The sequence below is a fragment of the Scleropages formosus genome, chromosome 21 (assembly GCF_900964775.1).
Source record: "Scleropages formosus chromosome 21, fSclFor1.1, whole genome shotgun sequence".
Lineage (NCBI taxonomy): Eukaryota > Metazoa > Chordata > Actinopteri > Osteoglossiformes > Osteoglossidae > Scleropages > Scleropages formosus.
The window spans coordinates 24,981,151-25,088,571 of record NC_041826.1 but is presented as its reverse complement, the minus strand read 5'-3'; the positions used below and the strand labels follow the sequence as shown (position 1 = coordinate 25,088,571).

Here is a 107,421-nt window from a genome sequence, read left to right as displayed (position 1 = left end):
CTGTTATTAGTTTAGCTGTTGGTTTTAAACAAGTTCAGCTAAACTAGTCATTTCAAGGGTTCAACAGCTGCATGTTCAGTTAAATGCGATTTACTCTGAAAACAAGTACGGGTTCAATTAGAAGTGCAATGAAGTGATGCAAGACAAAGCACTGCATAATAATTATATATTTTATTATTTACAGGCTACTGCATTACACATTTAATTTTCACAGTTATATTTACTACATCAGTTATATGTATTATTAATATATATAGTGATATATACAAATTTCTAAGGCCATTTCTGAACATTCATGGGGCCCTAAGCAACATCCTGCTTGCCCCCCTCCAGGAAATGAATACCTCAAGGAATTAATATTTTTCATTAGTTTCATAAATAAAATGTTTTAATTAACCATAAGATAAATAAAATATAAATAACCACTGAAAAATAAACAAAAATCTTTTCAACTTCTGAATAAATGAACGAACAAATCAGCATACAGAGAGGATGTGCAGCAACTAACGGACCGGTGCAGAGCTAACAATCTGTCACTGAACGTGGACAAAACAAAAGAAGTGGTTTTTGATTTCTGGAGATCGTAGAGCAACCGCTGTCCGCTGAACATCGACGGCTCCTCCGTGGAGATCGTCAAGAGCACCAAGTTCCTTGGTGTTCACCTGGCGGAGAACCTCATCTGGTCCCTCAACACCAGATCTATAACCAAGAAAGCCCAGCAGCGTCTCTGCTTTCTACGAGGGTTCGGAAAGGTCCATGTCCCTCCCTCCTCCCCACCACCCCATCCTCACCACATTCTACAGAGGGACTATCGAGAGCATCCTGTGCAGCTGTATCACTGCCTGGTATGGAAGTTGCACCGTTTTGGATCGCAAGACCCTGCAGCAGATAGTGAGGACAGCTAAGAAGATCATCGAGGTCTCTTTCCCCTCCATCACGGACATTTACACCACGGACATTGTTAAGGATATGAACAGCCACATAGTTTCATTCTGGGAGACTGCAAGAACTTGCTTACATTACTCACCTGGTGAAGGATGTCAAACCAGACCACTGTGCAAATTTGGAACTGACAGGACCCGATCTCTTCTGCCAGTGACTGTGCCTCCAACTTGGTGATGGTGCCTATGATTTCATTGTCCCTCATGTCCAAGTGCCTCTGAGATCTGTAGACTGGTACAGTTCATGCACATTGCCAAAGTAGCTAATGAAATCTGTGGATGATTTTACTACATCAGCCAACATAAAATTCGTGGCAAATCATGGGGATTTTTCTCCAGTAGACTTGCTTGAACACCTTAATTCATGCCTTATGTGTTTTGAGACTCTCCTTGAATGGTGTGAGAGATTCAGCAGTTCCGAGAGAGAGAGCGAGATCATTACACCACATTGAAGCCAGAACAAAATAATTTTGTGCTTTTGATTCTGGACCTCTTGTGTGTGGGACCACCAAGCAGCCAGAGGTGGAGGTCAAACAACTTCTGTAGTGGCATTCTGTATAAGCTGTAGAGGTTTGATGGCAGAGGCTAGAAGAGAGCTACAGTTGTCCAGGCAGTTTCTTTGGAAATAAGGCTGGATCCTTCCGGTGTTACACAGGGTGTATATGCAGGACCAAGTTGCTGCTTCCATTTGTTGAAAGACAGATGAGTCTATTATTCCCAGGTTCTTAGCCAATGAAGTAAGTGAAATGACAGAGTTGTAGCTCTAGGATAAAAGAAAGGAAGAGCTGTGTATTGTTAGCATACCAGTGATAGGAGAATCAATGAGAGGCAATGACAGAGGCAAGAGAAGAGTTGTAGATGGAAAAGAGTAGGGGGCCCAAGTATTGATCTTTGTGGAAGACCAGTTGAGAGAGGCCTAGGTGATGGGGAGCCACACCTGATCACTCGGTAGGATCTACTTGATTGGTAGGACTCGAACCATTTCAGTGCCGTTTCTTTGATGCCAAGCTGTCCGAGAGAGGAGAATACAATTCGAGCGATTGACAGCTCAATGTTGCAGACAGCTCAAGGAGGATGAGGACTGAAGAGGGAGGCCACTCTAGCAGACCAGAGGACATCGGATACTGCAAGTAGGGTAGTTTTGGCGGAATGTCCAACTTTGAATAGAGACTAAAAACCATCAAGGTATTCTCCATTAACTGGTGTACATGGCTGCAAATTCATAATCCAAATGGCAGAAATAAGTTTTTCATGATTGTGTTTATTGGTCAGACATAATACAAGATTGCCAGCGATCACTCACATCCATGAAATAAGTTCTGTATGAAGAGAAAATACAAAATATTCAAATGTATTTAGACGGTGGAGAAAAAGGACATCAAAAATTTTCAAAAAACATGTTCAGGAGACGTAAAATGGATTGTGTGCTAATTTCAGAAGAATATGAAAAAGTAATTTTGAAAACACGGCAAAAATGGAGGCATTACTCTTTTTTTTTTTTTTTTTTTTTTTTAATTTAACGCAAGATTGCTGTTTTAATTAGTTGTATTTAAAGCGAAAGAGTTCCCCCCTCCCCAGCTGAAACACCATGATGTTTACAATGTTTAGTTGGAACAGACCTAATGTTCACTTAACTCTTAACTTTAAACTAATTTTTCCACATTTGTTTCCTAACTCCGCAATCATAAAAAACAAAACAAAAAAAAAGTTACGTTGGGCAGAGAATGGAAGAAGAAAAGATCATACTATGAGAACAAATTTACATAAACCCTAAACATATTGTACACCATTAAACACTTTGCCCTTTGGAGTGAGTCATGTCTGCTGGTAATACTACACTACAGTACTTAGAAGTAACTTCACCCTTGCAGCCATCACACCTTCATAGTGTGTGTCTGATGACCTCTTGTTTGAATATAACTAAGAGCAGCAGAACTTTAATTAGCACTATAGGAATACAGTTCTGAATTTAAGGCTTTGATAAAATTAACTTTATGCCACAAATTATAGACAACGAATATGAATTATTCTTACGTCACATTCCGAGAGGAAAGGAGCACCCTGTTTTGTCACATTCACAGGTCCAATGTGACCCCCTCACACATACAGGAATGCACAGAAAGGAAAACATTTCTATCAAACACAGTCAAACGATCTGTATTTGTCACACATATCCATCACAACAAAAAAATATGTTTCCATACCTTTACACCAAGACAGCACTTTCATGCTGAATATTAATACATGTCTTTGGGATGTATCACCATAGTTACAATTCTTGGTGTGACTAATGTAAGCACGATTTTCATTCTAAAACATACGCCCTCATTTCATTGAAACTTTTTTAATGAGCATGATTATAAAATGGAATCAGTTCACAATGTAAGTATAATATTGTATCTACTGGGAGTAAATCTTGAGTGTCATGTATAAGAAATGCAACACAACGACAGCTAAACCTTTTCATCACCTACAAACCAGTCCCGTTTTAAAGAATGTTATTGAACAAGAAAATAACAGTTGCAGAAAATTTTAACATAGTCATATAATCTTCAAAGACCATATAAAACCACATTCATGTTAGTATATACTTTGGAATTATTTATACAGAAAACCATTTGTTTTTGGAGTTTAAATCCAGACATTCAATTCATATATTATTTATTTTTGCTTTTAAATGTCTTGTACACTTGTGATTCACAAAATAAATAAGAAGATAGAAATTAAAGACTGGTCCATGAGTTAGAGAACAAAAATGTAGAAATATAAATTTGATTCAAAATTGTTGCAAAGACTGAAAATCAGAAAAAGGAAAAAAACGACACGGTCCCCAGTATAATACTGCGCAGGGGAGGAAAGAAACCTACATACTCATGTGTTTGAATTGGCAGCTCAGAAGTAGAAGGATCAAGAAGAACCACAACAGCACGATATTTACATTTTGAGTGACAAAACAATGCACAAACACATGACAAAAATCTTTTTTTTTTTTTTTTTTTTTTTTTATAAACAGCTATGTAGCCCAGTTTCTGTCACTCCTTTTTGCTTACTACTTCAACAGGAAATCCAGAGAACTGTATTTGAGTTCTTCACCTCCTGCTGTGCACAGCACACATTCAAGTGGATCTGCTTGAAGGATGTGTGTCTCGTGGGGTGCACCAAACATGCCAGCTGTTGCCCTGGGACTGTGAAGTACTAGATGGTGACACTGAACTGGACGTAGAACAATGGATCAAAATCAGTGTTTAAACGGGTAGAAGCAAGTCCCTCTTTTGATAACCAGCTTCCATTCAGTGATTGTCTCAAAAACACTGAGAATCAGACATCTCTCTGTCACACCTCTAGAAGTGGTACCCTTGACCTTCTCGGTCTCAGAAGAGAGCCTTCGAACCCTGGTTCTCGAACTCCGACCATGCGTCGTTCAGTTCCATGAAGATCATTTTGGCATATTGTTCATAGGGCTGTCCCTGTGCCTGAAAGATACAAATGCACAGATTCAGTGGGATTTACACTTCTGAATGCATTAAACATTGCTTCACTTTCTTGACAATGAAAAGATGTTTTTAAAAAGAGACATTACACACCACTACACCTTATATCACAGCTCTTCCATTTTTGGTTCCGAAAGTCTGCAATGTGGGTTGGGTAACAACCCTGATACTGTCAGAAGCTGCTGCATTACTACAATCAAGTGTTAATATGTTGGTAGCGTAGCGGTTAGAGGCGCTTCCTTTAGATCCAAAGGTCACAGGTTTGATCCCCCCCCCTCCGGCTGTAAGTACCCTAGAGCAAGGTCCTTACCCTAAATTGCTGCAGTGAAATTACCCAGCTGTGTAAATGGGTAAATAAGGTTACACTTGTTACAAGCTTAACACTGTCAGTCACTTTGGAGAAAAGCTCAACTAAACGAATAAATGTGAATTTAATATCTTCAGGCAGAATTCAAGCTTACATAGAGCCAGCCCTCCAGAACCAAGAGTGTAGACCTTTTGATCTACTAGCTCATCTGTTCAGAGAAGGTAATGCAACTAAACAAACAGCGACACCACAGTCTTAAGTCAACACATCGCCTTAAGAAAGTACCTTATCAGGGTGGACTACAAGCACAGCTTTTCTGTAGAACTTTTTCACTTGCTCTGGGGTGACCAGCTCAGCCATGCTCACTGGCTTCCAGCGAGTTTCGCCCTCCCACAGCACAGTGTGCAGGGTGGAAATGAGTGCCCGGATGTTGCGCTCCTTCCCCTCGATCCATTCCAGGATCTGTACCAGAAGAATTACCAGCCAAGTCTCACCAGTCCACCAATGCATCATCCAATACGAAAAGAAAACCCAGTTTCTTGGTATAAAAATACTCCATCTAAGTCTGTCTTCATGTCATTAATCTCTCGATAACCCTTGATTTGGAACATTTGTTTAATCTTTGAGGAGCTACAACATTAACCTTGGCATCAAGAGCAGTGCTCATAAGTCAAGTTCATTCAACTCAAAGAAAAAGAAAAACCCTTCGGGTCTCTTCAAAGCTCTTTACCGCTATTGGCTTCTGAAATTCTCTAAAATCTATTTTTAGAAACCAAGGTCAACTTTTTGGCAGTTACTGCGAGTAAAGGAGGGCGGCTGACCTGCATTTTTTGGGGATCCATTTCCTTTGACAGCTCCTGTTTGCGCATTTCTGCAATGGTCTTTGGACCTTTCTTGTCTGGCCTGGAAGCGAAACCCTGGTTTGATAAGAGGTCCTCAAAGTCATCTTCCTTCACTTTGGGTTTTGGGCCTGTAAGTTTTACATGGAAGAAACCCAGAGAACATTGAAGGTAGTAGCAAGCAACACAACATCAGTTCAAGGACAACACTCGGTGTGGAGGGAAAAATAAGCAATTCACTGAACCCTCAAAGCAGCCATTTCTCACCAAAACCAGGGCCTCTGATGCCTCTCTCCTCTCGGCCTCCAATCACACTGAAGTTGAGGTTGTAGTTGGGCTTGGCTGGCTGAGCAGCTGGCTTGGAGGGCTGCGGCTTTGGAGGGGCACTCGGCTGTGCCCACGGTTTACCTGGCACTGTCCCCGGCCGAGCCGACTTCCACGTGGCACCACCTATTGCGGAAGAGGCCGCTTTGCTGTTGAAACCTGGGCCTGAAAAAGCAGTGCTTGTGGAGCCTAAATGGCAAACGAGAAATCAATTAACCAGTTGACTGTGTGCAGCGTGTTGTGAAGTAAAGCATCTGGCGGACGGCCTTAGCACTTCCATTCCATAACTCAGTGCCATCATTTCTTCCACTACAGTTAACTGAAGCTGGACTGCAGGAGACATTTGCTGCACTTTTGCGGCAGAACTCTGTTTATTCAGTGTATTTTTCTACTTGCTGTGCAGCGCAATGAATACGAACCTGATTTAGCTGGCAGTGTTGGGCCCAAGTTGCCCAGATCCGCAAAGGGGTCAAAGCTTTGCGACTTGGTTGTGGAAAGAGAAGAAACCCCAGGAGCTGGAAAACAGATCAAACTATGAAAACTTTTGTGTGTGTGTCAACATCTGCACCACATATCAAACCATTTGTTGACAGTTGACAACTACTGTATGTCTAGCAAATTTCTCCTCCAGCACACTTCCACGTGCGTTTATAAAGTTCACTTTGACATTAAATCAAAAGAAATCGTTCAGTTCAAGAAATATAGGTTTATTGTGGGGAAAACGCACAAGTACAGATGCTAAAGTGGCTGTGTGTCGCAAACAGTGAACACGGGCAGTCTGTGCGTATAAAGCAATACCTCCGTGGACACGTGACACATGCCGACCTTACATGACCCTTCTGAACGTCGGTGTTGATGCCAGGCGACGAGAACGTACCGGTGAACGAGGGTTTGCTGGCGGCGTTCGAGGTGCTGCTGCTGCTGCTGCTGCTCGCAGCTCCACCGGAGGCCCAGCTCTCCCACCCTCCCAGCAGGTCTGGCTGGCTGGCGGAAGTCGTCATCTTGGGGGGGTCACCTGCCAGCTTATCTGCACAGCAACCCAGGTAGAGCACGCACACCGCTTTGGACCCGAGAAGGACAGCCGGCGCCACTGGGACACTCGCATACAGGCCCACGGTACAAGTCAGCAGCACCGAGATGCACGCCAGAAATGACGACCGGCTGGGCGCACGCGCGTGCGTGCACACACAGTTCTACATCCAGCAGCTAATGTTCACGTGGACGATCTGAACGCCAAGTACAAACGCCAAACTGCACCTGCTGATTAATGCCACACACAGCTCACCTTCGACCTCTGAGTGCAAAGCGGTCCGCCCAGGGAGCACGGCGATAAAATGAGAGCTACTCTGGTGGATCACGCAGCCGACATGCAATAAGTGCGTGCAGGTCGGCCAGCGGCCGCCTCAGCTTGAGCCATTCATAAACAGCGAACATTACCGTTCGCTCCGCTGTAATAACTTCACAATATTTGTGCAGTACTTATGAAAGGGACAGGAAGTGCGCAGTTTTGCGGGAGTTTCTGCCTCTCTGTGAGAACATGTGCCACGGCGCTGCTCGTCTACAGAGAAACCAACAAGAGCGGCAAGCGGCACCTGCACACCTTTGGCTTCCCGCTTTATTATGGTGGTTACTTTCAACGCGCTGCACTGTCGTCCTGTCCGTATTCGTGCGTTAAGTGCGTGACTTTGTCTACAGAAAGGAGCTTCAGAAGCACAGTTTATCCCAGCAGTTTGAAACACACGTCTCCAATGGGCTACTCATGCATGATGACATGATGCCAAATGAATGCATTCATTTCTTTCTCTTTTTACACGGCTTTCGAGTCACTGCCTCATGATGCAAAGCAGGAGTGAAATGCAGATCTTTGGCTTCGTCAGCACAGTGTCACCAGAGTGCTGGCAGTAAGGCACTTCGCTTGAGAGGTGGGCCAGCGAGGAGGCGGCAGCAACGACTTACTGAGGTTGAAGAAGTCAGAGGAGGAGCTTGGGGGGGGTGTCGGGTTGCTGGACAGGAGGCTTGGTCCAGCACCTTCTGCCCTCATGAGGTCCCCAAACAGGTCCGGCCCGGACTGACGGGCGGAAGCCGTGTCCCCAGAAACCATCTCGAACGGGTCAAAGAAGCCGCTGGCTGACAAGTGTTGGGACGACAAAACAGGGAAGCGCAGCTCAGATGAGGCCACTAGTGGAACCAAAATGGAAAGAATGAACCTAGAGATGACTTTAAAGTGAAAACTCTGGTACTTTTAGTGTCTGTGAAGCATTATAATGCAGACAGACGATAACATCAGGAAGACAAGGTGAGCGTTCAGGACCCCTGACAATTTAGGGTGAGCACGTTGCTCAGGGATACGACAGCCGGAGGTGAGATTCGAACCTGCAACCTTGGGGTCAGCAGCTGTCATGATGTGGCTTAATAATTACGGCCACAAATTTAACGCCTGTGGTAACTGTGAACATGGTGCTTTCGAAAAAACAAGTAACGACTCGTCGTCTTTAAAGGCAGGCGCACAGGGACGGGTCGCAAGTTCCGAACCTCTTTTGCACAAAAGTAGAGGCAACTCAAGGAGACGCGATGCAACCATACAAAGGCTGAGGACAAAGACAGCAACTAATAGTAAACTATTGTTTATTATTGGCTGGGGCAGGGGGGGCTGTTGGAATAAGCTTCCTTATAGATCCTCAGCCTCACATTTTATTAAGAACAATTTCAAATCTGTCCGGACTCTTTGCGGATTTTTACTGCAGCAAATTTTTCACGTTTATTTTAAGCATCAACATTAAAATTTCTTTCAGCAACATTATGTGGCCGCTCACATCTTTAAATAAGCAAGAGCGATGACTGCACGACAGTAACATTTACCTTTTGAGGTTGCAGGGCCGCAGTTGGCTGTCGGGGCAGCCGGGACGTTTCCAGCAGAGCTGCCGAAGAGCAGGTCATCATCTACACCTCCCCCGATGAGATCACTGGTGCTGCCATGCTCAGCGCTGACAGCAGGTGCAAAGAGGTCATTGAGGAGGTCACTGTTGCTGGAGGAGGTCTTCATGCCCGCCGCAGCAGGGCCTGCCATGGGACTGCTGTGACCCGTCCTTGGCGGGGAGCTGGAGTTCAGGCCCAGCAGGTCCACGCTGTCGTCGGATTGGCTTTCCGGGGGCTTGCTCGGGAAGTCGGTGTTGAAAAGAGCTTCGCCGGGCTCTCTGGAGAAGGGCTCGCTGTCCTCACTGGGCTTACACACCTGAGGGCCCGAGTCCTCCTCGGATGGGTCACTGAGCTCTTCTTGCTCCTCAGCCAGCTTGTCCAGCCTTTCCTCGTGGCCACTTCCGTCTGTAACAGGGGACGGGGGAGAAGTGCGCCGCTCAGTACAAGGACGGGCCTGGGCTGGATAGCGAGAGGCAAAAAAGGTATTTAACACCCACCTAGGAAAGTGTCCTCATTAAAGATTCTAAGGATTACAAGTGGCTTTTTATAACTGTCCATGGTCACAGTCCCCAGAGGACTGTCTTCAAATGTGTTCCAGAAGGGAAGTGTACCGCTCTTACTGTACATTCAGTACATTAACTATGGTGATAACGACAGCGTCTTTTGCTTTCAGCTTGGCCCCTTTCACAGCATCAAGGCTTCCTGGCACACATTTTCCCATTTTTAAACAATGGTAACAAAGGGATCCCACATAAATGAAATAGCTCGTCAAGCGCTGGGCAGCCAGTGGAGAACGACCCGTTGCTGGGCCAGTGGCTCACCATCCCAGTCCAGGGTTTGGAAGAAGTTGCTGGTGTTGGCGTCGGCGCTCTGGGGGGATTCCGGCTCCGTGGCGGAACCTTCAGGAGTCTGGTCCGACTGGGGCGATTCGGCATCGTAGAAGGCTGTGGACCCCGGCTGCCGAGGAAGCTCTGGTTTGCCTGGACAAGAACGTAAGCAAGCAAAGCAGGTCGAAATCCTCAAATCCCAGAGACAAGCAGGGGGATTTGTAGGTCACTGCAGAAATGCGTCCTACTGACAGCGTACGGTACGAGTAGAAGGGGATGACTGCAAGGCTCTTGACCATGTACAGAACGTGACCAGTCTACATGGTTGCTCCATATTCAGGTATGACCCAGGGAGGGTTCCTTTTTATTTACCTATTTGTAAGACGAGACCTTTGGCCAGTAACGTGACTGAAAAAAAACTTTGTACCATAACTGGAGCCGAACTTTAGTCAAGCACAACCCTACCACCATAATGTAGGAGCTACTTAATTTGGCCGATGAAGAACTTGTTCAGAACAAAATTTGATCAACTGATAGGTCCCCAAACGCACCAAACTTAGTGAGGATCTCTTGCTGCTCATCCCTGCTAGAGAAGAGGATCTTGGGATTAAGGCCCTTGGTGGCAAAGTTCTCCCACGGTGGGGTCTTCTGGCTTGGCCGGTCGCGAGCCTCAACTTCAACCTCCAGGTTTACCTGGAAGAGATCTGGGTATTTCTCCTGAATGTCACAGGCATCCAGGTCATACCTGTCACACAGGGACAAAGAGGTGGACAAAACTGAAACAACTAAGACCATAAGGGGGAAAGAAGTCAATAACATCTGTCCACAGTCGACAAAGCACAAGGGAGACCAATATGTTGCTCTGTACTTCTCACTGAGCACACAGTCTGGCAATAAAAGCACTGCTATCTGAGATGGGCAGGAGTCGACTATCTCCAGGTCTACGGTGCGATGGCCAGCTGGGCACAGTAAAGACTGACGGAGACGGCGAGCCAAGAGCAGCCGTAGTGCCGTAACCGACACTGGAGGCACAGTGCCATTACACTCCATCATACTCACTTTGCAAATTTGACCGTGGTGGCATTTCTGGGCACAAACCCTGTGTGGAACTGGATCTGAAACATCTTCATGGATGCCATCTGTGAAGTGGGAACGGCAAAACACACATTTGGTATACCTTTCAAGCCACCGAAAACAAGGATTCAGTCATAGTGCAACTGTCTTCATGTGTCAATTGTGAACGAAAAGAACTTTAGGCTCTTATGTTTACAGTAAAGCCAGCGGGTGAAAAGTGAAAGCTCACTCCGTTACAGCACTCCGAGTTGGGCCACATGCCCAGTACCTTGGCCTGCAGCCGTCCTCCCAGGGTGGACCGCGCATGGTAGATGACAACAAGCACGTCTCCCTGCACCGTGATCCCCAGAGGAATCTCTGCCCGGCCGTCCTCCATCCTGAAGTCTCTGCACGTAGCGAATAGGGCCCTTTACACCGAGCTGCCATCATTTCGAGCCGATGTACACGGCAACATGTCACCCTATTCAGATCGACCTGCAACTTGAACAGAGTCATGCTCTGCTTTCAGGCAACGCGAGAGAGCTGGGAACTCGGCGTCAAAGCCGGACCCGTAAACGTGCAGAGTTACATTGCAACGGGTTACAGAAAATAAGGAATTTTGGAGGCACTCAAATGGCCCTTTGCTTGGTCACCGCAGGCGGACCGCTGCTCACAGTGACCTCCAGGGAAGGTTAGCACACGGTCTCAAAAGGGAAGCGCAGCAAGCATTTCACACACTCCGAGAGCAGCATCACTTATTGCCCCACGGACATACAGGAACAAAACAACCGTGCAAAGAGAATGAAGCGCCTTCAGCACATAGAAACAAACAGAGTGATAAACACGTGCAGCTCATACGTTTCACTTGGGCTACAAGGTAGTGAAGTGAAGGATGTGGACTAAAGTCAACTTTTTCCTCTTTAAAAACTCAGGACAGTCCTGCTTCAGCACCCCTGGGAAAGGGTCTTAACCTGGATCGACGAAGTTGATGAAAAGCTATATAAATGGTTTATTCTGCAAGCTGTGGGGCAATGGAGCGTTCACGCAAAGCGATGATGTGAAAACGAGGAGGCTCCACCAAGCAGCCACAATAAGGAGGAGACCTACTTCATCTTGTCGTACTCCAGGGAGGTCGTGGCCACGCGCTCCTCGCCCACGTACACCTCGCAGAAGGGTCGGCAGCCATTGCGCTGCTTGTTGAAGAGCGGCACGGGCGTCATGATGATGGAACGGATCAGGATGGGCTTGCTGTGCGGAATGATGGGCTCGTCGGCCATCATGTCACACATGTACTCAACGTACCTGCAAGAGGGCCGGCAACCAGTCAGCTTGCGCTCGTCACTCGAGCACGTGAGCAGAGGGTATGAAGAGACAGGAGCCACGCTGAGAGAGTTTCGTGTGCGTTCTGGTCATTTTCCGAAACGTGGTCCGTCTTCCACGACAGCGGGTAGTTACGCATTTGAGCGTCTGCCTACTAGACCAGGGGTGTCCAAGCTTTTTAGACCCAGGGCTGCAATCATTACTGGGAAATTCAAAAGGTTGTGGGTGTGTTTTTACAAAAAAAAAAAAAAAAAACCCCACTGTGACATCACGATGCACTGAACCAAATACCTCCACCCAAAAAAACTGAATATTAAAAATGTGAACTGCTTTAACATTTATCGTTAAAGACAATAATTTACCACTGTAATATGCTTCCGTGGCAAGATGTCATTGTAAAACATCTAAAACATTGAGAAACTATCAAGTACACTGAAAAATCAACATACACCAATAATATTAACAGCACAAGGAGCAAAAATTTGTAAAATCACAGGGCACAAAAAATGTGTTCATACTCCAGCGAAACCCCGACTGGAGAAAGCAGCTCCGCCGTCCCCTAATTTCCCATCACTGTCAAGGAATGCAGCGTCCCTCACTACAGTATCATGATTGTACAGAATTCAAATTATATTAATATGTTGCTTACTGCCATTCACAAATATTGGACTTGCCGTGAATCGTTTAAACGTAACATAAGGTGTCCGATGAGAAGATCGGCAAACTAATTTTCATGGAGCCTGAAGGGCTGGACACTGGACACCCCTGATCAACACTTTTCACACTTAGTTCTTGAGCTGGAACTTTTTTTTTTTTTTTTTTTTTAAATGGAAGATGACATGGGAAGTGCAACACCATCCCATACTGTTCTTGACTTAAGAATACTGCATTCTGCAAAGGCTGAAAGAATGTAGTGACAAGTAAGACTGTGCGCATTAACGGCAACAGAAGGCAAGTTCCAGCACAACACCTTTTCACTGTCTAACCCTAACCTTCAAGGGATGGATGAGGTGGCTGAGGCAGGAGGACCCACCTCTTATGGGAGGGTGAGATTCCAGGAGGGCAGCGCTTCATGCTGAACATGTAGACGGCCGCCTCCGCAGTGCTAAAGAGACGGCAGAAGCACAAGAAAGAGCACACGACCACCGCAGAGGCTGCCCGTCCATCCTGGAAAGCACAGAAGCACAGCACTGGAGAGAAGGCACAGCTGCCAACAGGAGAATAAGAGTGTGTGTGTGTGTGTGTGTGTGTGTGAGAGAGAGAGAGACGATCGGGGGGAGAAGAGCGGCAGAGGAGTTACCAGGCAATGCACGATGCAGATATTCCTCTGATCCTGTTTCAGCCACAGGTGCATGTTCTTGCAGATGCTGTAGAGGCTCCTCAGGCTCGGCGCACGTCTCGGCTGCCAGCCGCATTCAGACACCTGCACCCAGGTCAGTGGAAAGAGGCTTCGGCACTTGCAAAAGTCTCTCAAGGGCGTGTCGCAACACCGGACCCCATCTGCATTACGGCACTGACGCAGCGCACGTGATCTCGTACGCAATGCGTAAAAAGTCTCGATCCCTCAAAACACTTGAGCTTTCAAAGCGAACAAAGCACGTGCCTGAAGAACTGTGTGAACTGGATGCACGAGAATGGTTTACATGAGACCGTGATCTATTTTACAAGGCGCAGTAGATAGTTAAAGTGCTGAACGGGAGACGCGTGGGCCCCACGAGCACGCAGAGAAAGGACACATTAGTCGTCCTGTCCTCCCTCCTTCCCCAGTCGCTGCGCTCGTACTGCGCTCGTACCGCGCGTGGAGCCTCTCCGGCTTCGCTGTCCGGGACACGAACCCACGACCGGCAGCTAACGCGACGTGTCTGCGGTGCTCTTACTCTGTTGTGGAACCTTGAGGGTCTGTAGGAGCGCTTGGAAAGGTTGTAGACGGCGTAGTGGCCCGCGTGTCTCGAGTCCAGGAAGAGGCGCACGTCCTCAATGTTGTTCTTAATGGCCGACTCGACCCCTTCTGCTGGGAAGGACATGACTGTCGCGGGACAACAGAGTCAACGTTAGCTGCTGGGCGAGAGGGGTACACACCGGAACGATGAAGCGCAAATGGCAGCAACATCATGGGACATAAGCAGACAAGTCAGTGAAAAGTTTTTGACACAAGTTCTGCATATTTTGATCATTTCACAAGTGGAAGATGCAACATTTTGCAATTCGATGATATTAGAGAGAGGAATAATGTACAGGTAAACCGGCCTTCGAGTATCGATAAAGAAATACACTATATACTTCCATAAATTATCCCAAATGTACACACACACACACACACACTTTCCCCCCCACACAAATAAAACCAGACACACTGCATGCCGCCACCACCACCACCACGAAGTGGAAGAGTAGGACGTACAGCAGGGCTGTTCTCCTCCCATAACAATGGAGAACGACATTGTGATGCAATCAATCAATCAATCAATCATTTAAAAGAATGCAGAGAAACATCTTCTCATTGCTGCAGGACACACACACTCTGCTATGACAGATGTGCACTTGCAGCTCCTCACCAAATGTGCTGTGTATCCGAGGACCTCCTTTCCTCCACATTTTGTATTAAGGGTTAAAGCTTTTTCTGATGTGCTGTAAGCTCGTCACGCACTTTCTCACCGAGTGGGTGGGACCCAGGTGCCCCAGTTTATGTCGTCGTACAGTATTGTGTTGTGAAGCCTTGTCAAAAGTTAAAATGTATTCCTTGCTGCCTCTGGAGTGATGTGTATGCAACCCACCATGTAGTGGGGCGCAGTAAAATAAAGGACACGTGCGCTGGAGAACATTCATGAGTCGAACAGCAGCTCCTGAAATCGAGCGCATTCACTTCTATCGGCCCCTGTGAAATATTCACCGTCAATCGATTATCAATCAATAATCAAATCTTCAGTGCGAATCATGAACAAACCTGCAATTCTGGATGTGATGTAGGAAATGTCCAGATCTCCTTTGGCATAACTGTGAAAAAAAAGACCAAGAAAAGTTGAGGGAGAAGATTAGCAGAACAGAGGTCATGAGATCAACGGTTCCGTTCTCGTCTTTCTTTCGTTCGTTCTTTCTTTCTTTCCATATTGATTCTCAGAGAACAGGTGACACAGGAAATACTGTATAGGTGCAGAACAGCAATCAAACACAGTACTACACTTGTTAACGTGCTGCCGTCCAGGTGTGCTGGCGCTCAACAGTGCCAATCCGATACGCTACAGGTGCAGGAGGAACGGCGATTAAGCGGTTTTTCTGAAATTGTCAGTTGCCATTAGTTGCAAGAGCACGTTTGTGTCAACATCTACTGTATGTGCTGCCATTTGTGGCCAGAGATCAAGATTAAGAGACTGACTTAGGAAAATTAAGGCCTATTTTTAAAAAATCATGACCACTTCCTGAACATGAAGGATTATTGATCTCAGTGATGTGGATTATTGGATTAGGGTTCAGCTTCTGCACACAAAAACTAAGCAGGACACAGACACATAATTTTAGTAGTTAACGATAAGCATTTTGCAGTTATCATCTACTTTGTTTGGGGTTGGCAGACCACACACACACACACACACACACACACACACACACACACACACACACACACACACACACACACACACAGAGCGCTTGCACCCATATTTACCTGGCGTTGCTACAGGATGGAGTTTTAGAACCATGAAGGATGGTTGCAAGTTTTGTAGAGAAAAACAGATAAAAAAAAAAAAAAGTGCAAATGATAAATCACAATGTCAAGTCACACACACAAATAAGGTGGCGGGGGGGGTGGGGGGTTGACACAAGGAACAGTGAGTGGATGACGTCTCTTGTGACTGAGCAGCAGAACGGTGCATTCACTGCTCTTACATATTTGGGTTGTGAAACAATTACATTTTGGATGAATGTTAAGGAGGACTAGAAAAAAGTATATTTTATTCAACAAGTAATTTTCGACATAAGAACACATGATGGACAAGGTTTTGTGATACGGGTACATTACTATTCGCATTTCCTGCATCGAACAACACGGGTCACTCTTTACAATCTCCGAACACAAGAAAACGCCGTCGTGCAATATTAGTACCAGCGTAAAGTTTGAGTACAGCCGGGCATTACCTGTATGGGAGAAACTACACAGCAGTGAGAACACAGCCGCCCACAAGTGCGACACCTCTGACAAACACTGCAGAAGAGCTGGGAAGACACAGCAGCTCATTTCCTCATGATGATGATGAGGGAAAACCTTGTGAAAGCAGTTTCCAGCAAGAGCACTCAAACTTTTGACTAGTGCTGCATTAATTGCCTTCCTTTCACATCTATGGTCCACAACTGCCATGCGAGCTGAAGAACCTGGAGCAAAGCTGCCAGAAGGACGGGGCTGAATACGCCCCGACAGCGTACAAACACGGTACATAACCAGAGCGCAAGACAAAGCTCCTCCTGCAGCAAAAAGGAGCTTCGCCAAGTGCGAATGGGCTTGAATACACACGGAAAACTGCATATTTGAGTATTTTGTTGAAAACCTGTAACATTTCCTAAAACGCAAACGGTGGCTCTTGAAATGTTCTTCGCTCCACACTTCTCTTTCAACACCTCCTGGACATTTTCCACTCAGCAGTAAGCGGTCAGGGCTCACAGTCCTTTTCCAACAAGGTGGCTCCTCCTCCAATTCCACACTACAAGTTCACGTACAACTGGCGACCGCTGCCCGTTCCCTACCTCGACCACACCCGTGTGGGATGCGAGCGGACGGGGAGGGAAATTCGAGCGGCAGCGCCGGGTGCCGCCCGAGAGGGACACGTCGCACTTGCGGGTTTTGCCCCGTCCTTAAGCAAACACGCAACATGCGAGAGACACCTGGCAATGTAAAATTTTTTTCCAGAGAGCAAAAGAATGGACAGAAGAACGCAAACGCAGCAGATCACACCGAGAAGAGACATGGACACAGGCACCGGAGCCCCTCGGAGACACTACCCCTATCGTTGACACTCACCTGGCTACCGACTGAATCACCTTTGACGAAGTATCCTTGATGTTGGTGAGAAACCGCTCGGTGCCTCCTTTCAGGATGTCCAGAAAGCCTCCGGCCATCGACTGGTCCGGGTCCGAACCGTAGACACCTAAGCAAGGCGATGAGCCGTAAGGCCAGGGTAACGCAGGACTTCTTGGCAGTAATGCTACAATACTTTGCTGGATAACCTTTTCAAAGAAAAGCAGGAGAAACACACATCCCTGCAACAAGATAGTAAGTGTCCAACGTGAGACGTTACAAGAAGCGGCCGGAATCGACGTCTGGTTTTCACACTAGCGTCTTCGGTGTCGCACATCGTCTCCCCTCCAGGTAACGAGGAGTCCGTCCCCCGAAACGGCACGCGATGCTCTCCAGCGAAACAGCAGGTCTTTCCAGTCACCAAAAGGGGGGCAATTTATTACACCAACTGAGCCGTCCAGACAGACTGCTGTGCTGAGGGAAAACAATATTTCTAGCAGAAATATTCCAACTGAAGAAATAACTGGTCCCCCGACAAAACAGTAACGCCGAAACGAAAGGGTCATTTTTGCACGACGATAACACCTGCGAAACATTTTCATACAAATATCCAAACACAGCCAGCAGCCACTTTGGAGAAAAGGATGAGCTACGTGGAAACCGTGACGGCAAGCGGAGCGGCTGTTGTGACGCATTTCCGTTACTCGAGAGTTGCGATTCGTTGCGATTCATTGCGATTCATTGTCTGCGTGACGGGAAGTAAATGTAAAAGCAAGGTAAATGTAAAGTAATGTAAATGGAGGTAGGAGATGTGCAGAGCAGGAGGCCGAGCGCGTTAATCGATCCTAATCGTTGCCGGAGCTCCCGACTCACGTTAATCGTTCTACAAAATTACGAACACAAATAGGTGCACGGCACAAGAAACCTTGCTTTCGTACAACTGGATCACTTTCCAAGGACACCTGTAAATTGCCGCTAGTGTGTACGAGAGGGAATTTTCAGCTTTTTAAAAAAAAATAAAAAAAAAAAAAAGACTTCCAATTGCGTACCTGTCAGTGCAAAATTGTGTTTGTTGCATAACGAAAGCAGCTTGTATTTGCGGCCAAACGATATTTAGCAGGAAACCGCACTCGTGCTGCATCCAAACAGAAACACGTTTGTGGGACGAATCAGTCTTTAGAAATTAACTCCGGGCTACGTTCCAAATGAACTAAAGCGTTCAGAGTATTTTCATTATAGCTACAGTTTATCCACGAGTTTTACCGAACAGAACCCTCAACTGAGGGACGTCTCCATTAAACTTTCACTGTCTGTACAGGTTACAAAAGCTGAAAGTGGTGAGAAGCTGATAAACTTCTGACTTGTTTATGGGAGAAACTGATCACCAACTGAATAGGAGACTTTTCTCTTACTTTATTATTTATTCTATCCTATTTTCATCATTATATATTCTTCATACTTCTGCAGCGTGTTTCTAATTTCCACTTTATTTATACTGTATTATCTCTTCTATCAGCCTGTATTACGGAGAGTCGGAAGAGCATTTCACCGCACCTTTCCGCTGTAATTTTAGTTTGCATTTTTACACAAGTGAGCTGTGAACAAGCGGAGGGATAAACGCAGCTCTGCATGACTTTGGAGGGACAGGCACCGGAGGTTCCGGATGGAGCTCTGGTCCCTTGCGTTGAGGAGCCAGTGTAATGTTCCACATAACGGGCTGTAGGACCAGTTGTCCTGCTTATTGTCCAACGGACGACGTCGCAGCCAATTTCCTCTCGCTGCTCTTGACAAACGACTCTCATCATATGGTTACGGAACAAACAGAGCACTGAACATTTCTTACTCGCTCCCAAGGTTTCCATGCAACTGCGAAACTTTCCTGAAAAGTATAATGCAGAAATCCATCATACACATGTGGAGGGGGAAAAGAAAGAAAAAAAAATAAAGACTCCGCTTGACAGCAATTAGTTTGAAGGAAAATATTCATAAGGCGTACAGTAATTCTACTCTACTTTTTTTTTTTTTTTTAATCCTAACTGAACTTGTTAGGAAAGGGTTTCTTTAATTGTCCCACAAGAAGAAACCAGAAGAGCTTCCTCAGTATCCAAACATTAATAACGGAGAGGTTTTCACAGAAAAGGTCTGACAGAGACAACCAGGTATAGAGAAAACGCTTCAATTTATCAGCCAAGTTTCTTCGGAAAAGTAGCAGAAAATATATAGAATTATGTGCAAAAATAAGTGCGAACGAGGAATTCCTACGAGACCTTTCAGAAACACTGCAGAGAGCCGTCTCTCCCTGCCAGCAGCTTCCTCTGAACACTGATCTCACTCAATGCACATCGAGCAAACAAGTGGAGACCAAACACCCAGGATGTGCTTTCATGGCAAAAGTTCTAGAGACGTGAAATATGTTCATTGGAAGGAACCGCTAGTCGTCCTGCAGCTCCTAGAACCGCAGAGAAAATTCACTTCCCGGCCCCGTCCTCTGGACTGCGAGACATTGGGATGAGACGCCGCGGGACCTACGGACGACGACGACGCGCCGTGGGTTTTACGTGGCACAGACGCGCTCTCGTGGGGAAAGGGGGGGCCAAGGAGAGCCGCTAGCAGAGAGAGAGGACACGGGCGGCTCCGACGTGTGGAGTACGTGACGGAGCGGATAAGTGGCTTTGGCAGGAACTAGAAGCAGGGAACAGGTGTTTGGTTCAAGGTGCCATCTGCTCGCGTGCCCGACAATACGCTCCATTCACGTACCGCGAGGTGTTAGTTGGGTTAACCAACTGCCAGCAAACTATGGTTTTGCAGAAATTTTTAAAAACATACAAGGAAATGGAATTAAAAATAAACTGAAAATTGTATCTTCAAAAAAAATGTGCAGCTCCTCACACGAGGTCCCGGTGCGTATCGTCAATAAGGTACGTGTAGAAACAGTGAGAGGAACACAAACATGCCCGAGGAAGTAGTTTGCAACAAAACACAAAGGAAAACTCGTAATAGTGTACCACGTAGTGCCCATGCTGATGTACCAGGCACGCACGCACGCACGCACGCCAGATTCTCCGTTAAACACATACGCATGCAATATGAAGCAAGGGCTCTTGGTCACACGCACACGCACTCACCTGCATTGTGGATGTTGTTGATGTGCGTGGGGAGTTGGGCGCCGCTCACCGAGCTCCGGGACACACAGTTGTTCCCAAAACCTCCATTCTGCTCCAGCAGCTGCAGAGATTCATAGCCATCGTAAGTGGGCTTCCAGCAATACGCGTTCAAGAGACTCATGGAGCCAAGTGTTGTAGAAAAGACAGGTAGTGCAGACAGGTGGAAAAGACTGCAAGGATAGGAAGAGAATAAAAAAGCAGGGTGGGGCTGGACAACTAATATTTCAGAAGAGCAGGAGAAACGCAAAGACGTGCGTAACGGAGAGCATCCCTCCCAGCTCGAAGGTACCGGGAGAAGACCTGGCAACCGGGAACCAGCTGATGTGCCGATCGTCTTCCCACTCGCGAGGGGGTAAGCGCCTTAGCCCAGCAAGAAACTCCAGCTTAACCCAGATCATCTCAAGCTAAATCTGCCCTCCGATAAACAAACGGAGGAACTGGAAGGTCCTTCGCTTTGTACCACAGCACAAGCCCATGGGACCGCGCGTGGCCCCAAAACCAGAGGAGACGGCCGGTCCATGCGCTTCGGTCAGCGACATCACGGACCATTAGGTCAGAGATGGCGCCGCGAAGGGGGCTGTGCCCTGAGACAAGGCAGCCATTCTAGCAGGTTGGCGGGGGCTACGGGGGTGTGGCCAGCAGGCTCTGAATGGTCCTTAAGAGGCTACTGGGCCCCAGGGAACATCTGCGAATGAGGAAACAACATTCATTTATTTAGTTGGAAGGCACCGTCAACAGCAAACGCAAACGGAGAGGAGACAAGAGGACTGCGCTCGGGGGCCAGGGGTAGTGGATGGCTGGTTCACTTTTCTGTATGGGGGGAGGGGACTGAGGACCGGGCATCTGAGCTCATTCAGTATCTCCTGAACATATTCGGGCGACCGGAACATTTCCCTTCGGCAACAGGAACATGAAACACAAGGCAAAATGCACGACCTCTGACCTCTGGTTGATCTGCACAGAGATACTGGTGTAAAGGGAACTAAGAACGAGCACGAGAACCAATCGATCTATTTAGAAAAGATACCGAACGTTGAAAGCTTCCTTCATTGCCGCCCACTGGAATAACGTGACGGAGCGCACCCCCCACAACACCCCCCACAAATATAGCGACTGCTTTCAAAGGACAAGCAGAAAGGACCACCGTCGTTTCAAAGCAACGAGTCGGACGTATTTTCTGGAGCTCCGGGCACCCGAGGAGACAAACCGAACCGTGCAACTTTACAGGATTAGAGGGTTAGGGGTAGAACGTAACTGCAACGGCACTCAGAGTTACATAGGAACACTGGAAGGACATGAGTCACTTCAATATTTACGACGATGTTCCTTCCTTCTTACACCCACATTCATAACAGTGACAGTAAGTAATGGTGCACGGTGCACAGACCCCCACCCCCTTTCATGAGGAGCACCGGGAGATGAGAACAATAACGGTTCGCATTCAGTCACCTCGGTGACAGGAGACTTGGGGTTCACGTTTCGTGCGGCCGCGATCTCCTGCAGCCGGTTCACGAGCTCCGTGATGGACAGTCGCTCCTCTGGGTTGACCTTGAGCATGGACCCTGAGAGGGACACGCAACATTTAGAGGGACCAGCGCCATGGACACAGGGTCTCGCACAGCTGTTCAGAAGAAACTTGTTCAAAATTACTTGAAAGGCATCAGAGAAGACAGCTGAACAAACAAGAAGAAGAGGAGGAGGAGGAGGAGGAGGAGCTCTTCCTGCGCGACAAGTCCCGTGTCACCTGTTGCTCAATCCACCCAGCCGTGCAAGTTTTCCCCCCATCATTTACTGAAGGACATGTGTGTTCTGAGTGAAAGAGGAGCTTTAAACGTCACACACAAATGCCCTCAAACGCTGCTGTACTACAAGATGCTCTTTTCAAACAGACAAGGCGTTTGTTCCCGACTCCGCTATTAGCTAGAGGGAATTACATTGATTTAGTAATTGTGCTGTATAATTCTATTTGCTGTCTATTTCATTTGTGTGCGCTGCTGTCTGTACCATGTCTGTTGTGTGTAATTTGAGAAAAAGCAGTCACTGCAAAAGTAGCAGCCAAAAAAACTGTTCCTGATAAAACCCTCAGCCGGTTTTCATTATTCAACCAAGTTCCACCATCAGTTTTGCAGTGCAAGCAGTCATAGCAGAATAATCCGGAGTGACAGCGGAGTGGGGTTAGATCCAGTCTCAGCACTGTCGGGATCCACCCCCACCCCCACCCCCACCCCAACACACACACACACACACACACACACACACACACACACACACACACACACACACACACACACACACAGTCACTGAAAACAAGGACAGGTCGAGCACCGTACTCACGAATGAGATCGTGGAAAACGGTGTATTTGGTGTCATTCGGAGGGATGCTGTACTTCCCATTGACAATCTGCAGCTTGGCCCCCTCCTCAAACGGGTGAACCTTGAAGCAGAGGAGGTACAGGATACATCCCAAGGCCTGAGGGACACACAAGCAGCAAACAAACAGTCAAAGTGGCAGCAGTTGCAACATGTTCCCAATTAAGTGTTTGATATGTTTTCTGAACCGAAACCGATGTTTACGTTTCCCGATGCGTTGCACTGTTGTGCTTTTTCTGTGAACGTCAAGGTTAAAGTGTTTCACTCCTGATATTTTACTGAACACAACTGTGTGTTGAACATAAACAATGCACTTTATTGCTGTAATTCAGTCACTCCCAAGTTCACCAGGTGAGGGTGAATGACTTGGCAGGAGGCAACGTGGTCGTTAAGAAACTGGACCGTTCACCGGGACGCCGCCTCTAAATTCCACGAGGGGTCCTGCTGTGTTTATGAGCAGCATTCAAATTGTGGGGAAAAGGAGCAATGGGCAAACTCACCCAGATGTCTTGTTTCTCATTGATGGGGTAGTTGGAGTAGAGATCTATCATCTCCGGAGTCCTGTAGGCTGGCGTGGTGTTTCTCGTAATCTGGGAAGGCAGGTACCGCACACTCATTTCACACGAGACTCCAGCAGCCCTCCACTGTCACAAACTACTTTGTTGTTGCCCAAGAGCCAAGTGGTCAGCGGAGACCGTGTGCGGCTCTTCCTCAAAATCAGTGCGCCAGCTGTTCTGGAGCAGAGCAGCTACTGACCCATTGGGTGTCTCACGAGTGAAGGGCTTCCTCCCTTAAAGACTCGAGAGCCGCTCCTCTATACACACTGGGGAGGGTGAAGCCCACTAACATTCCACGAGAATTCACCGTGCACGTGTGTGTGTGTGTGTGTGTGTGTGTGTGTGTGTGTGTGTGGAAGCGATCAGGCTGGATAAGAGCTCCTGATGAGGCGGGTTTGCAGGATGAGCCTCTGGAAGGATACGTCGGCACACGTATCCCTGGCAGGACGGAAAGCTGACCATGACCACACGGTCTGGGAAGGTCAGCGTCATCGGTGTCAGTCTTGGGGGGGCCCTGCTGTTGTACCCAGAGGACAACAGCTACTGTAAAATAGCGAGCTACGTCGAAGGGTACGTGTACGGTGCTTTAAGTAGAAGAGTTGGCAAAACGAAAAAGCTAACAGTGCTCATTGGTCCCAGCAGCGCATTTGCTGTGGAAGAACAGGACCCCCAGGCACTGCGCACTAACGTTTCAAAATATGCGATGGAGGAAACCTAATGAGAAGCACTCGGCTGACACACCGCTGTAAAGTGACACTTTCTTCTCGGCCGAGAAGCTCTAATGCCGCTCCTCTGCGACCATAAGCAGAAGCTGCTCTCCCGTCGGACCACCTGAACCGTCCGAGGAACGACGTGCAGCTGGGCAGACGGACACCTTTAAGCCCTTCCGGACTAAAGAGCACGTCGAGAGCTCACATGCGAACGGGTTCACTGATGTCCACTGACCTCATCCTCAACCATGGACCTCTTCTGAGCAGACCAGCTGTAGTCTGGGTAGTGGACTGTGGTGGTGGCGCTGCCAAAGTCGCACAGCTTCACGGTGCCCTGGTGACTGATCAGCAGGTTCTCGATCTGGAAGAGACAAAACCTTCCCCGTTTACATGGGGCACGGCCATCGCCGCGGAAGCCACGGGCCTGCTTTGCACTCAACTATGTTGAGCAATTTAAGTTTTGTTCACAGGGCTCTCACTTCCACACGTATAGGCAGCACTGGCAGCACCGAGCACAAGAGCACAGAGAGCGAGAGGGAGGGAGAGAAACGCACCTTCAGGTCCCGGTGCACGATGGGGGGCTTCTGTCTGTGCATATGCTGCACGGCGCGACACGTCTGGTAGAAGATCTTCAGCACCGTGTCGCACAACACCGGGCCCTTCAACTCCACTCTCTTAATGAAGTCCACCAACTGGCCTGAGAGCAAAAGGCAAACTGACTGCAAAGCATCATGGGAGTCTTGCTACCCAGAGAAATTGCACACACTTTCCAGTTTATGCATTCATTTTTCATTCTATCCCCCTCACTACCGTACATTCCGAAAGCGCAGAAAGCGGTGCAGCGAATCAGAAAGCAGAACCGGCCGCAGCCCGAGCCTTCCGGCGGCGTACGGCAGGGTACGATGGGACAGGCGTCTCGGACAACCAAGCAACAGGTACGCATAAGTATCGTATCTGTCATTTTCCACAACCTCCGATGCACCAAAGGTACAGAAGCTGCCCACAAACATGGTAAGATCATGTATGGCACCTAATCTGTACCATTTTAATGCTCCCAACAAGCAGCAAAGACTTGAGCGCTCGGTGTCCCTGGCGACCGAGAATGATCAGTGTGACCTGTCCACCACCGGTCAGCATACTCTTTCCATGAGTCACGCTGGAATTAATGTCATGGACACTAATGACACAAATGAGAGACTTTTTGTTTTGGATCGTGGCAGACCCCTCGACACCTAGTAGCGTCGTGCGCCGCGACGCGTCCATGCCACCACACGGTGCCATCCCAGCAGAGGAAAAGAAAAGGAGATACCTCTGCAAAGCTCGGTAAGGATGAGGAACTCAGCCTGGCCCGTGTCCGACTCCTCCTTCCCTATGGAGGCCGCCGAGCAGAACTGCACGATATTTGGGTGACCTGAAAGCTTTTTCTGATGACAGCTGTTGAGGAAGGACATCATGTACATGTGGCGAAATCCTAGCTGTACTATTCCCGGTGCCGAAGGCTTGGCAGGGAGCAAGGGGCTGGTAAGAGCGGAGCGCTCCAGGCTTCCCTTCATTCGTGTGCTGGGTAGAAGTACCCAAAAGGCCTCATGGCATCACCATGACAACAGACGTCACGTGCTTTTCCATTTATACACTTGACTTTCCTGTCAGAATCCATTGTATCTGAAATAAGGTAGGGTGTGACAAAGCACTTGTAGACTGGATCATTCTCTCCAACAGGAGGAGGAGGAGGTGCTGAAAAGGCCCCCCACCCCAGCAATATAAAGCTCACTAAGGAGCTACAGGACATTCAAAAGCACAGCTTGTTTACATAGCTGTGACCAGTGAAAGTGCGCAAGGCTTTCTGAGAGCCCACAGCCATAAAATGAGTTCACTCAAGTTTACAGAGTTCAACACACACCTTTCCAGGCATCAAAACAGACTCGTGAAATGCAGACGCAAGTCATCTTCACGGGTCACAGTAACTCACCCACCAACGGTCACCGCTTGAACATTTATGGTTACAGCTGTCAGCTCGGCCAAAGGTTACGAGACCAAGGCGGCAGGAATCGAGAGTCAAATTCAGGTATGAAGGAGGTCACCTGCCTGCAGATACTGTCAGACGACCAGTCAAAATCCACGGGTGAAGGTTTTCGTGGCTGCTAAACAATTCCGGCTCACATTCACACAAAAAAAAAAAGGATACCATGAAGCAGACTTCCTGGATGATGGCCGTGTTTTTCTCTTCTTCGTTGGATAACAACCTCTGCAAAAACAGTGAGCCAGTTCACATACTGGGGAAGTGAGAGACAAGCAGAATAAAACAGTAAGAGACAAAACACCTCCAAGTTCAACAGGACATTCTATGAGGAGCGACGTCTACAACAAGCTTCCCGCACATTTACAAGACGAACAAGAGGCCAGCAAGGTAACGGGGCCGAGTCACAACGCAGTCCAATCGGAGGGGGTCCCGTGCTCCTAGCGCAGCGCCGGCATCCTCTCAAGTGCCGACTCGGCTCAACGAACGCCTCACTAGTCGCACGAATCGATAAAAACGGCTTCGATCAGACTCGTCCGTCACCAAGAAACAGCACAAGCCTGCTGCTGGTGAAACGAGAACGACTGTAACATCGAAGAGCTGCTGCTGCTGCATCATTTTTCCATCAACAAATCGCAAACAGCAAAATAACGGTGAGAAGCTACAGTAAGGGATGTAAAGGGAGGTTTAGCTACGCGGCTGTGCAGGAAAAACAAGCTGGACTTTGCTTTAGTCAAACAAAGGGGTTTCGTACACTTTGGGTCACCGAGCACATAGACACCTCGAAAGTCCCCCGCGTACTAGCTGTACTCTATCGTAAGGCTGCATGCAAAAGAAAAGTGCACAGATGAGCTTTGAGGGTCACGGGGTCACCCGTTGGGGTTAGCGAGCGACAGCTGCCCTTAGAGACGCTGTGAAAAGCGGCACGAATCGTCTTACTTGGAGGGAAACGCAGAGGCCAGAAGGAAGAGAAGCGGAATGAGAAGCTGCAGTCAGAGCAAGAAAACCGTCCAGTTTCTGGGCGACATTTCTTCACGTTTTCCACGAGGAGCCACAAGACTCTCGGGAAAAGAGCAAAGGGAAATACGGAGAGGAAAGTTTACCTTGAGAGCGTAGTCCTTGTTGGTGCCAATATCCTGGGCTTCGTACACAAAGGCGAAACCACCTGCAGGCCAAAGGAAGCAGTGTGTTCAGACAACACGTTAAGAGCTTTCACCCAGAGAAGCACAACGTTCGCACGAAAGCAGAACCGTGGGCGTTCGGGCTCCCGCAAACACACACTGCGCACGGAGGTTCGCGTTTCAAACGGGACACTTGTGCTGCATCCTCGGTCCACGCGTTTTGCTCCAGCCGCAAGGAGCCGCGGGGTCACGCGACGCACGGCGCTCCGGGGGGTCAAGGTTCCTCCGCGGCGCTCGTGCTCCGAACCCCAGGCTTCCGCGCTTCCATTTGCGCGGGGCTCAGCGATCTGCCCCCGGTCACCAAGGCGCTTCCACAAATAAGATGCCAGCGGGAGGAGCGGAGAGACAGAAGAGCTCCGCGCTCACGACGACTCGCTAACGCGTGCTCTTGTAGGGTCTCTCCTTCCGCATGTTCTAAGCGCGACGCGCAGCCACGCGCAGCCACGCGCAGCCACGCGCAGCACGCGCAGCGGCCACTCCGTACGCGGCGGTGAGGATACGACAGGCCGCGCTCGCGAGGAGCCCTCAGGCGTGACGGTGCACCGCGCCACAGGCGAGGGCAGCCGGTCCCGGGCCACCGCCGTCACGGCGACACCCCCGGCTCCGAGGGCCGAGACGAAAAGGCCCCTCGGGTGTCCGCTTCCAGAGGCGCGACAAGGCGCTTTGCAAAAAGACCTCGAGAGAAGGAAAAGGAGGAGCAGAAGCTCCACGAGGCGGAAAAACAACACAAGGCGCTGGAGACACCGACAGCGAAACACGGCTCAATTTTTACACCTTCCGCCTCTTTCACAGAGCGCGTCTTCTTCAGGCGTTTGCAGACGTGCTCACGGCGAAGCCAGATCTTCCCTTATTCGCGGCTGCCTGCCAAGATGCATTGTGGGTAATGTCGTATGCCAGTCTTGCCTTTGAGGACTGTATCGGTGGATGGGGTGCGTAGCCGTGGAGTACACGCCAGCACACACTTCCGGAGTCTGAAACACTTGAAAAGTGAAGCGACAGCACACAGGGCACCCGGCGGCCACGCGGTATCGGGTTCTAACCCTGGTTTGGGACACCGACTCGCCCCGCCGCTGTACCCTCGATCGAGGTTAAAAACTCCGTCCAGCACCTGCATCAACAAGTACTCCGAAAGACTAAATAGTCGCTCGTTGAACAGTAAATGGTCAGCGAAATGATACTTTATGAGTCCGATCTCGTTTTTCCAGGGTTCGCTTTTTTTATCAAAGCGAGATTTAAGAAATCATATTTCATTTAAATTTAATTTTTTTTCCCTGATTGCTAGAAAAAAAATCTTGAGCATTTTCCGTAACTCAAGAAGTTTATTTCAATAGTAATGTCTGCAAAATATCCCTTTTCTTCTTGAAAGTGTTTAAAGTTGTTTAATTTTAATGGCTGAAAGTGAGCTCATTGATCCATGGCTGCTGTCAACCAGCTGCTTTATGCCACTGCATTCTTTGCAGGAGAGCAGCGTTCAGTCTTCAGCACGTGTCCACGTGTCCATTTGTCCACATGTCCACTGCAAACTCAGAAACACGTCCTTCCTCAAGGCCACAAAGACTGGAACTGAGACGTTAGTCACACTTCTAGTAACACTGAGGATACTTGCGAACGAAGGACTGAAATATGATCATTATCCAAAACTTGCACTAATTAGCTTCTCCGCGTGTTATAACCTGTTTAAAGCTGACTTGCGTATTAAACACTGGTGTAATTATCCTGTAGTTCTTATCGTTAAATGAATAAATAATGGTGTTTAATTCCTTCATTTTATTAATTCCAGTACTTTCTGCTCAGTTTCCTGCTATTTAAAACTGTTTAAGTGCTTCTACATGTCACCAAATAAACTTAATTTGATGAAAAATGTATAAAAAAAGCAAACATGATTTAAATTAACGATTAAAAAATTGCCAATTTAAATTGCCCAACCCTGCTTTTTCTTGCTGAAATGTGGTTTATTAATTTGGCAGACACTTTTCTCCAAAGTGACCCCGTCAGTCAAGGCCACAACCGACGGATACAATTACGATCACGAATCTCGCACTACTGCCCAGGGAGGTGGATTTCTCTTCACAACTGACAAGTTTCTTCTGGAAATTGATACCTTTACATCTTCCAAAGCCTTAGCCACAGATCTCAACCCCAGCATCACTTATGTACTAAGCTTCTGGGCCTTAACGCTCCGTCCTCGCCGATGGAGCCATCGCTCACACAAAGCGTTTCTGCATAGTCATTTCAATATCCAGATTCACGAGTTGACACTGAGCAACTCTTGGCAAAGAGTTTCCGTCTCCCCTACATTCTGTAGAATTTGCCCAAACGGGTAAAGGTCCAACGGAGTCTCATAATTTTTCTCAATTATCTTCATCTCTTATGCTCAATCTTAACATTTCATATCGTGTCGAGATCCATGATGCAACTAAAAATCCAACAACTGATCAGAAATGGTTGCATTATCTACTTGCTGCTGATCTCAACCTGCCGGTCGTGTCCAACAAAAGCAGAGCAAAGCAACATGGAAACAGTAGCTCTGTACTACTGCTGCACGTCTTTAGTCATATTGAGCGAAACGGCAGATGCGGGTTGACTGAATTCACTGGAATTATACCGAAAAACACTGACCCTGGGACTCTGCCTACAACTAAAGCAGCTACAAGTACCCGGAAGAACCTGGAAGTTCTGTTGGTCAACGCACCACAAACTCCGCAAGTCCAAAGTAGAACGTCAGGAAGAGCAACAGAAACAGAGAGCAAGAAAATGCAAGTTTATCACATCGCACAGACAGAAGGTGTTTTAAAAAAAAAAAAAAAAAAAAAAAAAAAGACTCCAGAAGCATTTTTGCAGCCGCAGCTGAATGAATCCTAAATTCATAAATGAAAATAGAAATGACTCTTGTGTGCTTGTTTAAACAGTACGCTATATACTTCTTCCCTCCATGGTTAATGTTCCAAAAGCTTTTACAATCACCCTCATTAAAGCACCGTTGGAAAAAGTGGAACCTTGACCCAAATGTACTTATAAATTACAGCGTAATTTCAAATGTGGACCTTTTGTCCAAAATCTCAGGAAAATAAGATGCCTGAACAATTTGGGCCTGGTCGCAGCACAGGAACAGCATAAACGCGTGTAGTAAATACTATTTCCAGCTCATTTCATGCTGGAAACATCTCAGCTACTTCGCTGTTGGACTTCAGTGCAGCATCTGATCCCGTCAAGCGTAAGATTTCACTTTGTACGCTTCAATATCTCGCTGGAATACGAGGTGCTGCTCTTCCGTGGTTCCGCTCAGACTCGTCCGGCCGTCCGCAATTTGTGCGGAAACGCGAGGATGACGTCGACGTCCCTTCATCGCAGCCCGAGGCGAGCGGCGGTGTTCCCCAAGGCTCAGCGTCGGGTCCGTTACTCTTCTCACTTAAGGCGGCTTTGACAAAGTGCACATTTCACTCATACGCTGACAGGACTCACCTATGTATCCAAAAACAATAAAATAAAAACATCCCTCACCTGTTCCAGGGCTTAACTTGTTTACATCATAAACACCCAAGTGCCAAGAGGCCAATTAGCACCATGGCATGTGTGATAAACAGGAAAGAAGAGCCACAATGTAGCGTTGGACAACACACACAGCCTGGTGAACACAAGTTTAAGTTAATTATAAGAACAGTAAGAAGAGCAGTAATTTAAATTTCAATTTAAAAAAAAGTTGAAGAAGAGAAGAAGTGGATATTATTACTGAAAAAGGAATCAAGGAAGCGGCAGGAGATGAAAACACGGCGGTATCATCATCATCATCATCATCATCATCATCATGTATCAAATTTCCAGCGTCTCTTCCATTGAAACCTGTAAGCAAAGTGGCAAAGTGGTGACCGGGCGGGTTCCAGCGAGGCACCGCCGGCGTCCACCCACCCACAAAGAGACAGGACAAGACATCCGGACAGATTGATGATGATGATGATGATGATGACGATGATGATGACGGTGATGAAGACGACGACGACGACGAGGCCGCTCACCTTCCGCGATCACCCTCCGGACGCGCAGCTTCATGTCGCCGAGCTCCACCGTTTGCCCCACGAAGTCGTTCTGGTCCCGACTGGCGGCTCCGGCCGAACCGGGTCCGGCCAGGAAGTCGAGCGCTGACTGCAGGAGGGACATGATGATGATGATGATCGATGATCGATGATGAGATCGCTGGTGTCCGGCGAGTCAGTGAGTGACTCCCGGCCGCTGCGACTCAGTCAGTCGAGTCCGCAACGACGAGCGGATAAAAAGAAGGAGGAGGAATAATAAGAAGAAAAAGAACAAAAAGAAGAAAAAAAAGAATAATAATAATAATAATAATAATAATAATAATAATAATAATAAAGCAGACGAGTCGACGGCGCTGCAATTATTGAACGAAAAGCCGCTCCAGGAACCACAGAAAGGGCCTCATATTCGCTCTGCTTCCGGGAGCGCTGACGTGACTTGTGACGTCACTAATCTCCGGTCCTCTGCCGCCCCCTGCAGGCCTTGTGCGACTGTGTCGTCACGCCTTATGCTCTGGTTGCCTCCCACAGCCCAAAGACATGCAGTTGGTTAGCCTAAATTGCTCCTAGTGTGTCAGTGGGTTTGTGTAACCCCCCCATCCAGCCAGCGTCGGATCCAATGCTCAGGATTGCATTTTATTATTAGACAATAGATTAGATTAGATCGGATAGATAGAACTTTATTGTCATTGAATAGTACAGGTACACAGCAACGAAATGCAGTCTAGCATCTACCAGAAGTGCAAATAGTAGAATTGTGCAAATGAACGAGTGCAGTTAAAAAAAGGAAATTTATGTACAAGTAAATAAAATAGCATACGGCAGAGAGTATGTACAAAAGTAGCAAGCATAATGCACCATGTATGTACAGATATATATATATATATATAATACATATATAAATATACACATTTATCCATATTATACACACATATATACATACATATACACAAAGATAACTAGGACATGCTATAAATTAATCATTACAATTATGATTATTATTATTATTATTATATAGAGATAACACCAGAAATACAGGGTGAAGCAGAACCGCATGATGATTACAGGCAGTGAGAAACAGTAAAGCATCAGTTAGACATCAGTGATCTAACAATGTAGAGTTCAATAGGGTAATGATTGTAGGGAAGAAATTATTAAATTGGATGGATTTTATTATTATATTGTCATTATTGTGTAGAACATGCAAAATCTTAAGGTAATGTGCTCCATAAGGTTAATATGATGAACGAGTTATCCTTGACCTCTACACCGTCTCCTCGTACATCTTGGGCTCTGCAGAAGCCTCAGCTGCTGCCTGAACATGAGCAGCGCCAGTGTGCATTTGGGACACTCCTCAACTCCTGTGTGGTATAGCACAGGCCCAAGGGCAGCAGGAGATCACAAACTCTTGCTGGTGCCAGAGGGGCAGGACAAGGTGGTTGTGCCCCTGCTAAGCCAAGCCCTGAACCATCTGCAGGTCCCGAGGGTGCAGGGTTCAGGGTATCGACGGCTAGAGCAGATGAGTACCCCTTTGCCCAGTGTCAGTGTGTCCCGCTGTCAGCAGCCTGCCTTCCACTCAGGGCCGAGCACTGATACCTCGCGCCACTCCTGGCTCTTCGGCCTCCGGCCACCTCTTTGCCTGAACCGCAACGGTATCGCTCTCCGGCTCCCACTGCGCTCTTTAGTGGTCTGCCGGTCCTGTGCTGAGCATCCAACTCGTAGAGCTGGAGGGAATCAGTTTGGGGAGCTAGCTGCCCCCCAGCTTTGTAGAAGGTCAGCAGACACATAAGGGAAGCGCTTGCCTTACAGTTCGGGGATGAAAGTGGTGCAGAGCTGACCATTGCCAGCAGCTCTGGGCAGCTCAAGGTGCAGCTGAAGTACACTGCCACGTGCTCCCTGGTTTCCTTCCTGGGACAACAGCGCACCCTACCCATGTTGCTGGCGTCGGCGTCAACGTCGAACCATCACTGGCGTGCTCACAGCAGTGGCTGACCCCCCGATGAAACTAAGAAGCTGCTTGGCTTGCCAATGTCACGAGCAACAGGCCAATAGAGCGCACCCACCTCACCTTCATACTCACCATATGGCGCAGTCTTAGGCTTTGCTTCTGGTGCCAGTTGACCCAGCCGATGTCAGCCAGAGAGATGAAAGGAGCAGAACAGACTGCAATACGGGGCAGCAGGTGAGGAGTCTTTCCTGGTGACAACATTAAGCTCTCGATAGTCCACACAGAACCACCAACTCCTGCTCACGAGGACATGCGCCTGAGTTTTTCAAGAGTGACCAGGAAGAAGGAGCAGGGCAGGTCGGTACTACAGCGGGGTACGTAATCCCAGTCGGGCCAGGTCACTCAGGTGTGGTGGTTATTGATTTACCTCCCCCCCCCCTCATGAGGGTCCTCTTCTACATACCTTCACTTTTTCACTCTAGTGATGGGTCCCACTGGGGAGTAGGGTTGGAGGGGCACTATTGTTTGGAAAGAATTAAGTGTTGGTTTTCATCAGGTTTTACTGTGATTTTAACACATGGACATTCTTTTTTCACGAATCTACAGTTTACATAATGATTCACAAAACAATGGAAAAAGTAGATGGTTCAGTCCTTTCTGCAGGGACTGTACATTCAACCCTCAACAATACTTCCACATGGACTCCGTTTACTGGGTTTCTCCACTGTCGTAACTAAGCCGAAGGTTCTCGGGTCAAGTTACAAAACGACACACTGAAACCCAAGCATCCCTATTGTTTGGCTAAAAAGGGTACCACGGTGATCTACTCCAAATCCACAGTAGTATAAGCAGTGAAACAACTAAATGAGGCTAATTCCCCACAGTCAGAAGCCAAAATTGGAAGCAGGCGGTATGTGCTAATAAAATGTAAAACAATTCAGACACACACAACTTTAGTACAAAAAAAAAAAAAAAAAAAAGAAAATTTATTTTGAGTGTTGCTAAATTTGCAGAATAGAAAAACAAAAATAAATATGTTTTTACGCTGCCATTTCTAACAAGTAGTAACGTAAAGCAGCAAAGAAAATGCAGGTCCTCGTGGCCAAGAGAGAAGCATTCCGGGAGAGTCCGATTGCTGTCGGTTGACTGCCAGGGTACGGTCACCAAACTTTTCAGCCAGATTTGAACAGCAAGATGGCCACCTGGCCCAGGTAGAAGTAGATGAAATGCTTCGTCTCGTGGGTGACATAACTTCCAAAATTCCTCCCCACAATGCAATGCCAAGTGGGATTGTACTTCTTGTCAAACTCCTGGGGAACAAAATTAAAAAAAGGTTTTTCAAGCAACTACAGACAGGTTGCCATCATGTGGGTTCATCTGTCCACTTGTTCAGCTCTTTTCAGAAGATCAGCACCATATGTGCAAGTTATGACATATTATGCTAATTTAGCAAGTGAGGTGTGAAATAATACACTTTATAATTGTGGGTAGTGTTTTTGGGAGAATTAAAAGGGATTGAACAGTGCAAACAGCAGTTCTCTCCCTCACACGTAGCGAATAAGGTGCTACCAGTCATGGAGGGCCACAGCAAGCTCTACTTTTCACTTGTTTTTACACGGGTCATGACTTCGACATACTTCAAAGTGTGTGCTACATTGACCGGCGCACTTTACCTGGTGTCTCATGCCTACACAAAACACATATTCTCAAAAGATGGGCATCACGTTGTGCAGCGATTTGGAGTCATGCCTTGCCTCAGTCCCCATCCTGCACAGGCTCCTTCAACATCTAAGGAACGTACCCTCAAGTGATGTAGCAAAATGCTTTTCTGTATCACTGGGTACATTACCATTAGTTTTGTTTTTGTACAAATATAAACTTTTATGTCACCTTGGACAAAAGCACAAGTTCAGTAAGACTACATTTATTCATTTAGCTGATGTTTTTCTTCAAAGCAACATACAGTGCTACCCATTCATACAGCTGGGTAAATTTACTGCAGCAATTTAAGTACCTTGCTCACGGGTACCATGGCCGGAGGTGGGAACTGAACCCGCGACTGGGGCTCCCAAGGAAGTAGTGCTAGCCACTACACTACCTGTTGTCCCCAATAGTGACTGACAGGGGAAGATCGGTGGATTGTGGCCCTCCAAGATCGGAGCTGCTCATGTGTGTTAAAACCCCCCCCCCACAACAAGTTTAACCTGTGCTCCTGTTCAGAAAGTCAGTACCGTGGCTTTTCTTTCATTTACAAATCAGTAATCTCAGTAGTAACACTTTAGTGTGAAGAGTCCTACCTTCTTGATATATGCAGCAATGTCCTTCTCGATGTTGTACTTCTCCAGAGCCTGGGTCGCGCACTCCACGGCATCCTGCTGCATCTCCTCCGACATGTCAGCATTCTTAATCACTGCCTTCCTGTCAGACATGGCTGCCCTGAGGGAGACACACAACCCAAAGCGCTGACCTGTGTCCTCATGTTCTCCATGTCCATCTCCAGTGACTTTCAGTGACCACCAGCCACCTCTAGTGACCGCTAGTGATCTGCAGTGACCACCAGCAACCTTTGTCGGTGAGCACCAGTGATCCCTAGTGTCCAGCAGCGACCTCCACGGGCCGGTAGATGGGATCGTGGTTAAAGCGGCCCCTCGGCTGGGTTCTCAGCCCTGCTGCACAGCCCAAAGCCGTGCCATAATAGGCAAAATGGGTGTAAAATTACGGCAGAACAGCTCTTCCCAGCAGCCTACCTCACCCTGGACAATCGACTCGACTCAAGGAAACACTACTAAGACTTAGTCTAAGTTCACTCCAAAGCTGCAGGTGTGGAACCCGGAACCTTCTCTCCTCAAAAGTAACAGTCACACAATGTGTTTGCAGAGGAGCCCACACGACACGGCGGTTTCTATGGAAACCAGCCGCACGCAGAGATGCTGCTCGTTGCTCCTTCCGTCTCTCCTCCTGTACCTCAGCGCGGTACAAAAACACTCGAGAGAGAGAGAGAGAGAGAGAGAGAGAGAGAGAGAGAGAGAGAGAGAGAGAAACTCGAGTCACCGAGTCCCCGAATTCACGACTCAGCAGCGCAGCTTCTTTACCCAAAATATGACCACCGCATCATACTTAGCGTCGCTACTAGAATCACATATCAACTTGAGCGTAAAAACAAGTCTTTAAGTTTAATAACTTAGTGCTGACGACGATCTTGAATCAATCAATCAGCGTCTAGTAACATTTCTAGCAGACACAACTGCAAAACACTTATTTACCATGACTTACTAACATTTTTATATTTCGAATGCGATTTTAAATGGCAGAAACATTCACTACGATCTCAAAACTTTTTACTTCATACCGCGAAATTTACCTTCTTTACGGTTTTATCTCCTCTCCGAGCTCTGCCACCACGGATAGACACTAACCGCTCACGTGCCAATATCTAGTGGCGCTGTTAAATAGAGCCACACCAATGTGTCCCATTGGTTGTTGGGGGGGAAGGCGACTATGCTATTGGCTAATTCTTTGCATTTGGTACAGGCTTTTATTCCTGCATTTTATTTCAGACCGGCATGCTTTGCGTTTGAGTGTCTTTGGTCCCTTCCCCGCCCCAAGTGCCTCTATTAGACTTTAATAAAGTGTTAAAACACCCCAAATACAAATAAAAAATCAAAACTTACAAAACAAGGAATCGCATAATCCACGAATAATTTACATTTCACATCCAATCACCATATATTTACTACACCATTAAAGTTGAAAGAAATCCTTAAAACAAAACAACAGACTAGTAAAACACAATAACTCAACAAAACACATAATCATAATGCACTAACAAGTAACGAACCGTATAAATGGCAGAACCGTTGTGTAAGTAGCCGCTTCATGTGGTGCAATGTGACAAATGAGCTGCTCACATCATGTGTCTCCTCCTGTTGTGATGCGTCGTCATGAACCCCTTGTTCTTTTCTCTGAGACGTACGTCGCTTCGGAGAAAATAAGCGTCTGCTGAACGACTAAATGTAAATGTACTCAAACATGGGAGAAAACGTCTGCTTATGTATGCTACGATATGGGCCAGTCAGCCCTGAAGGTAAACCTGCGACGCATCCGCACGCACTCGTGTTTCTCTTCGAGTGCCAATATCATGTGAAGCGGACGTCGACTGGGAGGCACGGTGGCGCAGCGGGTTTGGCCGGGTCCCGCTCTCTGCTGGGTCCGGGGTTTCAGTCCCGCTCGGGGTGCCTTGCGACGGACTGGCGTCCCGTCCCGGGTGCGTCCCCTCCCCCTCCGGCCCTGCGCCCTGCGTTGCCGGGTTGGGCTCCGGTTCACCGCGATCAGGACAAGCGGCTTCAGTCGGCGTGCATGCTCTGCCACATCCAATGTCATCCGAGAGACGTCCGGCCCAGCGGCTGTGTGGGGTCCTACGGGTTTGGGTCCTCCGTTCAGTCCGCTCACATGGTCTCGTTCACTTTACTTCATGAAACCATCCATTTGAAAGAATCACTTTGCCCTTTGGACCTGTGTGATTAAAAAAAAAAAGTTCAGCAGGCACACACACACACACAAAATCATCAATGTGAGAATTGAAAAAATGCTATTAACTGGTATTAATTCTATTTTAATGTTTTCCCTATGACATTAGGCATCATTTAGGGTGACTAATTATGAAACTGATAAAAAAACAACTACTAAAAGTTCCATATTAGAAATGCATTTTAAATTAAATGACATAAAAACTATTCCTGCATTAAAAATAAACATGCAGAATTCCACACTAAGTAAAACAACTCTTCCCAGATTAATCTGACTTTGAACTTCCACATAATTTTAAAAACCCCCAAAACTGTCAAAGCTAAAATGACAAAATAAGAAGAAATGAAGCATATCATAAAGACGCCACTGTAAGATCCCAACACTGCGTAAGACACACACCTTCAGAACCGCTTGTCCCATACGGGGGGATCACGGGGAACCGGAGCCTAACCCGGTAATACAGGGCGTAAGGCCGGAGGGGGAGGGGACACACCCAGGACGGGATGCTACTCCGTCTCAAGGCACCCCAAGCGGGACTCGAACCCCAGACCCACCGGAGAGCAGAACTGTGGTCCAACCCACTGTGCCACCGCACCCCTTGCGTAACACAGTAAGTGTCTTTTCACAGTTCGGTGGTCCTACACGGAAAACATTCATTTAAAGAAAAAAAAAACTTTTGGAAAAACATAAGATGCAAATCGATAACATGCAAAAAATCATCAAGTATGCAAAACCAAAATGAGCGTACAAATTTTTAAAAATTAGTCAGTAAAAGAGCGAACAGTAGAGATAGATAAACTGAATAATGGATAAAATAACATGAACGTATTCTATAAAAGGGGACACATTAAAGTAGCTGACAAGGAGCAGGATGAACTGAGGACAGGTTGAAACCAAATGAAGCTCTTCCGCCTCTCCTCAATGTTCTCAATTTACGTCCCGTTTCACCCTAAATTTCAAATCTGCTTTTGTTTTTAAAAATCAGCGGCCCGCCTCCCAGGTCCATCTCCCGGGCGGACGCGGTTAGCACTCACATTGCACACTTTGCGCTCAGGAATGCTAATGACCAGCCAGGTCCCGAAAAAGATCTGCCCTCTTTACCCTGGTCGACCATCCCTTTGTAATCTTGTAAATATCCACTCCAAATGTCTGTTCAGACATCGGCAACAGGCTTCCACCTGAGGCCAGACTGCCTTACCGTACCCGGCACTCCTGGAAGTGCTTGAGGGTCATGGGCCGCGGGCAGCCCGGACATCCGGTCAAACCGTGCCTGTGCAGGAGCTCCGTGACCGGGCGGTGGCCCGCGGAAACACAGCTCGAGTCCTGCACGTGGCTGTCGAGCCCTTTCAGTTGGATTTGGGCCCAGGTCCCTGCCGCTAAGCTCACTAACACAGGCATTGCAGAAGAGGGTTCTGGAGTCTTCACCTGCAAGGAGACACCTCATGCCATACTCCACCTCATGGCATGTCAACAGTGGGATGGCAAGACCTCTGCTTTGGGTCTGAAGACAGATCACAAATCCACCTGATGGTGCATCACAAACAACAAGCAGAGACTGGTGGGAGCCACCGGGTGGGAGCGAAGCTATGGAAGGAAGAGGCAGCCATATTTGTCGGGCAACTCTGGGACATGCCTCTTGCTCTTGTCCTTCCACAGATACTTGACCTCCCTCTTCCAACTTTCATGTCTCCCACCCTGTACCGTGTTAAAACATCTTTGATATACGTGATGTCAGTGGCACAGCTGGACTCTAAATGCTATGTTTGGCTGTTGGTCAGTAATCCTTGCCGGAAGAGAAACCGTAGTTTCTTTGTCAATTACTGACGTGTATTTTTACTTTAATCTGAGCACTGAGGAGGACATTTAGAAAAATGCGGGTCGTGTCGACTGAGACGGACGAACCTGTATTCCTTTGTTGAAACAAAGAACAAGCCCATTTTTCTAACTTTTTAAGCAGTTTTACTTAAACAGTACGATGGAAAAGGACATCGTGACAGAAAAGATGAAATACCTTTGACAAAGTTCAAATCCGATTTTGTAAAGACAAAGTATTACAACTAGAAAGGAGACTTTGGTGGACAGCAATTGGTTTTTAACAATATTTCCCCACTGCTCACAGAGAGTTGTGCACTAGTGCAAACTTAAGAAGGGGCGGCATGGCGGTACAGCGAGTAGCACTGCTGTTTCGCAACACCTGGGTGGTGCAGAAGGACGTGGGCTCGAACTCCACTCAGTCTGTGTGGAGTTTGCATGTTGGCTGTGTGGGTTTCCTCTCAAAGTCCAAAGACAGGTTGTTCAAGTTCCCCCAGAGTGTGTGTGTGTGTGGATGAGTGACCCATTGTAAGTAGTGTATCTAGCAGTGTAAGTCACCATGATATGCGGGCTGATAATACCACATAGAGTTTGTTGGAAGTTGGAGAAAAACGTCTGATAAGTAAATGTAAGAAGTGGAAAACATTTTCAGACAGAATTTGTTACAGGATGTTTTGAGGAAGCTGCACATTAGAGGTGTGAGAAAGAGAAGTTCATTCCAGCAAACCAGGTTATCGCAACATGCTGCCGCTCATCAGATTACAGTATGTACTGTATTTACCAGCAGTGTTGAGGACTCCTTAAAAGCCAGTAAAAATGACTTTTACTTCTGATTATTGTGGCACGCAGCGCCATGGGTTTAGATGGGGTGAAGAAGGACGCAGAGGCAGCATTCATCTCGAACGTTTAATTGAACACCGGCACACAGGGAAATAACGCCCTTGGCCCAAGGATCCCGCTTCCTCCAGGACCTGCACCTCCAGCCAGCCTTCCCAGCCTGCTTAGTGCTCCCAGGCTCTCCATCAACAGACTGAAAAACTGGTCACCCCATCATCTCCTCCAGAAGTGGCCCCAGTGGCTGCACCCCCACTTTTCACATTTTTCCCCATAATGCAACTAGTATTTACCTTTAACTGGTTTCCCGCCTAAAACAGTAACACGGGTCGTTACATTACTATTTCTTGTGTACAGTAGTGTGTTTATTTTCATTGTGCTTCCCTGCTGAAGGAAAAGTTGAACAATTTCTCTGACTTTAACAAGAATTATGTACCTATGTCCATTCATGTGTCACACTAATGACAATAACTCATTGACTGCACATTTATACATTTGTACAGTGCTATTAGACACAGTAAACGTATGTATATATATATATATATATACACATATATGTATTATACTGCACATTTATTTATAGTAGAGTGCAGTACTTTTCTCACTCCTCTGCCAGTTATCCACAAAATAAAATTACCTCAGTGCCCATGATACAAAGGGCTCACACTGTGCGTCCAACAGACTATGAAATGTTCATTTGGGGATCATCTGCTTGCTGGGGCGACAAACACACACAACACAACGAAGCGTCCAGCCTGGACTCCAGGCACGCACGGCACGGCTCAAATCTCACTCGTCGTTGTGTTTACAAGAGTAACACTTGTATTAATTACTGTGAGCCCTCGTCTTACTGTACTGTACTTTACACATACCCGAGCGAAGGTAATAGCTGTAATTACCCGGTAAAGCGCGTGAATGTAACCGCGCGCAAAGGAAAACGAACGCCAGCGCGAGCGAAAAAGCGCCCGCGAGTTTTGTCATCCAGGTTTTCCCAAGTTGCCGCGGTGGCGCTGATTGGCTTCAACGATATGACGCCATCGCTCGTGGAGCTTGACGGGAAAATTGGCGCGAAAGTGAGAAGGATGAACACACAAGAGGGAGATTTACGACTCACTTATTCGCGCTGATCCGTCTGTCGTTTCCATCAGTTCAGCCCTCCCGTAAGGAGCGAATGTGACCGGTAGGTGGCGCTGTGCGCGCAGAGGGCAGGTTGTGTCACTGACGGGCAAACAATGAGAATATGAGGGAAACTGAGGAAGGTTCTGCTGTGAGGGAGCGTCTTTGCTCTGTTCTACCTGACTGACGCGGTTACTTTTCTTTACGTTCGGGTCGTGTTTCCGTGTGCCGAATAATACAACTGTGTCTCTTGGAATCACTGGAGCTCCTGTGAAATTCCTGCTTGAACAATCAGAACACACATTTAATTTGCATCATCATGTTTTTTTCCCAGAAATATATCATCACGCTAAAGTTAGCCTAAACTCGTCACGTTGTTGTGTGAGGGAGTCTGCTCACTTTTTGTTTTAATTTACTGTTATTTACTCTTTAGTATTCATTATGTTTTTTTCTCATTATTTCAGTATATCTTTCTTTATATTTTATTTGTACTTGCTAAGTACACTCCTTGGCACTGCATGCTGTAGAAAGCTGTAGAAAGCAATGGTAGCACATGTCATGATAAAAGTGGTAAAACACTAATTTCAACTCTGGTAAAGGAACCCTGTCTGGATCCTAACTTGGTCAAAAACTACAGACCGGTCTTCCCTCCTCTCCTTCCTGTCTAAAACTGTAGAATGAGCAGCCTGTGATCAACTACCTGAATTCCTCCCCCAGAACCATCTCCTCGATGGATATCAGTCTGGATTCAAAGTTGGTCCCTCCATTGAGACGGCGCTTCTCTCCAATCGATAGAGCCGCCTCCCTCTACTCGGTCCTCATCCTCCTTGATCCGTCTCCAGCGTTCGACACCGTTACCCACCGGATTCTACTCTCCTCTCTTAGTCAGCTTGGGATTTAAGAAGAGGCACTAAGATGGTTCGAGCCCTACCTATCTGACAGATCCTATCAAGTGGTCTGGCAGAGCTTCTGTTCTTCTCCTCTGCCTCTCTCAACTACACCTCCTCCCTCGGCTATGTCATCACCTCCCATGGATTCAAATACCGCTGCTACGCTGATGATGCTCAGCTCTTCCTCTCATTTCCACCTTGTGCGTGAGACATTTCCGCACGCATTGCTGCCTGCCTGTCGGAAATCTCTGCATGGATGTCATTCTGTCATGATCTCTCGATCAAACTGGACAACTCACTTACTTTGCCTACTTCCTCAGCTAAGAGTCTGGGAGTGATGATTGACTCAAGTCTGTCTTTCTCTCAGCACGAGGAGGCCACAACCCAGACCTGCAGATACATCCTGCATAATATTCGTAGGATCCGTCTTTACCTCACAACTGACTGCGTCCAACTACTTGTCCAGGCCATGGTGACATCTTGTCTGGATACTGCAACTCTCTCCTGTGTGGCCTTCCTTCTACTGCCATCAAACCTCTGCAGCTGATACATAATACCGCGGTACAAGTTGTGTCTGATTTGCTGAACCGTTCCAATGTATCTCCTCTACTCGTTTCTCTGCACTGGTTTCCTATAGCTGCCCAGATCAAATTCAAGACCCTGGTTATTGCCTACAAATACATCAATAGAACTGCTCCCAGGTATCTACAGGACTCGATCATCTGCTACACCCTAACCAGACTGCTATGCTCTTCCACATCTGCCTGCGTGGTGGTCCCACGCACAAAAGGTAAAGCACAGAGGTTTTCGGTTCTGGCTCCGTTGTGGTGGAACGACTTCCCCCTCTCACTCAGAACTGCTGAATCTCTGTCTACATTTAAAAATGGTCTTAAAACTCACCTCTTCCGGACTCACTTTGCCCACGATCTCTTAAGTTCATGTAATGTGTAAATGTTCATGCACTGTAACTTTGAGATCATGCCTACTGAACAATGGATAAACCTTCATGTAACTACTCCTGTAAAGTAACGTAAATGTTTATTTATTTAAAAATTAGTTACTAGGAAGGAATCAATGTTTGGATAAAGTTTTATGCAGCTACTCATGTGATGAATATTGGTTCATATGGTAATTATATGGTCATAATTGTACTTAATCACTGGTCACAGCATCCAAGCCTGTCTTTCTGCTAATGTAAGATGTATGTCACTTTGGAGAAAACTGTCTGCTAAATGAATAAATGTAATTTAAAAAAATGTAAAATGGCACCAGCAGTCACTGGGTCGTTCTGTGATCCAGAGCTGGACGAGTCCTTTCCGGGACGGAGGCCTGCTGTAGCACTGGGTGCGTTAACAGGACATGGGAGCACGTCCACGCTATTATGACGCTATGATGCTGTAACCGCTGGTGAGATTTTGAACAGGCACCAGCAATGTGTTAAATTGGTTATTCAGTATCATTGTGCCTTATGGCTGAGTCTCCAAAGAACCAAAAACTGCAAATCTGAAAAAGGAGCAGTTTGGTTCCGACATGGGTCACTTTTTCTGGAGCTATTTTAGAGCAAGTACTTTGTTCAAGGGCACTAGAGCAGTCAGTGACATGTGGACTTCGATCCTTTGAGGTCGGAACAGGACCGCAAAGCACTGTTCAAACCACTACACTACCTACGGGCAGGGGCTACAGTGACACTCCTGGACGCTCTCTCGCTGCAGCAGTTGTTACAATGACACAAATTTTATTTTAAAGCTGGACCCACAAGGGCTGTTAACATAATTTATTAGGAGTATACGTGACATTAATATTCATAAATATACCGTGAACTGAAACAGAGGCACATTAGTAAAGGTGGCACGTTCTACTGTACCAAAAACAGGAGTACAGCCACATACACACAGTAAACACGCTCACACGAACGATACATGGCTCACAAATCTGACAAGTTCATCTGCTGACACGACATTCAAGGCACAAAAGCGCACCAACACAGCACTCCGAGGTTCATACTATCAATGGCACAAAAAGTAGAGGAACAGTGAACATCTACACACAGCTGAAGTAATAAGACATGATCAGAAAGACAGATGAGAGTTGGCGTGTCTGAAGTACACAACTCGCATGGCACATGGAAACTGGAACTGCGCTTCAATTTCACTGGCGGTTGGTTTGCAGTTCAGACAGCAGCAGCAGCACATAACACTTAACATCTTTTCTTTTGGAAATAAGCACTTCCGTACCTCCGTTTTCCCACTGCCTGGAGTTTCTTGCCTGTGGTACCGGGGTGTACAAAATGTTTGGGAGATGCGGCGAGGGACTCGACAGACGCACTCAGTTCTCCGGTGCTGCAGTCTTGTTGCGCATTTCACTCTGCTTGGAATGTCAGAAGCATGTCTTGCGTCCGCTGTTCATGTGATCGGTTGTACACGTGACTCCCATGAAAAACATGGATCTATGGATCTCTTTAAGGCATGCAGGCAAAAGCACATCCTTCCCACAGACATAACATTACTGTAAACACTGAAGGCAGAAGTACATACAGCGCAATTATAAATACAAATTATATAAATTATGAAAATGACAGCATAATAATCAAGCGAAAAGCTCCCACATATCACTTTTGTTCTTTTAAAACTTGTTGAGGTGTGTTTTAGCTACAGTCGGCATTGGTCTCTGAAGCTAACGGTAGGCGGTGATTACTGCATAAATAAATCATGACTGAGTCCATAAATGTCCATTTGTCTGGTGTTACATATTATATCCTTGCACCCACAAATATGCATGCGAAGTGTAAAACATGTGGTTGTGTCAAAGCTACCGGTGGTACACACAGCATGAGAAAGTAATGATGGCGGCACTGAGTCACACCGCTGACACCACGCTCTCCTGTCAGGGGTTAAGACATAGGAAGGCATTCGGAGGTAGAGGACAGATCCAAATGTATATTTTCTGAAAAATAAATACTACACATAATACTATACATGTAAGTCAAGGTGTGACGAATATAGAAACTAAAAGCAGTAAGAGAAGAACCAGAGTGTATCACAGGAAAGTATGTTCTATATTTTGGTGTAAAAGTAAAAACAAAGGTCTCAGTGTTGAAAATGAAGATCATGCAAATGACACCATATTCAGTCTGGCTGTAAACCAGCTTAGAAAATGCAATAGAAATCCAACTATTAAATATTATGAACTGGTCTCTGACTTAGACATTATTATACAGTGAAGCTAATCGCCCCCTACAGTGTGTAAATAGTTTGCAGTGAAAGTGGTAAAAAGTGGCACATTCAGTAATTCCCTCATCGATGGGTTTACCAATGGTGATTTCTCAGTGAGACAGTAGCAAACTGCTCATTTGACACTATAACAAGTTATATATTGGCAATGGTGGATTAAAGTCTTACTCATCACAAGTACATGTCATGTTTGTACTGTAAATAACTGATTATTTTGTTCTATTAAAATTTTTCTAGAAAGTACAGATTTATGGGCTGGCTGTGAAACATAGAAAAATGGAAAATGTTAAACATGCTGCTGGTTCTGAAGAGGAAAAAAAGACAAGCGGTAAAGAATGGAGACATGTCAGCACCTCAATGTGGAAATTGAAATGTTGTCATTAAAATCAGACACATCAATACTCTGTTAATACTCTGTGTGTGTGTGTGTGGCAACAGGGGCTCACCAGAAGCACATAGTGGACACCCAGTGATGCTGGAATTAGCCGAACGTGATCCTCCAGCACGGAGCTCCTATAAGAGCCTCTGCCCAGGGCTCCATTCTTACCCACTGGTTCCTCACTCTGTTTTCCACACCTTGTTTAACACTTTCACCACCTCCTCATAGATGATGAACACAATGGCAACATCAAGGCACACACGGCCTAAACGTGGTACTGTCCCCTTGTAGAACCTGTCGGAGAGGGAGAGGCAACTTTCAGTTGAGAAGTGCGTTTTACGCACCTACTCGAGCGATGAACATCGGTGCATCAAGTGGAAGGTAACAAACTAGGTTTATTTAAGAGTCACATGTCTGCAGCCCTGTCGCTGTCTCTTAATGTAATGCACAAATTGCCTGTACGTGGACAACACTTTGGGACGCGCTGCACGCCGACGGAGCTGCTAGTGAGACTTGTCTGCACCCGTAGTACCCCCCACCCCGAAACCACACACTCCCATGTGTTGGGGTCACCCGAGAGCGTATAAGGACACGTGATTTACACCTCCCTCTGTTGTCCCCGCCGATAAAGGCACTTCGACTGCTACCGAAACATCCGCAGAACAACACTTTGCCCCATGTGCTCCTGGGAACCAAATAATCCTCCGGAGCCACAATTTCCTCCTTTGTCTCTAGGCAGCAGAGAGTTTGTTACGGCGTAAAACCTGCTTTACATCTTTCCCCATATTGATCCCGACTGAGCCATAAGTCACAATTTCATTTTTGCGTCACGAGGCTCATGCCAGGCGTGCAGGAGCGAACACGGGGACGCTTCCTCCGCTCCGCTCCCCTCCCACCCCACCCACCTGCTTCGTTTCACTCCACAGGCCCCAGGTTTCACGAGCCAGCCCACGAAACACGGTACAACCTGGGCTGCCTGCGCCTGCCAGCCGAGATGGACGGACTGCAAGGCCACGATCTGCGCAACTGAGAGACCCCCAGCGGGCTGGAAGGTGTGGACCTCCTCCTCGTGTCCGATTCACAGAATGCGACTTTGCTCTCATGGACATGATGCACATCCATGTGCAGAAGCACACTTACGCGGCGACGCCCTCGTGATTCATGATCTGAATGGCGCAGTCAACGGTGCTTTTGTACTTGTGCGCCTCCAGGCCCTGCGTCGGGGATGGAAAGAACAGCAGGTCTCAGCGATGCTCAAAAATGGGACACGAGGCGTCACGGACCGATGTTCTTTACTAACGTTCTGTACGGAGAGCTCAGCTGCGCACGTAGCGCCGCTTGCGCTCCTCCAGTGTGTCTTACCTGCATTCTGGTCTTGATGACATCCAGGGGGGTGTTGCCAAATACGCTGGCAGCCCCAGCTATTGCCCCGAACACTCCCGTAACCACCGGGTTCATGGTCCTGTTGGGATTGTCACCTGGAAAAGGGCCGGGGCTCGCGGTCAGGATTTCGCCGACGATTCGTTTGATCGCGAATGATCTGATCAGGGACACAAAGTGTTCTGCTAGAGTCCCGTCCCACGAGCATCAGGGTTAGGGAGCAAAGCGCTTCTCCGCTGACCGCGCCGTCCTGGGAGCTCTGTTCCCTCGTACCACTTTACTTACACGGTTGGCAAATGGCAACGCGTACTTACTTTATGATACATTTGTGGAAATCACACATGACACAGCGAAAATCACCACCAGAGTTGCAAATTCAAGTAAAAACAGTGTACACAATACACCTTAGGCTAAAATGTAAATAACAGACTAAACTAAATGTACGTGTGGTGCTGCCAGAGATCCTCTCCTCTTACCCACAGCGATTCTTGCTTTTGCCGCCACCTTATGAATACTTGTGGAGCGTGTGTGTGGAGTGTGCACGTCCTCCCTGTCTCTGTGCAGGTTTCTTCCGGGTGCTCTGGTTTCCTCCCACAGCGCAAACACATGCAGTTCAGGAGGACTGGTGACACTGAACTGCCCATACAGCGTGTGCGTGTGTGTGTGTGTGTGTGTGTGTGTGGTAACCCTGCAACGGACTGGCATCTCGTCCAGCGTGTACCCTCCAAGGTTGGCACCTGTGATTCGGGAATAGGCTCCAGACGCCCGTGACCCTGAGCAGAACAAGCAGTCAGGGAAAGTGAGTGAGTGAGTGAATTGTGTGGTTTGTGCTCATGCTTTCACTGTCCGGGGGGCTCTGCTCTGCTGTGCTGTACTGTTAACCCACACTGCTCTGTGTTTAAGAACTTCTGTCCCACACATCTGCACACTTTGCACAGACTGCTGCTGAAACATGCCTCCCCCTTTCCGGTAGCACCGCTGCTGTGACAGCACAGCCCAGGCAGGATGATGTGTTTTTTTTTTTTTTAGTCAAATGACCGAACGTCAATATTTATTCGTCACTGTAAACACTAGACGTGCGAAAGCTGTAGGTCCTGCGCTCGGTCCAGCCGCCGGGGGTCACGCAGGTTCAGCTGCAGACGTGACCGTTAAAGAACACGTACTGTAGGTACGAGAGCGCCAGCAAACACGGTTCACAAATGGCACGGTCGTCATACAGCGTTAAGACCGTTTGCCGACGAGCCCAAGAACCGAGCCTTTGCCCCGATGCAGCGCCGTGCGTGTTCTTCACATGCACACAGAGCGCACACACACAGAGCGCACGAGTTCACAAGAAGCACAGCCCACCTACCTTTGTACCAGTTCTTCAGGGAGGTCATGACAAAGAAGCGGATCGCCTGATTGGAGCCCTGTTTCAGCACAGTTGCCGTCAGGCCCTGGTATGTTCCCCGGAGCCCTGATGGGGTGGCGGCACGAGCCACAGACACAAATCGCAAGCTTACTGTCCCACGATAAGTTCAAAATAAAAATAAGTATTAAAAAATTAAAGCTTTTAGTTGGGCTGTACGCAATAAGGTAGAAGGCAACACAGTTAAGTGCTCTCATTTTCATGAAGGGTATGAGAACACACGGGTAGGAGGGTACAAGGAGAGAGCAGAGTGGGGGAGGGGGGGCTACTGCTGCTAGTGTAGCGGTTAGCGCTGATGCCCTCAGCCCCAGAGGTCGCAGGTTCAATTCCCACCTCCAGCTGTACTACCCTTCACGAAGGTACTGACCCTAAAAAGTACTCAGCTGTATAAATGGGTATATTTAAAGCAGCTTAACACTGGAAGTCGCGTTGGAGTAAAACGAACGCAAACGGATGTAAAGAGAACTGTGCTCCTTTTCCGGTGAGTACTAGGCAGCGGCGTGGACGCCGTGGTCAGGCGGGAGGTAACGTTTACCTTGACTGCGGACAATTTCTCTGACTCCATGGAAAAAGCCTCTGTACTTGGGATTGGCGGAGGTCTGGTCATGGATAAACTTGACCTGAAATTAAGAGGATCAACTGCGTTTTCACGGTTTCGTTATCGTCCAGTAAAAACGCGGTATTCGCAATTCGCGTGCGGTGCGGCGGGGCGACTCGCAGCCGTACTTTGCGTAAAAAGTGTCGAGACCGCGTAGGTTCCGTTAACGCAACAGTAGCTTGGGTTTGGGTTTCACTGTGCCACTGCTATGCTCTCCATCATTTAAAACACACACAGAGCTACAAACTTAAGATATTTAACCACAGACAATGATTTTACTCCAGTGGTATTTTAAAAAGTCCTCATCCTGTTCCCAACACCTTATCTGCTTCGCTTCCCGTTGCCATTTTCACAGCACAAGACACCCGGCTTAGAATCCCTCCAAATCCCACAGCTGTCTCTCCGGAGGACACGTTAGAGGTCGGCAGAGGTCGGCACTACGGTAACGCTGGGGCCCGTGACACCGGCGGAAAGAGCGGCGCCACCCACCTTCACGGTCTCCATGGGGCACACAACAGCAACGGCCTCGGCCACGCCGGCCCCCAGGCCGCAGACGAGCCCCCGCGTGCTGTCCAGTTTGCCGGACTCGTCCCGCATCTTGTTGCTGAGGAACTCAAACATCCCGAACCTGAGGCAGAGGGAGAGAAGGACGACATCCAGGCTCCCGTGTCGGCGGAGACGGCGCAGCACGGCGGCGCACGCACGCTTTGTCCCCATGCTGCGATGCGCGTCCACCACTTGGACCAGAGCAGGAACCCAGTTTTATCCTCAGCAACAGCAAAGTCCAGCAAGTAAACGACAGGATTTGCTCCGTGAACTGAAGATCCTGCTGATGTGCTGTGCTGGAGACACTGTCAATGTCTGGCCTCAGCTACTGAAGACCACGGAGGACAGACAACAGAGGACAGACATCCAGGTTCAGGTTCAGGTTCTCAAGCTTCCCTCCTGACTTTCTTTGCTGCACAACTACCTGCCTAGGAGTCGAATAGAGCCACAAGTTCTCCTGTCTGAGCCTGAGAAACACACACACACACACACACACACACACACACACACACACACACACACACACACACACACACACACACACACACACACACACAGAAGCCGCTTGTCCCGAGCGGGGTCGCAGCAAGCCGGAGCCTGACCTTGTAACACAGGGCGCGGGGCTGGAGGGGGAGGGGACACACCCAGGACGGAACGCCAGTCCATCACAAGGCACCCCAAGCAGGACTCGAACCCCAGAGCCACCATGCACCAGGACCCAGCCAAACCCGCTGCGCCACCGCTCCCCGCAGTGAGAAGCTACCTTCTCAAAATTAATAGCCTTGATTATTACAGCAAACAAGTGGAATTGATTTTCTCCTCTTTCTGCTGTATTTTGCGGAACTTTGTTTGGCGCTGTGTCCCCCCAGAGAGAGGAATGAGGCCACACTAAAGGCGTCACTCAGTCTAAGTCTGAAGTAATGAAACTCATATCCCAAAGGGCCCTAACAGCAATTTCCTCCATCAATCCACCCACCCTCATTAACCGCTTGACCTGGTCACGGTCCAGAGACCATCCCAGAATCACTGGGTGCAAAGCGGAGGGTTTCACCCTAGATGGGACGTCAGTCCAACCCAGGGTAGCAACTTTCTCCTGGGGACTCGTGAAAAATGGTAATAGCCCAAGAGGCAGAAAATGGCCGCGTTGGCGAGGGAGCGCTACTGCCCAAGCGGACGGCAGGAGGCGTCTCTCCGGACCTCGAGCGCCTCCCCTCGAGGGCACGGCCCCAGGAAGCGAAGGGCAGAAGCTTCTATTTATAGCTGCAATCGAATTAGGGTAGCGGCAGAATGAAGAGTGAGCACAACGGAGACGGCACTTGACGCACACGCACTTTCCATCCGTTATTGTTACGCAAACCTTGACCGTTTATTACTCTCTTTATTTACTGAACTTTACAAGAGCATCGGGGGCATCTTTTTTTTGGTCACCAGAGAGCTGCTGGGCGGTGAAGTGCAGCCTCCCTCCGCTGAACACAACTCGCAAGACGCACCGAGCTGCCGTCCCGTTACTCAGACTGACGCGGTAAATGGAGCGGAGGGTGAGACGGAGACGGACCCGTGCTGCTCATCGAGGTTCTCGTCTCGCCGATACCGTGACCGGCGATGCTGTGATTTTCCTCATCCCTTGGAAGCCTTTTCTAGACCCTCCCTCCCTAAGGTGTCGCTTTGGAAGCGAAATGAGCCAAGAGCGAGCCACCCACGGCCTCGCGCAGAGCACACACCGCTGGAGCGGCCACGAGGCACGGGGGGCTGAGCAGCGCCTCTGATCCGCTGCAGTCGGTGGTGCGGCTCTCGCGCTTCCGCTGGTTGAAGCTCCGTTTCTAAAAACGAAGGACTAGGATTTGAAAAGTAAACCCAAGTCACTTCGCTCAAATGCTTCGGAACGACGACGCGGCAGAGGGCTCGGCCGTTTCGCTCCGCGCACGCGATAGAGTACGAGGGCGGTTTGTCTCAGCGGTACCGGGAGCTTCCTGCACCGTGCTGCGTTTGGTGCGGTATCACGAGCATCATGGTACCCAGGAGCTGCTCTTCTCACTTCCACATCACCTACCTTCCCGTCAACAACTACAAGGAACATGTAGACGATCGCACAAAGTGACTTTTACCTTGACGAGAACAGTAATGCGAGGCCCCTTAAGGGAGACCCAGGGTAGAGGAGGAGACTTTTCCGCTGAAAGAATCGTTCCTCCTTCCACGGTAACAGGAACGAAACGAGCGAAGAAGCGCCCGTCTCCCAGCCAGCGCCACGGCGCGCGGTTTGCCGGAAGAGCGTCAGAGCCGGTTATTAACTCTCCTGCCTTTACTGTGCGGCGACTGGAACATCTCTCAGTGCCGGAACGTTGTAGAAGCCCGACGCGCGTCTGGCAAGAACCGGGCGAGACGCCCACGTCGGCGTCGTCTCTACCGACCCTTTCGGTCACCGTCTGCACAGAGACACGGGGAACCGGCCTTGCGGTAAAAGCACGGGTGACACCCTGTAGGAGAGCAGCAGCGCTTTGAAAGTAAGGAAACAAAGTGCCCTCGTTGACGGAAAATCCATCTGTGACGTTAAGGTACCGAAGCCCTGCGCGATACGGCGGCACCGCTAACGAACGCGAGCGAAATCGAAAGGCCCCCTGAAGGTGACCCTCTCCGGTGCCCACCCCCCCGCTGCCTTTGCGCAGCACGTGGCGGAGAGCCCAGCCGTCAGCGCAGCAGCCCACTCGAACCTTGTGGCGTCAGTCCGCTCGGGCGGCGCTGTAGCCAAACACGTGCTCGGCCAGCAGCGCTCGCACGTTCAACACGGTCAAGAGGTGACCCAGGACACAAGAGCAACTCTCGCTCGGTGCCTCTCGGTGGGCAGAGACGCTCGCTTTTCCAGAGAGAGAGAAGCGCCCAGGGCGTGCCACACAACACGGGGTGGGAGACAACTGGAAGGACAGGCTCTTTGCAAGACCTCTTGCACTTTGGACAATCATTTCCAGAGGACTTAGATGGAGGGGAGGGCCCTAACCCTAACCCTAACCCTAACCCACGCTGGATCGGGCAAAGGCGCCTACGCGGACCGCCTCCGAGGAAGCCGGTGGACAGATGAAGAGAAGGTGCTTTGCTGCGCCACTCCAGACGTTTGAAGGCGCGGAATGGGTTCGACCATCGCTGCTCCTGCGCGAAAGCAAGCCGCGCGTTTGGAGACTCGTTGAAATTCTAATCGCAGTCTGCTGCGTACCGGCATGAAAGAACTGCTTGCGCGGGGAGTCGGGAGACGATCCCCAAGGACGGAGTCTGAGAAAACGCAGCCGGTCAAAGCCGCTCCTCGTACGGCTGCGTAAAGTACCGCGGGGAAATGAACGAGACGACATTTGCCCCGGGATGAGACGGCTTGTGACAGGAGGGCGGGACCTGCAGCGCCTGCGTGAGACAGGCCTGTCCACGCCGAGAACTCGACTCTTGTTGCCCGGTCACGTCGCGCAGCAGATCCTCTGACCCTCACGGCTCGCAAGCAGGGCCTGCGGAGAATGCCGACGTGGTCCGGCCGCGCAGCCTAGAGGCTCCGCGAGGAATTTCGACAGCGCCGGAGGGGATCCGTCCCCTGACGGAGCTGCGCGAGCTTCCGTCGAGACGATCTCGGGCACGACGCTTTCTCGCGCCCTTTCTCAGAGGCGGCCGACAGGCCCTCCCTCGAACCCGGGCACGACCGGCAAGTCCCAGCAGAGATTCCAAGCAACGCGAGTACGTGGCTTCATCGCTGCTGCAACGGGGTAAAGTTTACATTGAACGCGCCAAAGGCTTTGGGTGCTGAAAGCTACGTGTGGAGCCTCACAGAGTGCAGGAAGTGGACGTTTGTCTCTCCGTCCGTTTGTTTGTTTGCTCGGTCGGCTCAGAACGACACCCACCTGACTGCAGACTTGGGGATGGAGCCGTACAGCAGCGAGCTGAGACCGCGGTAAAGGCCCTTCGGCCCATGGCTCTGCACAGTCTGCTTCACACAGTCCGCTGAAGGGTGGAGGAGTGGGGGGGGGGAGAGGGAGAGAGAGAGAGAGAGAGAGAGAGAGAGCGCTGAATTCACATCCGCATCCACGCAGGCCCTCCTGCAGCCCATGGCCATGTACAGCGTTACCGCGATTTTACAGCAACATTCACACAAGATCGCAGCACGTGAAGATTTTGCCACAAATGTGAGTGTTGTGCGGGAAATAGCCGTTATCGTTTCTCTAACTGAACGCTGCGCTTTCAAACGCTTCCAGCTCTTCGCTCAAGGGCACTTTTTCGTGCCTTGAACCCGTTTCCCTGCGACCCGCGGCACGACGCCCTGCCTTTCGAACGGGACAAGGAGACGCGCTCATCCCTCGTCGCGACGTTCTCAAAGTCGGGGGCGGGGGCTGTTTACCCCAGCGATGGGCTCTCCTGTGCCGTTTACAGCAGGAGCTGCGACAGCTGGCGAGAATCATTAACGTCCAACCCAATATGGCTCATTCGTTAATTGATCCCTGCGAGGTGCCCGAGCGCGGTGAAGTACCGCATCGCTGAGAGGAGGACCGAGCCACAGAGAGAGAGGGGACACGATGAGCACTTGTCACTTGTGGGGACACAGAGCCTGGTCTGTTTACCTGAGATGATGACTGAGATCACCAGGATGGACATTTTGAAAGGACATTCTTGTCTCCCGTCGCTCGATTTAGGGCGTAAAGCAAACGACGACATTTGCTCACAACTCCGAGCTGTCCGTTACACGAGGGACGCCCGCGTGGCACAGGAACGCTCCCGTCAATTCCACGAGCGTGAGCCTTTCACGTGACGGAGGGGCGTTCCAGCAATCGGGGCGCCTCTCTGCACGTCCGGCACGTTCCAGAACGTTCCGGACAACCCGAACCTACACTATTCGGGGTTTGCTGACACACAGAGGTCATCTTTGAGCGAAACACCACTGTGCGTGCCAGCAAAGGGCGGTGGCCATCCACCCCGTACCCGGTACCCGGTACCCACCGATGCCGCTGTAGCGTGGAGGATTGGCCTTCTCGTCCAGCTGCAGCCGAGTCTTGACGTACTCTGTGGGGAAAGTGATGCAGATCTCAATTCCTCCTGCGATGCCACCTGCGAAGCCAAAAGAGGGGATGGTCCAGCCAGTCAGCGGGTGTCCCTCGTACACATGTGGATGTCATGGCAGAACTTCTCCGCAACCACCAGCACCCGGCAGAGCAGACAGCTGCCCCGCGCACAGCTTGGACGACAAATAAGCAACACGTGAAAAAGGTCACGTGCATGTCGAGGAATAGAATAGAACAGAACAGAACATATTTTATTGTCCCATTTCTGGGAAATTTGTCTTGGACGACCACGGCACGGCCAGCGCGCAACATTGGACTCACATAAAACAATACATACCATAACACAACACACAACAGAATAAGAAATAAAGCAACAATCAAATATATTAAAAACCTACTGTATACCAATCAAAAATCTCAGTCTTGGAATTCTCTATTCAAAAATTTAACTGCAGTTGGCACAAAAGAATTTTTATAACGATCTGATTTACGCATCAGAGTCCTAAATCGTCTCCCAAAGCCATCAGAAGGAACTCCGCTACGCTAGACCGGAGGGGTAAGAAGGCACAGTTTGGTAAAATTCCGTAACTTTCACCATAAAACGGATGCGTGACGAGGAATGCGGCAATATGCGTAGAAGAGACATTCGTGGGAGGAAGGAAGGACGCAATACGTGGAGCCGCAACACACGCGCCGCATCTCCATGCACGTGAGCAGCCGCATAAGAGCGCGTGTGTGGAGTCTGGGCCGAACGCTCTCGTCACACGTCCGCGGCAGCGTGAGAAACGGCGTGGATGCAGGACGCGTTCTGACCGCAACCGGTGGAGAAAAAAAAAAAGACAAGAAACTCTACGTCTACATCGCAACATCGGCGCGTCCCTCAGCGCAAAAAGTGCCTCCAACGTGGAAACTCCAGAGTGCACAGAAAGGAGCCCCGCTAGCGTGACCTTGTCCACCCGGGGCATGGAAGGAACCAGAGAGTCGCCGCTTCCCTTCAGCTACTGTAATCCTAACCCTAACTCTCGAGCCTCCAAACCTGAACCGTAACCCTAAGGAGAGGTTCCGTAGCAAAGCCACGCATTTCTCCTTGAGTGTGAAATGCCAAGCAGGAGAATGCAGGGTAACACCACACCACACCACACCACATCTGACCATATCGCTGTATCTGGCAATTTTACAGGCAGCTCTCTGTGAAAATGAGAAGTTAGACATCAGACCGAGCGATAATATAATAATAAATGTACGTCTCATCTAGCCAAGTTCACCGGAGTCTGTGTGTGTTCCCGCTGCATCCCAGTTCCATGCGAGAAATCGGTACGTCTCATTCAGGTCACCGAAACATCAGAAGGAAAACCTTTGACCAAAGTACATTTGACAGCCATTGCAGCAGGATTTCCAAGCCAGAGTCACAAGGAAGAAATCGCCAAATGCTTACTGGTGCGGCAATGAGTTCACTTTTGTCGGGTTGGGTAGGGTTAGGGTAGAGTTAGAGTAGGGCTGGGTAGGGTTGGGTAGGGCTGGGTTCCGGAGGTCTTGTCAAATCCAATTCAGATCCTTTTGCGCGTTTTTTACATGTTCAGAAACAAATTATTCTCTTCAGTTCATAGTTTTTTCTCCTAGCCTACCAAGTTGTTTTACATCATGTGCAGTTTAACATCCTTCATAGAACTGTATGAAGTACTTAAGGTCTGCTCAAGAGCACAGCTGTCATTTTCCCTTTAGCATTTGAACCAAAAATCACTGTTACAATTTCAGTTCTTTATCCACACAGGAAGGGGGCGCGGTGGCACAGTGGCGCAGTGGGTTGGACCGGGTCCTGCTCTCTAGTAGGTCTGGGGTTCGAGTCCCGCTTGGGGTGCCTTGCGGCGGACTGGCGTCCCGTCCTGGGTGCGTCCCGTCCTGGGTGCGTCCCCTCCCCCTCCGGCCTTACACCCCGTGTTAGGCTCCGGTTCCCCGCGACCCCGTATGGGACGAGCGGTTCAGAAGGCGTATCCACACAGGTAGTGCTGCCACCTCACAGCACCTGGGCTGTTCTGTTGTAGGTTCAAATACAGCTCGGTCGGTGTGGGGTTTGCGTCTTCTGCCTCACGTCTGCATGGATATCCTCTGGGTGCTCTGGTTTCCTCCCACAGTCCAAAGACATGGGCCTCACATGTCTTTCAGCTGAGCTGGCGATGCGAAATTGCCTCTGATGTGTATGTTTGTGCGAGTGTGTGTGGCTACCCTGCGACTGGCTGGAGTCCCATCCAGAGTACACCCCTCCTAGCCTTGGCCAGCGATTCTGGGATAGGCTCTGGAGCGCCATGACCCTGACCACGACTAGTCGGGTGATGTCGAGCGAACCCCTCGTGCACTCCATTAAATGCTAGCGCTCCCACTGTACAAGTGAAGGAAAAAGGAAGCGAACACAGAATCGGTCTTTCCAGCTCATCGTCCTCCTCCGCTGCGACAAACGGTAGAAAGGTTAAAGACTTGCTCCATGAAAAACACAGTCTGCTTTTCGAGCTGTGCTTCAAAGAGCCTCGGATGTCTTCCCTCCAACTTCGTGTTCCGCTAAACCACGCGGGCAAAGCGAGCGCAGCTCTCAACCACGGGGCGGGGGAGGACGCTCTGCGGAGGACCGGTCCCCAGCGCAGCGGCCGCGTCTCGTGAGCTACGGGGCCGAGCAACTCGCCCTTTTGCCCGTTTCGTCACCAAGCGCTTCCGTCGGACCCACCGTGATCTACGCAAACACCGGGGACTCGGTCTAACTCGCGCCGCACTCCTCTCGCTCGACTTTCCTGGGAATGATGTAATCTTATGAAACGCGCATCGTCTTCACGTGGCCTCAAGGAAATCACGAAACATTTTCCAGAAAAAAGTTTCACGAGAGCTTCCAAACTACTTCTACGCGTCCAGCGTCTCCTACGGCCTTCGCCCGTTCTTCCCTTGGGCCGTCGTCGTTTTCTTGCGTTCTGTGTTCTGTCAGCAATCGGCTCCGCTCACGGCGACCGAAAGCGTGACGTGGCGTCACGGCATCGGAGAGCGAACCGGGAGCCGGGAACACACGAGGAACACACCGCACCCCCCGCATCGAGTGCTCAGCACGGGGCTCTTTATGCAGCAGGACCACGCGGTACACTTACATCTCATAAGTAGAACACTGGACGGACAAAGCACAACAACCGACGAGTTCAATCCAATGAGCTCGCGATCCAACGGCAGTAGACGAGGACGATTTACTGAAGATTTACCTGCCTAGTACCCCTCGTAAAGCGCAGGAAAGCACGGAGCCGTGTCCTCGCTCACGACCAGATGTTTATTCTTCATCGGGTCTCAACGGAGAGCTCGGAAGCCTCGCCGTCCGTCGGACCCGGCGAGCCAAGCGCTCAGCACCGGGTCAGGAGTCGAGCAGCTCTTCGCCGAGCTGTAGAGGAGCGGCCGGAAGAAGAACGTCGTCAACACCAGAGCCGCGTGCAAGGAGAGCTCCGGAGGCATCCGGAGGTTCGCAGGCTCTTCCGATGGCGCTGGCCAGCGTCCACCGTACATCTGCACGTGTGCTTCAACAACACCTGTGAATCCGCTGTGCGGACGCGCTGCCGGGTCCAGCTGGAGGGAGGAGGAGGAGGAGGAGCCTGGAACGGCGACGCGCCTCTCCGTTTGCACCAAGGGAGGCGGCAGCTCAGGCGACACTCGCCATCTAATAAAGCATTAGCGCTCAGAACAAAGTGTGAGCATCGTGTTGAGAGCGAAGCGGCTTGTTGCTGCGCTCATCCCGTAGGCAGGAGGCCAAAAGGAGGAAGCCGAGAACCAGTTCGAGCCAATTTGTTTGTCACGCGAGCGCAGGGAGCGAAACTCCACGTCGGCACAAGGACCCTAAACAGCACGTGAGCCGTGCTGCCGCCGGCTGTTGATCCGCTCCGTTTGCTCCCTGCTGGTGGGCCGAGGAGGCGACGCAGGTGGCGGGCGGCACTGGCGCTCGGACCGCCTGCAGGTTTATTTTTCTCCCCTGCCTTTCGCTTCGGAGTTTTTTTGTTTTCCTTTCCTCCGTGGCCAGTCGCACTGCTTACAGCTTTAATAATTAACAGTTAGTGCAGTAATTGAACCTTTTGATGTGTCTCTTGATCCTCAGCCACAGTGTCAGTGTGTGAGAAGAACGCTCTCGAAAAACACACTGCGCTCAGCTGCATTCGCTCTAGCGTGTCCAACGCTACAGGTCACCTTGGACAGTTGGCAACCGCTGCGCGAGCACTTTGGAGAAAAGCCCCGCCAAAGGAACGAACGGAAATCCTGCAGCGCATTTAGTGTCCGGAAACATCCAGCAGCTCCCGCGAGACGCACAAGTGCTACGAGAGCAAGGCCGCGACACACCGTGACCGCAGCACGCTAGCTGGTGCCGAGAGGCCTTCTACAGACGGTCGTCTTCCGCGAAGGGTTCGAGCGGAGCGCAGCCGCGGGCCTCTGCTCCTCCGGACATCGTTTCTTTCTCCGCGTCTTCACCGTCACCGTCCCTCTCGTCTTCGCTGCGCGTCACTTCCCCGCACAATAGGGCCCCGTTACAATTAGCCAACTAGGTCAACAGCTGCTTGTCGCGGCGAGCCGGAGTCTATCCTGGGGGCACGGGGCGCAGGGGAGGGGTGGACGCACCCAGGTTCCGGAGACCGGTCACTCCAAGCAGCGCTCGAACCGCAGACCTGCCACACAGCGGGTACCAGCCAGACCTGCCACGCCCTCCTCCTCCGGCCAGCGCGACCCCCGCTCCCAACGCCACCGTTGATAACGACTGCAATACAAGAACAAGCCAAAGCTGGCAAGGGAGAACAGACACGCTCGTGTAAGCGGCGCGTGCTCCTTCAGGTGCGCTCGCGAGCGCTTCGGTTCATCCGACTCCACGATCGCATTTCCGGAACATTCCTTGTAAAAGGCTCACGGCCTGGCTTCCTTCGGAAATCCGCTAGCTGACAGTGCCCACGGCTGCCGGGGCCGCGACCCGCGAAGCAGCGCCGTCGCCACGGTCGGTCGCAGGGACTTCCTGAAAGCGCGCACACGCGCCCCCCCGCCCCAACACCCTTTCGTCTGCGGGGGGCTTGTTTCTGCGGCCCCCTGTCCAGCCCGATCCGCCACTCGAGCAGATGAGGACGGCGGTGACAGGGCAGGCGGTCACACAGTCGCCGACGGACCTGCGAGCAACACGACCGCGGGACAAGGGCTTGCGAATGCTGAAAGCACACGGCTCAGTGCGCAAACACACCGAACCGGAGCTCTTATTGTTCGTCTGCTCGTGCGGCTCATTTCTGCTTTTTCCGCACCGAGTGTCTCCGAGCTGCAGGGTTTTCCTTCGCTCAGCGAAGTCACAATCGCTGCGTTTCTACTCAATTATCTTCATGTTCCAATGCATAGAGCTGGAGAGTTTTACTGGCGCAATGTAGGGTAAGTACCGCACTCAGCGTAGGGTAAGTTCCTCACTCAAGGGCACCGCAGCTGGGGGCGAGATTCGAACCCGAGACCTCGGCTCTGACCGCGACGGTACCGGTTAACGGTCACGGACGGACTCGGAAAGAAGGGACGCGGTACTTTCGGCCACGACGACGGTCTTCACGGACTCTTCCTCTCAGCGGGGACAGCGTCCAGCCGTGAACTTGCACCTCCCCCGCCCCCCCCCCAGACGCCCAGACCCCCAGACCCCCAAGGTGCGCAACCTGCGAGGAGAGCGAGTCCAGGGGTCCAGCAGAGAAGCCTCATTTTGCGTCCCCTACAGGGCCGAGCGCCGAAACACGCGGATACGGTCACGTTGAAGCCGACAGTCTGCGCTTTAACCCGAAGGTCAGGTCTCACCCCCTCGCCCCAAACCTCACGTAGCGCGGCGACGACAACCGAGTCCGAGTGGCAGAAACGCACGTCTCGTCGAAAGAGTATCGAGGACAGACAGGAAGTGGGGCCGTGCGGCGCGTCGCGCCGTTCGCTTGCGCTCCGGGAATCGCGTCGGCGCTTCTTGCCCACGCCACAAGTACCGGCAGCGAGCACGAGCTGCGGGGCATCCTGGGGCGGGCGGGCGTCCGCGCGCGCTTTCATGACTCAGCTTCTTTAACATCCGTTCGCTTCGCTTCCGGCGGCAGCATCAGGAGGAGCGAAGAGCACAGAGTGCAGCGAAAGCGAAAAAGTGAAGCGCTCACCTTGTTGAGGCAGAGAGAGGGGTGTGTGAACCATGCTTTCCTACACGCTGTTGTGTGTGTTTTGGGGGGGGGGGGGGGGGGGGGGGACACGACGACGACGACTCAGCTCGTACCCGTGCAGGGTCCTGCTGCGGTTCTTCCTGGAGAAGCAGCACAGTGGATGATGAGGATGAGAAGGACAGTGACGGGAAGGTCCTTCTTGCAGCCAAACGTCAGAGGCTCTTCCCTGTGTGTGTGTGTGTGTGTGTGTGTGTGTGTGTGTGTGTGTGTGTGTGTGTGTGTGTGTGTGTGCAGGTGCACACTCTCAGAATCTGCCGCTCACATCATCACATCACTTCTCCTGCCACCTCCTCCAGCCTTGTGTGCAGCTACAAGAGAGCGCGAGAAACACCAAGGAAGGAGCTTCTTCTGCAGGTCGCCACTGACTGGAGGGGAAACGCCCTTCATGTGTTCGCGGCGCGCGCTGCGCCCGTTCAGCCGCACGAGATCACTTTGTAAGTCGGACTGAACGCAGGGTCCCAGCGCGGTGCGCGTGCGTGTGCGTGTGCGTGTGTCGGCGGTGCCGGTCGGTTCCGGTAAAGAAGCCGGAGCTGCGCGGCGGAACTTGTTGAGGAAACAAACAGAGAGTGAGTCTCGGCCGCGGGACACAGAAGGGGACGGAAGGGGACGGGAAGGTCCGCTCTCAGGGGACAAGTCATGTCAAGTCATGTCATGTCATGTCATGTCATGTCAAGTCAAGTCAAGTCATTTCATGTCATGTCAAGTCATGTCAGCAGCACGGAAGGAAGGAAGCGCGACTCACCTGCGAGGATCGCTTTTCCCGGGTGAGTCAACTTGGTGGCGGCGGCGGCGCTTCGGGGTCCCGCCGACATCCTGGCCGAGCGCGAACGGACGGACGGACGGTGCCGCTCCGCCGCTCTCCAGCTGCTCTTCTTGAGGGGTTCCGCCCCTCCAGCGAGCGTCACGTGGCCGAGCGCCGATTTAAGGTGGAACGACGAGCGCGCGCGGGACGATCCGCGTCACTCCGCACCGAACCGCCGGCGTTTTTTTTTTTTTTTTAATTTTTATTTTTTAATTTTAACCAACGTTTCAGTACGAAAGCAACGCAAATAAGTAGAAAGCCTTTGCCGGGTGGATATGGGTTCGAGTCCCGCCCTCCTACGAGCGGAAGGAGGAGTCGGACCTGCGATCGATTCGCTGCGAATTCAAATTCGGAGTCAAATGTATCCGAGTGTATCGGTGTCCAGCGCAGGCAGGGAACGTGCAGAAGCTAAGAGTCTTTGAAGCATCGTGACCACCATCATCAGTAGTCATCAACACCACCATCGCCAGTCATCACTAGTCATTAACGGTCATCATCATCATCATCATCGCCAGTCATTATTGTCATCAGCCATTTCATCAAGCCATCACCACCATCGGTTCTCATCATCAGTCATCACCACCGCCGCTCACCGGTCATCAGTAGAGACGCCGCAAGGTCGTCATCAGCTAGTTTTCATACTGTGAAAACAAACATTTGCTATTTTTATTCCCAAAAATAACACGGACGGCAGCAGGTTGTAACATTGTTTTCGTTAAACGTGAATCTTCATCACTGAGAAGCACTTGCCACGTTCAGCAGCCGGTTGCGGAGCTTTGCTGCTCGGACTGCTCATCCCTTTAGCGAGAGCGAGGAAGGTGAACGAACCTGCAGCGCTTCACTCCGCTATGGACGCGTCCTGGGATCATCTTAGGCGCATTAGCACTTCAGCACCCGGGATCTCCCTCTCGGCCGGGGTTTGCGTATCCTGCGAGCGTGTGCGAGAACAGTTCATCTGCCCAACCCCACACACGCAGTGCACCGCAGAACTTTAGGCCACGACTGACACTCATTATGACTCCGATCTTTTCGTAATTGTGATGCGGTTCTTCCCAGGACTTCATTCTCACTCCAATGTACGTTTTCCACCTCCGGCACGCAGCTGGAGCGTCAAGGCTGATGCGCTGCCAGGGTGCGACAACAGCTGGACGAGGAAGAATAAACAGTGCGTAAAAGTACGACGCTTCCATTCACACGCACACACTTATGGCTCACCTTGCGTGCTCATGGAAACACTGGACTGAAGAGACCCTGCGCGTGCAGAGATGGACGCGAGAAACACACAGCTCGCAGCCCAGGGCCGGTGTGAATAGTATGAAAAATACTGTAATCAAGTTGCCGTACATTTCTCACTCGTTCTTGCTTAAGACTACAACTGTGCAGTACAGGCGAAACACATGGGTTTTACATTATATCCATGTGCGATCGATTAGGTGTATGATCATCCATCACGTTAAATGATGCTGCATTACTCAAGACAGTCACGATTATACCAAATCGGTACAGAGATGATGCACTTGTCAAAGCAATTTTTAATACTGTAGCATCCCTCCATGGAGCTACTGGAAACAGGCTCGACAGACGGGGTAAAAGGAACGTGCTCTTTATTGAAACTGTACATGTCCCCAACAGCAGTCTTAACAAAGACGCTTCAGACAGTACAAGACACAGAACACCTCAAAATCCCCCTGGGTCACTCCCAGCCCCCCTGCTGCACCCTATGGTTAAGGGGTTCCCCCCGGGACTCCCCAGAATCCCACTCTCGAACACTGAACATAAATAGAACAACAACCAATCAGAGACCACACACAACTATGTACACACACATAAACACTAATACCAACTATTTACATTTACTCCCCTCAGAGATGTTACAATACGTAAAATTCCTTGGCCACTTTAGACCCTTTCAGAAAGAAGGTGCGACTCTTCACAATTCGCACATAAGGATCATTATGCAAAACGGGACTTTTTAACGACAAAAGTTGTGTTCCTCTTTGCACTGCGACAGCGTAACGGTTTGCTAGTACACGCAGACGCCGGTCCACCGGTCCACCGGTCCACCGCACTTACTCGTTCTGTGTCCAGGCAAACCCCCCCCCCCAAGTGCTTCTCGGTCGACCTCCGAACCATCGAATGTTGACTGAAAGAAAAAAAGCAGGAAATTCAAATCCGACTCCTTCGTTAGTTGCAGCAACATCATGTGAATTTTGAAGAAAAAGTTTTGCTTCGGAGCCAGACGCTTCTTCCACACCTCGTGACCGTGAAGCCGGCATTCCCGCACGGTAAAGAAAACGCGCCGTACCCACAGTGGGCATTAACGTTATTGTTCTGTAAAGCGCTGCGGCAAAGCTGAATGGGCAGCAGCGAGGAGTCGTGTGAATAGAGGCACCCCTCCATTTATGAACTATCCGATTGGCAATTTTTTGATTTCCGGAATGAAGAAGCAGTAAAATGCAGTTTATCCAGACCAGAGCAAGTCTGAGTGAAGCAAAAGTGCAGTAGCCTACTATAGTTGGCGCTAGTGTACCACCAGCTGTTCGCGTTTGCTTTGCGTCCATGCGTTTGTGCTGCGGCAGTGCAAGAACGACTGCCGAGCCTTCTCCCTCCTCGGCCGTTCTCGTCTTCCCTCGGTCACCACAGTAACACTTCATGGCAGTAAATAGCCTTGTTTTCAGTTGCCTTCACTTTTTTAAAAACAAAATTTCATTATTGAATTGTTGCTGTTCACTTTATATAAAGAAAGCACAATTAGTTTCCTAAATGCCGTGCCTAGGAACACTCATTAATGACCTCACTGAGTGTCTGATAACCATGAAGTCTTTTAAAGCATGGGCGGATAGTTATATAGGTGTTTGGGGAAAATTGGTCAGGAGTTTTCGAATAGGCTGGAAATGCATTATTATTATTTTCCCCGTTAAAATAACGAGGCGTAGGCTGTCGGCATCCGACATTTTGGTGTCGGCACTGTTGGCAGGAACAGTTTAACTTCGTAAATCGAGGGACTGATGTAGAGTTAACTGAAATGCACAAAAGTACCTCAAATCAGACTTCAGACCAAACTGACCTCACCTCCCAGTTGATACCTTATTTACAGTATTGGAGGAGTAGAAAGTGTCATTGCTGAACCCTTAGTACCAGCTTTTCCCCCACCAGCAACACAACGTGGTATCAGAGTCAGTGCTGTCAATTCAGACAAAATGCAGAGATACACTGACTTGACGCCGCACAATTTTTTTTTTCTTTTTTTTAAAGGTGAAATTTAATGGCAAGTGTACGTGTGTCTATATATAAATATACACGCACACACACACATACACATATATGATAATAAATATGGAGTAGCAGGCTGTTTCGCACTAGGAGCTAAGAGCCATCTTCATGCTGTGTAGAGCTGGTTCAACCCAAACGATATGTTCAGTGTGCCCTTGGAGCAGGCAAAGTCCAAAGGCCCGCAGCCTGCCGTTACATGTTGAAGCCATAGGCGGGCTGGGTGTAGCCAGGCGCCGGGTATCCATAACCCGGGAAGGCGGGCTGTGGAGGCGCAGCGGTGGACCCGGCTGTCAACATCAGCTGCTGGCCTGCAGGAACGCAAACGCACATAAACACACGCAGACATACAAGTGAGCAACTTCATTCACACATCTGACGGTACCAGTGCCTGCAGACCTGTTCTTTCTTACAATTACGATGCAACACTTGCTAAAAAGTAAGGCATACGGTACTTTGAAGAGACGAGAGAGGTGCACATTTTGACAGAGCTCTACACAGGAACGTACCAAACACAGCAGGAGTCGGTTCGCTCACTTCTTCAGTCTTCCTTTGGCTTTCCAACGAGTCCAGTTTGTCCACCTGCAAGACAAGGGGGTGAACTGCTGAAGCTGAACGTTCCTTGATATATAAACGATGACACTTGTGCTGCGCTCAACAAGTTCTTATTTGTGTTTCCGCCAGCCCTTTTAAGTACATTTCGCATCCACCTTCTGCAAATCAACTTAAGTCATTTATGTTAAGTTGTCATTACTGTAGTTTGAAGAAAATCAGAGCCACTTTTCCTCGGACTGGTTGTTGCTTTGGTTAAAGTCTCCTGTGATTAAAATGAGCTCAAATCTTTTCCTCGACTGATCTCTCGAAAGCAGCAGTACCGTTTCATTGCAATGCCAGTTGCGGCATTTATCTCTCAGGACTTACAGAGCGATGATTATTTACGGTGTATTCGGAGACAGCCTGTAGCATAGTGGTAACAACTGCCTTTGCACCCAAAGGTCGCAGGTTCGAGCCTCATCTCCGGCTGTAGTACCCTTGAGCAAGGTACTTACCCTCAATTGCTCCAGTATAAATTTATACCCAGCTGTATAAATGGGTAAATAATTGTAACCTTAACGTTGTAAGTCGCTAAATGAATAAATGTAAATGTACAAGAATTAAGTCTAGTCTTCTGAACCGCCGAGGAAAACCACGGATACCGGAGATAAGGACACGAGAGCAAGGTGTGCACAGCCGAATGCCACCTGAGCATCCGCATCACCTCTGGCAAACTGAAAAGGTTGCTTATCTGCTTTCTCCATGATCATGTTAGTAGTATTCTTCTGATCAAGTATCCAGCAGGACTGGTTTTTATAAAACTATTTTAATCGGATTCCATGAACTGCAATTCAAGTCAGTTGCACTTTACTACATCAAACACGTCAGAAGGATGACGACATTTTGCTCTCTTAGGTCCTCCGTCTAGCTGAAAAAACCACAGTGGCCTGAGCTTCAGGATTTATTAATAAAAGCCTATTGGAAATATGGAAACGTAGGTGCTACAGTAGCTCTATTAAAACTGGTAGGTAGAGGCCTTCATACCATCTGTAATTTGTCAATTTTCAATTGCAACAAAAGCACTTAAACTTTTTAAACATGCATCTGACACGGCTGCAATTTGTTGTTAAAGCTGATTCATTTAATAAATATGTTGCTTAATAATTAAAAATTAAAATATAATAGATTATAAAAACACATGATGCAAAGCATGTCTCATCATGCCTTTGGCATTCCTTCATTTTTGTTTTCATCTGGAAATTTGTATTCACTTCTACAGGTTTTGCTACAGATGTGTCTGTGAGGATAGCTGCACTTTGTTATGGGGGGGGGGGGGTCAATATGAATATGAGCAGAAAGTAAAGAAAAAAATGAAATCAATAAGAAGAAAATGAAAAAACATGAATGATAAATACCACATGAAAAGCAGAAGAAAATGCATCTATACCATACGAACGCCATTTATTAATAAATTCATTCTAAATTCTTAACAGGAGGAATTAGTCAACTCATGTCTATCCAAATTCAGTAGTTTCGTATGATACGTCATCATAGAATAATAAAAATGATTAAATACCTGAATCACAGGTACTTTAGGTCAATACGGATCAGTACAGGCAATGGAATCGTAAACCTCCTACAGTAGAGCTGTGTATCTACGCTCCATATGCCACGTCCCAGAGAAAAGAAAAGAAAAGAAAAGGCGGCGCGCAGCTAAAACGCACCCATTTCACACCGACACACTAATGGACAGGCATGGAAACACGGGTTGTTTTCACTACACAACGGAAATTTTTAAAAATTAAAGAAGAAAAAAAAATACAATATCAAATAGATGTTTATCTTTGAAAATACACGAGGAGCCAGTGGATATGGATACTTCTACACAGTAGAGAATACTCACATTTTTGTCAACGTAAAATGTCCTGTTAAAAGAAACCAAACACGAAAGTGCCCTGACTGACAACCGTTTCTCAGCCTTCATCTATAATGCTGACTGATGACATCATTTTTGGAAAAAAGAAAAAAAAACACTACATGAGCTACCATGGCTGTTAATATCTGTCCGATCTGAAAGACCACAATAGCGCAATACTTCCTACATACACAACTCATTCTCTTGGGTGCCAAGGCAACTGCAAAGGAGACATTTACAAACTTTGTCATTTCCGTACTCATTCAGACGTAAGTATAACAGCTGTGGACATTTACATACATTTGTTCAAAGAAACGTCAGTAAATATTTTGGTTGTAAGAAAGAAATAACGAGAAGACCTTCAGCAGATGTTACAATCACGGCAACGGACCCCCGAATTACGACTCACCTTGGTCAAATACTCCCTCGTGATCTGGATGAAGTAAGGCATAGCAAAGTCTACGATGTTGTGCCTCCAGGCCAGCTCCAGAACTACATCGGGGTGGAGCAGGTCGTAGGAGGCGAAGAGGCACGCAGCGAAGCACTCCTTCTTGCCTTCCTCGAGAAACCACCGCAGAAGCATCTCCGTCAGCTCCGCGTCCTGAGACTCTGCTGCGTACAGCATGGCATCCTGAGACATGGAGCACGTTGACAGCTGTTATTAGCACCGCTTGCATGGAGCATTTGGTTTTGGTGACTATGTCACTGCAGCCTTATTCCGAATGATATTTTGAGGTTGTCTGAGGTCTTGATATTTGTCACGAGTCCATCCAGGTTCACCCTAAATGAAAAGTGTGTGTGGCACATTAAAAAGAATGAATGAATGAATGAATGAAAATTTAATTTAATTTAATTATTCAATTGTATATAGAAAGTTCCCCCCCCTTTGAGTTCTGCATGTGTCAGGTGCATTTGTAATAAGAAGGATGACACTGTACATAAAAAGCCTCGTTACCAGTGCGCATCTGAAAACGCACTTTAAATCTACATTTGAAATATAGGTAAGAACAATTAATTTTCCTGTCATTACACTTTAAGATCTTTTATTCTACTCTAAAGTAGAAGAAACAAAAGTGGGGCAGATGGTAGTGTAGTGGTTAGACCTACAAAGTCCCAAAGGTCGCAGGTTCAAATCTCACCTCTGGCTGTAGTACCCTTGAGCAAAATACTTACACTAAATTACTCCAGTAAAATTACCCAGCTGTATATATGGGTAAATAACGAAGTAGATTAACATTCTAAGTTGCTCTGGAGAAAAGCATCACCTAAATGAATACATGTAATGTACGAGTATGTATAAATAACTAAGGATTCATAATTTTATTATTGGAGTTAAGATTTCCTGAAGGGTTATTTACATGAAATACATTTTCAAAATATTTAACGATTTAATAATGTTAACTTATTCTGATGGTGTGGATGGACTTAAATGAGGAGGCCGCTGTATGTCACATTTAAACAACTGAATAATACGAAAATTAAGGTGCGGTGCATCTCACGAAGCTACCTTGCCTATCATCATGGGCCTGGACCAATGCCACAGACTGCAAACCTGTACCTATTTACCATAACTAGTGTTAATAACTCTGGAGTAAATATGTAAAATAAAACTGGATATCGGGAGACTAAATGATGAGGGATGAATGTACTGTAATCACTTGTAATGCTCATAACCCCCCTCTTAAACTACTAGTAAAGTACAATTTCCAGTAAAAGAATAGTGAATCATGTCACAATTCCATTTGTAATAATGTAGCCTTTCCACAGACTTCTGTGCATTTTCAGTACGGCTTTCTTTTGCATTTCCAACGTTTAGGACTTTCTTTAAAAGCTTTTTTTGCTTAAGGCCTCTTTTGTTATAAATGATACTTTTTTTTTTTTTTTTTTTTAGCTGCTTGCAATCCAGCACAGATATTTACATGTATTCGTTTAATAGACACTTTTCTTCAAAGCGACAAACATTTCATAAAAAATACAATGTGTTCGTTGCATGAGGAGAGACAGACTTAGATGCTTATGTACAGTTAGCTTCTTTCCACCATATGAACCAATGTTTACCACAGTGGTAGCTGTATAAAGGTTTATCCAAATAAATGACAATTCCTAATCACAATCCCTTTTTTTTTTTTTAAATTAAACATTTACATTGCAGAAGTAGCTGCAGGAACAATGAACCTTGGTGCAGCAAGTGGTAGGGAACAAACTAGGTTTGCTTGAGACTTTCATGTCTGCAGCTGTGTCTCCTTCTCTTAACGTAATGCATAAATTGTACTTTTGCCGAGATGTACGTCGCTCTGGACAAAAGCATCTGCTAAATGAATAAATGTAAATGTAATGTTTATCCATTGTTTAACAGTTATGATCTCAAAGTTATAGTGCATGAACATTTTACACATTACATGAACTTGCAAGTACATGGGAGTAGTGAATCGAAGAGATGAGTTTTAATACATTACATTTTACATTTATTCATTTAGCTGACGCTTTTCTCTAAAGCGACTTACAATGTTAAGGTCACAATTATTACATGCTTACAATCATTTACCCATGTATACAGTTGGGTAATTTTACTGGAGCAATTTAGGGGTAAGTACCTTGCTCAAGGGTACTACAGCCGGAGGTGGGTGACTACACTACTAGATACACTACTTACAAGGGGTTACTCATCCATGCATCAGTGAAACACAATCACACACACTGGGGGAACCTGAACAGCATGTCTTTGGACTGTGGGAGGAAACCGGAGCACCCGGAGGAAACCCACGCAGACACAGGGAGAACATGCAAACTCCACACAGACTGAGCGGAGATCGAACCCATGTTCTCTCGCACCACCCAGGCACTGCGAGACAGCAGCGCTACTTGCTGTGCCGCCGTGCCACTGTACCCTATTTAAATGTGGGCAGAGATTCAGCAGTTCTGAGTGAGAGGGGAAGGTCATTCCTTTGAAGGAGGATATTTGAAGGAGATGTGCAGGAGAAGTGAGGGGAAGCTGTCTGACATCACCAAGGTGCATGTGTTTGATTGACACGTTTGTTCTAGTAGTGTCCCTTGTGTCAGCTGATGGCCCATTATGCAAATTTTACAGTAAAATTACATCTGCTTACAAATGTACATTTATGTAAATGGAGCCTTCATTATACTGTATGAGGGAAGCCTGTATTTAAAGTTGGAAGTTAAATTCTGCTGTGGTCAGAGACTCACCTTATAAAGGCAGTCCTTCTTGCAAAGTTCCACGCTCTGCTTCCAGCGGTTATTGTCCTTGTACAGGTAAGCAGCGATACGTCGGAACTCGATCAGATCATGCTTCTCCAGCCTCTGTGCCAGGCTGATGTTGTCGAAGTTGTCATATGCATCAATAGATGCCCGGAGACCCTATTAGGATGATGATGCAAAAGTCAAATTACATTTAATCTGTTTTCACACCTCATCGTCAAATTAATTTTTCCTCTCTGAAATACAGAAATCAAACGGAAGAAATCTAGAAGAAATCAAAAATTATCTGAGCTAGAAAAACAAATTAGACCTGAACCATTTCAACCATTTTTACTGCAAAAATGCATAAGCAAAGATAAAAGAAATTCCTCTCCCTTTCACTTATTAAAATGTAAATCTAAAAACCACAAGCAAACAATACATAACTTATAGCATTAGGCAATAACTTATTTTGGGTCTGATAATTTAGTGCAGGGGCATGAGTTCACGATAAAACACTGATTACATATAAAATATGTCCAAGTACAATCTGTAATCCAGGGAATGCTGATTTCTTTCAAGGGGCCTGAATACTTTTGCAACGCACTTTAGTTGATCAACAAGGGTCTACTGGTCAAGAGACACTCAGTAGAGCAGCACTTGGAAAAGTAGCCTGAAAAAATCTGTGGAAAAAAATTCCATAAACATGCTGATGTATCCATTGTAATGTTTCGAAAGGTTGCAGAAAAAGGAAAAAAGATGACAATGACCAAACAATTTTTGACTCAATCACAAGTTCAATGAATGCCCCTCTTTCAAGGCTAAGATCCCAAGTGGAGGTTAAAACAGGAGGCATGTTTTATTAAGGTCACTGAGAGCCAACATCTATTCAAGGTCACCTAATTTCAAGCAGGAGGAAAAGGGAAAAGAGAGGGGGGGGGGACTTAAGGAACAACGCACCTGGAAGTCCTCCTCTTCAGTTAGCAGGTTGTTCAAGGCTTCATTCACCGCTTTATTGTTGTGGCTCTGCACAGAACGCAGGTAAGGCTTGACGAGTTGCAGTTGGCCCATCTATGACATAAATATTCAAACTTCTCACAACTGCTTAAAAATGGTAAACCACGCAGCAGACGGCACTACTCCATAATGTATGATCTCGTTTCGTGTATCTCTGGATGAGAAAGCGGCATGGGGCCATGGGGTGCTGCTGACCCTCTTAGTACCTTGGAGAAAAAGTTTACTGCTCTTGTGTGGTCCAGTCGGGGGGAGAGAACAGCCAACAGGTCATTTATTAGGAGGGGCTTGTACTCCAGGTAGAAGCGCAGGGATTTGTAGTACAGTTCTACATTTGCTACCTATGGAGAAACAAACAAACTAATACAGGTCCCACTGGCTGCACTGCACACACGCACACACACACACACACACACACACACACACACACACACACACACACACGTGTGCGCAATCACAGAGCTACCCAACAACCAAAGCTGGCAGAAATGTACAAATGAAAAAAGTTTCAGCTGTAAGCATCATGAAAACGTTTAGACTGACATCTATACCGATTGTTTTTGCCAACGTGCCAGAAGAGGTGTGGGGCTACGGATGGAAAATGAACCTGCAGAGAAAAGTTTTCCCATAACATTTACTTCACCTTGGCAATGATGTCCTTGAACTGTCCCCCTTTCCAAGCATCAGTGGGATTGTTCATCATCGTAATGACCGCATTATCATATTCTTCATATTTATCGTAGAGGAACACGAGCTCTGCCCACAGGTGAGCTTGTTCCACAGCTCGAAGTACCTGGTCAGTGATGGGATACTCAAATTTTTACCCATAAGATATACAAAACACATTCTACTTATATAATCCGCTACAGTTTATTTCTCAGGTGCCAGTTGTGGATTCATCAAATCATTGTTTCATGCTAATTAATATCACTCAAGAAACACAGGCTTGTATGAAAGTCACTAGAACACAAAATAATTACGAAAAAGCTAAAGAACAGAGAGAGAGACTAATTAAACCTGAGGTTCTAGCTTACTGTACCTTTGCTACGCTGACCAGCCATATGCCTTGGGCTCGTTTTCTTACCTTGGGAATGTTGACTCGGGACCAGAAGAGCTCCAGATGCTCTCTCATCTTCTGGGGTTTGAACTTTGAGTAGAGAATGGCGAGCTCGGTGAACATGCCCATATGGGCACGCTCCAAGCCCAGTGCTGCCTCCAGAAGGGCAATGAGCTCGTAGAAGTAGCCCCGGTCCTGACCGTGAGGAGACCAGGAAGAACACACTGTTGTACCGGCGCAGTACATTTCACAGCCTACGCTTTTCACAACGTTCACTGTCCGCGTCACTTTTCGAAGAAAGCATTCGTCCAATTGCACAGTGGTAAGGCACACAGAGTCCTGGACGTTGTGACGCCACGATGCAAACTGCTCACCGCATGCACACCACAGCAGCATGACCTTTCCATGTTTATTATTACCGTTAGAGGGAGACTTGGAGAACCAGTCTACAGTTATTACATTTATTCACTTAGCCAACGCTTTTCTTCAAAGCAAACTTACAACATTATCTACCAACAGTTATTTGCCCGTTTATACAGCTGGGCAATTTTACTGGAATAATTTAGGGTAAGTGAGTGACCCTTTGTAAGTAGTATCTAGCAGTGTAAGTCACTGCGGTGAATAAGGTGTGTGGGCTGATAACACTACATAGAGCTCAGTGGAAGTCGCTTTGGACAAAAGTGTCTGATAAGTAAATAAATGTACATGTAAATGTAAGTGCCTCGATCAAGGGTACTACAGCAGTAGGCGAGAGTCGAACTGGCACCGTTCAGGTCCAAAGGCAGCAGCTCTTACCACGGTAAGAAAAACCATTACGTTACACACTCAACTGTCACTAAATGTGTTTCCACACTAACAGTCTTTCAGTGTTTTCTCACTTTTTAGACTCCTCTGTACCCATTCAGATAATGGGCTGCTCTGCATAAACTTTGTGTATTGCGTGTGCAAACCTCCGACGGGAGCTTTCTGAATACCTGGTAGTAGCTGATGAGCTCCTCCAGTTCGTCAGCATGGATGACGATGTGCAAACCACACATCTGGGCAAGTCGGAACTCTGCTCCATCGACGCAGGCAAAACACACCTAACGCACGACAGACGGAGCAGGGGCTGAGCAGGACCAGTTTACAACACGCCACCTTTTCATACACTGGACATAGCGTGCGTACCGTCGCGAGAATTTCAGAGCGTTTACGTGACGGGAACGGACAGAAACTGAAGACTCTGTATGTGACGACACTGGTGCTGGAAAAAGGACTTTACCGCTTGACTGAGTAATACTCCCATGAGCTAGCTAACAAAAACACAAAGAGGTTTACAAAAACGCAGAATGCAAACGCTGCTTTCCACAATTAAGAGTAGTATGATTACTGAAATTACGTCTAACCACTTTAAACACATAACGCAATACTGTACTGTAATACACACTTCTACATTTTCTTTTTTTTAAGTGAACACAAACTACTGTGATTTACAGAACTCTGCCGTCACTAAGTTACCGTACACGACTGAGTGTGTCACAGAGGGCTGTGGAGGGACAGGCGGGGGTGTTTGGCTGTGCGGCGCAGCTGTTTTCATGGCCCAGGTTGAGGGCGAGGTCTCATGGTGCGGTGGTGCTGCTGGTGCCAGTGATACTTCAAGCATCTTCGGCAGCTGTCAGATATCCGCCTGCTTGCTTGCGCCTCTTCTCCGTTTCAGAAATTACTAGAAACGAAGTGAAGCCGAACGACACCGTACGTGGCCACGTACAAATGCTGCTCTGAGAACCGTTTAAGTGTTCGCAAGGCAGCGTCGGCTTCCTTCCATTAAACTTTCGGTGTTGCATGCCGTCATCTTTGTGTGTTTTTTTAAAAAAAAAAACACACTCTTCCTTTCCGTCGTTATGAAGAACGTGCTCTAATGACAGTGACTGGAACCAAATGACTACATGATACTTTTATTCCAACAAGTGCTGCAGTTCAGTTTCTGCTGGTTGTTTGAGAGCTGGTTGCGGCATAATGAGGGTGAGCGGTCTGGGGGTGGAGGAGGTGGACGGGGACATACCTCCTTCCAGGTGCGCGTACTGTTGGCCTTGTGGGCACTGTCCACAGCGGCTTGGAACTCCCCCAAGCGAACCAATGTGGAGGCCAGCCGGGCGAAGTTGGACACGTTGTTATACAGGAGCTTGGCTGCGTCGTACATGCTGTCCTCGTAGCACCGGTCGCCCACCTGCAGCGTTTTGTTTCGGGGGGAGTAACAGTGTTCACTTCACGGAAAGCCAGACGGCTGTACCACGAAGCGTGACTTCAATGTCGCTTACTAGTGTTCTCCGTTATAACCAGACGCGAGTAGTAACGAGTTGCTTTTACTTTGTGACTCAAGGAAACGTTTGGAGGAATTTAACTTTGTGGAGGAAATTTCAAGGTCAGTTCATTTCTTCTGCTGATTTCACTGGGCAAAGTTAGCAGTGAGACCATTCAGGGCCAGAGAGGAGTTTCATCCCACCTCGACTCACAACTTATTTCACTCATCCAAGGAAGTGAACCCGGACGGGGGGGGGGGTTAAGTATGTTTAACACAATAGGAATGTTTTTCTTCTGTACTGTGGGAAAAGCATAGGTCAGTCTTATTTAATTTTAAAAAAAAAAAAAAAAAAAAAAAAAAAAAAAAAAGTTACTCCGTGACTTGCTCTTATATTAAGCGCACGGGCTACATATTTTTTTTCCTTACCAGTAAATGTTAACCTGTAAAAAAAAAAAAAAAAAAATTATACTGGTGAATTTTTATTTATTTTTTTTTTTTTTTAAAATGCACACAAAATGCTAGTGGTCAGAAGGATTTTAGTTTACTTACAATGATTAAACAGTGACCTTAAAGTGTCTTTACGTATGTGAGCGAACATCTAATGGTACAACTAAGTTCCAGAAAGTGGTGAAATATTTGTTAGTTTTAATTTTTCTGTTGATTAACATGCTAACTGCACGTACCTCAAACTAGAGAATGTGAAGGTCAGCAACTGCAGTACACAATTTTTTTTTTTGGATGTTAACTTTGAGTACCACGTTTACCAACTCCCCCCACATCTCATTATTGCTGAAGTTTTTTGAAAGGTTAAAAGTGTTTCATTCAAACGTTAATTCCATGCCTCAACCGTTGAGCAACAGGTACGGAAGTTTTGCTTAGAACACAGGAAGAGGACACTTGAGAGTCACGGGAGCACAGTATGACCGTCAGTAGCAGCAGCATAAACCCTTACTTGCTGGATGTGAGCATTGTTAGGGCCGCTCACAATTTCCTCGAGTTCTGAGAGTCGGTTAGTCTTAGCCAAGGCAAAGATGAGCTCCGTTTCCACGTAGGAGTCCCGGGCCTTCTTCCGAGCCATCTGCAGGAATTTCACCAGGTCTTCCCAGTTACCTGGCAGGTGGAGAGAAAGACCAACATCATTTACAGTGACTTCCAAAATTACCAGCGCCCTTCATAACGCTGAAGAAAAAGTTGCACAAACACATACAGATAAAGCGCTACCTGTGCTTTTACTCTTTTTTGTTGTTAGAAAACAAAGCAAAATTAATTCATATGGGGTCATTCTTTACACTTCCTGTAACACTGTGGTGTAAAAAGTAGGTACTGTCAGGAAGCATTCTGTTAACTGTCATGAGGAAAAGTGAAGAACTAAGCACTCAAGAGATTAAAGCTTGTTGACCTTGACAAACTGCATCATGGATACAGAAAACAGAACACCATTTAGCAAAATTAGGGCAATAATCAAGTAGTAGCTGCAACTTGCCAGATGCCACCGGAACTGGAGTGGAACCAGGTACTATGGTGAAAAAGACCAAAACGTAACTTGTACCATAGGTATGTTTGGAATCAGGAGAGGGGGACACGCACACACAAAGATGCAGGTCACATCCGGCCGCAAAAAATACAGAGGTGGACCGCTGATGTTGTGGAGATGTTTTGCTGCCAGTGACCCCGAAGCTCTTGAAGATCACTGGCACAATAAAGTCAACACAGTAGCAGCACGAACTGCCTAAAACCTTGGCTGCCAGTGCTAAGCTGCCTAGATGCAGCTAGACCTTCCAGAACGATAACGACTGCAAATACACCTCAGAAAAAAATAGTGGCCCTTTTTGAGAGTCTCTGGTTTTCCAGACATTTCACTACGACACACGTGTTAAAAATGCATTATTTTACATCCTCTATATACCATCTCCAAAGCTGAGCCATTTTCCTTTGTATTATAGAAGAAAACAGCTCATTCAGACCCCCCCCCCCCCAAAAAAAAACTGTACTTAAAACCAGTCAAAACACACATCCATTTTTGAAGCCAGAAATGTGCTGATGTCTCTTATGCGTCTTATGCAGCACGGAAACTGGCGTCCTTCATCACGCTTGGGTAACTGACAGCAAGGTGCGAAGGACAGCTGCTAAACTGACAGTCAGTCAGTTAAAATATTCACCTTTGATGCATCTGAGTGCTACCAGCTGGTGGCGGAACTGCTAGCAGTCATGAAACTAACCAAGCCTGGTGACTCTTGTCTTTTTAGAGTAGCTTTGAAAACAGCATGGGACACTACTGTGAGGGGCGCACGTCCACTGAGTGCACCGCCCTGCTGGTCTCTGGCAGACAGAGCTGTTGAGCAGAGACTTTTCATCGGAGGACACCAAAACAACAATAATCGTAATTGGCCAGAAATGTCCCCTCTGGTGGAGAACTCCAGCAGCAACGCGTTCATCTCGAGGCTCTTACTGTTTTTGCTGGCAGCACTGACCACCTCCATGTAGGCCGAAGGGTCGTCTGCCTTGATGTAGGAGTCAATGGCTTCCTTGACAAGCTCCTTCTGCAACTGTGTCCTGGCCAGCTGGCTCCACACAGGCGGCTCGTTGCAGCACTCAGCGAACTCGTAGGCTCGATCCAAGTTGCCGATATGTTCAATCAGGACCTACAACCCGTTGCAGTTCAGTTCAGTACAGTACTCAGTCCTTTCCAATTCCTACAAACTGGAAGAAGGATGATACAGCAAAGACCTCTTTCTACGGCTTTGCAATAACCGTCTATCTGCAATCGGTAGCAACACTTATTATGGGACTAAGCATTGCTACGTTAAAAAGCCTACAAATTTATTTATTATGTCATTATTATATGAAACCAAAACCAAAGTGAGTGCTGGGCAGAGCGAGTTAAAGAACGCTTACCTGAATGGCGGAGGTATTGACGTCAAACTTCCGGAAAATAGCAAAGGCTTCCTCAAAGAGCTCGTTACTAATAGCAATGTTGGCAATGTCGGGGGCATCATAGTTATCCAAACGGTTTACGTATTCCATGACGCGGGTACGATCGGCTTTTATAGCTGTTAGAATCAGGAGGTTCTGGAGGTTTCTGTCAATTAACAAAATAATTAAATTTCAAATCTGAATGTGTCTGCCGTCACATTTCAAATTATGAAAACATGTATTGCAGGGGTGATCCTCAAAGGCTAAGAGTTGAACAAAATATCAAAATTGTACCACAATATAAAACCACACTACATACTGAAGGCAGTTTTCATAGTAGAATGGCTTGCAATGCTATTCCATTTCAAGTTCATAATTCATGTTGGGGTTCTGCATCAAACCTACAGTGGCATCATAACACCCTACATATGAAAGTGTGCCACAACACTAATGCTGCCACTGTGCTACTTTTACACATAATTGATTTGAAAACTTCACAATGTCATCCAGGCAGAAGGGATGACTCAACTGCACAATACTGAAGTGGTGGCATACATTGGCGTCAACACAGATGCAGAGCAGTTCAGCATTAATAAAAAAAACAGCAGCGAACCGGTGCTCACTGAAGACCGAGTTGTCCAGGACGATCTTCTCTAGCAGTTCAATCAACTCATTGGGTAGGTCAGCCATCATGAAGGCTTTAACTGTCACAGACACTTCCTCTGGGTCCTGGGTCTCCGACAGTGCAGTCTGGACTACCTGTGTGGGTCACACACTGCAGGTTTCTGTCTACTCGACACAAACATAACACTGATGATCTCAATGGATCCAGAAACCTTCGTAGAAAAGGCCTTTTTACCTATTGCTCACCAAATAGGTGCGCACATTTTTTTTTTTTTTTTTTTTTTACTGTAGCCTTCCTTTACTTAAGACATATAACCATGTGTAGACTTAAGAAGCAACCTTAAAGTCATGTAATACAGTAAAAATCCTTCCAAATATAAATAACTGGAATCAGACTAATTTCACACTTTAAAAGAGGAAAAAAAAGCTGCTATCAGGCCACGGAGTCACAAAAACATGACTGCTCTAGGGATAAACACTTGGTATAACCTCCCATCTGTTTAATACGCATTTTTTAATCTTGTTCATTGTTGGAACTGGTACCAGGTGCATGGGAGTTGTTTCTCCCAGGGTTTCATTGAAAAGGTTAGGCTTAGGGGTTGCTGTTCTCAGAGATTTGGAGAAAATTATCTGCTAAATGAATAAATGTGGCTGTAAAGGCCATAGGATCTACAGTATCATAAAAAACCACAAAGACATGCAACTAAAACTGCAAGGATTTTGACAGGTATCTGCTTACCTAACTCAACCCAACCCTTGAATATCCCCAAACACATCTTGTAGTGCCACAGTGTGTCTGCTGCAACCAGTACGCACCTACTAATCTGAAGCCAAACAAATTCAAGACCCAGGCGTCTCAAGGAAAGCTCAGTTCAAACCAGCCAGGTCTCGCCTGCAGCCAGAAGACTGTGACTCAGAGCTCCACGTTTCAGGGCCTACTGACCTCCTGACCTCCTGGATGTCACAGACCTTAGCGCTGTAAGGCAAACCCCTTGTGCTGCAGACTCCCCCCTGCTTCCTTGACCAGGATTTACTGCGGCAGTCTTCCTTCTATAGCTGGATCTCATATTTTCACACCTAGCTGTTAATTACCTGGTCGATCAGCTGGCGCCTGTATAGATTGTTCTCCTCCAACACGTTTGCCCACACTTCTGGATCTTTTCGGCGAACCAGGTAGCGGGCCTCACTTTTGAAGAGCGAGTTCTCATTGCACACCTAAACCACATGAAACCACGGTGAAAGAGGCAGCACACACAAAGCATTTTCTAGAACAAAGGCCTGGCTCAAAATTTTGAGTTCAACCAGGTAACATATGTGGAAGGAAAAGCACAGCAGCGTTAACTAGAATTTACTTTTAAAACATCTCCAGTTATCAGTCACTTGTGAGAACTTTGATTACAGAAATGTACTTTCCCTTTATTCTTGGCTGCAACCATAAAACTTATGTTAGCAAAACCTTCTCTGATTTGTGTGGCAATCTTAAACAATGTTGCATTTGTAGATATAGGTTCAGCTAAAACAAACTGTTGTGTCAAATGCTAACTTGTGCAATTCTGAACACATTTTTGAGGAAACAGACTACGACAAAACAACACCTTTCCGTGTGCATTAGACTTTTTGGAGTAATTTTTTTTTACTACGCCATGAGTGCAGTGAGCCACTTACCTTAATGAGCTCCAGGTCACACTGTCCTCTCTCATAGGCCACGCAGGCCAGGTGAGGGTCCCTCTTCTCACAGTACTTGCCCACTACTGCACTGTTGTAGAAGGGGTTCTCTTTGAGGAAGCGCTTGGGGTTGTTGTTGCTGTCGATGTAGATCTTGGCCAGGGCATTATGGGTCGCTGGCTCTTCACACCCTTCATGTATCCTGAATTCCAGCCAGGGGAGCAGCAGTTTCAGTCTGAAGAGGAACATGACTGTGAATGAATGCAGCGCACACAAGCTAAGGGCCCTGTCTAAAGTGCAAGTGCCCAATCTTATGTGCATTGGACTCACGCAGTCTCTGCATTAGCCAGGCAGCCCTGCATGTTTTTTTAAATAAATAATATATTAATACAAAATTAGATTTCCATGTCTGAACCACTCTAGTGAACGCACTACATCGCAGCTAAGCTAGCTAGGAAACCTTGCTCCAACACTCTTCTAGGTGATCCATGTCACAGACAGTCACCTGTGCTCTTCTCTCAGTTCCCTCGTGCGCATGGATAGTGTGCACTCATCCCTTACATGACAGGCTCCTGTGCAGCAAAATAACTGCTACAGTGGCTTATAAAAATACATTTGTTTCATACACTGTGCTTTTTATTTTGTACGGCAGCATTTCTGCCACTAAAATGGTCATTTTAATTATTCTGTGTGATGTCAGCGCTGCTTATGTGAGACTTTTTGGGACAGACACACACTTGGTGTCTCGAATCCAAAACATTTGTCCTAGTCATGTTATTTTGGCTATTTTCTTGCAAAATCTATAACACAAGTTAACAAAACCTTACTGTAGAGATCAAACAAAGAGCACTTGGCGTCAAACAGTTAGAAAAGCTAAACTGCACCTGTAACGTGCACGTTCTGTACACTAAAGCTCACTCTTCTTCCAAGAAAAGCTGCTCCGATGCTGTTTTCTTCTTTGCTAACATCACATCGCAGCACTAAAATGAGTGGAGACTAGAGACACATTTTGGAGAAAAAGGAACTATACCTTTCACAAGAAAAAGTTGATACTCCTCCACATTTTGATTATGGCAAAACAAACAGGACTCTTTTTTAATTTTTTTTTTTTTTTTTTTTAAAACTTCACCCTGACCTTTAAATTCATGTTAAGCAACCCTGCGTAAAAGTGGCTGATCGAAGTTCGCCAACAGCAGCAGTTCTCGAAGGTTTGTTGTATAACTTGTGCTGCTGATGGTTGGCATAATTGTAAAATTAAACAGCGGTCCAGTGGTTACTTGGTGGTGTAAGCAGAAACATACCGCAGCTGCTCAAGTTTCATATTTTCCTCACTGTTGGACTTTTAGGAATCTGTGCTGTAGTGAATAAATGACCCACGTTTCTGCGTTCAACTGTTAGCCGGCAGTAAACGACTTGCGGGAGACGATTCATTCACCTCCAGCTGTCACAGGTCGTGTCTGGTGTTCCTGAGTGTCGGGGATCAGTAACAAGGTGAAGAAGGCTGCACATTTAGGGCATCAATCAACACTGATTCAGCGTTTGTTCAGTGAATGCACTCACATTTCCAGTAGTTACACAGTGGAGCTACATTAACATTAAAGTATTACACTTATTTGACACTTTTTCCCCAAAGCAACTTGAGATACAACTCACACTGATTTGCCCATTAATATAACTGGGTAATTTCTACCTATGCACCTTACGGCAGAAGTGGGACAAGAGGAGGCGAGAGTAAAACCGCGTCAGAGATGGAAGGCAGCAGCTCCCACCACCACACTTGCTGCTATCCTCAAGTAAATAAAAATACTACAATGAAAGCAGTTACAAAGATGTTTCATTTACTACAGCTATTGCCAACATTTTTAAAATCTAGGCACATATTGTATTAGCATTCATATTTTTTGACTGTGTAGACAACAAAGGTGAAGATGGCCTGAAGAGGATGATACTGGAAATGCTTATGGGATTCAACAGCGCAGCACACTGGGCAGCACAGTGGCACAGCGAGTAGCGCTGCTGTCTCACAGCGCCTGGGTGGTGCGAGAGAACGTGGGTTCGATCCCCGCTCAGTCTGTGTGGAGTTCGCATGTCCTCCCCGTGCCTGCTTGGGCTTCTTCCGGGTGCTCCGGTTTCCTCCCACACTCCGAAGACATGCTGTTCAGGTTCACCCATAGTGTGTGAGTGACACAGAGAGAGAGAGTGCGCGCGCGTGTGTGTGTGTGTGTTCCACTGATGTAAGTTGTAATTAGTGTATCCAGCAGTGTAAGCCCCCACTGTGAATAAGGTGTGTGGGCTGATAACACTACATAGCGTTTGTTGGAAGTCGCTTTGGAGAAAAGCGTATGATAAATAAATACAAGGTTGTGCAGATTACATATTTTTTAGCAACTTTAAACGAGTTCTAATTTTCCTGTAGTTTGAGGTGAATAAGAACAATAAAAGTGCCCCACTGCCATGTAGTGGAGACACATCCAGGGTGTACTCTGCTTCATCCCCTTTGGCTCTGGGATTAGAGTAAACCACTAACCGGCTATTCACAATGGCTCTTTCATCTATTAAAGCTGTCTGAGGTTTTTACAGAACCTAATCTGTTAATAAGTAGAGTTACATGCATTATTCAGCTTTTACTGAATTAAACATATTGCTAAAAGTGACTCAACTGGTAACGGCAAAGTCACAAAGTCCCGCAGCCTCACTTTAGTTACTCACAGTTGTGCTTGTAAATTGAGGAGCCAGTGAATATTTTCAAAGGTCAAAATCACAGCACATTTTGATGCAATGTTTACCGGTTCCTCTTTTCAACTTCAGCCACCAGCTCATCAGTGGAGAACTGGCCCTGCACTACCATGATGAGGTTCTTGATCACATCCTCCGAGCAGTCCACGTCCAGCAAGCCCCCGATGACCACTGGCAGTCGGCTTGCGTTCACCTGCCCGTGTACAGCATCATCCTTTATATTAAAGATTCATGAACTCCAAAGACCTCTTTTACATACAGAACACAGGAAGTTTCATCACAGAGCTCAAGTGTTGTTTCAAGGTCCAATCTGTCAAAAAAAGGGAGTTTTCCTTCACACTTCTGTGCTAACAGTGTCTATTAATCTATTATTATTCGTACCCTGACATTGCATTGACTGCAAGACAATCACCATGTCTCCAAGTTCTGGAAGGTATTTTTACACTCTCCAGTTCGGTTTTCACAAAACACAATAGTGACAATACTGATCATTAAAGAAGCAAACAAGGTGTCCACACAGTATTTCTCACACACACACATTTTCAGAACTGCTTGTCCCAGACGGGGTCGCAGGGAACCGAAGCCTACCCGGGAACACAGGGCGCAAGGCCAGAGGGGGAGGGGGACACACCCAGGACGGGACGCCAGTCCGCCGCAAGGCACCCCAAGCGGGACTCGAACCCCAGACCCACTGGAGAGCAGGGCCCGGTCCAACCCACTGCGCCACCGCGCCCCCCGACAGTATTTCATTTTTTACTAATTTTGCATGAAACTCCTCACCTTCTGGACATAGATTTCAATGTATTTCTGCAGGCTGTTGCGGTACAAGTAGAGAACGAGGTCATGGACAAAGTCAAACCGGTCGCACACTATGATCAGTGGTAGCTGGTCTGTTAACTTGGCCTCCTAAAAACACAAGAGTGCAAACAATGTTTCAAGTACCAGGCGTGACATTCAGGAAACAGTTTTAAGTTTTTTTTTTTCCCAAAAAAAAAAAAAAAAGAGGTCCTATTATCTGTGTCACAGATACCTTAGCAAATATGTAAGATGTAGTTTGTCAGACAGAAGTGATGTACAACAGCTCCTCAATGTACAAACCCATAACTGTGACCAAAAGCCCCAACTAAGCTTGTGGGCTGGAGAGCAAGTGCAGAACAAATCTGTGCAGGGAGCTTCTGGTGTGGTCTGTACGAGCAGAAAGCACGGTCCTGTACATCCCGCAAGACACGAAGCTGCACAACATACATTCTGCATCTTCATCAAAACATTTAGATTGTGACTTAAAAGGTACAGGAAAGCAGACAAATCAAACTGGTTACTGAAAGTCAATTCAAGAGCGTGTTGTCACATCTCCCTCAACGTATGAGAAAAACCTAAAAACAAGTACAATGTTTGTTAGAGAACTACATATTTCACTCATGTAGCGAGTGCTATTTGTTCCTGAAAAGCTGCTTTTAAATCAATTCTCATGAAGAAAATGTCATTCAGAAACCAAGCCCAGAATATCAGAACAACTCTTGACATCAACTTCAGTCTACTTTTGCTGCCACAGCAGCCATAAAGCTGCTTACGATTGTGCTGTAGGGGATTTGGTACCTTGAGAAAGTTTTTCACGCGATCTGGGTCGTAACAGTTACTCTCCCGGCAGATCCGCTCCACCTCTTTAATTTGCCCCGTTTTGCACGCAGCCTGAATGTACTTGAAGTGGACATCAGAGTCCTGGCTGAAATTGACAATGGAACCAAGGAAGTAGAAGAGCCCTGGAAGAATAAGAAGTACAGAGACCATACGTACAGGTTTGAGATCTCTGAGGAATTTGTCAGTTTTACCCAAACTCTCACTCACATACACAAACCCTCTCCTTTCCCTAATGTAATTTAAGAACATACAACCCAATACAGCGAGTCTTCGATTTACAAGCTTTGTGGTAATGAACCTTACCATTTTTTCACCATTATGAGAAAATTATTTTGTGTTTATGGAGCACAGCATTTCATATTTACTGACTGTCTGCAGCCAGAAAGCCAACCATTACCTTCATTATGGAGTCCTGACCGTACGCTGCTCGTCGTGACTTCACATGTTTAAAATGTGTAGCTGATATGGCGTTGCAAGTGTGTGTGATTAAATGTACAAGACTCCCTTCTGATGGACTAGTGTATCACCCTGGGTGTACCCCGATTCACACCCTATGCTTCTGGAACACTGGACTAGCGGTTTTCGACAATGGATGGATGTTTTCCACCACTGCCAGTCCAAGAAGAGAAATTTATTTAACTTACACCACCAGGTGTCACAGAGTCCTTTCAGAAGGAAGATAAGTGAACATTTCATTTGTTTAATATGACCTGAAAATATTGTGTACTACACTTAACAAGAGCAATAATTGTAAAGATATTGGCCAACATTTCTGTTTCTAATCCCTGACTGTTCATTAAGGATGCAACAGTTGACCTGCATGGTGTAGGGTGCTGTCACAGAGTCACTGGAGCTCTTTTACATCTCATCCTATGCTGCAATATAAACACAGCAAAGACGGCGATCGCTTGCCTTCCGAGTCGTCAAAAACTCTTCTTGAAGGAATGAGCAGGTGAGAGAGAGCGAAAACTCACTAACCTTCATAGCTCTTGAAGGACTCAAAAAGCTCGACGAGAGTCTGCGTCCCAAGCTGCTCGTGGTACTTGGAGGCCACCTGCACACAAAGCTGCAGGTTCTGGCGGATGTTGGCTGACAGCATGGCCCGCAGACACTCCAAGGAGTCCTCCACTGACAAGGAGCCGAAAAAGTTCACAAGCCACTGAAAGGAGAAACACAAGGAAAAATTAAAAGACATTCTCTATGAAGGAAATGTCACATTGTTGAGAAGAACACTATGTAAAGTGAGGTGAGCCGAATTCTTTATAGAAAATTTTTTAAAAATCTCATGGGGATATCAGCACAAAGTACAAGAGCATTTACTGCTCTTTTCGGAACATTTTCGCCGTTTCACTTGTACCAATGAACGAAGAAAGGCACATACATACACAAAGAGGGGACACAGCCTGGAAGATGGAGAGGAATGACTATCCAAACACACACACACACACACACACACACACACACACACACACACCACTTACCTCTGGATTAAGCAGGTGTGTGTGCACCACAGCACGCTTGATGTCATAGAGGTCCGTATAGTGTTCCAAAGCCCTCTGGAGGAGCCCTGCCTTCTCGCACAGCTGGGCAACGTGGGCGCGGTCATAATGTGTAAACATCTGGTTCCCCAGCATGGCGTCAGCAACCTTCGATGGCAGCGAGAGCAAACGCCACAACCGTCATTCTCGTCACTATTCTTTCCTTCTTGTCCTCAATAAAGGGGCATTCTACGTTAACTTTATGGGGGGAGGGGTAGGAACCACAGTGACACTGTGACAACATCAGCGAAGAGTACGGCAGCTGCCACTTTTTTAATGCACGTGCTCAATGTGAAGTTTGCATTTGTGGTATACAAAACGGTTATGATCCGTTTCAGGAGCAGATGCCATAACAACGTCCCAGTTGTCTCACAGTTTTTGCTGCGCGCAAACTGAACTTATGGCCGGCTGTAAGAAAACTCATCGCTGTCCAGCTACTAGTGCCAGTTTTGTACACCTTCACAGTTAGCCCACCTTCCTATATCACAAGATAGCATTCTTTTAACATTTATGGAAAGCTGTTATTAAATGTAAAATGATGCTGCACGTTTGTTCTGCGTTTCCTGTTTAACGCAATGCCAGGCCTCGGTAAGAGCACTGGGTCAACGGCAGCGCACACTGCTCATCAGCACCATTGACTCTTGTGTTCTGCACTGTCTGCATTAGCTTGTTGCAATTGTTACATGTGCAATTTTAATGTTTGGTTACAAGTGTTTAGTTTAGGGTCGGCGAGTTCAGCATTTCTGGTGTGAACATTTCAGCGTCTTCATATTGCTGTTTACTAAGTGACCCCAAGTGATCAACAGTTGGAAGTGATTGATAAATGTGCTGCTGACCTCAATCCTTCTCTCTTGGCCTTTTTCAGGTTTGGGTTATGCTCACTCTGTGCTCCACCAGCTCTTGTAGAACATTTTTATTAATGTAATAGCTGCTTAATGTAAATAGCTGCACACGGGTTCATATGGTGTGAATTCACCCATTTACACAACAGGGTAATCTTGCTGGAGCAATTTGTTCACGGGTACTGCAGTGAGTGTGTGACTTGAACCTGGAAGTTTCAGGATGCAAGACACGCAAATAAAAACCCTGCTACCCATTGCAGACTTAAAATAAAAAGTAAGGACAAGGGATATACAATACTGCTTGAAAGTTTGTGTACCCCCCTCGCCCTTGTGTCCCTTAGTTTTACCACAAAATTGTCATTGAATCACAACCAGTGTTTCTCATGTGACAAAACAGGTGTGTAATGACCACTTCCATATGTTGTTTCAGAGGAAATTGTGTGTAGTAGATAAACGGAAGTGAATCCCAAGTTGCACTGGTTCAACCAAGTAGGCAAGTAGAATCAGTTGTGTAAATCAATTACTTATGCATTTTATAAGTTCAATATTTCATACAAGAATAAAAACCACCCTTATAGAGTTCACATACTTTCATCAAGCAGACTTTACCTGTGGGGCATGGATGAGGTTCATCTCCAGCAGGCGTGTTTGCAGGTGACCCTCAGTCGGTCGGTTGTTCTTCAGAGCATCGAGCAGAAAGGACGTGCATTGCTGGATCAAGCTGCTCTCCATGAACACATCCACAATCTGGGACAGACCGCAGAGATGGGGTAAGGAGAACACGAGATGGAACAAACACCACAGAGACGGGGTAACGAGACTGTGGCTTCGATATAGAACACAGGGACAAGGCAAGACCAAGCTGTGAGACAGACCACAAAGACAAGAGTAAAGAGACCATCATCTCCAGCAAAATCAGGATAAAGAAAACCAGAGTAGACGCAGTGGACAGAGCAGTACCCTGCCAAATGCTTAAACTTGTTCCAATGACTCAATGAGTGATATACACCTTTTCTTTACCTCTTCTTTAGAGCTCATACTTTATCCAATCACAGAATTTCCAGTGCGTTTGGCCTTGGTAAAAACCTCTATTAAATCCTATACATGCACTAGTGGTGACCAGTCAGTCAATCCTGAGCAGAAGTCAGCTGTGTCAGTAAGTATCAGCCCTTGCGCTCCCATCTGTAATAGCATAACTAGAGGCTCGTCTGCTGAGAGAGGAAGGTGGCAGCACAAAGCGGTGGGTACCTGGTTCATGTTAGCCAGGGGCTCCTCATCTTGGACCAACATCTGAGCAAACTGCAGGCCTTGCTCTGGACTCACCCGCATCACATTCCTCAGCAGGAAGATCCAGTCTGGAGTGTAACCCACCTAGGAGACAAGAACAACCCATGTTGTGACAAGGATGCGGAATGACATAATTCATTTCAAATTGACCAAACCTCTACCGTAAGCCAAAGTTACTTAATTACAACACTTACTAATGCCCAAATTTCACAGAAGAGAACCAGATAGATAAACTGATTGATCAGCTTATCAACTCAAGTAGGACTGGAAGTCTGTTTGAAACTCCAAAGTCAGTTTTAACACCAAGTCACAGAGAGAGAGGAAAGGAAAAAAAAAAAAAAAGTTACATCATACAGATGTTCCTTCATTTAGTTTACTCATTAGGTTCTGTACAACTGCTGTTCGGCCACCATTGTCAAAGACGACCTCGACATCTCTGTTGATTGGCTGACCGGGCTCTGTGTATCCAAAGATGACTGTGTAGCCCATTTGGCCGTGGAACAGCCTGTCACACGTTGGGCAGACATGCGACAACGTTGCCGATGATGTTCGAGCAGCTCTGGACTTTTGCAACTCATGCTTTCTTTGAGCCTCAGCGGTTTGGCAGCCTTTGCAAATGAGGCTGCGCCATGCTGGATGGTTCAGTACGAGGCTTTCCCAGGTGGTGACGTCAATCTCAAGGGACTTCAGGGAGGCCTTCAGCATGTCGTTGAACCTTTTCTTCTGTCCTCCATGGGAGCGCTTTCCCCGAGTGAGTTCTCCATAGAGGAGCTGCTTGAGGATGCGTTCATTTACATTTACGTGTATTACTCTCTGTAATGAGAGTAGTGCCATCTGAACTAAGGATGAGAGAACTCCCACAAGACTGTGGTCCTTAGAGTGTGTTGAGGGCTTCATAAAACCACTTGGAGTCGTTCCTGTCTGCACATGCCTGTATTTCATCAGCTTTGGCGCTCAGCCGCAAGTCCTGCATTTTGCGCAATTTGTTCTGGGATGAATAGATTATAGGTTCTGTACAACTACTAAAAAAATCTAAAGGTGTAACACTTCTATCCATTAAGAGTAACCACTTGTCCAATGCAGGACTGCAGTGGTTCAGAACCTCTCTCTGAAGCGCAGGGCATGAAGCGGAGTACTCTGTGGATGGGACACAAGTCCACCCCAGCGCAGTGGGTTGATACCATTTTTATTAACTTCACACTGCATTAAATCACACCTAGTTTAAATACACTAATAATACAAATTATCAGTATTCCTATTCACTTCCTATTCAATCTCGACTGTTTGACAGATTCAGCTTAAAAAGTTCATCAGCTTTTGACCACATTCAGCTTTCTTCAGCACCTAGAAAATAAATCAAAGCTCAATAATGTAGATACCCCTCAATCTGTGTTAGTCTTTACGGTGACGGATTCATTCCATAAACATGCAGCATTCATGGATTTTATTGATCACCAAACCTCATCAACACCACAGAAAAATTGTAAACATTCTGGCAGCGTCTTGAATGAATGTGGTCCTACAGTTATTCTATTGTGCCTGAGTGTTTTTTGCTCCCAAGTAACAGCTGGACACGAAAGTGCAGGTAGCCTCGATTTGCAACTGACAGCAATTTCAGAAAATGAGGAAAATGCAGTTCAATACAAATAAATTGCAAAATACTGGTATTTTTTTCAAAATCCTTAAATGAGCTACCTGTGTATTTTTCTAAGTGCAGAAAGTTCAGATCAGTTAGGTCATGATTTAAGATTGCCGAATGTTTAACTCTGAACCTTGACAAAATGTGTTACATAATTTTGATTACCTTTTTGGCATAAAGCACTATTTTCTGGAACTGGCCTGTCTCGGCAAAGCAGTGAATAACCTTGTTGGGGACATTAGCACGCAAGTAGACGCTGAGTGCCAGGGTGGAGTCAGTGCTCTTTACAAGGTCTCCCAGCTCTTCTGAGCATTCAAGCTGAAAAACAGAACCGGAGCTGTGAACTGCACCACTTTTACATTAACCACACCACAAACATGCATATGCTCCAAACACCTTTCTTACCACTAAGGCAATACTCGGTCATTGCTCTGTGAACTATCCATGTGACACAGCACGACAGAGCATTTTCCAAGGTTTGATACTGGGCAGGCACGGCAAATCGACCACCTGCCCCACAGCCCCCCCCAACCCTGTAAGCTGAGGGTGGATGGTACCTTGTCCTCCTTGAGCCATTTCTCCAGGAGCTGCTTACGTCCCTGCTGTAGCACAGGGCGGCACAGCTCCAGAGACTCAAAGCGGTTGAGCTGACCCTGGTCCAACAAAATGCCAAAATACTGCAGTAGTGGAGAGGCCTGGCCGGGCTGCGCCGGCACGCTCTGAAACTTGCGGATGGTGTCGGCAGTACGTAGGATTCCCTGTAGGACGAGAGAGCGCGGCAGGACAGGTTAGGAAAAACTGGGCAGAGGAAGCACAAAAGTGAGCCATGCTGCAGCCCACAGTCAAAAAAATAATGCACGTGATATGGGCTTTGCAGATGTACAGGAGACAAAAATTCAACAACTGCATGATGTTCTCTAACCATTTCAAGGAAAATCAACTGGAACGCCACATCAGTTCAGTTCTGCAAAGTACTCTAGTAGTCCTGGAACACAATATTCTTCAACTTTTAGCAAAGATAAATGACTACAGGGAATGGAGAAAATGGTGTCTTCCACTAAGTCCATCCTTCTGCAGGGGTTTACTGATAACACAGGAGACAAGTGTAATCAGGAAAGACTGCCAGGTAGAGTTAAAATAACCATAAGACTCAAACAAACATCTAAGAAAGGTGCCAATAGTTAAATACAGCATCACACACTTTTTCAATCAATGCCATAGCCTGTTTGAAGAGTTTTTTTTTTTGTTGTGCATAAATAAGACTATTAGCTGAATATAAGGTCACACTGTAAATCAAAGGACTCCTGTCTTCACCTTAGGCTGTAGTAGCACAACAGGACAACAGGGAGTATTAAAGTACTTAAGAGCACGATGTCACTAAACTTCCTACCCTTGTTCTTTGTATGTTTGTGTAGTCATCCAGAAGACTCCCAGCACTTTTTATTAAAAAAAAAAAAAAAAAAAAAAAAAAAAAACAACCCCACAGTTGTCATGTATTTCCATTTCATTTAAAACAAACACCGGAGAGCCAAAGAATGGAAAACGAACATTATGCACACATATATTATTTATATGTATACACACACTCAAAGCGGAAAGTTTACATTTACATGTATTTCTTGTAGCAGATGCTTTCCTCCAAAGTGACGTACATCTCAGAGAAAATACAATTTGTACTTTACATTAATGTACACATTGTATTTTCACACACACACAGTGGTTATTCAGCGAAGTTCACGGTGGTTTTTCAACTAAATGCCATACCTTGGGCGCAGAGGCAGCAACTTTGGCGGCCTCAGAGTAGTTGCCTTGGGCAAACAGAGTCTTGAATTTTCGGGCGAAAAGCTCCTCAGCACCGGACAGATTGCTGCGGACAGCCATACGCAGAGCCAAATCTGGGTTCTGAAGCACACTGGTGGCGTAGTTCACAATGTTCTCCTCCTCCAAGCAGACGGAAAGCACCTAGCACCGCACCGCACCACACCACACGGGGCTCAATGCTCACAGAGGACAAAGCTTTCATTGCCCAGTCTCAACCCAACCCAAATCCCCAACTTATTACCATTAAGAGGACTATCCATGAAACACATTTCACACATACAGAAGTAGCTGTAACATTGAGTAAAGCATAAAAGGTCACTGGAGAGGTCAGACATTAATACAGATTTCTCAGACCTGATGTCATAAGGGGTAAAGAGGGTGCTTCTGAGTTTACCTTACTATACACAGCCCTCACATCCATTTACTTAAGATGGTGTCACAGTGCCATGGAGACTCAGCGAAAGAGGAGATTCCACACTACCTGGCCCTTTTTATTGACACCAATGATGCCGGAAGTGGGCTCATGAGAAGCTGTAACGAAGATGGTCTCAGCACTGATGCGGTTCGTGTAGATGCACACACCAGTCTCCAGGTCATACATGTGAATGTAGCCATACTTTGTGATCAAGTAGATGACTCCGTGTTTCATGCCAATCTAAATGGGGTGAGGATATGTAATTACGAGGAGCACCCATGCTGCCGTACACGTAAACGTATACCAGACACCTTGATGACTTTTACTTTACAAAGATCTCGGGTGGAATTAAAACACTAATTGAAATGTGTTTCTGTAATATTTTACTTCAAAACACTGACACATAAAATGCATTATTTAAAGGTGACTTTTTAATGTTTGAAAATATTTTCAAAGGGGGAAAAAACTGAAATATGCTGTTTGAGTTTTCGATGCCTCCACCGTGTAGGTGTATCACACAGATGAAAACCAACAGCGTTGGTGAGGATACAACCGCCTTACAGATGGCCTCTACCTATTGACCATCAAAGTCACCGTTACACATTCTGCATTAAAAATCCAATGTTGAAGAACCATTAGCCACATTGGGAATCTCAACAAAAAGTGTAATAAGACTAAAAACCATTCTCCAGAAGTTCCAACTAAAGTAAACATACAAATTAGGAAAAGTGTAAAATAAAATCCTGGTGTTTCTCCAATATTCTTGCCATCTACATGTCACCTGTGTAACAGAGGCACCAGTTTTACCTGCATAGCCACAGGAAAGTCAGTCTGTGCCTCCGGAGGAAAGAACACATCCACTGCTTTCTTTGCGAACGGATGATTCCCTGCCACTGGCTGGCCTACTTCTATAATATGCAGCTGGAAAATAAATACCACAAACAGTGTTAATGCACATCCTTGTAGCTCTGTAACTTGCACATAACAGACCTTTCAGGAAGAACACCTCTGTCCCTTTGGAGTAAGCACAGCAGGTTACACTGAATACGCAGTGAATACTGATCACGGTGCAGATTTGCTGAAATCACGGAAAACTACAAAAAAAAAAAAAAAACATCTATCATGTAAAAACAGACGAGCTAAAAACTTTGGTGACAGTGTGGTGGTTGGTAGTGGTGGTTCAGTCCTTTGATTGAAGATCATAATTTAGCTTTGCATTGCACTTTTTACCAATACCATTGTGCACTATACAGATCCTTCAGTCTAAAGCCTTTTTGTATGCTTCAGCTTTTACACGATCAGGTCCGTTTAAATACGATACTCAAGGGTAAAAGGGCACAGCCAATTGTCGGACTAGACAAGAATTATTCAAGTTCAGAAACTTGTAACCTTTTCCAAGTTTTCATCATTTTCTCCCAATTTAGTCACAAGCAATTCACTGTTGTTGGCTCCAAGGACACCTGGTACAGGAGGGGTAACCAGACACCCTTCGACAAGCCTGTGATCGAGCCACTAATTTCAACTGCGTAAACTGCAGACATCAAATGATGTTTCTCACTGAGAGCAAAGGGCTTTTCTGCCAAGTCCACCAGCAGATGTGAAAATCCCTGGTTGATCACAGACTTCTCTGAACCCAAGACATCAGTTAAAACAAAGCTGTAATACTGAAGGGATGTGACGGAGAGGCGACAACCAATTATTCATACAACTCCTACCTTGCCCCCTGCTTGGTTTCTCACGGCAAAACAAAACAGAGTTGAGGGCTTGGCATTGCCCTCTACCTTGAACTCGGCGAAAGCGGCAGCGTGACCCTCAATGGGCTGGGAGACCTTCCTGTCCACAGAGTACAGCTGCATGGCACCCACCACACGGTTTTGCTGCAGGAGGAGAAGGACAAACACTCATGTGACTGCATTCTAGATAAATCCTCCCACAGCGAGGCTCAACAGACACCATCCCGCTCGACAGAATGATATATGGAACAGGCATGAGAAAGGTTTTCTTAAGTGTATCAACTTAAATATGTTCTTTCACAGCTGCATGTTAAAGCTGATAATGGGCAGAGAAATATACATACCCAGAGGCCACCCAGTTACCTTTGTTGAGCTCATGGGTATGTACAATGTTAGACAGGCACCCTCACAAAGACTGATTCTTCCACACAGCAAGGTATTCTTACTGCTACAATGTGGCTTAAGTAAGGTGATCAAGAGTACCACAGCAGGAGTGGGGATTTCAGCTGGGGGCCTTCAGATCACAAAGCAACAGTCCTGACCCTTACAACCAGTAACCAGTCTTAGCATGTACACTTCTCAACGTGTCAAGGATTGTATTTCTGAAGGCATTTCTCTACCGATTTGTGTAACTAACTTCATTCTTACATATAACTGCATACCTGCGCAGAGATACCTATAAGCAACAGCCATTTCTGCTGCTCATCTGTCCGACAGTTGATGATTTGGCACCCTGCCAGGCTGGCGTGGCGGTCAAACATCTTAACTGGCTGTGAATCTCCCTCCATGCTCCAATGGTAGACGGCGGTCTCGGTGACCAGGGCAATCGTGTTCACAGAGACCCACTTCCAGAACACCACCTCCTCAGCCATGGTGTGGGCCTTCATCTTGCTCTTCATCTCAATGTTGAAGATTTGCAGTGTCTTGGCAGCTGAAAAAGAATGCAGCATCAGTCAAGATGCTCCTCAGTGTACTGAACTCCAAGGTCATTTATGCAAAGCACAACTGGGACCAGCAAATGTGTCATTTATTCCCTTTTTGGTAATATCCGTAACCTTCAGTGTAACACAAAGTTAATATTAAAAGTCGCTGACTTGAGTAACACATTTTCCCTCTTCAATTCTTTTACATGCAATTTGTTTCAAAGCATGTAAGGACAATGGAAATACATGACAACTGTAAGCAACTGTCATTTACCTCATCAGGGGATCTTTACGATGTTATCTCCAATTATGAAAAATACATAGTAACAGCAGAGCCATGATGGAGTGCAACTGCTGCACCTATTATTTCACAAACACTAACCAATCATTTTACCCCACACCAACATGATAATGTAATGCCTCACATGTATGACATAACTCCACAACTTGTGGGAAATGCTTTTCATTTCTTGTAGGCTTACGACATCTGAGAGTACACAGCACAGTCTATGCCAGCATACAACAATCATGCTCATACATGCTGTATTCTCATAAAAGTATGCAGATTCAACAGTGTGTTATGGTGCAGCATGACATTTCAGCCACTCTGAACTGATATAAACAGCGTATATACAGTTCAGTACAATCTAATACTTTGCTAGAAACCCAGAGGAATCAACCTGGTGCACACCATACATCTCAACTCATAAGCTTGTCATCTTAAAGAGTGATAAAAAGCAGCTGGAAATGGAAAAACAGAGGCCGTAGCCAGGCTAAAATCTTCCTGTTGGGCAGCTTTTATGAGAGGACACCACAGTGCACACGAGATACTGTATATACAAAGCCCACTGAGATAAACTTACCGTCTTAAGAAAGCAGGGAAAAGTCAAGAGGGAAAGAAAAGGAAGGAGTAAAGATTGGAAAACAACAGTGTCAGAAGTGAAGCACAGCACCTGATGGGTACAGGGACCACAGTGTTATTCGTGATGTTGGACACATTCTCACAGTGTCTTGGATCAGAGTGTGTCTCTCCTCTACCATAAGCTAAGCATGGCAGGACAGCCATAATAAAAATAAGATGAAATATAGAGAGATAAATATATACCAAAAGTTTCAGAAAATTAGCAACATTAGTTACACCACTGCTCTTACTGGAATCATTCATACAATCCCTTTAAAATAAGCAATACTTGCTTCAAAACCATCCAAAATTCTTGAAAATTTTTAAATGGGAAACAATCATGATGCATCAAACATTCAAATTCTATTGTCAAAGAATTCAGCTCAGACAGTCTGAAATGTCAAGGCCTTTATTCCTTCCAAGTATCTGTACACACAGCATGCTGGGAAACAGCTCCATAGAGTGGCCTCCTAAGCAATGTATCTTATCTATTATATACTGTGTGTGTGATATGCTCTAAGGGAGGGGACATGAATATCGATTAAACTACCAAAAGACAGCAGAAGTGACGGGCGCACATCTTACTGAGTGCAAAGGGCAAGTGCTCAAACAGTTCACCACTCATTTTCTCACTCATTATTACCTAGAAAGAAAACTGACAAGAACATGAAACAACTTCAAAGTTTCTTCTGTAAACACGTAGATTTTAAACTACATGAAAATGACTCCTGGTAAAAGTTAAAACCATTTGTTCTCATTCATTCATATGCAGTTTCAAAACTAATAACTTGACAATCGAGCTTCAGTAAAGATGACAACTTATCTAGCTAGACTGGCAATAATTTCATCCCCAAATGTAACTACAGTTGAAACAGAAACCTTTTGAAAATTTCAGACATTTTTCTGCAAAACTACTGAATATTTAGGTGAGACAAGTCAACAATGAACTTATTTTTTCTGTATTCTTTTTATTTCTACTGGACTTTTCTGTAAAATGCTCAGATACAACTTCAAATTTGTGTAATACATTCAAAATATATCAGCGTGAAAGATGCAGCACTGAGAACTGATAACTATACCATAGCCAGTTGTGTTGATGTATTGTTGCAAAAGATGTTTTGCAACAATAAGACTTGTTCGCACATTGAAATTACGCTTTCCTAGCAGTGTCTGCTAGGCTTAAAATGTTTCATTGCTTAAAGTTTTGATTCACAGTAAAATGTGGTAAACATTTCTGTAACAGCAATGTGAGCATGTCAACAGTATTATATAGTGTTGGAACCTTCTAGACAAGACAGAAAATTCACCTTTGAGGGCGATGACCTTGCTGGCTGGGTTCATGATAGCACTGTCGGCAGAAATGGGCCGACGGATCAGGTTGACGGGGTCATTCATGTCAACGATGACCACCTGGTTCTGGTCCCCCACCTTCTCCCGGATGCAGATGAATTTGTCTGACTCCATCGTCAAGTAGCTGAAACCAATGTTGGCCGGATTCACCCCCAGGTTCTGCAGCTGTCAGTTTGGGGGCAGGAAGACAGAACTGTCATCTGAAGCTCATCTTCAGGATCCAAGTGGCTGAGACTGTTGACCTTGGGTGCTTTACGTAACTATAAACTGGGAATCATAATGCTACTTGTTATCCATCTCCTTAAGCAACAAAAGTACAGGTAATCCTCCATTTACAACATGCACAACTTATGGCAACCCAGACTTATGAGCCATCAAGCTCATTCCACTCTTTTCAAACTCAGATGATTGGTCATAGTGCCCAACAGCAAGCCCTCCATCTGCTTCAAGATAATGCCTAACAGAGAATCAGTTGGCTGCGCTGCCACAAGACATTTAAATTTACATTGGTTCACTTTGTAGACATTTTCCTCCAAAGCGACTTCCAATGAACACTATGCAGTTCTATCAGCCAACACACCTTATTCACCATGGTGACTTGCAGTGCTACATACACTATGTACAATGACTGATTCATCTAAAAACAGTGAAACACTCAAACACGCACACACATACACACACACTATGTGCAACTTAGTTTCAGCTGAACACACATCTTTGCTGTGGGAGGAAACCAGAGCAGCTGTGGGAAACACAGGCAAACACAGGGAGAACATGCAAACTTCACACAGACTGAGCAGCAAATCAAACCCATGTCCTCTCGTACCACCCAGTGTGCGATACAACAGTGCTACCTTCTGCACTAGAAATGAAAATAGTGCAGCAACAAAAATATAATTACAAAACTGTACTGTATATTATGTTACTCTATATCAGTATTTTAAAGTGAACAAAATTAGTGGAAAAAATGTAAGAAAGCACTATTGCACAATGTCACATTCGTGCATGTTAGTTGTTCATCTGTCCTTAATGCTCATATAACACTGCATAGAGGAACTTGCAACTTACAAAGTTGACCAAAATAGGTTGTTTGGTCATAAAGGACTACTTACAATTTTAATTTATTCTGTACCACCCTGTTTGAAAGCTTTGGAAATCATTCTTGGATCACTTCCCATGTGTACACATGTCATCTTCGGTACTGTTTCAGAAGGCAACATTGATTTGAATGAAACATCAAAAAAGCCTTTTCAAACAATACACCTCATCTTTATAAGCTACATTTTAGAAAACACATGACAGGTGGGATACATGTGGTATTAAAATCCTGAAGTAGTGAGCTGACACATGACAGGGTCTGTGATATATGATGTTTCTGGAGGCCCCCTGTAATAGATACTGTACACCTAAAACACACACCTGGATAACATCAGTCTTTCATAATTCACTCTGAAAATGAGAACATGAACAACAACATCAACTTCCACTTAAAACAGGTTTTTTGAGAAAAAAGTTTATGAACCCTTTGGAATTGTCTGAATTTCTCATAGAATGGCTGCCAAAATGATTTAAGTCATAAGACAATAGTCATTTGACAATAAGACATTTACAACACTATACACTGCCAAGGATTCATTGAAACAAAACAAGGAAAAGTATGTGACCCTTATATTTACCAGCAGTTAACCTCTGGATTGGCAGTAGCCTCATGCAAATGCTTCCTCCAGCTGCTGATCAGACCTGTGCAGCAGTTAGGAGGTATTTTGCCACATTCCTCCCTGCAAACCTGTTTAGTTCATGTACTGTATACCTTAAAGTTCACACATCCTTAAATCAACAACTCGCATCTCTTCTACAGCACGTTTTCCAGACATTTATACTGGGAAGCCACATTAACTGTGTTTTTGTCACATGACAATATTGCAAGCTAATAAATGGGGAGAGGATGTGATTTCACTCCTGTCTGGTCCACTCACCCTCTCAAGAAACTTCAGTGGACTCCAAACAAAAAAGGCTCTGAACTCATGATATATACTGACAAATCAGCTTATGTTGTTCATAACAGCTACATGCTATTGTACAATTTCCCCTGCAGGCAAATCCATGACTTCCAAGTAATCTTGCATTTTTAGCTTAAACAATCAAGTAAGATGCACATTCAAGTATTTCATATGATCCAAGTCAGCTAAGATGGAGATTTTGATATGAACATCTCATAGAATGGTTTTGACTCCTGATTATCACAAGAATGGAAAATATAAGACAGAACATGAGCAAGATGAACTCCGCAAACCTCCAAAGTAGAAGACCTGACAATATTGCCAAGTACAATAACAGGTACAAAGTGCTCCTCTGAGGGAGGGAACAGGTAGATTTCTAAGACATGAGCACAAACTTCCACAGTGTTCCACACATATTCCCACTTAAGAGCAGCTGCCTTTGGAGCCAAAGGTCGCAGGTTCGATCCCCACCTCCAGCTGTAGTACCCTTGAGCAGGATACTTACCCTAAATTGCGCCAGTGAAATTACCCAGCTGTGTAAATGAGTAAATAATTGAAACCCTAACACTGTAATTCGCTTGGAGAAAAGTGTCAGCTACAGAGGGAAATGTAATTTTAAAAACTATGCACGAAGTATGTAATGGGACCATTACAGGCAATGTTACGACTTGACAGTTCATACACCTCAGGAACAAATGTGCTTTTAAAATAATCGAGAAAGGAAATAAGTAGAAGATGTTATTTAAATTCTGATGCTAGTAATTACTGTCTTAGTTCCATTCAAAAACCACACTTGATTTAAAGAACTTCAAGTAACAGTTTACATTAATTCATTTAGCAGACACTTTTCTCCAAAGCAACGTAAATCGCAGCGAAAATACAATTTGTGCATTACATTAGGAGAAAGCCATAGTTCCAAACATTTAATTCTTAAGTAAACAGTTTGTTTCGTTCCACTTTATGCACCGATGTTCATCGCTCGAATAGGTGCACAAAACTCAGGATAGACTAATCCTGATCACCTTCCTACAAGTTTTTTTTAAAAAGGTACACAATCATTTACATAGAATACAGGAGTAGTAGCTGTGTAAAGGCTAATTTGGGCATGATCATAAAGTTAAGGACCATGAACATTTACACCATGCATGAGCTTGAGAGATCATGGGTGAAGTGAGTCAGGGAAAGGTGAGTTTTCAGACCCTTCCTGAATGTAGACAGTTTCAGTAGTTCTGAGTGAGAGGGGAAGGTCGTTCCACCATAACGGAGCCAGAACCGAGAACCTCTGTGCTTTACCTTTCATGCTTGGGACCACTAAGCGGGCAGATGTGGAGGAGCAAAGGGGTCTAGTTGGGGTTTAGCGGTTGATCAAGTTTTGTAAATATCTGGGATCAGTTCTACTGATGCATCTGTAGACAACAACCAGGGTCCTGAATTTGATCTGGGCAGCTATAGGAAGCCAGTGCAGAGAAACAAGTAGAGGAGATACATGGGAACACTTCAGAAGGTCAACAGAAAGTCAAACATAACTCCAGTTTCTCCGGGGGGGGGGGGAGAAATGTTCTCATCCACCAAATTTAAGAACTGCACATCCCAGATGCAAGAACGCATAATGCTTGCCTGAAATGTTAGCTTGGTCAGCAAATACAATCAGCTGATTTCACTTTCCTTACAGCAGATTAGTACTGGCAACGCTTTTACCCACTTAATTGGGCCACCATCAACAGTGCACAGAAAGATCCAGAAAATGCTGGATTTCACAAAGATAAACAAAGAAATGCCACAGTAAACAAGTCTTGAGTGCAAAAAAAAAAAAACATAAAAAGCAAATATGTTTCTGCTATGCCTGATACATAAATTCACCATCACAGATAAGAATAAAGAGGGAGAAAGCACATTGTAATGAAACGAGCACACTGCCAGCAAGGGAACATGGTAAAATGATGCAAAAGCCTTGAGATCTGAAAATCCCCCCCAACTGGTTTCCAGTCAACCAAAACTCTGCCTCTGCACAACTTTACAGTATTCAGCATATATACAACAGGAATAAATACTTGAAAAATGAAAGACAGATGTAATGGTATGAACCACAAATGTACTGGAATGACAACCCAAAAGATGCTTGTGTAACGTCAAAAAATAAAGCACTTTTGATGTGAACCTTACGGCAAATGCTGCCATTTTCATAGAATGAAGCGGCACCATACACACTGAATTTGTAGCAAACAATGTTCACGAACACCAGACTGAATCAAATCCCAGAAATACACATTAGTTAATCCTGATCGAAGTTACGCAGCAAACATTGGGCTATTTTGCGATACCAGCACTCCCCGTTAACGGAGGCTGCTGACTGCATGCCACGGACGACGACACACGCATAAGCGAACCAGGACACCAAACTTACTACAATGATGTAAGAAGCTGTTTAAGTTGACTTAAGATTTTGTCTAGAATGTCGGGGGGGGGGGGGGGGGGGGTACTTGGACTCCCCCTTCCTTTTCAGTTAGGTGGTTTTTGATTTCTTTACTCTGTGGCTATTTGGCTTGTTTATAACTTTAATAATTTATATAGTTATTGTCCGCCTGGTGACACACAAGAGGTCCAAAATCCAAAGCATAAAGGTTTGCGGTTCTGGCTCCAGTGTGGTTGAATAACCTCTTCCTCTCACTCAGAACTGTTGATTTTCTCTCTACATTTAATAAGGTCTTAAAACTCACCTCTTCCAGACTCACTTCTCCCTTGATCTCTTAAATGCACATTAATGTATGTTTATGCTCAACAACTTTGTGATCATAACTGTTGAGTAACATACTCTCGTGCTGCTACTCATGTGATGTAAATGTTTGTTACAATTTTGTAATGAGAAATTGTTGATTAATGGATAAGCGTCTAGGTCTACTTATGTGACATACACTCACTAGGCACTTTATTAGGTACACCGGGCTAGTACCGGGTTGGATCCCCTTTTGCCTTCAGAACTGCCTTAATTCTTCATGGCACAGATTCAGCAAGGTGCTGGAAACATTTCTCAGAGATTTTGGTCCATACTGATATGATAACATCAGGCAGTTGCTACAGATTTGTCGGCTGCGCATCCACGATGCGACTCTCCCATTCTGCCACATCCCAAAGGTGCTTACTGGATTGAGATCTGGTGACTGGAGGCCATTTGAGTACAGTGAACTCATTGTCATGTTCAAGAAACCAGTTTGAGGTGATTTGAGTTTTGTAACATGGCACGTTATCCTGCTGGAAGTAGCCATCAGAAGATGGGTACACTGTGGTCATAAAGGGATGGACATGGTCAGCAACAACTCAGGTAGGCTGTGGCGTTTAAACGATGCTCAACTGGTACTAAGGGGCCCAAAGTGTGCCAAAGAAATAGCCCCCACAGCATTACACCACCACCACCAGCCTGAACCGCTGATACAAGGCAGGATGGATCCATTCTTTCATGTTGTTTACACCAAATCCTGACCCTACCATCTGAATGTCACAGCAGAAATCGAGACTCAGCTGACCAGGCAACGTTTTACCAATCTCCTATTGTCCAATTTTGGTGAGCTTGGGCGAATTGTAGCTTCAACTTCCTGTTCCTAGCTGACAGGAGTGGCACCCGGTGTGGTCTGCTACTGCTGTAACCCATCTGCTTCAAGGTTCAACGTGTTGTGCATTCAGAGATGTTCTTCTGCATACCTCGGTTGTAGCGAGTGGTTATTTGAGTTACTGTTGCCTTTCTATCAGCTCGAACAAGTCTGGCCATTCTCCTCTGACCTCTGGCAACAAGGCATTTTCGTTCACAGAACTGCCAATAACTGGATATTTTCCCTTTTTTCTGACCATTCTCTGTAAACCCTAGAGATGATTGCGCGTGAAAATCCCAGTAGATCAGCAGTTTCTCAAATACTCGGACCAGCCCGTCTGGCACCAACAACTATGCCACGTTCAAAATCACTTAAATCACCTTTCTTCCCCATTCTGATGCTCAGGTTGAACTTCAGCAGATTGTCTTGACCATGGTCTACATGCCTAAATGCATTGAGATACAGCCATGTGATTGGCCGGTTAGATATTTTTTGTTCACGAGCAGTTGAACAGGTGTACCTAATAAAGTGGCCAGTAAGTGTATACTTTCCACCATATGAACCAATAATGAACCGTGCTTTAGAATCACACCTCTGCATCTAAGTCTCTTTCTACTAATGTGCTCGTATTTTTCTGCAACATGTGTGTCGCTTCAGGGAAAAGTGTCAGCTAAATGACTAAGTGTAAATGTAATGTAAATGTACTGTAGTGTATAGCCAACCTTTTATTTGTATTGTGTGTCCAATTCTTTGTTCAGCACCGTCTCTGTGTGAAAAGAGCCCTTTATAAAAATAAAACAAATATTCTGGCCTTGTATAAATTTTATGAAGTCACAACTAAATACTAAATAAGATACAACTGAAACATTACAAACAGATTGAGTACTTCCCAATATAATGCTCATATGCTTTTGCGGAGGGTGGCTAGAGACTGAGACACAGTTTCCTCAAAGCTGTCAGTCTGCTGAAGTGCAAAAATGGCCCTTGGGCCCCTGTTACTACAGTAACCAAGACAGAGAAAGAACCAAAAGTGACTTCAGGCTCAATATAGAAAGTTTCCTCTGACTCCCAGGTGCTTGGGAAAATAAAAGGAGCAAGATAAAAATCACTCATCATATACATAGCAAAGGAAATGTATGGTTCAGAATCTGTCCCAATCCACAGAAAAACAACAACAACAACTCAGTATAGTTTGATCACAACATCCTGCCAAATGTTTCCCAGTACTAATGAACATAATCCCTCTATAGATTCAAGAGGGACTGAAACAAAATGTGATGCACTTTCCCAGGAACAACTCTCACTTAAAGTGTCACTTAGGATTCTAGTTACACGTAAAACAAAAACACATAAAATTACACCAAAATGTTAGCAGCTCTCACACATTATTTACAGGGGGACAACATTAAGATGTAGGTGTGATAAAGTATGACAAAGTCGAGTATGATGTCAGAAGCCATGCATTTTACCATCTTTAGTTGTATCATCACAATTACTTTATTTTCCCAACTGTAAATGTTTTAGTCCCAAACCCTGAGCAAGCACTGCCAAAGTAGTGCAAAATGAGCTGGCAGAGAACAAGTCACTCGATCAGTTGCTGAGAAAGAAACGGCTGAATTGAACCAGACTGAGAAGACTACTGGAAGAGCGTGTATGCTGTCTGAAGAGGAGTTCTATACGTACGCGCACACACAGGTAAGGGAAGGGAAGGGAAGGGAAGGGAAGGGAAGGGAAGGGAAGAGCTCAGGCTGAACACGATGGGCTCCTTCAGAAGGTCGGTGAGCCTGAGCCCTCCACGCTCCTACTGGAAAAGCGAAACATCTCGTGGCCATCTCACACATCATCCTTATCTGCCTGTAACTTCATGCATCTGCAAAAAAAGACTAAGAACATCCTCCTCCTCCTCTGAAGCGAAGGGTGAGGGAAAAAAAGAGCAGAAACAAACACCCCTCACGCATGTCTCCAACAACTCCCTCTCCAAGTGCTCTCAAAGCATCAGTCCTCATGAAGCCCTTCACGAGCACAACCGCAAGCAAAAACACCGCAGCCTGGACTGAGTTTAGAAGTCGTGGACAAACGCCACTTTTGACGCATGATTTTATATATAACACGACGGGTCCCTTTCGCCTCAGTTTTTCACAAGTCATCCATCCCGCCACTGACTCACTCACTGGGCGCGCGGGGCCTCTGTGTGTGTGTGTGTGTGTGTGTGTGTGTGTGGAGGAAGAAAAGCGTCTATCATGATTGTTCTGTTTCTGCTCCTCACCTGCAGATGTTCCTGAAAGCGTATGGGGAGTATCTGAGCCATGATTCTCCCTCCCTGCGCGCAGCTTGAAGGGAATGAAAAGGGGGCACAAGAAGGAGAAACACACACTTTCTTTCCCCCTGACTCTCTCTCTCTCTCTCTCGGCACCACTTAACAAAAACTACGCGTGAAACACCGCATTAATCGAAAAACGAGCCCGACTCGCGTCAGCGTCGCTCCCCACAGTCCCTCATCTCATTCAGTCGCGCCGCAGAGCGGCTTCGCGCGGCGCCCTGCGCTTCCGCTATGCAAACTAGTGCGCGCTGTGAGATGCTGAGGCGACGCGCGGTGCGTTCGTCACGTCACGCTCTAACGCTTACTTTCCTCGCTCTGAAATAAAGCGGCGGCGCTGTTTGTCATGTCTTCTGAGAGTCTTTCAACGAAGTTGAGCGCTTTAAACAAATACAGAAACATTTCGGGCGTCCCGTTGTAGCCTTCCGCAGCCCCTTCCTCCCCCTTCGTTTGTCGGCGTCGAGATGAAAGCATGTGACGAGACCCCCCCCCCCGCTCAGTGCGGCGGGTCCCGGTAGAGAGTAGAATCATAGTACAGTAGAATCACGGTACAGTAGAGTCCCGGTAAACTAGAGCTCTGAGCTTTTTCTACCACTGACTTCTTCCACTTCTATAGAACATACCTGTATACATACATTATTTATAATCATGTCTAGTGACTATTTTTTGTATATATTGTGTACTTATATATGTATTTATATAGTTTTTAATCCTTCATTCACATATTCTATCTTCTCATCTGTGTCTTCTTGTCACCGTCATTCTGATTCTGTCTGTGCTGTGGAAGTTTCTGTCACCAAGACAGAGTCCTTGTTACGTGATGTGTGAACATACTGTGGCGCGCAGCGCCGTGGGTTTGGATGGGGCGAAGGAGGACGCGGAGGCAGCGTTCATAACGAACGGTTTATTTGAACACCAACACAAAGGGAATAATGCTCTCGGTCCGAGGACCCCTTTTCCTCCAAGACCTGCGCTTACAGCCAGCCTGCATTAGCGCCCCTAAGTTCTCCTTAACACAGTGGCAGCCAGTCAACCCACCATTTCCCCCCGACGTAACCCCAGCGGTTACGGACATTATTTACAGATTTCCCATAATGCAACTATTTACATTAAAGCAGTAACGTGGGTCGTTACAATACTTGCAATAAAGCTCGTTCTGATTCTGATTCTTTATACTTCTCACATACCGCAGTACGACTCTAGTACAACTTCCGTCTAAATAACCACAGATGACTTGTACTTTCTTCTTCTCATTGACTGTGTCAGTAAATCAACACTGAAGTCCAAACAGCCGCAGGGAATCGCGTCAGATCATAAAGAGCTTCTGCCACAGAGGAGATTTTTATGAACACATATCATTAATAATGACTAACTGTACTTTTAGTGCAACCCTTTTGAAAGGTATTGATGCTGATTAACAGCTTTAACTGCTTGTTTACATTTATTTATTTATCATAGGCTTTTCTCTAGAGCAACTTCCAATTAACTCTGTCAGTGTAGTGTTGTTATGAGCCCACACACCTTATTCACCACAGTAACTTACACTCCTAGATACACTACTTACACTGGGTCACTCATCATCCATACATCAGTGGAAAACAAACACACACACACACACACACACACACACACACACACACACACACACACACACACACACACACACACACACACACACACAGTGAACCTGGCTAGCATGTCTTTGCACTGTGGGAGGAAACCAGAGCACTCAGAGGAAACCCACACAGACACAGGGAGAGCATGCAAACTCCACACAGAACGAGCAGGGATCGAACCCACATCCTTCTGCACCACCCGGGTGCTGTAAGACAGCAGCGCAACTCGCTGTGCCACCATGGTGTCCGCTGGGTAACTACCACTAGTAAAAAAAGAGCACAAAATAGGTAACAAAACAGCGTCTGGGGTGATTTTTCCAAATGCCGTAATGAGGACATCATGACAAACGAGAGGAGCCATCAGCATGAAGCGCATTAAGAGCCCTGAAACACTGGACGCTTAGCAGTTTGCATGCGACCCAAACGGACCATCCTTGCTCCAGCAAGCCTAACCCTCATGCAGTCAACTCCTGGACGCACTCCCTCAGTCACGGAAAACCCTTAGGCCCGATGCTTCTTTCGCTGCACACGTATGACTGCAAATTCACCCATGACCGTAATGTAAGATACAAATTTGCGCTTAACGCAGCAACGTTTGGTCTCGTCCACGACCACAATGACGCCACGTACTGGCAGGTAACTGGGGACCCGACTAATTATGGCAAGGACAATGACGTCGTTTTCTTAATGTCCCCAAGACAAAAGAACTCATCCTGGGCTTTAGGAACCCAACAGAGTCTCGGCGCTGATGGTGCTGAAGCCGATCGGGTCGGCAGGTGCAGGGAATATCAGTGTAAATAATGCAGTCCAATGGTGACGTAATCAAATAAAAGCAGCTGGTGAAACAGGGTGACAGG

General features: G+C 46.8%; 4 protein-coding genes across 10 annotated transcripts; all 4 read right to left on the bottom strand.

Moving 5' to 3' along the window:
• Positions 1–2,430: 2,430 nt before the first annotated feature.
• Positions 2,431–31,328, bottom strand: gak (cyclin G associated kinase). 6 transcript variants are annotated; one of them, XM_018728710.2, is made up of 30 exons: positions 31,036–31,328; positions 26,945–27,006; positions 26,010–26,069; positions 25,134–25,248; positions 24,379–24,521; positions 24,060–24,185; positions 23,058–23,147; positions 22,522–22,657; positions 21,637–21,749; positions 20,149–20,248; positions 17,027–17,153; positions 15,680–15,688; positions 14,963–15,012; positions 13,896–14,044; positions 13,319–13,441; positions 13,052–13,185; positions 11,806–12,000; positions 10,988–11,105; positions 10,705–10,784; positions 10,197–10,390; positions 9,640–9,798; positions 8,762–9,277; positions 7,859–8,080; positions 6,780–6,929; positions 6,322–6,417; positions 5,846–6,091; positions 5,561–5,709; positions 5,025–5,201; positions 4,281–4,414; positions 2,431–4,154 (listed from the first exon to the last, which is right to left on the bottom strand). In XM_018728710.2, exons 1-29 carry the CDS (start codon positions 31,175–31,177, stop codon positions 4,313–4,315), a joined length of 4,083 nt encoding a protein of 1,360 aa, XP_018584226.2. In that variant the 5' UTR covers positions 31,178–31,328; the 3' UTR covers positions 2,431–4,154; positions 4,281–4,312. The 6 variants fall into 6 exon arrangements, with proteins under 6 accessions (XP_018584226.2, XP_018584225.2, XP_018584228.2 ...); XM_018728709.2 differs by having other exon boundaries at positions 2,431–4,414; XM_018728712.2 differs by having other exon boundaries at positions 2,431–4,414; positions 7,859–8,029.
• Positions 31,329–33,540: 2,212 nt separating this feature from the next.
• Positions 33,541–36,454, bottom strand: dynll1 (dynein, light chain, LC8-type 1). The gene is made up of 3 exons (XM_018728654.2): positions 36,360–36,454; positions 35,296–35,434; positions 33,541–34,308 (listed from the first exon to the last, which is right to left on the bottom strand). The coding sequence occupies exons 2-3, from the start codon at positions 35,425–35,427 to the stop codon at positions 34,171–34,173; spliced, it is 270 nt and encodes an 89-aa protein (XP_018584170.1). The 5' UTR covers positions 35,428–35,434; positions 36,360–36,454; the 3' UTR covers positions 33,541–34,170.
• A 7,488-nt stretch (positions 36,455–43,942) lies between these two features.
• Positions 43,943–61,943, bottom strand: LOC108920148 (tricarboxylate transport protein, mitochondrial). Its single transcript, XM_018728682.2, has 9 exons — positions 61,697–61,943; positions 54,681–54,788; positions 53,591–53,690; positions 49,662–49,800; positions 49,110–49,194; positions 48,518–48,622; positions 47,149–47,264; positions 46,927–47,000; positions 43,943–46,080 (listed from the first exon to the last, which is right to left on the bottom strand). The coding sequence occupies exons 1-9, from the start codon at positions 61,764–61,766 to the stop codon at positions 45,966–45,968; spliced, it is 912 nt and encodes a 303-aa protein (XP_018584198.2). The 5' UTR covers positions 61,767–61,943; the 3' UTR covers positions 43,943–45,965.
• A 3,074-nt stretch (positions 61,944–65,017) lies between these two features.
• cltcl1 (clathrin, heavy chain-like 1) lies at positions 65,018–105,031 on the bottom strand. 2 transcript variants are annotated; one of them, XM_018728734.2, is made up of 32 exons: positions 104,898–105,031; positions 97,005–97,212; positions 94,536–94,804; positions 93,856–94,017; positions 92,948–93,061; positions 92,207–92,380; positions 91,669–91,866; positions 90,462–90,662; positions 90,070–90,222; positions 88,227–88,349; positions 87,588–87,725; positions 86,080–86,244; positions 85,577–85,757; positions 84,557–84,720; positions 83,741–83,866; positions 83,011–83,153; positions 80,225–80,459; positions 79,652–79,774; positions 78,549–78,694; positions 77,918–78,101; positions 77,472–77,664; positions 75,975–76,132; positions 74,783–74,947; positions 73,716–73,823; positions 72,769–72,936; positions 72,328–72,477; positions 71,894–72,025; positions 71,631–71,741; positions 70,680–70,850; positions 67,885–68,106; positions 65,536–65,608; positions 65,018–65,337 (listed from the first exon to the last, which is right to left on the bottom strand). In XM_018728734.2, the coding sequence occupies exons 1-32, from the start codon at positions 104,937–104,939 to the stop codon at positions 65,222–65,224; spliced, it is 5,016 nt and encodes a 1,671-aa protein (XP_018584250.2). In that variant the 5' UTR covers positions 104,940–105,031; the 3' UTR covers positions 65,018–65,221. The 2 variants fall into 2 exon arrangements, with proteins under 2 accessions (XP_018584250.2, XP_018584251.2); XM_018728735.2 differs by having other exon boundaries at positions 91,669–91,845.
• Positions 105,032–107,421: the final 2,390 nt, after the last annotated feature.

Coding starts and splice junctions, on each gene's coding strand:
- LOC108920148 (XM_018728682.2), bottom strand. CDS start 61,766: ATGTCGGCGGGACCCCGAAGCGCCGCCGCCGCCACCAAGTTGACTCAC. Junction 47,001..47,148: donor TCATCAAGACCAGAATGCAG/GTAAGACACACT, acceptor TCCCCGACGCAG/GGCCTGGAGGCGCACAAGTA. Junction 46,081..46,926: donor AATCACGAGGGCGTCGCCGC/GTAAGTGTGCTT, acceptor CCTCTCCGACAG/GTTCTACAAGGGGACAGTAC.
- gak (XM_018728709.2), bottom strand. CDS start 31,177: ATGTCCCTCCTGCAGTCAGCGCTCGACTTCCTGGCCGGACCCGGTTCG. Junction 23,148..24,059: donor GGTCCATGGTTGAGGATGAG/GTCAGTGGACAT, acceptor CTGCCTTCCCAG/ATTACGAGAAACACCACGCC. Junction 20,249..21,636: donor CCAAGTCTCCTGTCACCGAG/GTGACTGAATGC, acceptor GAATCTCTGCAG/CTGCTGGAGCAGAATGGAGG.
- dynll1 (XM_018728654.2), bottom strand. CDS start 35,427: ATGTCTGACAGGAAGGCAGTGATTAAGAATGCTGACATGTCGGAGGAG. Junction 34,309..35,295: donor TTGCTGCATATATCAAGAAG/GTAGGACTCTTC, acceptor TTTGTTCCCCAG/GAGTTTGACAAGAAGTACAA.
- cltcl1 (XM_018728734.2), bottom strand. CDS start 104,939: ATGGCTCAGATACTCCCCATACGCTTTCAGGAACATCTGCAG. Junction 68,107..70,679: donor AGAAGGACTGCCTTTATAAG/GTGAGTCTCTGA, acceptor TCCATGTCTCAG/GATGCCATGCTGTACGCAGC. Junction 65,338..65,535: donor ACCGACTCCTGCTGTGTTTG/GTACGTTCCTGT, acceptor GCGTTCCTGCAG/GCCAGCAGCTGATGTTGACA.